This window comes from Diadema antillarum, unplaced genomic scaffold (genome assembly GCF_040938485.1).
Source record: "Diadema antillarum isolate AM-2024a unplaced genomic scaffold, OU_Dant_1.0 seq00001698_RagTag, whole genome shotgun sequence".
Classification (NCBI taxonomy): domain Eukaryota; kingdom Metazoa; phylum Echinodermata; class Echinoidea; order Diadematoida; family Diadematidae; genus Diadema; species Diadema antillarum.
Genome location: NW_027272389.1, coordinates 1,360,044 through 1,467,964, shown reverse-complemented (window position 1 = coordinate 1,467,964; position 107,921 = coordinate 1,360,044). Strand labels below are relative to the sequence as shown.

Here is a 107,921-nt window from a genome sequence, read left to right as displayed (position 1 = left end):
CATCCAAACGCAAAAAGTTCTTACCGTGGGAGGGGGGACACCCCCCTCCCACACCCTCCCCCCCTCGCTCGCTCCGCTCGCTCGGGCTCGGTCGCTCCGCTCGCTCGGGCTCGGTCGCTCCGCTCGCTCGGGCTCGGTCGCTTCGCTCCCTCGCAGACTAACCGCCCCCCTAAGATGAAATCCTGGCTACGCCGTTGGCCATGCCAGGCCGTGTACAACACTGTGAGGAGACGAGAGATCGAGAGAGCGTGAGAGATTCGTTAAACATGGTTCTCGGTGCAATCTTTGCAAGAGCCCCATCTCAACAGCTCAGGTTGTCTCATTTTGTAAGGATATTATCCTATACGAATATGGCAAGCACAAGTGATCCACAGACATCACATAAATCGCTCGAGGTAGTCCATAACTCGAAAGAACACGAGTTTTGCATCGATCTAGGTAAGTTAGAGTCATGCGACATCGCGATGAAACCGTGATGACTAGCCCCATATACTCGTATCTACGTTGGTAAATTTACTTTTTCATATTTCCTTATCATGATATGGATGATTGCACCCTTCGTGTGGACTCTTGGAATTGGAAAGTATTACTGACCAACACCCCATAAATGAGTGGTATTTTGCTAGATCTATTTAGATATACTTTTCCACCCCCATCCATATCCCCTTACCTAAATTTGATTGCACAAGTCCAAAAAGACTCCATTCAATGGAAAAGTGATGAGTGACCTAACCTAATGACGTAAATGATAGTAAATTTAATAAGTTTAAGATTTACTAAAAAGTAATATAGCTTTGCCTTCGAGTGACATGATTGATGTAAATCTAAATAGATCTAGTAAATTATACCCTAGTCATAAATCTATACAGTCAGTATACAACCTGTGTTTTCAGACCAATTGGACATAAGTTTAGTCACACAGTCAAAAGAAATGGATGTAGGGTTGGGGGTACCACGTATCGTCACCCTAAGGATCTGTAGCTTGTTTATTCTAAAATTATAACACAAATCCGCCTAATTCTTACCTCAAATATGCCATAAATACTGCAGTTTTGAATGTCGTGACCGTCTCGTTGATTATGAATCTCTGTTTTAAAATAGCGCAATTTTAGTGAGTGCGTTCCGTTTTCTTCGCGCAGCTAAAAAGGGAACCTTGCGATCGGCACCCCCTCCCCTCCATAGGTATACACGTGAATTTCACAGCATAGGTGATACACGTGAATTTCACAGGCCATAGGTAATACCCGTGAATTTCACAGCCATGCGTCGTTACTGAACGGATGTGTAATTTTTAGCTTGGTTTGTTTGAGTTTGATTTTCGTTTCTTCGTTTTTATTGTCTTTATAGCTAATGACACTTAATCCCGCGCGTACCTTTTCGTTCTATACGCAAACAGCCATGATACGCAGGGTGCCGATGGGAAGGTGCCCTGCTGATAGGTGGTGCCCCAACCATACAATGTAAATCATGATGTAAAGCCCATGCGCCCATTGAGACATTACCCTATTCATCTCATCGGGATCGCTCTGCAGCACGGTACTGTATCGGCATGCTACAGCCATTGGCTCTGTATTACTACTTTCTTCCATAGTCTACTGATGGGGTCCCGTTAGTTGGATATGACCACTAACCCAGTGAATTGAAGTACGTCACCAGGTTATGTACAGCACCCTGCTCTTTGTGATGAATGAATAAATGAAGCTGGATCTTTTACTTGCATTAGTTGTGACTCTCCCATACATAGAAGTAGAACCTCTATTTTATGTCCTATCCGAGGGACGGAATGTTTTGCCTCATGGACCAGAGCTTAGACTTTAAATGTTAGAGCCTAGATGGAACGGTATGCTTTATACACAGGTGGATGCAACATTGTTCAGCTGGACTTGGAAATCGAACCCGGGTCATATGGATTGGGAGGAAGATGCGCTGCTGACTGAGCCAAACTAATTTACTGCCATATTTCTTATCCATATATTGGGAAGTGTCACTCAAAACAACTCGCTCTTTAATAGTGAGCTATTGCGACGTACATTGTACATTGCATGTGCAACCTGAAACTGAAGTGAGCCATGTAGTATCATGTGAAGTATCTTTCAAGTAAACGGGAGCTAAAAATCAATCTACAAATGACCTATGACAAGTTGAATGAAGTCAGTGGAGGGAGACATGCAGATCATACAGCACACACAAACATACACAGACAGACAGACAGACAGAGGCAGACAGACAGACGCACATGCACAAATGCTTTTTCCCAACAGACTTCTTTCAATTTGTTATAATAATTGTGAGTGATTTGAAATAAGCTATGAAGTATTTCCTATAATTTTGGTGCAATTTGGTTTTGTACATTTAGATCAATTTGAGATATCTCCATGGATGTGAAAGTACATTAGTGCCCACTGTTGGACCTATTATCAGTCAAGCGTTCCCAGTGAAATAATTTTAGTGCAGAAATTTTGGTGGGAATTCTTTGATCTAGGCAGGAGCACCACTTCTTTTCAAGCCACCAATTTGTCTTTAAGTGCAGATATTGTGTTCAAATGGTCTTCAAATTGTTTTGAAGGATGTTTTATCACTGACACACTTTTGTTTAACAGACACATTTTGATCTCTCATCTACCTCACTCTATAGATCCACCTGACAAGGCTGTCTTACAGTATGATGTCCTGACCGACGGCTCGGTAGACATGCATCACACAGGTGTACCTACTTCATACCGCGGCAAGGGTATCGCCGGCCAGCTTGCCAAGGTGTGTGCCTTCTTTGACCAGAGAGCCCAATCCATGATATGTGTTGGTAATAATGATGATGACAATGATACTAATAATTGTTATGAGAGTAGTAGTAGTAGTAGTAGTATAGTGCACTGCCGTTATAACGAACACAGTTATAATGAAATTCCGGTTACAATGAAGTTAAAATTCAGGCCACAACATTACCCACTCTGTGTATTTTTATAGTTTATTTGTTCGGTTATAACGAAAGAAAACTGCCGGTCCCGAGGACTTTGTTATAACAGGAGTCCACTGTAGTAGTAGTAGTAGTAGTAGTAGTAGTAGTAGTAGTAGTAGTAGTAGTAGTAGTAATTGTGATAATGATTAAAAAAAATATTCATAACAATTGGTCATAATAGAGAGATCATCATAATTAACAAAGTAGTATTAGTAATAGTATCCCCAGCATTTCTGGGTGCTTGTTGCAGTAAAAACCGTGGTCAACAGGACGTATAGTACCAGTATTTGATGAAACATCCTTCAAGTCCAGTGATGTTTGTATCTGGCTGGCATCCAGGGGGGTGTTTCATCAACGTTTTCAGCGCTGACAAGTTGTTATCGCTGACAATCACTATAGTAACAGGCAGTGACCAGACATCTCAGCCAATCAAAACCAAGGATATTGCTGAAATTGTCAGCGATGACGCTTGTCAGCACTGACAAACGTTGATGAAACAACCCCCAGATCTTCTTTGCAAAAAGTCTAGAGTCCTTTCTCGTACATTGCAAAAAGTCCCATTCAGAAATCAAGTCTTTACTGCTGGCCCATCAGCATCAGTCATAAATTGTGTGCACTGGTAGTGACCTCATCCAGAGAATAGTCTTAGTTAAAGTCTGTAATGTCACAATAATGAATCTTAAATGTGGATAAGTTCTGTGTACATATTTGCCATTTTCAATGTGGCTTTTTGTTTTTGTCTTAAATGGGATTAATTTAAGTGATCTGAATAGATTTTTTGTTTCTCAGGAATGTATATGGTTGATACTGCATTATGTTAAATTCAGGACACTCATAGCCTTTTTTCCCCATTGAATTCTTTGACTTCAGGCTGCTCTTGGCCACTTCACATCACATGAAACGAAGATGATCCTGACGTGTACCTACCTTCAGAAGTACTACAGGGAACATCCCGAGACGAGAACAGACCTAGTTAGCTTACCCACCTCTCGGTAGCGCCAACCTCAGGGACAGTGTGTAGCAGGGGATGACCAAGCACCAGCCCAGTATTGTATTATGATCATTAAGTACTGTTCAATCGAATTTGCATGCATGGATTGTTAAGCAGGCATAATCCTGTAGCATGTATTAAGGTTTTTGGTGATATCAAACTCTGGCTGTAGAAGTAGACACTGTAATTTCCCACTATGATCAGAGATTAAAATTGAAGAATACGGGTATGCTTTAGGACAAATGAAATTAATAAGTCTATAAAAGAAACACACAGTTTCGCACACCCACACCCAACCTGCGCACACAGCCGCAAATACTCACTGGTGTGTAAGCAAGTTTTTGCAGTTCAGTGGTTTTTTTTTTTCGTTTTTTTTCCCGGAGGGGTGTCTGCAGGCAGTTCAGATGCCAAAGAGTTCATTTTTGGCTTTCCATGTGGCATAAACAGTAAAGTACATTCTCAAAGTATGCTTCAACACATACATGAATGCTTGCATTGTCTCTCCAGCTGGTTGAGTACTGGTTGAGTTCAGTAGATATTGTCAATCGTAATTATATCAAAAGTACAGAAGATGTTCATCATCTTGGTCGTAACTGAAAGAATAAAGCTAATCTGTTGTCTCGCGTTCGAGGTAAATATGAAAATGATTATGATGTTTTGGCCGCATTCTTTCATAATCATTTTGAACATGCGTTAATGGCTATAAGATGTAGTCATTACTGCATTAAAGAAATTACTCTAATTAAAGGCACTATTAATGTAATACAAAGTAATCCCATCTTGGATCCATCTTTTTAACCTGTTACCTGGATTAAATTCTCCAATATCAATGGACCTTGTATACATCGCAGCACATTATCATAAATAAAACTTCTCTTCTCCCATCTTCTTGGAATAAATTTGGTGCTAATGTAGCATTATGACATATTTCAGCTCAAACTGCCTCTGACTTTTGTTCTTGATTGATTTCCTATGAATTACTAGAAAAAAACACACACATGAGGTGATACGTTGTACCTACTGCAGTAGGAAATACATGACCCCCATTATGTTAATGCTACAAATGACAGTGAATTTTCTTATGATTTGGTAACCTTCAGTATAATTCTCATGTACTTCTGAGCCCATTTTCAAGTTGAAATTATACTGAAATAAGGTAATGAAACAGGGCAGCTGTTTTCAGAATGTAATTATCAGTCAAATGTATATAAGATTATCAAGATTAATTTAATGTGTGTTAACCTGTTGAAGAATAATTGGAGTATAATCGGACAGGCGTTTATGGGAAATGTGTGTTATTGCAAAATCAGCTCGTCTTCAACAGGTTAAGGTACCGGTATGTGATAAGAGTGATGGTCAGGAATAGCTTAGCAGTTTAGTGGTCTATGATACCAGTTAGCATATGGACCATTTGATATGATTCTAAAAATACTGATATTTATATGAATAAGGCATTGCTGTGTAGCAGATTCACATTTAGAGAAAAAAATAACAAATCGTATCTAGCGACAAATGTAAATGTTCAGAAAAAAGCAAACCAACAAACACTTATATTATCAGCTAGAACTTTCAGGTTGTGAAAGCCTTTTCCACTCCAGTCAAAAAAAAAAATTGAAGAATATAATAGAAAATATAACTTCAGAAGGCAAAAGTTCCTCATAATCTAGATTTCACACAGCAAGCCATTGGTGATTGTAAGCAGTTGAAAGCTGTCATTTTTGTCAGCTGTTCCTCTGTGGTGACTGCTTTTTCTGTTCCTCCTTTGGAACTTGTGTTGAATTTTATGTCTACCTGATTCCACATTTTTTTTAAATGTTTCTTACGGAGAGATGATATTTTCCGACATTCTAGTGAATGCCTTTAATGTTAAAAAGTGTGAATCAACACTTTCCGTAAGGGCATTTCAATGTCTGTACAATGCATTCCAATAAATCTGTGATGGCAGCATGGCATAGTACACTTTTGTTACAGTGGATGTCATTTGCTCTCATAAATTTTGGAAAAAAACAACAACAAAATATTTCACTTGCAAAATCTGGTCCATTGTTTGGCAGGATACCAATGTACGGGGAAGACCATGAGTGGTAAAGATACTGCAAAGATGCTGAGCAGAGCAGTGACATAATTGATAGAATCATTTGTTGTGTGCACCTCAGGCACTTGTGTGAGCATCTACCAAATATACAAAATATCTTTCCCTGCACTGATCCAGGGTAACCATCATGGACCTGCGGCCACAGTTAATTTGGGTGCGGAAAGATGTGTAGTGGTGCCTTGGGCTAATCTTGCTGATGCTCTTGGCATTGTGAACATGGTCTAGTGACGGATCCAGAAGGGGGCACACCATGCGTTCGCCCCCCTTTATTTAAAAAAAACACACAATAGAAATAAAAAGAAAAAAGGGGGGGGGGGTTACTATGCCTCTTCCTTTAATTTTGTAAAGGCACCTCCCCTTTACAGAATTCCTGGATCTACCCCAGTGTTCTGACTTTATGCTGTACATCTCTTGGTTTCTGGCTACTACACACAGCTTATCAATAGCAATCTGTTTCATCCTCACATTACCCCGTTTGGCATCATGTTCTTCTGCAATAATTTTTGTGTGACATTGGTGTGGAAGAATGATGCGACTGCCACAAAGAACACAACCCCCATGCATGCTCAGAAGCATGGATTGTACTCCTCATCATGTGGTTTATACGGCCATCCATTTATGTTCTGGATCGTTTAGGAGGTTGGTGTCTCCAAGGGCCAAGACCTTTTTGCTCTAGCACAAAATTTCTTGTAGTCATTGGGCTGAAAGAGAAAGGCCCGGCGTAGACCTGGAGGGCCTCCGCTGAATGATCCTCTGCCGCTAGACGTTCGTACTCCTCCATGATTTGAAAGATCAGTTGTGTCCTTTATAGATCCAGGCTTGTCCTTGGAAGGTTGAGACGCAACCTTGACATTGAATCGGGTACTGCCTCCAGATTTAAAGGAAGTGATGAAGTCTATTAAATGCTTGTTTATGACATTGTTCCTGTAACACTGTTCATAAACAGCTTACTCTGTTCTAGCTACTTTCAGTCTGGTTTAAAAAAGCAGCCCATTCTTCTCTTTGTTTGAGAGTTACAGTATTTCTTTGAGCTCAAGCTCATGCTGTGCCTTGAGAGCTGCAACCAATATGGCGCTCATCAGAAGCTATACAGTGTACTTTGTATATAAAGCATACTTATGTACGGTACACTTGTAGATTCTCCTAGCAACCTGTAGATAGCTGAACAAAGATATACTGAAATCTGTTTCGGCTGAACTCAAAGATGATACCGGTAAGCTATTTCTGAAAACAATGAAATTATTTTCCAAAATTGATATCTTTTCAAAAAAAAAAAGATTAAAATACATGCAATTGCTGGAATACCACAATAACAATTCATCTTCTGAAATTACATGAGTTCAGCTTAAAGAAGGAATATGCGATGACATGAATATCATACAGCAAAAGAATGACACAATACGCAGTTAAGCCCAAAAATTTCTCGATGATTATATCTTTTTACTTTTTAATTTTCATAGAGAATACATTAACAATATTTGATAATTTATCTGTTTATGATTAAATGGATTAAACATTCAACTTCTGTGGCGGTACAATGCTGTGTCATGAATATCATAACAACATATTAAAAGACCTCTGAACGCAGAACATTTAGGCGATGTGGACATCAAAAAAGATAACGCAATAAAAATGTGGTATGGAAATATACTACTCTGGCACTTTGCCTGAATACATGTTACTGCTTTTTAACCAGACCAGACGGTCCAGGTGCTACTAGGAGAACCATCATGCCCATTTTTCCAGCTTAGGAGAACAACTTCTGATCCGTTAATCCTGATTCTCGTTGATACTTTCTCATCTTGATGTACAATGTAGTTTGTAGGTCCAGTCCAGAAGTATTCGTGAATCTCTGGATACATCAATTCCTTTACGGAGAAAGGCACTCATTTTGGCTGAGATGACCTTCATTCGGTATTCGATCACATTGGCGTTAGGGTTACCGTCTTCCCACCAGATGAAACGAAGAAGATCACGATCCTTCTCAGCTACGAAGAATTGATGGAACATGCTCTTGATGTCGGCCATGAACTTGACTTCTTCTTGCCTGAAACGACAAAGAATGCCGAGAAGTCCATTTGTGAGGTTGGGGCCTTGCAGGAGATGGTCGTTGAGGGAGACACCATCACATTTTGCCGAGCAATCGAACATGACACAAATTTTCCCAGGTTTTTGAGGGTGATACACACCTGTGTGTGGAACGTAGTTGATTTTTCCTTCCACACCGTCAGATTGTGCTTTCTCAGCACAGGTTTCAATGACGCCATCCATGAAGGCTCTGTAGTCTTTCTGGAACTGTGGGTTTTTCTTGAAGCAAGCAGTAAGCTGTCTCCATCATTTTTCGGCGACATGATGGTTGGATGGAAGGCTCACATTTTCCATCTTAAGTGGGAGTGGCATTTCGTAGAGTCCATCTGGCCTTTTCTCGATTCCGTCTTCAAGGAGGTGAAGAAACCGCTGATCTTCAGCGGAGAATTGTCCCTTCATGGTGTCATTCTTGAAATAAGTCTCAAGAGCTCCAATGATCTTGTCTTCAATGAGCATCTCCTTTGCCTAGGATGGGAAGGCAAAGTGGGGATATTGCACGACAGAGATTTTATGGCATTTTGCGACGTTCGAATCATCTCTGTCGTGGCAAATACGTCCCACAATTCCCCAGCCAAGAAGAGATTTCTGGGCATAAGGTTCATCCTCTCCTCCTGCGACGATTTCACGAGGTTGAACAGTGCACTCTCAGAGAAAATATGAGGTGGGTTGTTGTTGTTATACATGTTTAAGATCATTGTGAAGATGAGTTTCAAGTAACAGGATTCATGAGCAAAAAAAAAAAAAAAAATCAGAGGTGGTTTGTTGTTAACATGTTTAAGCTTAATTGTGAAGATGAGTTTGAAGCAACTTGTGAATTTTCTCCACAGTACACACCTGTCTCTCGAGCAGGTGGACTCGCTTTTTCTCCAATTCTAAGCACTCTTTTTTCACTGCGAGGCACTCTTCCTCAAAGCTTGTCAACCTCTTCTTTGTAGCAGCACATGTAGAAGCCTTGTTTTCCACATTTGTAGAGACGACTACTGAAGGAGCGAAACTTCAACGTTTTCATTGTAGGGCATCGTTTTGTCTGCAACTCCTTCAAGGTGAGACCATCTTTTTGGCAACCTCTGCTTTAGGGATTCGTGATCTAGTGGCAGGGATTTCAGCTCTGGTGAAGGCAGCTGGTAGTCGAATGACGTTTTCCTTATCAATGTCTGCCACTTCCAGTCCTCTCACCTTTTCTGTTGCTATTTTTGAGGTGTTCTGCATGGTTGTGAGCAGGAGGTCAGTCTTTTGGTCCTGCAATCCAAGCTTGTGACAGACCTTTTTCGTAATGAAAGTGACATTCGATTGGTCGTCGAGGACTGCGTATTCGAGATAGACTTTCGAGGGATCTGTTGTCTGTCTTACCCACGCAGGCATGATCATTGAGTGGTCCTTCACATTTTGGTCTTGTATATGACACACAGAGGTACAATTGGTACAATTACAGTTGGAAGATGCTTCTTTCTGCTTGACGACTGACGACTTAGGTTGCCACGAATGGAAGCAGAACAAATGTCTCCCATTGCAGACGGTACACGATCGCCTTTCCTTACACTGCTTACATAGATGTGAGGAGGTGAGAGCACATCCGAAGCAAATTTTGTTCTCGCAGAAGAACCCACGTCTCTCCTCCAGTGTGGCACTTGTGTGCTTGGGAGGTCAAGTTTATGCGTCCAACTCCTGTACATAATAGAGGCTGGAGAGACATACGAATTAACAATAGGGGGTCTAGGGGCAGTGCTGCAAGCTACATATTAAACATCGAGTTGCAGGTATACAGGTGTATGTAAGATACATGTGTATGTAACAGTATTCCAGCTATGTACAAAATTGTCACCATGAGTTATATCACAGTACACAAGTTATATTCAGAATACATCCGAGCAATATACGTGTGTATTCGAGAAATAGTGATAAAATAAGAGTGAGAACTCTTATGTATCTTTACTGACAATTGACAATGACAATGACAATTTTATTTATTTCATGTCACCCAATCAGGGTATTGGAGATAACCATGTAAATTATACATTTGAGATTACATATCGACAAAAAAAAAAGAAAAACAATATGAAAAAGTACAATGAAGGTACATAAATTTACTGGGGGGGGGGGGGGGGGGGGAATCGTATAATGTTATGCAATTAACCAAATAACCAAATAACTAAATCTGTAACATAACTGTACAAGAAAAAATAATAAAACAATGCAAAAACACGGATGGTCCTGGTTGGCACCAGTAAATGATGATACAATGCGGAAAATTGATATTTTGCATCGTATAATGTTATGCGATTAACCAAATAACCAAATAACTAAATCTGTAACATAACTGTACTAGAAAAAATAATAGAACAATGCAAAAACAGGGATGGTCCTGGTTGGCACCAGTAAATGATACAATGCGGAAAATTGATATTCGAAAATGACAAATCAGACAGGAAATTAACATTATAGTAATAATTCAATGTTTACCATAAGTTTTCTATGAGTTCTTGAAGAAAATCATTATTTTATGACAAAACTTAACTAAATTAGAACGTGTTCTAGGATTGCAGGAGTTAAACATTTGTTCCATTTTCAACGTATTGGGTCTAGTAACAAAATATTTTTAAAGATATAATTGCCTATCGTTGTCGAAAACAGGGCATTCAAATAGGTAATGAAATTCATCACCCAGTGTATTCATATCACAAAGACTACAGATCCTCATGTTCCAGGGAGTATCTGTATATCTCCAAGAAACAATTGGTAAGTGATGGTTTGAACACCTAAACCTACAAAGAATAATTCTATCTCTCTTCGGGAGTTCAATCAAATAATTCTCAGTATCAGAATTTAGTGATTGTTTGAATATACGATAAGTCTTGGTTTGTGAATTATCAAAGATAGTGCACGACAAATTTTGTTTGTGTATATCAACGAGTCGGCGCTCTACCGATGCTTTGATCCATTCACCGCTTGTAGTTTCACACATGTTCCACAGGTTGTTCATGCCTATATTATTAAGCGTCGTGTGTATTTTCATGAGCCATGGTGAGCGATAGATATTTCGTTCAAAAAGTAATTTCAGTATCAAGTAGATTTTACCAGATAGTTTACTTTGTCCACTATGTACAAGATTGCACCAAAAGTTTATCATTCTACTTTCAATGTATTTTTCTAATTTCAGCCTTCCTAGCTCGCCTAGAATCATACAACTTACAGTATTTTTTCGAATATGTAATATTTGTTTACAGAATTTTATATGAAATATTTCGATATCATTAACGATATCAAACCCCCAAATTTTGCTTCCATAAAGCAAAATTGGTAGTACTAATTGATCAAATAATTCTAGAAGAATATCAATAGGCAAACGTAAATGATACGTTTTTGATAAAAGGCCATACATTGCCCTTCTCGCTTGATTGTGTTGTTTGGATTGTGCCTTACGGAACTTATTATTGTAATTAAAGGTGGTGCCAAGATACACGTATTCATCAACAACTTCTACGATATCACCATTAGATTTAAAAATGGGAATGTTCCGTAATTTTCCACGAGAAAATATGACCACTTTTGCTTTACTCGTGTTCACTTGGAGGTACCATTTTTTACAATATTCTGTTCATGCATTGAGAGCATTTTGTAGTTCATTTTCAGAATTAGCAAGGACAATCGTATCATCAGCACGAAGTAAAGTAAAAAGCTTGAAGTAAATATCAAATCCAATATCGTATGCTTCAGAATCAATTTCGTGAGGAAGAAAATCTATCCCTTCGTATTTGTTGCAAATGAAATCTTTAAAGTCATTTAAGAATAGGGCGAAGAACATAGGGGATAAATTTTCTCCCTGACGTACTCCAATGGTGCATTCAAACAAATTTGATTTTCCAGATCCAGTTAATACACATGATTTAGCCTGCTTGTACATATGATTGATTACTTTAAAGAAATTACCATCAATGTTGTGTTCCAACAATTTGCACCAAAGAGAGGACCTGTCAACCAAATCGAATGCCTTCTTATAATCAATAAAAGCACAATACACTCTCTTTTTCTTATATAAGTGTAAATCAATGAATGAGTGAAGTACGAATATGTGGTCTAGGGTAGAATGACCATCACGGAATCCAGCCTGTTCATCACCTAATAATTCATTATCTTCAAGATAAGAGGTCAATCTCTCATTCAAAACAGCGGAAAATAATTTTCCAAAACAGCTTAGTAGAGTAATACTTCTGTAATTATTTGGATCATTGGCATTTCCTTTTTTCTTATAAAGTGGTCGAATAAGGCCTATTGTCCATGCCGTTGGGACAATACCACTTTCTAATACAGTATTAAATAGTTTGACAATAATTTCCAATAAAGAAGTTGTACTCAGTTTTAAAAATTCATTTAAAATCATATCTTCACCGTGAGCTTTTCCATTTTTTAGACGTTTAATTTGCTTGATAACTTCTTCACTGGCAATGGGACAATTCAATGCATGGTTGATTGAGGAAATATTCTTATATTCAGCGTTGATATGTCCAGTTAAATTAGTATTCTTAGATTGACTTAAGTCACGAAAATGTTTTTCGAGTGTCTCAGTATCGATTGGAATTGTCTGAGCTTTCGTTCCGCTTGAGGAATTTATAACATCCCAATATGCTTGAGGCTGTTTCTTTTTAAGTCCCCTAAGATCATTCAAGAATTTCGTATCAAATTGTTTTTGGGCAGAACGAAGAGTTTTTTTGTACATTTTCTTGGCTTTTGTGAGTGCATTGCGAATACTGATTGAATTTTCCGATTAAACTAGGTTTTTGAAGTGAAAATATTGAGCATGTTTTGCACAAATTTCATGAAACCATGGTTTTGAGTTCCTTTTATATTTGTAGTCATTCTGTCTGGAATAGCGGATTTTGGAGTAAGATTATATCATACCACTTTTATGGGCTGCATCAAGATAAATATCTTTGATGGAATGAGCAATATTATCAACAGAATTTTGGTTAACATTTTGACCCTCCATTCTGTTTACTTCTGAGAGCAATAAGTCAACTGCATTGCTGTCAATATTATTTAAAGATTCATTCCCTGCATCTTTCTTCCATTTCACTTTCAAAGTTTTCAATGTCTGAACAAATTTTTCATGAGTTACCTTTTTCTGATTGCTCAGGTCCACAAACTTTAAAATAATTGGATTTTGTTTGTCAGAGAGCAGAGGGTCAAAAGTATCAACCTCAAAATTATCAAGGAACTGGACTAAATCTGATGATGCAGCACAATAGTCAATCGTACTTGCATTTGCACAAGTAAAATCTCCACGTTGTCTATCGGTACCAATTCGACCATAAGTTATTACGAGATTGAAATTTCTACATAGTTCCAGAAATTTGTGGCCATGGTTGTTAACTACTGTATCGCTTTTTTTTCTTATCAAGCTAATCCCGTGTGAAGGGAACGGTTGATTCAACCAGCTTTCAGATTCATCTATAAAGTGGTTGTTAGAACAGTCGATTAACTCTTCATATTCTAATAATTCACTTTCGGCCCCAGTTCTAGCATTAAAGTCACCAAAAAAAAGACAAATAGGTAAGTTGTAAACATTCTTCAGCATGATCAAATCAGTAGCAATATCATCAAACATAGATATATCGTAATATTTAGAATTTTCTGGAGGAATGTAGACGACACCCAAAATAAACAAAAATCCAAAAGCCTTTTTACTAATCTGTAACCATAATACTGACCAAGACTCCTATACCATGTATTCCACCAAAAGGAAATTTATCTTTATTAGATTTTTCTTTGCTTAAATACTAGAAACAACTGGGTAGCATGTTTTCATTTAAAGAATCAGTTTTTGTTTCAACAAGGCAAACTATATTGAAATTCATAATGTAGTGCTCTAAAATGCCATCTGATAATTTTTTTCTAAGTCCGCATACATTTAAACGTAACATATGTACAAATTTTGGCTGATTTACCGGGCGGGCCACATCCTATTTGGTTATGAAGAGCCCCGACTCCTTCATGCGTTGTTCGGACCAACCGATTTTGTACAGGTCGTCAGGACTGTCAACTGCGTGTTTCACTTCTTTCCCGCCATCCTTCAGGATGCAGAAGACCTTGCCATCAATAGTCCACACTTTTGTCACCGCCGGGTCACTGCGCAGCTCACGAACCAGTTTCACCCTGAGTTGCGTGAAGTCCTCCACGATGAAGATGCCTCCTCTGTCCTTCAGCTCCCGCAGCCGCTTCTTCGCCTTCATTACCTCCACTTTCTTCTCCCGGCGCACCATCTTGGCGATGATCGGTCGTGGCTTCGAGGACCTGCGAGAAACCACACGGTGGCTCACTGAGATGTCCTCCCTCTTCAGGTCGACTCCCATTTCTTTCGCCAGATCGATGACTAGTTGACTGGTGTCTTCCTCTGGTCCGGATTCCGCCACACTGAAGACCTTGAAGCTGTCACGTCGCGAGTACTGCTCGAGACGATCCACTTCAAACCGGTTCGTCTGGACTTCTGGATGAATAGGTGACGAACCGGAGGCGGTGGGAGTATTCAGCTGCTCCATAACGACTTTCATGGCAGCCGTTACAGCCGTCGTCACACTTTGGATGATAATTGGTTGAATGGTGGCTAGTACTTGAGTTATGATACGAGTGATCATCTCCCCATCACTCTTGGAGGTGTCGTTCTTGGACACAGCAGCCTTTCCAGTGGCCGCAACAACCGCGTATGTGACAGCCTCCTCCAGCATACTGCTGCAGTGACGCATTCCTTTTCCACAAGCGACAAGAGTGTTGCAACTCTCACTTTATCAGGCTTCTTATCCAATTCAGTAGCTACAAGTTGTACTCTGTAGTTTTCCCATTGTGACTGGAAATGTTTCCAGTTTCCCTTCAAATCTCCTCTCATTTTTTCATAGGAGCAGGTCCTGGAAAATTCAGTGCTGAAGCCATGACTTACGAAAGTTCTATCTGTTGGCTGGAAATCTCATACAAGTTCAACGATCTAACCAGTTCATGAATTCATACAGGGCTGAAGACTTGCGACCCGGCTCCCGTGCTGTGCAGCACACACGGGTTATAAAGGGCTTTCTGTGGCTTCTTAACTAAGCTAACTGGTCAGCTACAAGTATCTTTTCTGCACTTACTTTTCCTTTGCTAGTTTAAAGCTTTCACATGGTCTTCTCGGTTCTGAATTTTCTTGCTCAGTCTTTGATTTTCTTCAACTTGTTCTTATAGCTTGTTGTCCCTTCGCTCTCACTTGCGCAACAAGTTGTTGTTTTTTTCTGCACAAAACTAAGTTCTTGTTTCAAATCTTTGTTGAAGTCCCTTTTCTTGCTCGAGAGCTTTTGTAGGGATAATTACTTCCTTGTATGATTCCTTTAGTGTTTGCTAGGGTTCTGCTTGGATTTGCATGTGACTCCTTATTTTATCATATGTGCAAAAGATCACTTTGAGTTTCCAGACAGTATTAAAGGCATTAATGGCTTCTGCTGGAATGACATTATCATAGAACTCCAAGTCATCCCCTGAATCTTCTTCTTCTTGGCACAACATATTTATGGCTGATTGAGAAAATCACACAAAGCCTCTTTTCTCAGCTGCTGCCATTTCACAGTCAAAGATTTCCAGTTGCTCTGAGCAGTGGCTGGAGGAGGACTCTCAGTACAGAAGAGGCCACCAAACGTGTTCGACTGTTGGCCAAGGTGTACTGTGTTTAGCATCCGAGTACAGAAGTTGCTGCATTGTTTCTTCTCATTACTCTGCAAAATAAATCAAAGATACAGCAATATGCTATTATCATGTGTAGTAAATATAAATGTGTCTTTGCTATATCTGTTGTACAAGGACAACAGACCATGGATCTAATTGAACACATAGATTCCACAGCCATCAACTGGAAAATAAAAGTTAGAGCATGTATTAATGTACTTCAAAGGGTTTGAATTGTAATCAGTTGCTGATTTCAAAATGACCTGTAATCCAATGTAAAGCAACAAATTATTAAACAACATTTGAGGCAAAAGCAATAACAAATATGGGGAAACCGAGAAAAGTACACTGGGGGCGAAGGGTACAAAATCCTGTTTGACTGATTCAGACACAATTCTTTTGAATATTCAGTCAATACTCTAACCATTTACTTTCCTTAATGAATAACAGATATGAAGCATATGAAACAACAGCACATCTTTGAAGAATGATATAATACAATATAATATAATATTAGCATCTTAGTGAGCAGAAATACACCAAAAATTATTAACACTTCAGACAGGCTATTAGCTTTTCGAAGAAGGGTACTAGCATTCCTCTTCACAAATTCACACAGATGCTGTATGTGAGCATCTGAGTAATTGCTCCATCATTTCTTGTCATTAGTCTGAAAATAAATCTTCAGGAGATATCCTCCATGGAGGTGCCATTTCATAGGCTCCATTTGGAAGTTGAGACATACTTTGCTGCATGGTTTCTGTGACATTCCTATCTAGGAAGTCTGATGAATACTTGCATCTTTGGGGCTACAGTCCCATGATCTCTTGCCTAGTGAATTCTTCTATGGGACCAATATCTGAGACATTCAAGTAATTCAGGAGTGGAGTGATACTGGATACTGGTCCTCCTTGGACAAGCCATCCTAGTGGCATCTCACTGCAACAGGGTTATCAGATCTCTGACCACGTAAGAACTCTTCCCATATCATCAGATGGTTGTTGTGCACTCCAAGTAGCACATTAATTGTTGTTGAGAGAGCAGCGTTAATCTCAACGTCACTCAAGTAGTCATACTGATACAGGTCGTCTGCTTGAATGATTGGGGCACTCCCACAAGGCTTATCAATTTCTGTCACTGTCAGTGTCAGTGGATAAGACCGTCTTCCTTCCAGATCCTCTATGTGACAATCAGTGAGTCTCAGTCTGTACGAGATCTTGTTTCCACCAACCAGTGTTAGTTCATGATTTTGATACCTATCATGTTCCGTCCTTGGAAAGAGCCCATCTCTGATAAGGGTTGCCTGACTGCCGCCGTCAAGCAGTATGCGAACCAAATAGCGAGTGTTGCCCATTTGAAGATAGGCCATAAGTGTTGGGAGGATACCACCTAGTTGAGTTCCTGTGGCAGCATTTGCACTGACTGGATTGGGGCCTGGACAAAAGGATCTGGCATTGGCGCTTAACTGTCCTGGAGGGTCACAGAGCTGGCTCGCAGAACTGACATCACTGGACAGATGGCCAAGAAATAAGCATCGCTTCCACATGTCCCAGAGATGCCAATTTGTGAAGTGGCTTGGAGTGAGACCCTGAGAGAGAAGTGAACGAGCGGGGAGAGACTGTGGGAAGGGGGCAGGGCCCCCTCCCACGGTAAGGTGATTTTTTAATTTGGGATATAGATTATGGGATTTGGTGGAAATGAGGAGGTGCATGTAGATATGGGAAGACAATGAACATTCCAAACATGAGGTAAGTGAATTGCATCGTCATTATCAACGCCATGCACAGACAGACTTACTTCCAACCCTTTCTTTGATGAAGCCTGCTGGTTGACTGTAGTCCAGTGGAAATCCAGTTCCTTCCCAGCTAACCCTAACTCATCTGCCAGACCTTTGCTACATAGTGTGATGTCACTACCCTCATCTAGCAATGCCCAGTTGTTGCGCTTCGCCCATTTCTTTCTACCTTACCGTAACAGGCACTACACACAAGCATACCTTCTGTCGATAAGCATGAGCACTGTAAGACTGACCACTCCTGTTCCCCGCTTCATCATGGACATTACCAACTGGAGCGTCCTGATTCTGACCATCATGATTAGTGTGAGCAGTATTTTGAGGCTCATTGACTTGCCGCCTATCAATGTGTGGCTTAGGCTGATTCTCTCTCACTTCTCTATCAGGAGGATGAAGCAGTGAGATGTGCTTTCCACATCCCTTGATGTGGCATGCTGGCTTTGCAAGACAGCCAACAGCCATGTGCATTGAATGCATGCAGTTATCCCACAACTTTATGTCTATTGAATGCTTTCCTTTCTTCAAAGGACTTCTTCTTGAAGACTGGACAGAATACTGGACAGACATGACTACCTTGACAACACTGACATCTTTTCTCAAAATTTCTTTCACTCTTATCTGAGGAGGGAGGTGTGAATTTGGTACCCGATCCCTGAGTAGCAAATGACTTCCCCTCAATGATTGCCTTTGGGTTTGGAGCCTTGTTGTTTGTGCTTGGCTTTAATGCCTTTCCAATATTCTGACCAAACATATTGGTGGCAAGTTTGGCAGACTCTTCCACAGATTCAGTCATTAATTCAAAGTTGGGAACACCCCCCCCCCCCCCCCCATCACTGAAAGCGCCCTCTTTGCCCACTCTGCTTGGAGATGTAACGGAAGCAACTGCTTGATACTTATAGAACAGGAGGATATGAAACACCCTCTGCTGTTGGTTGATGACATCATCCAAACACCCGTATACAACTGATGCAAGAAAAGAGAACTACAACACAGCACTGCTGACATGCTGACTGCGTTCGCAAAATGTCCACCGCATCTCCAAACGTCTCGAGCTCGTCCATCCCCAGCCTCCAGATCATCGACCTCCTGCTACGGTTGCTGCACTGCTGCGCCATCAGCATGACGAGTGTCACCTCCCGTCAATGTCCCTGTGATAGCTGGCTTGCCTGTCGTCGCTACGTCAAACGACGTCACAGGATCGACCACAGCTTCTCCACCTTTGAGCTATCGTCCATGCTTCTTTTCTGCTCCTTCCTCTCTCATTCTCTTCCCGGTTAACTATATTATGCCCCTAATTCCTTCCTGTACTGTGTATATCACTCACAAAAGCCGTCCCTACACATGTCATGGTATGTCTACCAATCCCTACTACACCTGTACCTAATGTCTTATGCCCTATGCTGACCGTGCGGTGCGTGGTCGCATATCAGCTGTCTACCTATGTTGGCCTGATAATCTGCATTATGGTAAATAAACACAACGTGAAATTTCAGAGCCCACTATACCTTGGCGATTGCTCCACTGATCTACATAATATGCTACTGTAACAAAAGGTCTATGTCATCTGCTGTGACCTATCATAAAGCAAAAGTATATGTGACACCTAAGAAAATACATTTTCCATCCTGACACTAGCCTAGATTCTAGCTATTAACTTTAATACTGTTGTAGATGGTCGTTTACGGAGAGGTACATCTAGCCCATAATACTGAAAGATTGCAGTTAAAGCTATGGTTTGCTTACCTTCAAAGATTTGAATCACATCTTGGGAAACTCCTATGGAAGAGGGAAATTTTCTCACGTCCATGATTGAAACTCGACCTGATCATGACATGTCCGGGCTCCGATTCATGCATAAGCAACAACACATGCACTAAAATCCCATGCATATACGCACATGAACAGGCAATGCGTCACTTCGCTCTTCAGTTAGAAACTTGCCCCCGCCCAAGCCCGGGGAAATGGCAGCTGGTGATTGGCTTAGAGTAAACACATGACGGGGAATTCTTAATTTATATTGGCCTAGACATTAGCGTTTGTTTATTCACTCGGAATTCACTCGGCTAATTACAAGAACGAACGTTTCACACCACTTCTTAAAAGGGTAAAAGTTACTAAACAACAAGTGAAAGTCACTCTTAATCTAGTGAAATTTCGTTCACTCCCTCCATGGAGTGAATTATTCACTTAATTTTTTTAAAGACAGTATGGCTGTCTAGCTCTAAGCGGGCTGAAGCGGAGCAGTTTCAAAGTAGATTCGGGGTTCTTACACAGTCCCAACAAATGAAGAACGTAGCTGATTCATAGGCTCACCACACCTACATTTATACATGTAAGTCCAAAAAGAAAAGTAGCAGTGGCTCAACCTTGTCCCATGAAGTAATCTGAAGTACATTTTGTCCACTTTCTTACTCTTGAAAGTGTGCGAAAGTGATGCAAAGTTATGGTAAACTTGTTGGGAGAAGTTCGAGTGAAATTTTCTAGTACCGGTTGCATTGTAGTCATGTGACTGTTCTTGCATGTAGGTATCCTCTAGCCAACAAAAATAGAAGGAAACACTTTAATATCCTTAGTACTCAGTTCAACTTCAGTTTCCTGTATGAAGTTGATTTGGTGGGCTTTGTTATAAGTTCAGGTCAGGTGGCATTTTTTTTTTTTTTTTTTGCAGATGGAGCACATCCTTAATCAGCTCAAATTTATGGCCATTTTATTCATGGCTCCTTGTGCCAATTTGATGGTCAGAATACTGGACAAGGTTCTGGTTTAATCCAAATTCAGGTGAAAGGCAATTTTGTTCTTCGGAACCATCGAGAACACTCTCTCCTCCTGGGCATTAGAATGCGGTATGACAAATAACAGACATGCTACTTTCCATAATCTTGCAAACCAGTGGTTTCCATCCGCACTTGCAGCTTTCATTCCTGAGAGGTGATGCCAAAGTTAGTTAATGAATGTATACACTAAGAGTGTAATTACCGTATACTTTTTTTTGGTATTTTTTATTCTTTTTTAAAGAAAACAGAAAACAACAATTGCTAAGCTAACAAGCAAGAGCGCACCTGTGCACAAGATATCACAACTCAGGGCTTCAAATCAATAGGCAGTCCAGGCCAAAAGTGCAAAAAAAAAAAAAAAGATCAAATACAAACAATGAAATAAGTCAAAATTCACACAAAATGTTTATGAACAGTGAACTGCACTGTTTTTACCTACTATTCGAAACTTGGATTCAAAAAGTAGACACTAACTAGGTGTAAAAGTGATGAACTGATGGACCCAACCCACAAAACAAAATAAAGGGAAAAATCTATTAATGATTAATGGTGATAAATTTTGAACCTACAACTTCTTGCTTCCTCCCCCCCCCTTAAAAACGGAACATTATACATCATTGAAATCCACACTATAGGGATATGGGGTACCAGACAAGGGGTAGGGATTAGAAAAACCCTCTCATGCACTACAAGGTTACAAATAAATTAACCTTTAAACAACACTATAACCTGTCGGATACATACTATAGCAATATAAAAAATATCTGTTTACACTTACCATACTTTACATTTTTTACTATATCTATACATGTAACAAATATTTGTAACACCAGGTTCGCTCTCTTGACACAATGTAAATGAATACAATGTACAAATCAACAGTTACATTTATACGTATGGATGTTCCTCCTTTTAATAAAGATAAGGACGGAAGCAGGGACTGGAGGACAATGCACGAGAGGACATGTGCATATGGGAGAGAGAACGGGTTGTGTATGTATACAATGAGGTTGAAGACTCCAGACTCTGTGGTCTTCCTCACAGACCTTGTGACTGGGGTTACGCTCTCCCCGGCCCACTAGACCATTCACCGTCCCCGGTGAACAATCAGGTGGAAGACAATATAGCATATACATCTGAATTCCTCATACAGTGGAACATATAAGGGTAGAGCGACATAAAACATCTTAGACATCCACATCATTGGTATTGCAGAATGCGTTCGGAATACCTTTTATCTCATTGGCATGCACTCGAGAATGCGCGCATTCTATACCCATTCCGGCCGTCGCCTGTGAATGCTCAGCTTAACAGGGCCTAGAAATAAGCCGGGCATTCCAGAATGAAACTGAGAATGCATCAACAATGCCAGTGACTTTGTCTAATCTCTCTATTGTCTGTTAAAACCTAACGGTAACACTACCAACAGGATTAATTTGCCAGGGTTTGCCAGCCTTTGTATTCTAGAATGCATTCGATCAGCCCCACGCTTTCACCAATGAGGTGCATTTTGTATACGTCCATGCCGCTACTAGCTCAACGTTTTGCTCCCTTCGCTAGCTCTCAATGATCGAACATGTGGCTCGGGGGCGAGCTGCTCCAGCACAAAATTTCTCGTAGTCGTTGGGTTGAAAGAGAAAGGCCCGGCGTAGACCTGGAGGGCCCCCCCTGAATGATCCTCTGCCGCTAGACGTTCGTACTCCTCCATAATTTGAAAGATCAGTGGTGTCCTATATAGATCCAGGCTTGTCCTTGGAAGGTTGAGACGCAACCTTGATATTGAATCGGGTACTGCCTCCAGATTTAAAGGAAGTGATGAAGTCTATTAAATGCTTGTTTATGACATTGTTCCTGTAACACTGTTCATAAACAGCTTACTCTGTTCTAGCTACTTTCAGTCTGGTTTAAAAAAGCAGCCCATTCTTCTCTTTGTTTGAGAGTTACAGTATTTCTTTGAGCTCAAGCTCATACTGTGCCTTGAGAGCTGCAACCAATATGGCGCTCATCAGAAGCTATACAGTGTACTTTGTATATAAAGCATATACTTATGTACACTTGTAGATTCTCATAGCAACCTGCAGGTAGCTGAACAAAAATATACTGAAATCTGTTTCGGCTGAACTCAAAGATGATACCGGTAAGCTATTTCTGAAAACAATGAAATTATTTTCCAAAATTTGATATCTTAAAAAAAAAAGATTAAAATACATGCAATTGCTAGAATACCACAATAACAATCCATCTTCTGAAATTACATGAGTTCAGCTTAAAGAAGGAATATACGATGACATGAATATCATACAGCAAAAGAATGACACAATACGCAGTTAAGCCCAAAAATTTCTTGATGATTATATCTTTTTATTTCTTAATTTTCATAGAGAATACATTGACAGTATTTAATAATTTATCTGTTTATGATTAAATGGATTAAACATTCAACTTCTGTGGCGGTATAATGCTGTATCATGAATATCATAACATAATAAAAGACCTCTGAATGCAGAACATTTAGGCGATTTGGACATCAAAAAAGATAATGCAATAAAAATGTGGTATGGAAATATACTACCCTGGCACTTTGCCTGAATACATGTTACTGCTTATTAACCAGACCAGACAGTCCAGGTGCTACTAGGAGAACCATCATGCCCATTTTTCCAGGTTAGGAGAACAACTTCTGATCCGTTAACCCTGATTCTCATTGATACTTTCTCATCTTGACGTACAATGTAGTTTGTAGGTCCAGTCCAGAAGTATTTGTGAATCTCTGGATACGTCAATTCCTTCATGGAGAAAGGCACTCATCTTGGCTGAGATAACCTTCATTCGGTATTCAATTACATTGGCGTTAGGGTTGCCATCTTCCCACCAGATGAAACGAAGAAGATCACGATCCTTCTCAGCTACGAAGAATTGATGGAACATGCTCTTGATGTTGGCCATGAATGCGACTTCTTTTTGCCTGAAATGACAAAGAATGCCGAGAAGTCCATTTGTGAGGTTGGGGCCTTGCAGGAGATGGTCATTGAGGGAGACACCATCACATTTTGCCGAGCAATCGAACATGACACAAATTTTCCCAGGTTTTTGAGGGTGATACACACCAGTATGTGGGACATAGTTGATTATTCCTTCCACACCGTCAGATGGCGCTTTCTCAGCACAGGTTTCAATGATGCCATCCATAAAGGCTCTGTAGTCTTTCTGGAACTGTGGGTTTTTCTTGAAGCGAGCAGTAAGCTGTCTCCATCATTTTTCAGCGACATGATGGTTAGATGGAAGGCTCACATTTTCCATCTTTAGTGGGAGTGGCATTTCGTAGAGTCCATCTGGCCTTTTCTTGATTTCGTCTTCAAGGAGGTGAAGAAACCGCTGATCTTCAACGGAGAATTGTCCCTTCATGGTGTCATGCTTGAAATAAGTCTCAAGAGCTCCGATTATCTTGTCTTCGATGAGCATCTCCTTTGCCTAAGATGGGAAGACGAAGTGGGGATATTGCACGACAGAGATTTTATGGCATTTTGCGACGTTCGAATCATCTCTGTCGTGGCAAATACGTCCCACGATTCCCCAGCCAAGAAGAGATTTCTGGGCATAAGGTTCATCCTCTCCCCCTGCGATGATTTCACGAGGTTGAACAGTGCACTCTCAGAGAGAATATGAGGTGGGTTGTTGTTATACATGTTTAAGCTTCATTGTGAAGATGAGTTTGAAGCAACTTGTGAATTTTCTCCACAGTACACACCTGTCTCTCGAGCAGGTGGACTCGCTTTTTCTCCAATTCTAAGCGCTCTTTTTTCACTGCGAGGCACTCTTCCTCAAAGCTTGTCAACCTCTTCTTTGAGCAGCACATGTAGAAGCCTTGTTTTACATTTGTAGAGACGACTACTGAAGGAGCGAAACTTCCAATGTTTTCATTGTAGGGCATCATTTTGTCTGCAACTCCTTCAAGGTGGGACCATCTTTTTGGCAACCTCTGCTTTAGGGATTTGTGATCTAGTGGCAGGGATTTCAGCTCTGGTGAAGGCAGCTGGTAGTCGAATGACGTTTTCCTTATCGATGTCTGCCACTTCCAGTCCTCTCTCCTTTTCTGTTGCTATTTTTGAGGTGCTGTGCATCTTTGTAAGGAGGAGGTCAGTCTTTTGGTCCTGCAATCCAAGCTTGTCACAGAGCTTTTTCGTAATGAAAGTGACATTCGATTGGTCGTCGAGGACTGCGTATTCGAGATAGACTTTCGAGGGATCTGTTGTCTGTCTTACCCACGCAGGCATGATCATCGAGTGGTCCTTCGCAGTTTGGTCTTGTAGATGACACACAGAGATACGATTGGAAGATGCTTCTTCCTGCTTGACGACTGACGACTTAGGTTGCCACGAATGAAAGCAGGACAAATGTCTCCCATTGCAGACGGTACACGATCGCCTTTCCTTACACTGCTTACATAGATGTGAGGAGGTGAGAGCACATCCGAAGCAAATTTTCTTCTCGAAGAAGAACGCACGTCTCTCCTCCAGTGTGGCACTCAGAAACTTGCTGCAGTTCTCGATCAGATGATCACCACCGCAATAAGGGCACGAGGTGAACCTTTCGTGCTTTTCGTCAAAATGACGAGATGAGAGCTTCTCATCACTAGGTGGTTTTGTTGATTTGCCATCTGTGGTGAATGTTCTCGCTTGTCTCCCTTGTTCTAGCTTGTCTTCCAGATGAAGCGAGTGAATGCAGTGAAGGGTGGATACTCCTGTGGCCCATGTGCCTCTTTGTATCTATGGTCTCTGAGCATCTGAGTAATTACTCCCTCCTTTCTTGTCATTCGTCTGTAAATAAATCTTTAGGAGATTTCCTCCATGGAGGTGCCACTTCGTAGGCTCCATTTGGAAGTTACAACACACTTTGCTGCATGATTTCTGTGGCATTCCTGTCTGAAAAGTCTGATGAATACTTGCATCTTTTGGGCTCCGGTCCCATGGTCTGTAGCCCAGTGAATTCTTCTTCAATAGCTGAGACAAAAGTAATTAATTCAGGAGTGGAGTGGTACTGCATGAACGCTGTCCTTGGACAAGCCATCCGAGTGGGCATCTCACTGAAATAGGGTTATCAGATCTCTGACCATGTAAGAACTCTTCCCATATCATCAGATGGGTGTTGTCCACTCCAAGTAGCACATCAATTGTTGTTGAGGGAGCATCGTTAACCTCAACGTCACTTTAATGGTTATACTGATACAGGTCGTCTGCTTGAATGATTGGAGGATTCCCACAAGGCTTTGAATATCCATCTCTGTCACTATCAGTGAGTAAATACACCATCTTCTTTCTAGATCCTCTACGTGACAATCAATGAGTCTCAGTTGTAATGTTCTTAGTAGTGCTACAGTACGGCAAGGTCTACATTGAATGAAAACACTGGAGAGAGGGAGAGAGAGACTTCAAGCTTGACTGTATGTGATGATGACTTTATTGCCAGTGAAACCACTTCTGGAAATAGCCAACATGGCAAGTGAGCAGTAGTTCTTGAAAGGACTTACATTGTACTTTGCAGTAATGGGTATGCGGCCAGAGCCTGGCTTATTGATACTGGACATCTGGACATTGTAATTTGGAGTACTAATCTTATAACTATAAGTCTCATCACATCTTCCCCTCTGAGCATATTCCTCTTTCTATAACAATTTAAACTTCAAAGTAAACAGTGGTCAGAGAGGAAGATGTAATGAGACTAGTAATCAGACTAGTACTCCATATTCACATACCCATTATTGTAATGTACATTGTAAGTACCTTCAGGAACTACTGCTCACTTGCACATTTTTGCAAAGTGGCCCATTTTACTGCACTTGTTACACTTTTTAGTCATCGCAGGGCACGCCTGTCCTTTATGAACACATCCACAACGACCACATTGACTTTACTTGGGTTTATGTCGGAAGTCCTTGCGTGTGTTTCTCTTTGTGATTTGCTAGATATCTTTCTCCACATTGCCCACAGTCCTTGTGGCAAGCTTTTCACCTGCGACTTGCTAACGTCGGCTGCTTGACAAATGTTTACAGCTTTTTGAAGTGTGAGATCCTTCTCACGCAGCAATTGTGTTCTCGTGCCATCATCTCTAATCCCGCGACAACAATACGATCTTTGATGAGACTGTCGTGCAGATTTTCGAATGCATAAGACTTTGCTTTAGTCTTGAGATCGGTGACAAATTGATCAATAGTCTCACCCTCCTGTTGAAATCTTGTGTTAACGACATATCTCTCGTGTGTGACGTTAGTTTGTGGCTCAAAATATTTAGAAAATTTCTGAATGATCTTGGCAAGGCTTCGTCCAGTCTGACTGGATCCCTCACTCTCCGCTTCAAAACTGAAGGTGTCGAAAATCCACCTCTTCCAGTTCTCCCTCACATTTCCTTTCAGTGAAAAGGCGTCTGGTATCTTCAAACCATCCATGACTAGCAATGCAGCTTTTCACTCCTGACACCATGTAATGTTCTTAGTAGTGCTACAGTAAGGCAAGGTCTACATATAACACTGGAGATAGAGACTTCAAGCCTGACTGTATGATGACTTTATTGCCAGTGAGACCACTTTTTGAAATAGCCAACATGGCAAGTGAGCAGTATAGTCCTTGAAGGGACTTACAATATACTTTACAGTAATGGGTTTGCAGCCAGAGCCTGGCTTATTGGTACTGGACATCTGGACAAACCACGGAGTCGTCTTCCTTTGAGCTCCACTCCTGTTGTTGTTATCCTTCACTTCCTTGTAATTTTGCGAAGGTATTTAATCCGCTTTCTTACCGACGCCGCCGTTCTGAGTATTCCCATTTCTTTCATCTTCTCGCTGATGATGATATGGGCCGCCGATTTCCTCGGCCCAACCAACATGTCCTTAATGTACGATGTGGCCCACATGTCAAGCAAAACTGATGTTTCATCGGCAGTCCATTGATGGCCCTTGTCCTCGTCTACCTCGACCACTTGCTTGTCGGTCTTTTCCTTCGACTTCGGCGTGATCTACTTTTATTTTGAGCACGGGTCGACCGCCACAACACTAGTACTACGCGTAAACATGCAATACACATGATCGATGAGAGTTCGACGATCGAATGCTGTTTACAACACGGTATGGCAGGCGCGGCTCAGCTGATTTGAGCCGACGTTAATTGACACAGTGGAAGTAGTTATTCGCTACCACATTTTGAGCGTGCGCACTTACGAGGAAAACAGCTGCGTGCTCTGTCCCCCGCCAGAATTTTGTTGCCAGACTCGTCAAGCTTTCCGGGGGAGCAGGGAATCTCCCACCGAGCATCCACACGATGGGATCGCCGGGGAATGTCCTGGCAAACGGGAGATTCCCCTCGAAGCGGGGGATCTTCTAAACGCAGGGTATGTGGAGTACTAGTTTTATAACTAGTCTCATTACATCAGTCTACACAAGATCTTGTTTCCACCAACTGGTGATCATGATACCTACATGTTCCATGCTTGGAAAAATTCCCTTTCTGACAAGGGTTGCCTGGCCGCCGTCATCAAGCAGTATGTGGACCAAATGGTGAGTGTCGCCCATTTGAAGATGGCCTCTAAATGTTTGGAGGATACCACCTAGTTGAGTTCCTGTGGCAGCATTTGCATTGACTGTATTGGGGCCTAGACGAAAGGATCTGGCATTGGCGCTTAACTGTACTGGAGGGTCACACAGCTGGCTCCCAGAACTAACTCACTCCCATACACCACTGGACAGATAGCCGAGAAATGAGCGTCACTTCCTCATGTCCCAGAAATGCCAAGTTTGTGAAGTGGCTGGGAGTGAGACCCTGGGAGGGTGTGGGAGTGGGGCAGTGCCCCTTCCCATGTAAGGGTGACTTTTTAATTTGGATCTAAAATTTATAGATCTGGTGGAAATGAGGAGGTAGATATAGGAAGACAATAAACAGTTTCAAAGTAGATTTGGGGTTATTACACAGTCCCAGCAAATGAAGAACTCAACTGATTCATAGGCTCACCACACCTACATTTAAGTCCAAAACGAAAAGTAGCAGTGGCTCAACCTTTTACATTGGTCCACTGGCTTGCTCTTGAAAGTGTGCGAAAGTGATGCAAAGTTATGGTAAACTTGTAGGGAGAAGTTGGAGTGAAATTTTCCAGGCGCATTTTAGTCATGTGACTGTTCTTGCATGTAGGTATCCTCTAGCCAACAAAAATAGAAGGAAACACTTTAATATCCATAGTACTCAGTTCAGCTTCAGTTTCCTGTATGAAGTTGATTTAGTGGGCTTTGTTATAAGTCCAGGGCCCTGTTTCATAAAGTTGTTCGCAAAGTTATGAACGACTTACGAGCGACTGGTGATCAGTTCTTGTGGTGAATTATTGAAATTCTAGTAAGTATAGCACATCGCAACTGATCACCAGTCACTCGTAAGTTGTTCGTAACTTTATGAACAGCTTTATGAAACACCCCCCAGGTGGCATTTTTTTTTTCAGATGGAGCACATCCTTAAGCAGCTCAAATTTATGGTCCTTTTATTCATAGCTCGTTGTGCCAATATGATGGTCAGAATACTGGACAAGGTTCTGGTTTGATCCAAATGCAGGTGAAAGGCAATTTTGTTCTTCGGAACCATCCAGAACACTCTCTCCTCCTGGGCATTAGAATGCGGTATGACAAATAACAGACATGCTACTTTCCATAATCTTGCAAACCAGTGGTTTCCATCCGCACTTGCAGCTTTCATTCCTGAGAGGTGATGCCAAAGTACAATGTATGTTAATGAATGTATACACTAAGAGTGTAATTACCGTAGACTTTTTTTTGGGTATTATTTATTCTTTCTTAAAGAAAACAGAAAACAACAATTGCTAAACTAACAAGTAAGAGCGCACCTGTGCACAAGATATCACAGCTCAGGGCTTCAAATCAATAGCCAGCCCAGGTCAAAAGTGCAAAAAAAAAAGATTAAATACAAACCATGAAATAAGTCAAAATTCACACAAAATGTTTATGAACAGTGAACTGCACTGTTTTTACCTACTATTCGAAACTTGGATTCAAAAAGTAGACACTAACTAGGTGTAAAAGTGATGAACTGATGGACCCAACCCACAAAACAAAATAAAAGGAAAAATCTATTAATGATTAATGGTGATAAATTTTGAACCTACAACTTCATGCTTCCTCCCCCCCCCCCTAAAAACGGAACATTATACATCATGGAAATCCACACTGTAGGGATATGGGGTACCAGACAAGGGGTAGGGATTAGAAAAACCCTCTCATGCACTACATGCAATAAATGAACCTTTAAACAACACTATAACATGTCCGATACATATTAGTAATGTAACACCCCTGTAGGGGTACGGGATGCTAGGATGATAAAAGGATGAGAAGAAACAGGTCGATGGTTGTGGTATCAGCGTGCATGTATAGAATGACACACAAGCTGCTACGACTTCCTGCCACTGTTTGCCCTCACCCAAACTCTTTGGACTCCTCCATTCTCCAAAGGGGGGGGGGGGGGGGTATACTATGTAATTGGAAGGTGCGGATGATGAAGCAGGTAGCTCCATCATTGAGGAAGCCTCTTAGTGTGTGTACAACAAGTAAAACCACTCATTTGAAAAAATGGGGGGGGGGGGCATTGTGATCTCACTCCTAGGATCACACTCTTCCCTCCACAAGAAAATGTCATCCTCAACATTTAACTCATATCTGTGTTCACATCATACCTTTAGACACTTCAAATATAACACGACTAAGTCATGTTGTTACATTGCATGAATTGTAAACACTATCATCATACTGTGCACATCATCATAATTCATCTAATCTAAATTCAAACTGTTCAAAATCCTTATGAATATCAGCATCAATGGTGAGCTCATTTCATTAAAGCTGAAATTCATGACCTGTCAGGTCTTAATTCATAGAACAATTTTACATCTGCGATGCCGGGAAAGACTGAATTTCGTGAGTACTGTCTCATCTCTTAAACTGGTGTAATCTCAGATTGTAAATCATTTTACTGATTTGACTCTAGCAGAAACACAGTGTCAAGATTACATATCCTACTAAAATCGAGTGTTGACACTCGTCCTACACCAATTTTCCAGTTACACAGCGCTGTGACTTTTCCCTATCAACAAATACTCAATACGTTTATGTACCAGCAGATGACATATCAGCCAACATGGTTTACAACAATTCATGGATTATACATAAGATGTTTTACTTCTCTGGTATAGATTCTCCGTCTAATTTCTCGCAAAAATGTGCCATTAGCTACTGCAGTCTTGGGCTCTGTACCATTGATTATGAGGGGGCAGAAATGTAAATGGCCATGAAGGAGCGGCATTGCTTGTTTGCCATTTGCAGGCACGCCAGAGTTTCTTTCTGGTGGGAGCACACCAGGTTGGGTAAAAGTGTTATGAGAACCTAAATGTCCCTGTTGTAGTGCCAGGTTGCTTCACCAGATGGGGTGTCATCCTCATTCTCACTGCTGTCTGCATGGCCTCCAGTAGGGCTAACCGGGGCTGGCGTGGTGTTGTCCTCTGCCTCAGCCATCCCATCTCATTACACGCAAACTGTATCTTTTGTCTCAAGTCCATGGTCCTGAGAACGAAGTCATGCTCCGTCTCTTTCCTGTCTTGCTGTCGTGGAGAGCTCCTGGAAGAGTGAGGTGGCATCCTTCCCCCTGTATAATGAGCCGAGAGAATCCTTCACAGAGTTGGAAGATCTAGGCCAGCTCTTCCCTCGAGATAACTGCGGAGACGTAATCCGGGAACAATCGCTCTTATCACTTGTTCCACTACTTTCTCTTCCGGGCATCCTTTTCTCAAACCACTATCTATCGGTCGGATCAGGCTAGAAAAAGATAGGCGGTCCTTCTGTTGTGGTTCACCTATCTGGCTGAAGATCTTAAATTCACGGCGAAGGGATAGGTTTCCCACCTGAAGAGGAAGGGGGAGGGTTGCAGGTTGGGCTGGTTGGGATTCAGGGGCCTGTAATGGTGTGTCAGCTGTAGCTGGCTGCATCTCCATTACCTCTTCCCTCACTTGTTGATCCGGTCCACCCGTCTGACACGGCTTTTCATCAGCGCCCTCCTCATCTGCACCCTTAACCCTAATCAGACTGGGGGGGGGGGTGCGGAATCCGCCCCCCCCTCGACGTTTCACGCAATATCTTCGCAACGCGATAAGCTCCCGCCGCGATGTTTCATGACTTTTTTCTTTCAAGTATCGCGCAACTTTTGAAACCCAAATTGTTGCGCCCGCGCGTACCGTTTTGACGCGACGCCCGTTCGAAAAAAAAGCCCTCACTGCTGTACTCTGAGGTAGCGCTTTTCTACTACTACTACCTTCAGTCTCCGTACTTGCACCGTCACAGTCACAAGCGGCATACGATCTAACAAGTTACTGCGAACAGCTTTTGCTTTTTACGTGCCGGTGAATTTGATTTACTAGTAGGGGTGCTCACTAGATTCCAAGTGTTTTTTGTCTGTTCCATCCTTTCTCAGAGATATCACCAGAATGTCCTTAATCATTGTCCAACACTGCCAGGTTTGATCCCATTAATTATTAGTGAGAATTTTGGCTAATTTTATACGTTTGAGCGCATGGTTGTATGAAGAGCACTCTCAATTACCATGCATGTGGTATATTCATGTATGCATTACCAAACACTGATTATGTAAAACAAATTTTGCGCCATGGGGTAAAGGGCAAGTGAAAATGCTAACATTTTGCCTGTCTTCCGTATTTCAAAAGTGGCTCAAAGTATTATTATGAAAATTGGCCAGATAATTATTATTTGCCAATCATGTAAAATTGTCATCTCACATTGGCAAAATGTGCCATAGACCTATTAGGAGAACAATGCGATATGGTGGAGGTATACCTGTCTCCTGAGCTGTCATCAATAAATCACGCTTCCACTGAAGATGGCAGTCTTCTGCATTTTTTTTTTCGTAATAATTTGATGAAATAATCTATGATTTCTGATTTATTTGTGTATTTATACAATTTACACTTACTGTATGATTGGTATATATATGTATAATTATCTTTGGAAATTGCTTGTTACATTAAATTTTTCTTTGTGAAAAATGCAGAAATAAAATAAAGAAAAGCACATGAAAATTCTTAGTGGCCAAGTCATTCCTTCAATCTCTCATTGCAAACTTGCATCGCCGTACACTGAGCTAAACACAACTCAAAAGAGCTCTTCTTGTTTTCTGCAGCCATTCGCTTTTGTTTTGACCCAATGTGACCAGTATCAGTCCTGGGCCCCGTTGCAAGAAAGTTGCAATCAATTGCAAATAATTGCTTATTTTAAAACAACCATTCTGATTGGCTCAGGGTCTGCCCTATTAAGAAGACATGCATGCAACAATGATTTTGATTGGCCAGTGACAATCAGTTGCAAGTTGCATTTAAACGCAAAGTTTCTAGCAACGGGGCCCAGATCAAAAGCCGAGTGAGTGTGTACACCATTGTCAAGGTTATCTAGCAAGTGGAATCTAGACAAAGCAAATATTTTTTTTAAAAGATTTATTGTAGATCTAGAATGTATGGATGCATGTGTTGTAGTTATCATTTTGTTGCACATTAGCTCAGTGTATTTCTATGTAATGCCCAATCTACAGTATATGATTCAGTAGAACAGTAAACAATTCCTGATGAAAATCCATATCTGGGTAAGAGCAACATGCCTAAAGACTTCCATTGACACACACTCACACACACACACACACACACACACACACACACACTCTCACACAGTCACACACTCTCACACACACACACACACACTTACACAATCTCACACACTCTCACACACACACACACACACACACACACACACACAACATATAAATACATGTACATACACATGTCATTACATAGTAAACAAGTCAAACAGATCGAAATGGAGTCACATATTGCTCAAATTAAGGCACTTCAGCCAGTCTCGAGGACTTGCGCAAAGTTTACTGTCCTATTTCTTTTGATATTATTTAAATAATACACATCAGGGAGGGCATTAGCAAAAATAACTCACACAAGGTACCTTTGGAACAGTTTGTTTCATGGTATCAAGTGTGGGTAATTATACTAATGCCTGAACAAAATAATGTGTATTATTTACTTCATAAAATAATGAAGCAGATACTTGTTGCTTGATAAATCACCCTCATTGCTAGTACATATGTGACCGTGCACCTCAAAACGAACATAAAGTCGCACACACTGATTTTGCGTGAGGACTGAAAATAAGTGAAATGGGTCAACCTAGCCGAACTTGATTTTTTCATATTTTCTGAAAGAGCGGGTCTTCTTTTACATTATGCTAAAATTTGGCATCATAAAACGGGCGGGAAAGTGTGTTTTTTTAGCAGTTTGTCTCGAACATTTTTGGTAGAATAGTGTAATTATGTGTGTCTTTAGAATCCCTTTTTCATTTCTGAAAAACCTTGTCCACACTCTTCACTTTCAACTCTAATAACTTTTGAAAGGATAATGCTACTGCTTTGAAAGTTGGCATTGATTATGGACAGAATGTGTTAATGAGGCATGCTTAATTTCATTTTAATCTGATAATCCCTTCATTGTTGTTACTCTGGTGGTTTACTTCCTGTTTTTTGTCCCATTCATTGCACAGCCAGCAGGGTTTGGTAAAGATTAAGCGCTTGAATAGACATTGTACTTCAGAGCCTCTTTTCTCAGTTCACACTTTTCCTGAGTTTGTGCTTTCTTTCCACTATTTAGATAGGTTAGGAGAGTCCATTTGATTTGAGTTATACATCATTTTAAAGCTTAAAGTCTGCTCTTTCAGAATATGGTTTTAACTAAAAATTCATGTCTGGCGACTTTTTGTTTGTTTTGAGGTGCAGTGTCACATATAAAATAATGAAATTTTGACCTGTCACCATTGCGACGTGAAAGTGATGATTATGACTGGTCATTCTTTGCTAATGACTGGTCATTATTCTTTACCTATGACCGGTCATGAGCAAAATTACGTGTTGGACAAAATAAATGCCTGGTCATGTGTGTGCTGTCAGCCAATCATATGACGAGGATCTGCCCCATCATTTTACAATCTGCATAAACACAAAACACTGGACAAATACTTCCTTACAAGACTATTCTGTGGCTTTCTTATTCACGGAACACTGCTGTATTCAATGAATAGGCGATGTATTTTGCAGTAAATTTAGCAAGTTGACTAATATTGGGAAATGAAATCTCAAAAATATTGCCCTTCACAGCACAAATGAAAAGGGATAACGCTTATTTTCTCATTAAACCATTTCATCACTGTGACTGTTGGTTGCCAATTCAGCCACTTGTGAAAAAGTCTCAGTAAACAAAATATTGCACTCATCAAATATTCATGATATAACTGTATAAAACAGGCACACGTAAATGAAACAAGAAGGATCATTGTGTTGCTATTTATTTTTTTCTGTGATGCCAACAGCCAATCATTTATTTGATTCATGATTTTTCATGAGCACATGCACCAATTGCAAAAACAAATACAGGTGTAAAATCATTAATATAGATACTATTGCACCCAAATCAATGCATGATCTGCTAGAAAACCAAGTGATAAATCATCCCCATGTTAAAGGTAATGAGCTTTGACTCTACGAGTACATTGCCTCTACCACCATTACACATCCCTCAACCAGGTGATTCTTTGAAGCTGATATTACTGAAAAATCTTTGACTTCTATTATGCATATGAACATTATATCTTGGATTAATTGACAAGAGATAAACATTATTCCAGTGATCAAAAATACAGATTCCATATTTCTTTTGAAGACATGCTCATTAGAGATTCCCGAAATCCCTTATCATTTTACTTTTGAAGTGTTGTAAGGAGTTGGAAAAAAATCATTACAATTCTCTCTGAAATTTTCACAGACAATTTTGCTATGCATGTTAGCATCTTTATACCTACTGTAAACATTTTGTATGCAATATAATCTATCTCGCAAGGCATCCAATTTTTGTTTTGAAGTATCAGATTACATGTATCATGTGGTGTGCAGCAAACTAGAAAATTAAATTGTGAATGATAAGGCAGTAGATCGGTGAAAGCATTGCTTGTACAACGTGTTAATTCTGTAATGAGTCAATATAAATGTACATGTTTAAAAATTCAAAGCGGCAAAACTCTATGAGAAGAAGAAAAAAAGAGAAACACAACAACAAAATAACCCACCTACATAGAAAACCTGAAACGATAATGCAATGATGTTTTGTAATCATTTTGAACTTTACACATGGTCTCCTCATCAAATATTACCATTTTATCAAATATTACCATTTTCCAAGTGTGCTTGTGTAGAAATGAATTTTCCAGCGATGTACCATTGACCTTGTGGCACAAAAAAGATACTAGTGCTCTGTGAAGAAAAGTTTGAATGAGCACTAAGAGAAGGCCTTTTAAAGACTTTAAAGGAACACCTCATACTCTCGCACAGTTGTTTTAGGGAGAAAAGACAAGACACAAAAACGAAGTATTAAGTAACATGGAAAAAAAGAAAGACAAGTGAACTTTCCATGAAATTGGAACTTGCACTGTTGGAATACTACATTGCCATTATGCCATCTAAAACCAGCCTCAATGTCACATTTTCAGGGGGGGGGGGGGCAATAAACCTGTAGAATTCTTGCAACTCAGGGCTGCCAACTCTCACTCATTGAGAGTGAGACTCGCTCATTTTGGTCCTTTCTCACTCTAAAACTTTATTTCATTTGCATGCATTTCTATTGATCTCACTCATTTTGACTCCTAAATTATAGCATTGGCCTATGGGAGTCTCACTCTCAACTAGTTTCTAATGTTGGCAGCCTGCAACTATGATTGTCAAGAATAGAGTGTACATAGCCTATAATGGCTAACATTTCAACTGAAAGAATGTGGTGGGTCCTACGAGTACATCATCACTTAACCCAACGTAAATACGATGCCATCACAATCAAGGCAGGCACTATGCAAGATACTAAAGTTTGTGCTTCGCTACGCAATAGAATGCAAGGATATCATAGTTATAATTATAATTCAATGAATGACTATAATGTAGTTTTGACCATTAACCAGGCTAAATTGTAGGAAATTGAGGACAATAATTAAACAAGGCAGCCAAGGATGTCTTCATCTGTTGAAGAATTGTTTTGCTTCTGATTATTTGAAGCTACAGACCTGAAAAGAATCCAATGATCAAGATGAAAGCAAGATTTTATTGTGTTCTTTTCTTTTTCTGGCCCCCCAAATTTGTGTCTAAAGCCCTATTTAAACAGACCTAACAGTGGCAATGCCGCAGCAACTAAAACAGGCGATAACTTAAGAAAAAAGCAAAAGTTACAGCGACAATGTCTGAACAACAACCGTTTCAACAGGCGAGTTGAAAAAAGATTACCTGGACGCTGCCGTGGTAACTCCAGCTTAAAAGGATACATGTTGAAACAGGACTTTAGACTTCAAGGCACTGTTATACCTTGTTTTGTTTTCCACCATATGTATGATGCTGCCAGCACCACTTGTGGCCCAGCAGTATGTTCCATTGCTACTGTTTGTGACATTAACACGGTTTGTGCACTCATGACAATGACCACAGCAGTTTTCTCCCTGCTAATTAACAGATCAATAGAAATTATCTGGCAATGGTAATAATGCATTTAAGACCAACTTTCGCTCCTTTAAGGGGATTACAGTACAGTGTGCAATGTACATTGGTTTATTTTGTAAAATAAAACAAACAATCTGTCCTTAAAGCATGGCCAGGTGGTATATCTACTACCTGCTTTGAATCATGTCTTTTCTAGCAAAGAGATTAAAGGTCTTGCTTTAAAGCATAGTGGCATCACAATAATTTTTTTTTCTTATAAGTTTTTGAACTGCACCAATCCTTTATCACTGTACACACAAAAAACAACAACCAAATGTGCCCTGAAATCAATGCCACAACAATAAAACAGATAACAGCTGAACTGCGCCAACAACAGATCAGTAATTAGTAAAGCCTAAGACATGCATACACTTGTTACATAAAAAGAATGTGAAAATCAAAGCATAACATTGTTTGCTTGCACGTTTGACTGTCGGAATTTTTCTCTAAGCAGCCAGCAGGTTGCAAGTACAAAACGCTGACGTTTTTTCTGCCACAATCTGGCCATTTGAAATGACGAACACTCGAGTGAGAAAATACTTTTGTAAGGACACTTGTACATCCATCTTTTTAATTTCTTTTTTTTTTGTGTGTGCAACAGTTAAATATAGAACTGATGAACAAAGCACTTTAACCACCGGACACTGTTTTTAATGCATCTCATAGGCAGCTATGTGTGTTGAGTGCATGTATATTCAGTGCAATGGAATCAAGAATTTTGTTCCCTCATTTGAAAATTTACAAAGCATTTATAAACTGTAATAAAACTTCAAAAATTCTACAAAAAGTGAACACAAGCAAGCACATTCTGAGAAAATGCTTTTCATAAAATATTTTTTTTTTCTCAAAAAAGTTAGAAAATATAATACTAGTGACCCGCCATTATGAATTCAAGTACTACTGAACAGGAATCACACGTTTAGTACAAATAGATACAAAAATACACACCGTCACAACAGGTGAAGAAAAGTACATCAAATTGTGCAGATAATTTTCTTGTACGAGTGCAAATGTCAAGTGCAAGGGGTAGTTCAAGTATCGTAGTCGAGTCGGTCCAAGTCGTTATAATCGGGATATCTTTTTCTTCAAAATAAAAATCCTTCTTGCGCAAAGAAGCCCAAGTAAATTGACATCATCAATCACAAAGAAGTCTTGCAAGGTAGGAAAGATACAAAGCACTGCCCTTCATTTCCTTAGTCAATTTCCTACACATACAAGTTTTGTATAAAATTTGAAAACAAAAACTGAAGAGTTGATCTTTCTGGACCTCTTTTGCTTTCTTGAAGCAAGAACCTACAAAGCAATAAAATCTGATTTTTTTACAGCCTTCTCTTCTCAGAAGTCAGAAATTATTGTAGTTTTTGACAAAGGTAAAGGAATTTACTTGCAAGAAAGAAATCATCTTTAATGTCACTTTTTCATTCCCTTGGTGACACTCAAATGGACTCTAAAAATGCTGTTAATTCATCAAAAATTTTGAAGCAATATGCATTTTGTTCCTTTTTTTTCGACACAAAGGAAGGAAATACATTTTTTTTTTTACACAAGGGATGAAATATTCATGTTCTACTTTTTTGTTGAACAGTTCACATCTCCATGGATTTTCTTGCCAAATCAATTTCCATAATTCTTAGCCATTACCTAGACACATACACATGAAATACTTGATATCTTATTTCTGACTCTAAAATGACTATTGTGCCACATTTTCTCTTTTTTATAAACTGATCATCTGCATGCGATTTCACAATTACTGCAAATCAAGTTTTGATCATATTCATTTTCAATGATTCTGTAATTTGACTTGATTCAATACAGGCTATACTACAATACTTTCAAAATATATCTCCATGTATATAACCAATATTAAAATCGAGCAAATTCAACCCGAGAGGTTTGCGCTTATTAAAAACACTAGACATTCCAGTTGGTAATTTCTAAAACTAGTCCTTCACATACTTATGTTTTAATCAAACAACAATTTTCTTGCTGAGCTCATTGCTTTTTCATATGATTGACTCATCCATTCTTTAGCAGACACTGGAGCATGTTTAAGAAGGCCACTTTAAAACAATGTCCCATCAGATTCCTTTAAATCACTGTAATACACTTATGCCAGTAGTTTTTAAAATCTTATTGTTTGCAAAGTAAGACATGTATATTGTCATAAGTTCAAATGCAAAGAAAAAAAAAAGAGAAAAATGTAAGAAAAATTCATAGGGTAAAGGTGTCAAAATTTGGTCTCTGAAACAGTCTCAATTAAAATTAGTGATCAAAGATTAGTATTTCTCATTTCACTTTAGTGGGTAAAACGGGGCCAGTTTATTGGTTGAAATGACTTTAGCTCCACCATAAAATACTCTATCACACCTTCGTGCATTTACTGCACCAATCCTAAAATGAGCTCTCGGCAAAAACTTCACATAACTCCTGCCTATAAAATCCTTTGTCCCTAAAACATGCCTTCTGCTCTCCATAGATGTGGAAGACAGCTAGTACATCCTAAACTGGATTATATTTGTTCTTTGTTCCCAACTAGTCATAAAGTATCAAGTAAATGAGGTCTATTCATAAACAAGAAAAAGAAACAAGAAAAAATAAGGAAAATTTCAATCTTCCTCACAATATTCAAAAAGACAAGACAACCCTACACAAACCATGACAGACACCAAAGAACTAGCAGGGACACACAACAGACAAAAACATACATTTTATCCAGAAAGTACTGTGCAGTGTATGGTTGAAGAAACTAGATGGTATGAAAGATTAAGTCATCCAGTTCCTTTATCTACATTCCCCCAACTCTAAAGCTGTGGGCAAACTATTTCTAACTATATCTAGCTAATCACTGTATTTCTTAACCTGATCATCACTCTGTGGCTGTATAAATCAACTGTACATAGCATCTGTTGACATACTGATACAAATATATCTCTTGTTTTAGGTCTATTTCCAGACACATATTTCTCTATTAACTTGAAATAAATAATTTTGATAAAACTCTTGTGACCCTCAAAGTGGGGCATATATAGTACAGACCAATTTAAGGCAACTTATCCACAAATAGTGGTTATTTTTGTTTCTTCTCTATTCTACTGTCTGGCTTTATTGAGCCAGAATATATTGCAATACATAAATGTGATGAATATATAATGTAGAAGCCTTGAATATATGCAAGTTTCAAAATGAATGCTTTTGCACAAAGGATGGGGCCTTTCCTTCTTCATGGTCAATATAAATCTTTACTGTTTCATAGAAGCACATTTCTTTCTTTCTTTCTTTTTTTTTCAAAGATCACTCTGGCAACTTCAACAATGATGATTTCTTGAGACTACGTGCATATAAGCCATGCCACCTCAGCGCCCCATTCTTTCCTGCTGCAGCGTGAGATCTGTCTGATCAACACAAACCCTTTACTGACTAGACAATCAATCTGTACATCGTTTAAAAATAAACAGGTGGTTTGGTTGGGAAAAAGAAACACACGCACACACATACACACCTCGCTGCACGGTGAAAATGTGGATGTGATGCATTTCGGTTAAAAGCAGACAATTGTTCACTGGGCTACATAAGCTTTGTCGCAAACGGTTTTCTCTTCTTCAGTAACGCTCAGCCCATGCATGATTGATTCACAAATTCAGCATCTTCAGTGTCGAGAATGAAGGTGTAGTAACATTTTCATCGTAATGTATATTGCCATCTTCAGAAGCACCATTTCAGAGTTTACACATTCATGGATGTTCATATTCATATGTATATATTCAAGCACTTGTCTTGGAGACTTTCAAAAAACACCTTGTGCACACAAACACATAGCGACAATAGTTTCTGTTGATATAATTTCATTCTTCGAGTGAATATCGACCTAAATGCTGTCTCATATTACTGACTGGAACACTGTTGCATTGCGCTACATTCAATTGCATTGTTTTTCTTATTTTGTTTTCTTCTGCAAATCATCTCTCCCGCTTTCTCCAAAAAAACAAACACACTGACTACTTGTTCAATCAAAAACTTTTCACAAATTGGAAGCTCAACTGAATATGACACCATGTCCTAAATCCATCACCTTGATGATTAGGAACATGATCACAAAATGAGCACTAAGAACCTGCTGATTTATTTATCCCATCGCGCTTCAGCTGTCGACAAAAACAAAATAATTAAAAAAAAAATATTCGTGCCTCGACAACCTCTCCCAGCCTCTAGAACAAGTCGTTCGTCTTGGTCTTGGTGTTGCGCATGAGCGGCTTGTGGTCGCTAATTTGCGCCAGGGAATGTTGCCAGAACCAGCAGGAGCGGCAGAAGTACTTGAAGCAGGAGCTTTCGCGGCAGAAGAACGGGCCGGGTTGGGTGTGGCACAGCGTGCAGAGAGAATCCTCCAAGTAGGGATCGATCTGGACCTGGACATATTACAGAGAGAGGGAGATATACAGAGAAATATGAAACATATATAATATATACATAGAGGGAGAGATAGATTGAAAGTGAGATAGAGAGGGAGAGATTAAGAGGTTGCAGTAGGTATAAATCATAGAAATTAGAAACATATCTATGGAAGGAGATATAGATATAGAGATAGATATAGAGAGAGGGAAATAGAGGGATTGAGGTAGGTAGATACGTACAGAAAAATAAGAGACAATATATATATATATGGAGGGAGAGACAGAGAGGGGGCTTGATGAAGGGAAATATACAGAGAAATAAAGAGAGACATAGATATGGAAGGAGAGATAGATGGATAGATAAGGATCAATATAATAAACAATTCAGGCAGTCTGTAATAATGCATTCAATTATACCCCCTGTGCATTACATTAGACTGGTGCACCTCAAATGTTAACATTGATAATTTCAATGATGGCAGATGGATTCCAAGCAGTCATTTTGCCTTATCTGAAGCACAAAAGGACATGGTAATTTCATGCTTCATGGCCATTGCTCAATATGTCTTAACAGATGACACTCAGAAGCAATGAGAGGTTTAATTTCCCCTTTAAATAGTTGATATCTACCTGAAGAAACAAGATGCTCAAATTCCAAAACATCACCCAACCAATACTAGCACGTGAAAATGCCTTTTGCATATCATCTAGCCAAAACATTAGGTAACACATGCCCCTAAATCTCATCTCTAGGCCAAAACCTAAGGTAATACTATCATTTCCCACAGCTCTTATCATGCAAGTATCGTCTGCGACAAGAATTCTCCCAATCTAACAGTCTTTTGTGCACAAAGGCAATGGCATTTTGAAGCTATGGTTCTGAGAGAGTTAAACTACTACCACTCGATATCAGATTGTCTGGAACAGAACAGCGCAAAAGTGGGTCGAACCTTCTTTGTGAACTTTGCCGTTTTGATCTCCACGAATGCTGCTGCTACTGCTTTCATGTAGCTGTTAGTGTTGTTGAAGGTTACTCGGCCAGAACCTATGAAGGAAAAGAGGTGGGATGATAAAAAACAAAAGCTCCTATTAAACAAAGGAGTAAATATTGGGAAAGCTGTCATGATGATGTGGTTTTAAAGATTGTAACACTAAAATTTGCCGTCTTTTCTCTTAAAGCCTAAACAAAAACAAAAAACAAAAAACAAAAAAGAGAAGTCACCTCACTGTGTGTAAATGAGAAGTGTGTTAGTCCCCAAGCAACCCGGGCCTGTTTCATAAAGAGTTGCAATTGATCTTACCCTCGATTTATTGAGCATTAACTTGTTGAATCGAGCCCAAGTTCAATATTAAAGTCTTGTTTCATAAAGACAGTTACACTTGATTTTAGACACTTATGCTTGATTTCAAGAAAAATCAAGCGTAACTTTCAATAGATTGAGCATTACTTGTGATCAATCTCCAAGTTGTTTATGAAACGCAATTTGCGATCAATCGCAACTTGCGCTCAATCTTTATGAAACAGGCCCCATGTGTGATATACATTGGTCTGGCTAGCTTGCAGAAAACTTGCAATTGAAACAATATCATTAATTGCACATTTGGTAATCTGAAACAGATGGACAACCACAAGTGAATAGCATACAAGAGGCTTACAAACATAGTAGAATACAGTTGGTTGATTTGGCCTGCGCCTCAAGTGATGTGGCAGCGTATTGCACCATATGATGGTTTACTGAGAAATATACTATTAGGCTTTTTGGTTTACACTGATTTGAAATGCATATCAGAGATGTATCATATATCACTATTATTTCCAGAATTCATCACAAGAGTTTTTCTTTTGGTTTCCATTTTTGGTTTTCTATTGAAATTTCTGTCATCTCTATTCCTGCTGTGACTAGTCCTATATCTCCTGATGTATCCCTTATATCCAGTTTGGGGTTCCAATTAGTGCATGAGCAGAAAAGGGTCATTTGTACTGAGAGACAGGTTGGTTTTTAAGTTCACTGAGGTAAGTATCTGTGATGCAATTATTATTCATGCAATCCTTATTGATGGTGCCTATACCAGTACATCCACCTGACAGCAAGCCTGGTATTTGGCAATGTCAACAGAGAAAGTCTGTTAATGCATTCAATACAGCACAATGAAATGGATGCTTCCCAAAGTGTTGATTGACGAACCATTCTGGTCACTTGATCTGCGCAGGTTTATTCTTTGTTTGGATACGAGTTCCAGAAATTGCTATGTTGGGCAAGCTGATGCATTATGTTGCTTTGAATTGAGTAAGGTGTCTAACCAACTGAGAAAAATGAAAGGTCATTTGTATCCATGTGTACATGAGCTATCTCCAAACTGGCATATTGGGTTCATTTGGCTATAGCAACAAATGTGAAAGAAATAGCCCTATTTCCTCTCATGTGGATCCTGACATTGTATAAGATCAGACTACAACGATACTTAATAAGAATGCTTTGAATATCCGACTATTGAGATGTATTGTACGACAAGCAAAGTCTGGTGGCAGTGCAAACAAAATAATCATCCGTCTCACATCATCACCCACTCGTAGACTCACCGATGGGATATTTGTGCTTGTCGGTATCGATTCCAGCATACACCACACCACCAAAGAGGTCGTTCATGAGATGGGCCAGGCCCTCTGCGTTCAGCATGCCATGGAGAGCGCCCACAAAGACGGTCTTGTCCGGGTCCAGTCTCTGGGAGGGGCACCGCACGTAGTTGCTGTCTGACAGCACCCAGGGAATCACTTGGACCTGAACGAGTATCGGAGATCCAGAATAACGGGCTGAATTGCTGCAACACTTTTGTCTGACAAAGGCATGTTTTGACTATAAAAACATGGGGGGGGGGGGATGGTTATTGCCTCTATTTTCATTGAAGCAGAGAAATTCCCGAGTGGTTTGTCTTGCATTTTACAGAATGGAAGAATATTATCTTGTGCATCCCTTTCATTTGAAATTGTGTGTTGGACATCAAATGCCGGAACATGCCAACTATGATAAAAAGGTGACTTGCCTTGAAGTAAATGTAAGTCGCTCTGCAGTGGGGTTGCCGAGTAGTCTTATTTCATTACATCTTAAAATCTATATATGCATACCTCTGTGACAAGAAACCTGCCCCTGGCAACCTGGAAGTATGTATGTCATATATTGATGAAATACACAAACCATTTCTTGACAGCTAGCTCCCATCAAATTTGCCAATTTAATGCAGGTGGGAAAGTATCAACCAGTGATTAATGCACAATAGAAGATTTGATGGGAATACAAAGTCACATGTTCAAGAGGACATTGCAGAATGGATGTTGATAGAGAATGAAGCCCAAACATACATTTGCTTTCAGTGAATGCAGCCATGTTTAAACAATAGAAAACATCAGTGAAAGTTTGATGTAAATTGGACAATCCAATAAAAATTTATGCCTTTTTAAACTTTTGATGCAGCCATTGCTGGATTAAAAAGGCTACTACAGTGCATGATAGGGAAGATTAGTATTTTTTAAATATACAATAATTCCTCAAGATTTCATTTTTCATGAAAAGCACACATTCCTTTCACATGTTGCTGACATGTTACAGGTATTATTATTCTCCCTGCTTTCTGAAAGATGCAAGTCAAGTGCCCTTTGATTATGTTCAAAAAGTGAAAATATGTTGAATTTATATATTTGTTAAAATATCTTTGTCATATGTGACATAAAAAAAAAAGTTGTAGTATTCTCATCCAGCAATGGCAGCACCAAAACTTTGAAAACTCAAAAACTTTGGAATGGATAATCTGATTTTCTTACAATCTAGCTACAATCTGCCATGTGCAGGAAAGCACGTTACGACAATCTGCCATGCGCACGACGATTTTCACTGATGTGTTCTACAAACCTTGCTGCAATCACTCAATTCACATGGAGTATATGTTTGGATTTTCATTCTCCTTTAAGCTTACTTCTTTGCTCCTCATTCGTCTGCTGGTGATCTTGTAGTAATACTCCCCTCTTCCGCTCATATCGTGTGTACAGGACTGAAGAAGAGCTTTGATTGCCTTCTCAGACTCGAATAAAACGTAGACATACCCTGTGGGATGAGACCATTCAAAGACAAAAACACATCGCTAAATGGAAAACATGGATGCAACATGACACTAGCTAACGACAGGAAGTGATATATGTCTGATTAGATCTGCAACTAAATCTCTAGAAATAGTTCTCTTTATTGCCTGCAATGGTTTTACATACTTTGATATACAGTTGAACCTCTATTATCCGGCCTCCCTTTATCCGGATCTCTCTTTTATCTGGACACAATCTCGCCGTGATTTTTTTATCTTTTTTTAAGAATTACGGGAGGAAAGGGGGATTCCTACTCCTTGAGAACACCTACACAAACACACATGAATTACATATACTTGATACATTTCTTAATAATTATTTAGGTAAATCATCCCAAGAATTTATAAAAGAAAATGATTTCATTCTTCTTGCAAACACGAACCTCTATTTTGGGGTCTGTTACTGAGTGTAACAATGAAAAGGTTGCAGTATACACATTACTACATGTGGTACTACAATGGGCTACATCAGTACATGTGTATGTATATGTACATGTATAAAGCATTGAGTCTCCCGTATGCGGCCAAATCCCTTATCCGGATGAGCCCCGGTCCCGACTTGTCCGGATACGAGAGGTTCAACTGTACTCTGATTCATGCATTTTTTTCTGTCAACAAAAAGAATATAGGAACTTGCGTACCAGTTAGGTAATTTTGACATTTGGACCAAGATTTATGGCATACTAAAACTTCACATAAACTGTCTAAATTTTGCTTGGTGATATGTTATTAACATTGCTGTTTTCTTTTCCCTGAAGTAATTTATTGAACAATAGGTTTTGAATCAAGCAAATTTGATCCATCTGATGCACATTTATGTTGTAAACATACTGGAGACTCCATAAAATAGTTGCCATATCATTTAAGTGGTTCTAAATATCATGACAGAAATTATAGCACTTGTAATACAGAAAAAAATCCTTTAATATAACAAATTCTATACCAATCTAATAAAAAGAACATACACTCAACTTTGCCTAAGTCAACCTTGCATAAGTCAAATGTGACCGTGCATCACAAAACAAACAAAAAGTCGCACGCACTGATTTTCTGTGAGGACTGAAAATAGTCGATTTCATCAATCTTGACTTTTTTATTTTCTGAAAGAGCAAGTCTTCTTCTACATTATGCTCAAATTTGGTAGCATAAAATGAACAGGAAAGTGTGTTTCTTAGCAGTTTATCTTGATCACTTTTTTTAGAGTAGTGTGATTAGGTGTGTCTTTAGAGTCCCCCTTTCATTTCTTTTACAAAAAAACCTGTACACACTCATCACTTTCAACTCCAATAACTTAAGAAAGGATAATGCTACTGATTTGAAAGTTGGCAGTTATCATGGACAGAATGTGCTAATAGAAGATGCTCAATTTCAGCTTAATCTGATAATTCCTTCATTAGGCCCGTTCACAAACAACGAAAATCGAAATTTCAATCGCGATCCAAATTTCGATTTTTTTTTCGACCGTTCATACACAGGGAAAAATCGCACTTCGCAGCAAGGAAAGAACGATCAGTGGCCAAACTGCGCATGCGCGAATCTTGCATGACCGAAGACTGACCCCGCAGTCCCAATAGAGTTTCGCACGCACTACGAACGATGGGACTAAAAATACCGATTTCCGAATCTCGATCGCGCTCACACACACGACGCTTGGCAAAATAATCGCGATTATTCTGAAAAATCGCAATAGTGCGAGTTGGATCGCGATAAGGATCGCGGTAATTAGTGAGATTTTTCTGTCCACACTGGAAAAAATTTCGAAATTTTGATCGCGATAAGAAAATCGATTTTTAAATTGCACTTTTTCTCTTGTGTGTGAACGGGATTAATGTGGTTAAACCGGTGGTTTTCATCCTGTTTTTTGTCCCATTCATTGCACAGGCAGCAGGGCTTGGTGAAGATTAAACGCTTGAATAGACACTGTGCTTCACAGCCTCTTTTCTCAGTTCACACTTTTCTGGAGTGTGTGCTTTCTTTCCAATATTTAGATAGGTTAGGAGAGTCCATTTGATTTGAGTTATACATAATTTTAAAGCTTGAAGTCTTCTCTTTCTGAATATGCTCTTAACTAAAAATCCATGTCTGGCGACTTTTTGTTTGTTTCGTGGCGCAGGGTCACAAATAATCGCCCAAGTCGGAGGTCTTTTTGAAGTCCTCTTCTCTTTATATACCATTGATTTTTATTCCTCATAAGTCAAATTTTCTCTAAGTCGAAGCTATTTCTTCAGTCCAAATGGATTTCTTCAATCCAAATAGATTTGACTTACGCAAGGTTGACTGTATGTCAATAATGTGTTTGATGTTTATCCAGATTCTTTCGTTGATCCAAAATCAAATCTGCTAAAAAATTAAACATAATGGGAGTCTGTCATTCAGTTCAAAGATTTTTACAAACACAGTGCAAATTATACATTTGCCAAAAGAAAGTACACAGGTATATTTAGCAACTTCTGACAAATTAACAACAAATCCATCTGCAAGATCAAATAATTAAGTCATGGTATGACAGTGTCATACAACTGTGACATGGATGACAGGAACTGAAAAGAGGTATGAAAAAACAATATTTATATATTGTATATATAAATTATAATGTATATCATAATCCATATTTTCAATATTTTGAGATGGAAAAATACCAAATTGGGTGAAGAAAATCAGCATCAAACAAAAAGACCAGTCAGGGCAAGTCCAGCTGTCACGCGACCTTCAGATATTGTTATCGCCATGGCTACCTGTACCATAGGTCTTTGGTTTAATATTTCTTTAAGAATTGCATATATTAAATACACTCACTCACATACATACTTACCCACATACAAAACACACCCCCCCCCCCTCCACACACACACACACACACACAAATACCAGCCTCTGGAGAGACGTCTATAGTTGGTACTATGATACTGCTCTACACCAACTGCAATGATATTCTTTTGTCCACAAGTGAACTCTGCCCGACTCCCTCGCCCAGCCAACGGGTGTACGCAAGTCCTGCAACTCGACCCCGGTGCCGTTCTTGTCTTGTCAAACCACTCTGTTCACACATCCTGACCCCTGCGACATCCCGCCTGAACAAACAATTAATTGGGTCTCTATTGTTTCTGTAACTTTTGCTAGCTGCGTTGCTCAAACGACGGCGACGGTAGAGTATCTATCTGTGCAAAAGTCATTAACGTACACCCCATTGAGGGACAGCGTTGATGATGTATACACACGTAGCACCACGGCAGCTGTAGACATTACGTGAAGCTATGCATGACATAAAAAGAAAAGTGGCCACACAGTCTTTCCTTCAAAATTGATATGAACAGTGATGAACTTTGTGTTTTGCAAGCTTTATTAAAAGTCGTGCAATTGTCATAGAAAGAAAAACTGTCTTAGACAAGCACTACTCAAATTTCAAATGCACAGTGACAAGTTACTTTCTTTTCAATTTGCCAGTTTTGAAGCATTAAAACTCTGCAAACTGATCGGCAGAAACTTCTATGAGTCCACTGTGGGAAGTGGAAAATAGACAATGGGGTATGAACAAATCAAAGTGATTTTTTTCCCTGCATACAGTACTTTATGATTATGATTAAATGACTTGCTGATATAACCTGAATCTTGTAGAGACTATACAAGTTCAGAATCTAAGCAACAGGTTAACAAAAAAAGTGATGTCATATATCATTTTCAGTTTCAAACAGGAGGAGCACTAATTCTTTGGCCAGCCATTCTATTTTGCAATGCATGAAGCTATTACTGTAATGACATGTGCACAAGCAAAAAAAAAAAAAAAAAACACACACAGAAAATCTTGGCAGTGAGTGGGTCAACCTTGTCGTGTGCAACATACATACGCAAGAAATTTATACTTTGCTCTTTAGACCTCCAAGCAACATTGGGGGTCAAATCTATCTAAACTCCTTGCACCTTGACACATATCTGAAAAAAAAAGGAAAATTGTCTATTCTCCATTACATGATTTCTGGACACAAAGAAGGTTTCCAGGCACACATTTTACATCTGGCGCCCTCTACAGAATCTATCAAAACAAGGCCCTGCGCAGTAACGCAAGACTTCACTACCACATCACTAATAACCATGCACAGCAGAATTTCCCAGGAAGAGTGCAAGGAGGCATGTCGGGGGGGGGATACAAAATGCTGCAAGAATGATGAGAATGAAGGCGAGAGAAATATCTCAAATCACACAATTTTCCATATTTAGCAGCAGCGTTCAGTGGACAGCACCCAATCAAAGGTCAGTGCTAGGGGAAGCCATATTTGTGTCCACTGATTCCGGGATTTTCTATCATTTTTTTTTCAATAAAGGCACAAGAAGGAAGATTTAACGTGGAGACTCAACAAAATTTTTTATTTATACGCAGTGCATTTCTGCACAATTTTGCAAGATAAATTACAAATAGAATAAAGTGAAATAAATGAAAAAGAATGGAATAGAACAGAATAAATTGAAATACCATATAGGCTAGTCATCAGAATGAAGTAGAATGCTCTAAAGCAAGAAATTTTCACATGTATGAAACTTAAAATCGCAAATTTTGTGAGAAGCCAAGATATGCAAAAGTATGCAAAAGTGTTTGTCTATGCAAAAGTATTTGTCCACACAATGCATTGAATGCCAGTGGCAATTGTTAAAAGTTTCACACCACGAAAAAAGATCTTCAGCTACATTTCACAAAAGTTTCATGCTGTAAGTGTTTCTGGTTTTACAGTAAACTAAAGTTAAGTAAACTGAAATAGAACAAAAACAAATTAAATGACATAAAATCAAATCGATTCAAACATAATGACATATGGTCAGATGCATTCTATGCTAGTTCCAGGCCATTAAAAGTACATTTCAGGCAAGGTAAAGTGGCTGCATAGCTTGTACATGTCTCTTATAACATCCATTAATCAATGCATGTGGCCAGTCAGCCAGATGGCTGCATGGCCAGCTGGACAAGTTCATAGTTGAACCCTGGATGACCTACTTCTGAGTGGCAATACCTTGCTTCTCATTACAATGCCAACAATCCTATGTCTGTGGGCAGGGTTGAATAGGTCAAACACCTCGATTTCTAATTTCTGTATCCTTGATATACCAGGTGTTTTATTCTTTTCTGGACTTTTCCCCTTCAATGTCAGGGTGGGGGCGGGCAGAAGAGGGGAGGTTTCAAAAGAGCCCTGCGACTCAAAAACCTTGGGACAATCACCCTTTCCATAGGACTGACAAAAAATACAAAGAAAGGGTTCTGTAGCAGAGAACATATTTTACCCACTCCTCAAATGGCACTTTTTTCTCCCATTGTATTTCATCTTCAACAAATTTTCTCCTGCTCTGACTTAAAAAAGAAGATCTGGGGCCCGTTTCATAAGACTTGTCATCAGTGACAACTGCCACATTTCTATGACAAATTTGCTCTCAGCCAATCAGATGCAAGGATTTCAGTAGCTTGTCACATCTATGACAACTTGTCACTGATGACAAGTTTTATGAAACGGGCCCCTGATTGCTTTGATTGATTAACAAACTGATATAATAATATGAAGAATTTGCCAAAACTTTACCAAAAATTTACATTGCAAGGTCCAGTTATATGAAAAGATACCAGTATTACATTACCAAAAAAACAAAAAACAAACAATTCCAACATACCACGACAGACAAAGTTCAGAAAGAGTGTAATATCATATTCTAGAGAAATTTTGGATTCTTAATTACCCTTTCTGGTCCCATTCAACTTTATGCTGGTTACTGCATTTGTATTATATTGATTTTCGTCTGGTTATGCGACTGAGATATTCCCCAATATCTTTTTTTTTTAATGTGGTGGTTGGGGAGGGGTTGTAATTTGTTGTACATGTGTAGAACTAATTGAAAACATACATTATTTCAGCACTTGGATGCCAATGAGGTATTTCAGATATTTCTTTTACCAATTCCTGAATGAATTATTTCTACTAAAGTGAACTGAATATCAATTGCCATATGACTTTGGGTGGTATAGGTTTGGTATTCTGGTACATCCAATAAAATTATGATTGGTGTAAGGTGAATTCTGTTGATTGCAAGCTACAATTTTTTTTATTTCCTCCGCCAAGGGAGGAGGTTATGTTTTCGTTACCATTGGTTTGTTGGTTTGACCGTGTGCAAAATAACTCAAAAAGTAGATAACGGATTTGGATGAAACTTACAGGAAAGGTTGAGAATGACACAAGTAACAGATGATTAAATTTTGGTAGTGATCCCAATTTTTTTTGGAATTTATGAAGGATTTTTGATATTTTGGCAGGTAGGGTCAATGAACTTCAAGCTGTGCATTATCGAGGTAAATGACACAAGTAACAGATGATTAAATTTTGGTAGTGATCCCAATTTTTTTTGGAATTTATGAAGGATTTTTGATATTTTGGCAGGTAGGGTCAATGAACTTCAAGCTGTGCATTATCGAGGTAAACATACGCGCACTAAAGTGCGTGCTCCGCTTTCTGCTAGGGCGAGGCACGCCACGCAGCTGAGGGTTTATGACGTAACAAAGGCTTCTATATTGGGAAATCGGGCAATTTTTCAGCATGTATACCTATGGGTGGAAATCGATCTTTATGGAATTAGAGCCCAAAGAGTTTTTCCCCAGTGGTGGAGGAGAAAAATCTCTTTGGGAAGAGCAAGATCATCGGTGGAAAGTAGCTGCTTGGCGGAGGTCTGCGCTCTCAGAGTGCTTTTCTAGTTATTATTATTTTCCCCTCCATCAACCAGACTGAAACGGCATACATGAAGGGAGCATGGATGTGAGATATCAATCTTGCAATGTTTGCAAAATTCATATGATGTGCTTGGCCATATTGTTTGCGACCATGGCAACTGCTCGATGCATGTAGAACATGGCTGGGAAGGATAACATATTAAAGGGATAGTACATTATTGGTGGAGATGAGAATTGGGCTTTTAACTTTTTGCAAGATACCAAGAAAACACTTATGATATAGTACAGAGCATACCATTTTAAGAGGAATTCAAAGTTTATTTGATGAAAATCGGGTGTGGAATGAATGAACCATCCAAAAACAAAGTAAAACAAAGCGATCGTGATAAAGTGTGGGTCCCACACTTTATTAGAATTGCTCTTTTTTGGATATCTCAGCCATTTCAAAACCAATTTTCATCAAATAAACATTGAATTCCTCATAGAATTACATGCTCTTTCATATTTCATAAGAAGTTTCTCATTATCTCACCAAAAAAATTTTAGAAACCTGAAATTAGGTCTCAACCAAAACTGTATGATCCCTTTAAGCTTACATCCACGTACAAAAAGGAAGATGCACGCAAAGATAGAGAGATAAAAATGCAATTCTCTGATGCATACGCTGAATGTGGATGTGTGTGCGTGAACGTGTGTGTGTGTGTGTGTATGTGTATGTGTATATGCATTTGAGTAGTGAAATCATTTTGCTGTTAATTTTGCAGTGTTGAGCACTCTTTCTTATCCATGTAATATTAGCAAGGAGGTTTAGGAGATGGGGTTCCAACTGGCTGTAATTATTCAAACAGTTGTCACTTTTCTATTGATGTACAAAAGAATTCCACAGGTGCATTTGTGCCTTTGATGATGGAGTTTGATGCTGCTGTCTTGCTGAGCAATCGACGATTCATTTTGAATGTTTTAATCAACTTGTTGACTATATTTTGCTTGTTTATTTATTATATGAAACGAAATCTCACTTAATGATAAAGCACATTAAACAAAGGTCAATCCCTTCCAGAAATACATGCAAAAGTGTAGATCAGAGCTGTATCATGTGAAAGTGTTAAAAACTGTATCCTCCTAGAAAGCCGGTTATATCACTTTTCCACATCTTCAATTATAATTCTTTATCAATATATCAAATTAGTGGCCGGGCATGTCCAGTCGAGTAATTTTCATTATCATTTCATAATTTTTTGTGCAATTTCTATTCACGCATCCCCGTGTCTTTACCATTATATATCACCTATCTTTTATAAGAAGGGATGGCGAAAAGTAATTACCATCACAAAGACATATCTTCCTTAGAAAGTGGCTGGTGATTATGCAATGAGACACGAGTCAATTATCTTCCTATCTGCGTGGCAGATCCAGTTTGCCACATGCTTCAAATACTTTCGAGTGGCGGCATCCAACATGACTTCAAGGGAAATACAACAGTTGTGACTCCATTCTCTTGAACCTCCTTGCTATTAGTGATTGAGGCTGGTATGTAGCAGCATTTATCATCTTAGGAAGAAAAAAGAATTCTCCATTATCTTCACTTGGTCACGTGTGTAATCATTCCTCATTATACCTAAAAAGAAATGTAAATATCTGGCTGTGGTCATTTTCACTACTTTTTTTTATGGAGAACAAAAGCAATGAATTCTGACAGCTCAGTTTCATTTATTTTTTACATTATTCACTCTGGAGTGTACACACATCTGTGGCTTTGGTGTGGTGTGGTATGCTGTTTTGTTCTTTCTTCACAAGTAAAGCATACTTTGATCGAATGACTTACACTGCATTGCACAATACCTTTCTTTCCAATATCAACTCCCACAAATCAGTGCATTCATACAATGACATATTTCTGCCATTATCTCTTTAGCAGCATAACATGCATAACTTCAGCAAAGATTTAATGACTTTATAGATTTGTTTATGATACATTTGAGTAAGCACAGTCATTTATGTCTTTCTGTGCTCAACAAAGTGTACGGCACTAACCAGTTACCAATGTCAAGAAAACTGAAGAAAAGAAGTCATGCGCTCCCAGTGATCAAGATATTCTGGAGCAGATCTTGAATCTATTTTGGAGTGTGGCGACAAATTCGAGAAGGAACAGAAAAAAACGGCAAGATGTGGCTCTTGGAAGAATAATAAAACAAAAGAAAACAAATCAGAAAGCATTAGCAGCACTAGAGTGACCATGCATGTGCTCAATCCACATGCCATGGATGAAATTACACACGTTGCATAGTGGCACGAAAGGACACGGCCACAAATAGTTTGTACTTCGATGGCATTTGTGCTTTGTACAGCACAAGCAAATAGGATATTTGTGGTCATCTCTCAAGCTTGTATATTCTAATATTAACTTGTCAGGTTTTATTACATGTAAAAGAGGATTTATTCCTTACGTACGTCCCGATGTTCAATTCATAATTTTAAGGAAACACCATTCTTCTCAAATGTGCCAGATGGATAAATATACTAGATTCTGGAAATGGGAAGAGTCTATAAAACTCGAAATGGTGGTTTAAAATTTACTTGTTTATACTGAGCAATGATTAGATGTTGGTGCTCTCTCACCATGGCAATTTTTCTTCTGACCCTGTTTTTCTTAAACCGTATCACACAACCACATGGCAAGCAGTGGTTTTCTCTGTAGAAGGATGACATGTTTGTGAATTCACTTTGTAATATTATATTCAGAGATTGTGCGCCATTAGCTCTTTATGTGCCATGGTGGAAACCCCCTGTGTGCCACGTTATTCTGAGACACGAAGGTAGTAATGCTTTGAGAAAGAATTCTGTTTTTCCAATATATATAACTTCTACAAATTTGTGTTCAGCTGGACATAGTAGTTCGCAAAGTTAAAGAGGAATGCCAAACTTTGCTTCCATATGCAATGTATGACAATTCTATTTTTAATTTTTCTTTTGAATTACCAGTTGCTACATTACTGTAAAGGCATGACTTTTGCACATAAAATAGTGACAGAAACTTAAAATGTACACGCAAATTCAGTTGGGAACACCGCTTGATAGTCAATCACCACATAGAATGCAAGCCGTATGTGAGAGGAACAAAAGCGCGAGAAACGCTTTGATTGTACCACGGGATTAACAATTTATCGATTGGTTTTGGCGGCTTTGTTTGTTGAGCAGAATATGCGAAGTTGGCACGCCGTCGACTGAGTCGGACGTGCGAACGTGGCACATAAAGAGTTAATAATCTGCTTGTTGCTAGGCTGGATATCGTAATATTTCTACAAATCCTGGCTTCACAGAAAAATGGCTGCATGGCCCCATTCTTCTACAAATGCCAGGTGGTTATGACTTGATAAAAAATTCATATTCTCCAGAATTTCTTGATATTGTGAGTCATTACAGAGAAAACACCCATGCCATGAAATTTGTTTTGATCGAGGCATTGGAAAGGTGAGATAACCGAAAAAAACCTCTATAAAAAACAAACTATCCCAGATAACATGCTCGGACCATTTTGATATCAACTTAAAATCTACACTGTAATAAACAACCACTTGATAAAGGTGTATTGCAAAATTCTAGATAACATGTTAACCAAAAAAAAAAAAGAGCATACAATTTACGTCTAGACATAGCCTGCATTCCCCAGAAAATGGGCCTAGTGATGGTCACAGATGTTATTGTAAATGAGGTTGAGATATTGGTAAAATTTCAGGTGGAGAGGGAAATGAGTACAATGCATTTGATAACAGTCTCGTGACCTTCACAGCCATGTTGTGATACCAATCTCTATTTTTTTTTCTCTTGTTTGCTGTAAAAGAGGCAAGGAACAAATATTCAAAATTCACATCAGATTTAGGGGTGTATAGTGAAAACCTGTGGATTTGTCTAAATTTAGACCATTTATGGGAGTGGGGGTAGTATCTCTGTGACCCCATATCATTCATGTGAATCTGTTTTTATGACCATGGTGTGAATGCCACAATGTTTACAGTTCACTTAATAGTAATTTGGGGTTCGGCCTTGTTGCAATGTATTTTTTTTTTTTCTGTTCAAGACCCACTTGTTATTCAAACAGAGGTTACACAACTAGAGATGATGTATCCAAATACTTTTCCCTCCCTGAATGAAATATTTTTGCACAGGGGGTTTTCACCACCTGGAATGGTAATTTCGTAAATGCATCAAGCTGATTGATTGATTCATAAGTGTGTATTATGTATGGTTAAGCATCATTTTGTTGTTACTGCCCAGTATGTTTCTGCCAAGAACATCTATAGAGAATCATGCAGTTGGTGGTTACTACAAACAGGCTTGTGCTTGAATTATGCTGTGCTTTGGGCTACAGCCTTATTTTAATGGATTTTAGGCCATTTCTCTTTATACCACGTACGTTGTTTAATGGTCAGTTGGTCAGATCTGAATGTTGATTCATCAATCTTCGATTGGTGAACCATTGTGTACAATTCAGGGGCGGATCCAGGAATTCTGTAAAGGGGGGGCGTGACTAATATTTCTGGTGCCACTTCCGGGTTTCATTTCATTGTTTTTCTTTTTATTTCTTTTGTTTTTTACGAAAAATAAAGGGGGGGGTGTGCGCCGGTTGCGCCCCCCTCTGGATCCGCCACTGCAATTTCACAGAACTGATGCAAACACAATTAATAGCATGAACACAGATACAATGTGTGACTTTTTTGCTTGTGAACAAGTTTTGAGACAGTTGTTCCATGCACTCACAGTAGCTTGACCGTGGAGAATCGTTCTACCCGCATTCTTTACCAAAGTATGTTATTTCCTTTCGTGTGACACATTAATGAATTTTGATGCCAAAACACAAAACCAAGATCTTATTCCACCTTCAGCATGTACTAGTCTAACTTTCCAAAATCCTATACAGGTTTTCAGGGGAAACGGAGGGGGGTGAGACTGTAACAACCTTATGATCCACGTAAGATCTGAAATCACTGCAGGAGAGGAAGGGGCAGGGTGAGGAGGTTGAAAGATGGTAGGGATGCTGCTGGGAGTACATGCAAGTGAAGTCAGGTGACCTCTTTTTTTTTTTTTTGTTTCCAAAGCCAGTGACCGAAAAAGAACAAACTGACAGGAACTTTTTATTTTCATTCACTCTATATGGCATCTTTTATTTGGTTGATAATGTCTGCTGACTAATACTGAACCCCCAGGGTCAAATAAGCGAGTTATTATCACTGGAACACCTGTTCATCTGCCATTTGTCAGTCTGGATTTATCTTTACATATGTATAACCACTAAGGAAACACTTGAGGCTACCATGAAACTCGTGGCTTTATTAACCAATTGAGTATGAGCCGACTGAATTTGCTATAGACACCTGCCCAATTATATGTGACCCGCGACAACGGTTTCAGGCAAAAGTCGCAAGAGCAAATTCCCTCCTCGGCGGGGTACAAAGATTTTGACCATTATTTTTGTCGATTTAGGTTTTTTGCAGAAATCGAATCCTTGATATGTTTTCTACATCTACACTAAATTTCATTACATAAGACTAAGTTTTTCCTATCGAAAATGGAATTTTAAGCACCCTATGTTGGATCGCACTCGTCAGTTTCGAGCTTCTTTCGAACGCCGCGCCAATATCCCCAGCGTTGCTACGGCGCAGGGTCTCGCACGCGATTGGCTGGTGCGTCGCACACATTTACATAATCCGGCTTTCGGAGACACCAGTTGCAACGTTTGGGGAATGCTTTGTCCACGCGTGCACGATTACATGCTCCATTGTTCTTGGTATAGTGGTTTATAGACGCTCGCTCTGTAGTGCGTGCTCTTCGTTTGGCTTTCTATCCAAACTATTCTACCGCAATGTTCGACAACAGAAGTGAAACAAAAATCATGTAGCATAACATAATCGTGTGAAAAGAAAACTAAATATTCTCAAATTTGTCTACTTGTACAGGTAGTAAAAATTATGACAGCAGACTGACTCAATGGAAGGTAGATGAGAGGAAAGGAGCGGTCACATGTGACCAATTATATTCAAGTATTACACATCTCAGTTCGCACCAAACTAACGAGTCGTGTTTGTTTGTTTGTTTTTTTTATTTAATTAGCACCACCGAACAAAGCAACATATGCATGTCTTGTAAAAGCAAAACAAACAGGTAGCGTGACCCTTGCCAGCACTAGCAATTTTCTGCCTTCAAAAGGGTCGCAAATGATAAAGACAAATCAACTACTGTACAATGAAAACGCGATTTGTAAATGTCTGGATTCGCCACCGCTCCTGTTACATGCACACGGTCATGGCGTGTGGATGCCATTGAGCAATGCGTTCACCATACACATGTGCATGTACACCATACGTGTAATAGTATTCGCCATCTTGAAGGACGTACTGGTAAACAAACCTGAGCGAAACGCATTGTTTTTCGGCTCCATACGCTGAGCTCCGAGGAAGGTGCCCGGGAAATTTGACTCTCTCAGTGAGCCAATCAGAAGGCGATGTGGTTGCTAGAGGCGGAGCTTAACATCAATTGGCACCATCATACGGATGGGTGATTCTCCCTCGCATCGCCGCTCGGACATTGTCTTTGAGAAAGAGGTGAATCTTCAAAGTCTGTTTTCTCGCAATTTTGTCAGGCTAACAACTTAAAAAGTGTATTTTATTTCTCTTTCTATGCCCACTTATGGTGCCGAAGAATACAAGTGTTTTATATCAATGCAAAGCTTAGGAAATGGGCAATGTGATTCAGTGAAAAAATGAATTTTCAAAATTCCCGACTTTTGCCTGAAACCGTTGTCGCCGGTCACATATACTCGTGGGGGGGGGGGGGGGGGTACTAGTTTTTAACGGGTTAAGGACAAGGCAATGAGGATTAAGCTCCTGGCAATGATGCACAACTGCTGCTGCCTGTGGGATTAAACCAGGGACCTTACAGTTGAGAGTTTGTGGTCTTGTCCTCTGAACCACTTTGGCTCCTTGTGATATAGACTAAAAGTCACCAACTTGTTACTGCACTCTTATAATGATAATAATATATAAATTTATAAAGCGCAAAACCTATAGACATATATTCTTCTGCACTGCAAAAGCTTCTGATGTACTTGGTGATAATAAACAGTTACATGAAAAGATGTGTCTAGAGTCTTGATTTAAAGACTGCGACAGTTGGGGATTTCCTGACTTCTAATGGTAGGTCACACCAGAGTTTGGGAGCGCTGCACAGGCAAATGCTCTTGGAGAGACTTTGAGACCAGTTCACTCACATAATATATTCACAGTTTATGCATATACTTGACAAAGTAAAGACAGCTTCTCTGGGGATACACAACACTGAGTACTGTAAAATAAGAAACATTTGTGCCATGAAACTTTTGCAACGTTCTCCTGGTATTCAATGCATTGTTTATAGGCAATAAATCTCTCAAAATTCGTGAAAGTTCCATGCATGCAAAAATGTGTGATTATCACTTTTTAAAATTAATCTTTTGATAATCAGTTAAGTGATGTCCTGGCCAAATTCTAGCTGTCTTACCCCCCCCCCCCCCCAAAAAAAAAAAAAAAATAAAAAAATAAAAAAATAAAAAAAAATAAAAAATAAAGCCACCATGGCATGTCAAAGGAAAGGCAATCCCATTTGATGCAGTGCTTTAGCTGCCATTTTTTTTTTTTTTTGCTCTCCTAAACATTTATTATTTATGAGATACAAGGTTTTGTTGCCCCAACAGCATTACAGGTATAGTGATTAAAGGTTAAATTGAACACGTACTTACTAGGTCACAGACAATTGCTAGCTAAATATGTGGAAAGGGGATTTTGTGAGCAGCACAATGAATTAAAACAGGGAGTTAAAATCTCACTATCTCTGTTGCTGTATCCACATGTCATGTAGCAAAGTTGACTTCATAGATGCAAAATGCTTCAGAATGCCTTAATGCACTGATGATGAGCTGATTTTCCTATTACATGCATTTTCCCATGATAAGGCACCTGCCCGAGTATACCAGGGACTAGTCTTCAGTAGGTTAAGTTGGTCTGAAATGTATCTCCTGGAAAAGGCAAGTCTATTTATATATCTTACATTCCTGGCTAGTTGCCACATGGTGATATTTCTTCACTGTTACCAACAATCGATGTATTGCAGGATGCAGATTGCAAGAAGCCGTGTCCTTTTCCATGCGCACAAAGTGGGGCTATACTACCGGTATACCACCAGTCTGCTGCACACGACTGGTAACCCTGTCAGTACCCCCCTGCACATGAACTGCATACAATGTCAATGGCGTCTTGGGGGCAGTGGAGCTGGATGGGTTAAGCACAACTTGCACACACGTCCTAATCGGCACACTAACAAGCTAGCTGATATGGTCCTGCCCTATAACCTCAAAGCTGCAATAACAATTACCTGAAGATATGGGACCCAGACGCTTTATGCAGCTGTTTCCTTTGAAAAGCGCATGGAAAGTTTTAGTTTCTGCCAGCATTTCAAGAGAAGTCTTCCAAAAATGATTTGATGCCTCCAACTCTTAAAACATTCTGCAGCAAGATTACCAAATTCATCATGACCCTATGTTCCCCCCCCCCCCCCAAAAAAAAAGAAGACATTGCAGAAGCCCCAGCAAGCTACAACTTGCAATCCTATGGATTTACACTTGTCAGAGAATTTCAGTTGCCGATAGTAGGTATAGGTAAAGCAAGGTATCGTTTTGCTTGGTTTGCTTGGTTGTTTAGGTGAAACATTTGGCTGCAAAACTCCAATAAAGTTGAAAGATGGAGCTGCTATTAAAGATGGTCACAGAACAAGAAATAAGGGCCAATGTTAAGTCTGCAATGCTGATCACATGGAGCTAATAGATGTGGCTTGTAATTCTCATTGGAAAGCAATTATGTGGTAGGTCCAGGTACACACCATAATGATAATGGCAGAAATGGATGGTTCAAGCTAGTCACATATTGTATCATGCGGTTTCCTTAGACAGGAGACAAGATAGGAAGATACGACTTCTGCATTACAGCAGACGACGCACGTGAATATAGAGCCGTATTCATGCATGCATGCCACGTCTGCAATATTCTGAGAGACTCTTGGCCGTATGTGAAATAGATTCATTTAGTTAAGGGAGAACAATAAATAAAGGCCTCTATCAGAATATCATATGTATCATGTCATACAAGGTAACCAAGTACACTGAATATTTCATGGTGTTGCATTAGTCTTGAACATTGATCCTTTACCAATTAAAGGGGCCTTCCAGACAATTTTCATAATTTCACATCATGTAGTACATAAATCAACAGCTCCATGTATAGCTTTGTGGAATTTATTGTGGCCCTTGAGCAGAAAAATCAATACTCTGAAAAACTCAAAACAAATTATACTGAAGAAAGATGATGACTTAGGAGCCTCACAAATTTCAGAAATGTAGCAATGCAATTCCATAACAATGCCAAGTGCTTAACAAGTTTACCTGTGTAGAATATTTATATGCATGCTTTCTCTTTTGTTCTGCTTCCTTGAGCCCCTACTCATGCATTCTTATAGTGAGGCCGCCATGTCATCATCCTCGTTCATAGTGACTGGTTATACATTTTGAAAAGACTCCTAATCCTCATCCCAATCACTACAAATTCTGAGACTCATCACCCAGGATACCCAATTTATTGTTGTCCATATGCAAAAGTCTGAAAAATCATCCAGATGTCTCCTTTAATAAACCCCAAAGTACAAACAGAGAAAATAAAAGTAAAATCAGACGTGGATATAATACAAACGAAAATGAGAAGGCAAAGAAATTTCATGTCTTGTTAGCTGTAGATACAAATGGATGAAGCTGACCAAGGGTTGGATCAAACAAACTAGCTATAGGTAGTCAGGGTGGGGTAGGTGGCCAAGAGTCAAAATCAGTGGAGATCAGGTGTTGCTAATTGCCCATGATCCCATACAAGTGGAAGAACTAAAATTCTGTTCAAATATTCACAAGCCCATTGTCTTTTTTTTTTCATCCTTGCATTGACAGACTTGTTTTGTTTTTTCTATACTTTCTAACTTATGGGCATTTTGTTATTGTTTTTGTCATGAAGACCTGTGATGAAGTTTCCAAATCAACCTCTTCTATGCTTAAATACAGTTTGCATACCCGGTACCTCTAAGTTGTTGCTATCTTTACATGGAGCCTTGGGCAAGCTGCCTGGTTGGTTGCTAGGAGCAACCATTATTGTAAAGGTATTTGGGACACTGTCATATCTTTATAACAGCTTAATAGGAATGGTGCTCATAGCGAGCACACAAAAATTGAACCTTGATCACATTTTAAATGACCCTGATAAAACCAGTCTCCACAAATGCACAGTAAACAAGATAGCTATGAATATAGAATAGTGATAAGATTTAGTTTTTCAGAGAAATCCATTGAAGTTTTTTTTTTTTTTTAATTCAATCGGTGACTTCATCTAGCTGGACATTTGGAAGTACCTACAGAAACTTAACACCACAGGTTTCGACAGACCATCTGCAGACATGTATCGTGTTTTGGCATTCATTTACCATTGTATGAAAGCAGCCCAAGTGACTTGGTTAATATTTCTTCTATATTAAGACTTCACATCTACAAAATGCCCTCTTGAAAGGAAAACTTAGGAATACATTCTTGAAAGACGGTGCCCAAGTTTACAGAGAAAAAAATTTATGAATTTACAGGTTGTTACAGGGCCTAAATGATATATAAAACAAGGATAGATAGAGCTATATCTTGTTGTCTTTTTACTGGAAGGATATTAGGAAGGGTGTTCTGTTGGGCAATGTAGGCTTCCATGGCTGACCTCTGTTTGACACAGTATGACTGCATTGGTATGATAAGATATGAGAGTTTTTAATCCTGCCAAAGTGACTTGGAAAGGAAACCTTGATTGTGACAAGTGCTATCTGGCAAGAAGTGAAACTTTCTAGGATTTCTTTTTTTCTGTCTACAGTGTAAAAGCTTGATATAGATACAATGGACCAAAGTCACAAGGGTAGTTTTAAATCAAATCCATGGTTCAATTAAGTCCATGGATTTAAACAAGCCATATAGGTTCACCTTTCACACATACATACAAGCGCACATTCATTATTGGGTGTCTGTGCACAGTATACAATCTTCGGTGAACATTTATGCAGATGAAATTAGCATAATCCATGGACAAAATTCAAACAATACCTTTGTAAATTTGGGCCAACGAATATGTTGGGTTAAAGGCATACAAACTGATAAAAACATCTGTTTTGCAATATTACTCTTGATAGGTTTCATTTTGTTCTCTACTTAAGATTGATGATGAAGGTGAAGAGATAATCATTTAAACTAAAAGCAGAAATTGAGTAACATTTTAGGCAAGTATTGACAAGAAAGTTCCTTGAGAGGTTTGACATTACATACGTATATGCCACTCGTACCCTGAGGCATTTATGTAACTTGCAAAAGACCAAAACGTATGTCATAATCTGATGACAAAAACATGAGGCCCTATACATACAGTTGCACAGATAACATGTTTTGTATTACAGACAGGGTGAATAGATAAACATCTTGTCAAAAACAAGAAAAAAAAAGCAACAATCTGCAGGCATTGCACAATCATTAGAACATGGCTTCATAAGACACCAATCTGTTGCCACAGGAGCCTGCTAGGTAACAAGCAAAACCCATGGGGAGTTAAGCATCTCTTTAAAGGGACACAGTCCTCACGAAATTTAAAAAAATATGTTGTTGGTACCTCCAATGAACTACTTTCATCAAAAACAAACTTTCAAATCACCAAATAAGCTCGAACATTTCGGTTAAAAAAGTGTGACTCTGCAAATGAGCAAGTCTTGGCGGAGAGTCATACGTCATTGATGCACAACTCTTTCCATCGGTGTTCTGCTCGTCATCCCTAGTTATTCATAAAATACATGTTTACTATTTATTTTCATATTAATTGTATATATAAATAAGCTTGAAATATTTTGTTTGAAATAATAAAACCACATATTGTCACATTTTATGAAAAAATCAGATATGATCATTTTGAACACTTAAATTGCTTTTCTGAGGCACGGCTGTCAACTTGAGAGTAGGGCATCAATGACGTTGCACCTTTTGGCTGGCTCTTACACGATCGCTTGCAGGAATTATTTTTTAAAAATCGCGTACGGAGACAAATTTTGATGTCCACGCGTATAAATTGGTGAAAGGTTATATTTTTTACTCTTCTTAATTATCAGTACAGTGAAAATCTCAGAACTGCTTCCCTTTAAGGAGGAAAAGGTTTTAATGTGCAATTCAATAATCACTAGGGACTTGAACTCTACCTTAACAAGTTTACAACACATCGTTTTTAGGCAAGTGCGAGATTTCACCATTTCCCAGGTGCCAGACCTTTTTTGTATCACACATCCTGCTATTTCCTGGAAGGAAGCATGCTAACCTCCTAAAATGTAGGATGCAACTCCATTATCACCGCAACATACACCAGTGGGTACACAAATAGAAATCTTGCATACCACAAACATTACCAGTTATACAGCGGAATAGGTGAGGTATAGTATTGCCTTTCTTATGACCCACCTGGTTTGGTAATACATCAGGGTTTCATTGCTTAATTTCATTGAAAATAACACACTGAAATATCTACTTACAATGTATCTAATTCTCCCTTTTCCCTTCGCATGTATATTCAAGTAGACTTTTTGTAAGTAGGACAAGATCAAAATAAATGAATCCAAATGTTGCCGGTTTCTCATTAGAATTGAACGTGACAGTGAAAGAGAAGTCTGCGGTTTCACATTTTTCCCACATAGTACTAGTCATGGCAAATCCCATACCAAAATGAGTTAAGGTGATGGTGTCATCAACCCAAAACTTTCCCATTTGTTTGTGCAAAAAAAAAACCAACCAACTTTAAAATCATGTTTTGTAATGGATAACTTGGTAATTCCAATCCTCCCCTGTCAAGAAACACACATAAAAATGACCTTTGCTCAGCTGTATGCAAGACAACTAAATAGTGATGAAAACTATACAAATCTGTGCCAATGACAATACCATTATGTGGTTGCTGCTAACTACTTTTTTGTTTGTTTTGAAAACATGTGATTCCATGACTTTCACATTTGGGGTCCAATTTTGATAAAAATCTTTACCACAATTTTGTGTGTCATTTTTTTTTTCCTTATGATATACATTAAAGCCAATGAGAGAAATTGTGAGGAAATATCGCAATACCATGCCTGAAAGTTGTTGTAATTGAATGGTCTATCAATAAAACTTTTAATACCTGCCTGCATGTTTCACCTCATGTTCCCATATGTCCTGACGGAAGATGCTGGCATAAAAAGTAAAGGGCTCACAGCTTGCTTTTTGTCTGATGAAAACATGCAAACTAAAGCCCATCTGCCCATCCATATACTTTCATTAATATATCTGCCATCATAGTTTACAAGAATGCCATGCTCAAGTGTATTCTGTGTTTTACAATGCTTTGCAAATGAGCCAGCGACAGTAGGGACGAAGACGAAACTTTGCCGATCAAGATAAACCAACAAACCAGCGAGAATTGACACAGAGGATCACCACTGTATGTCACCCATAGCCATTAATTCCTCTCCCAACATGTCCTTTTAAGGATACTCAAATCAAAACTAGATAGCACAAGGGTTCATTGCAAGAAGGAAGTCAGTCTAAGTCCAGCTAGGTCATGCCTCCACCACTAGGAAGCCATATACATACTTAGGACAGAACATCATGAGGAAAATCCTAGTGGTACAAGGGAACATACATCCTTTCTCTGGACCGCCTACAAGATAGAAAGGGCTACCCATCAAAAAGAAAAACAAACACACAAGCAAACAAACAAACAAACAAACAAACAAACAAAAACCACAAACTATGAACAGAAGGAAAAACATGGATATAATCTGAACAACTACACATGTACTTCATTACCCTTTCCTCCTCCCTTTTTGCATACATATAGACAGTAGACACCTAAAATGTAATGGCTTAAAATGCAACCTATGTCCATTGCACAAGAATCAACGTGAAGCCTTATTGGTGTCCCCAAAACAGTATAATTCTTGGGTGATCAAATAGTTATAAACACTGCATGCCACAAAGAATCACTGTTATAATGTAATCTCACCAGAAGATTTCTTTTCATTTGAGTTCTAGACATTTTTCATTCATCTTCACCAAGCAGGGAGGACATAATGATACAAAAATTGACAAATTACTCACAGAGATTTGAATCCCAGCCTCTAGTTGCAAACCACAAATAATCAAAATATTGGGTCATACATGACAAGTGTCATATCAAAAGTGAGAGATATTATCAAATAATAAAGAATTTACTCCCAATCATGCCACTACATCAAAATTACAAAATTAGAACTTGGAAAAATAAGTTGCAACTATCTAATAAAGATTTAATTGCTCTAGCAAAGGGAATAATCAAAAGCACTTAACCACGAGTTACCATTTGTCATTCAGGAACCAGCCTTCCCTCCAACAAATTGCATAAATCTACTGTGTTGCCAGAGTCTAGGTGCACATTTGAGCTGTTTGCCCTGGCAGTAATGGACAGTGCAAGGCAATGTTGCCCAGACATAGCTGCCACTGATATATCAAGTAACTGTGATAAAAGCTACTGGAATCTTGTATTATATATATATATGCTTGTCCAACTGGAGAGCAAATGTATTACAAGTACTGACCTGGGGGAGATGGGGTTTCCATGGTAACAAAAATGAAGCCATACATCCACTACATGTGGGGGGGGGGGGGCAGTGTGCATTCTGAGTTAACAGTTGTGAACGGAAGTGTGCCCTAAACTGATTTGAAGCATGAAGCATGGAAGCTGCTACTTAGAGCTCAATGGACCATAACAATGATTACAGAGCATTAGCTTTTGTACAAACTCATGTCAACCCGACACACATTTAAGCTGCACTTGGGGAAAAGGGATGAGGATACCACCAGACATCTTGTGAAAGATGGATAGATAGCACAAAAGCAACAAAAGACATCGAACGAGGAAAGTGAAGAGCACAGTCTGCAAGATGAGATCTTCTGAGAACAAAATCAACATCCCTCAGTTGTAACACTGGGACTATATAATCTAGTGTCTCCTAGGTGCCTCTAAAATCTGCAAGATGACAGAAATGAGAAAGTGTGTTTAGGAAGGGTGAGATAATCTACAAGGGAAGTCCCCATGTCAGGACTAAGGAGAAATGAATAAAATGGACCTGTTTTGAATGGAAGCTTACAGTATAAGTGCCATTGAGAAGACAAGATAGTTTCTTGCCCTCTCAACCTTTCTGGGTCTGAGAAGGTGAGATGCTAGATCTAAAAGTGCCATCTCAACCTCTTCAAGAAGTTTAGAAGGTGAATTGTGAGATGTCATCTTCTGGGCACCATGGGTCTAAAGAAGGCAAGAAGGTGCTATCAGAGATAGCATCTTCTTAAGGGGAGATGTTTTTATGTACGTATTTAAATGAAATTTTCATGTTTCACTTCATGGAAGCAAAAGAAGATATAAGATAGGTCCGTATGGATTAACATTGCACTTAAAAACAAGAAGGTACTTTACCTCATAATGCAATGTTTAACCGAGACGATTACCAGTATCTTATCAATCTTAACTTGTTGATGGGTCTTTGTTGGACTGAACATACCGGGGTATGTCTAGTTTATTCTTGTCTTACATAGAGGACTGTTGTAAACTTCAAAGATTGTTGTTTGCATACATACTGTACTTCTCTGAAAATGTGAGATGGGGGGGGGGGGGGAGGATTGCATCAACTTGTCAAGCACTGTTACTTCCTTGTATGTTTGGTGTTACCACATGCAAGAAATACATCTGTTCTTTTATCAAAAGACAGATCTACTCTGTATTTCATTTCTTTTTTTTCTTTTTTTTTTTTTTTGGGGGGGGGGTATATGCAATTAGTATTCACCATAAGAAATTAGCAAGGAATTTACTTTGTGAGCTGCTTCCTACTGCGCAATTCCAAACCATGTCATAGCCAATATGAATTGTATATTGCATGATTATCTATAAATAAATAGAGTGTTTAATTATTTTGTGACAAAAGACAGACAATTGAGGGGGTAGCTTTGATGCCGAGGAAATTGCTCCCTGCAAACATTTCAGGTTGTTGATACAAGGAAGAAAACCAAAAAATGATTCAAAGTTTCAGTCAACCAAAGTATGAGAATGCAGGCAAAATATCCTTTGACCATGCAACATATGGAAATGTTGCATGGTGCATGAAGTCTGGGTGGGCCCTGTATACTCCATCGTCACAAGATCACATAACTTCCTCCTCCATCTTAAAAAGTTGTTTTGTGGTGAACTCGCACCTGGGTACAATGCAAACTCATCAGGCCACCACAGGGAAATGGCATTACAGCAAGTGAGTCACATGTTAGGCAAATATTACCTTTTGTCCCATTAAACATTGGGAGGAGCTATTTTTCGTGTAGCACAATCTACATACTTGCCTAGGTCAGCGAGATATGTGCACAGGGCCTGTTTACAAAAGCTGTGTGCATCATATTCTGTGGTTTAATAGCTACGATCTTGCACAAAACCATTCACTTGCAAATTACCACAGAGTATTTCAATCTGTTACTGCTCATGTTCGATATGGACAGCACCGACAATATCAATTCTGCTGTAGTTGAGCACACAATACTTTACCACCAGTGGGACTGTGGAAATTACCCCACTGAATATAACTCTGAATGTACAAGCACACATATACATTAATTATGTGTGGTTATCATGATGAACAGATTGTCCATAGGCCTTAATGGAAGTTGGGGGGGGGGGGGGAGGGGAATCTCCTAGCAATAGAGCTTATGGAAAGAGTGATTCACAATGAACATGTCTGTTCCTGGGGTTTCACTGCATAATCCAGATGTAATAATTTGTCTGCATGCATGGACCTCGTCAGCCATCAATGAGTAATGGGCGCCAGCGACAAGGGGCTCTGAAAGTCTACCATCATGTCTGCTGTGCTTGAATTTTGATTACCCACGTGGTAACCTGAGAGATACTGATAATTTCAAATTCCACGAAGTGTGCCAACATTACGTGTCTTCTAAATATCAGACCGCTCCCTTGGGGGAAAGAGAAGGTGGGAGCAGAAATATGCCAGTGCACTTTCCAGGCACAAAAAAAGAAAAGAAAAGAAAAAAAGAAGCAAACATGAAAATCATGCTAATCCTACAGCGAAAGGACTGAATACGTGGATAAAAGAAGCATACGGGTAAACAAAAAAGTATAAAAAAAAAACCCACAATTTTTGAAAGGCATGTTTTCCAAGCTCTTTTAATAGTTTTGACCACAGCAAATAACAACAATTCACATTTGTGAGTGCAGTTTCTTTCCCTATAATAGAGTAACAATGAGAAAGGCAATAACCCCCCTTTGCATTTATGTTTGTGTGTTTGCATGTTTGTGTCTCAGTAGTTGCTGTGATGGGCAAAGTCTTGGGCAAGCATTCTGGTTGTGAGGAACACACACAACTTTAGTAAATTGGTGTATGGTGTAGCCATGCCTCCTAAAAGGTTGAGGTTTTCACATGCATATATCATTTCAACACTAAGCATCTATATTCTACTCTTCTTATTTTAATCACATTTGTTCTAACCACCAACAGGTAGAACATTATTTTTTATCACGGTGGAACAGAGTACAATATGTTTTGTCTTGACTGAATTCAAAAGGCTATAGGTGCTGTGATCCTAAACACCTGTAGCTGTTCACAGTCTGTAAACTCGAGATTTATGACGCAGGACATTTATCACCTGTGAAGTGGTGCTTACAGCCAACTCAAGAATGACTTTAGATCTTACACTGAACAAAACAAGAACATGCTGTCTGCATGTGCTCTCCATGTCAGAGTATCCAGAATTGAATGGCCACAAATTATTTCACAAATTTTCATTCAACAGGTGATAATTATTAAGACATGTTGTAGATTATTAAGACATGCTATATTGCATTCTTGATTTCTGAAGATTTGTATGCAGAATAGAGAACAGTTTACAAATACATTCAAATTTATGGGTGTTCTATCTCCCCTACCCCCAAATTAACCCCCCCCCCCAAAAAAAAAAACACAACAAAACAAAACAAAACAAAACAAACCAACAAAAAACTCTGTTAACAAGCTAATGTAATCTAATGGCACTTCTCTCTTTGGAATATATTTTGATATTTCACACCCAGTTTGGATGCATAACTTGTTGCTACGCTGTGCAGGCCTGGGGCAAGCTTTCTGCTCGTCAATAAAAAGTCTGAAGCTTGCATTTTACAAAGCAATGTCTAGTTGTTGTGGTTTATGCAAACCCAACACATCAATGGATTATGAACAAAATGTAGAATTTTAGTGTAATTCAAGTATGTTGTAATTTCTTTTAAACGTTGGTAGATTTGTTCCGTTTATGGACAGCATTATATCTATGCGACTCTGCTCAGTCCACTAGAGCTGTAGTTTTGGCATAAACCCCCCCCCCCCCCAAATAAAAAAAAAAAATGTGACTCAGTGCCTTATGAGGTCATTATAGCAGTGGATTATATTATCAAAGCGTACAACTTGTATGGATGAAAACTTTTTGATCATATTCATTACCATTACTTATTTCCAAGCAGGACCAAAGCAATCTCCTGTATATACATCAACCAAATTCTATGTAACACACTGATAGCGGGCACTGTTTTGGAGAAATGGCAAATGTTGCGCTTTTGACCGACATTTGTCCTAAGCAGAGGTAAAAAAGCCAATGAATTTATGCGAATGGATACTATCCACAATAGCCAGCAAACCAGATATTCACTTTAGTACTTACCAACAGATACACATACACACATATACCCTAACACACACACACACACACACGCTCTCACACACTCACATACTCATACATACGCAAATATACAAACAAATTAATTTTGTTCACAAATGACAAGTCATCAGGAAATGCGTAGCCAATAAAGATTAGAATTCTTGACAGCAATAAATGAGGCCGTAATCACTAATCATTAAGCATGTGGGGGGGGGGGGGGAGAGAAGAAGGAGGGGGAGGGGAGGGGGAAGGGCAGGGGGAGGGGAGGAAAGGGGAGAGATGGTCTTACCTTTGGGAGGATACCTTGGATGCTTTCCGTCCTTTCCTGGCCACTCCACACGAATCATCCCAAATGGTTTGAACGATGCCTGCAGACCAGCTGAAATGTATGCACACACAATCCAAAAACAATCACTTCAATACACCATTGTTACTCTCACTATCATTAGGCACGAGGGTTAATGAGTAGTAACAGCCCTCTTTCCCTCTCTCTTAGTCTCTCCCAGTCTCTCTCTCTCTCCCACAACAAAAATTATTGGAGCATGATCTCTTGTTGACGGGGTAAACTTTTTTAACTGCAAGACAGTGCTGATTTGGAAATTAATGAGCCTTGGATGATTAGTTTGCCCATTGCTGTTTCCATGGTGACCCACTGTGCTGTCTCTCTCTCTCTAGACCATGATGTAACCAGGTACATGATGCCATTTAGTGTTAGACCCAGACCTGGATCTGGACCTGGTTTTATTTTTTACAAAACGGCAACACGTATCGCCTTTGATTTTACATTTGTGATATATCACTTCATACTGCCTATAATATAATGTGAGAAATAAATCAGACATGTTTTACAACATCTATAGTTTTGTTTATTTGTCACATTCTAAAGGGGATTTCCACTGTATTATCTATGGAATTTATCGAGAAATATATTCTATACTTTCATCTCTTTGTTTATTATATTGATATGTGACGTTCAATGCCTACTGCCTAGAAATCATCTGGTCCACAGTATTGATAATAGTAAAGCATTAAATCAACTGCATGTATGCCCGCACATCAGGTGTAGACTGGCTTTTACTGTATACGCTATATATTTAGCAAGTCTAATTTTTCACGAATAAAGACTTACTGACAATTTGTTAAATTCACGATTGTAAAGTACAACACTGAACAGAGAAATTTATGCATGCATATCACATTCCTGTCAAGATCAGAGTTGATATTTTCGCATGTTTTTAAATTGGTGAATAGCACCCGACTTTCGTGAAATTCACAAAAATGAAAACTTTGCAAAATATTCGGCTTATACAGTTTGTATGTACAGTGGTTGCTACTGGGTCCATGCATGATCCAGCATTACATCCCTTTATGTTGCATCGAGTTATGTGTGAAATGTAGCCCTTTTGTGGAGTCCATAGGAATTCTTGAGATGAAACTAGTTGTGATATATGTTTATGGGTGCTGTAAATGTCATGCAGCACAAGCAAAGTCCTTGTCTTGCCGTACTACTTAATATCATTTCAAAGGAGGACTATGCAGACAGTATTTTAAAAAAAAAACCTACTAAGATACAAAAAGAAAGTCCTTCCAAATGTAAATAATTAATCACTCGTGAATTGCATTGTCTTTGTCCCTATCTATGATTTATCATCATCATCAAAAGCCACTGTTGCCAGGGTGCTCCTTAACCCGATGAAGACAGACTGGTTTTGCTACAACACACATTTCCCACAGACACCTGCCCGAGTATACTCGGGACTCGTCTTCAATGGGTTAATAGATCTTTATTGCCTGAAACTCCCTTTATAATCAGCAAATGTACAAGTTAGTGCATGGTAGAGACATTTTCATGACTGATGACATCAGAGGAAGATGTGAAGACATTTCCCTGGAGCCCTTCCATGAACTTGCTACATTCCTTGATAAAATGCCGATGTCAAAATAATACTTTACAAAGTGAGGTCCCATAACTTATCATACCTCCATACTAAAGACATGATAACTGAAAAGATCAGATATTTTAGGTACATGCACATTACTCTTCATTCCAATGTCTGAAGAAGTATAAAAACTGAGATGTGTTATGTTTCACTGCAAAGTTGCCCCTAACAAAACAAATGAAAAACAGGTCATATATATGAAAACAAGCACAGTGAAGAAAACAGATGAGATATAACAGGAGGATGTTAAAACAAAAATTTAATCGATACTAATTCATTCTAAAAGTGTGGAACAAACAGAGCATTCCTTTCCCATACACTGTAAGTAATGTGGATAATTTTCCCCCTTTTTGCCTATATTCTCCATCAATCAAAATCTTATTGTGCTTGGTTCCTAATCTGAATACTATCGGCCATATTGGTACGAGAAACTGTTGAATAAGCTAGTAGCAAAGTCTGTAGCCATATGGTGGTTTGAATTTGAGAGGGTAAAGAAATTGTGTATCAAATAGGCAGACAATCTTGTATGGTGACACTTGCATCTACTCAAGTACAAGCTTGCCAACTTTCTCCTGGTATCTTGGGGATTTTGTGATGGATTTGTCTGGGAATCTAACACAGGAGGAATAGCTGCAGATTCTCTGCTAAAGAAATCAGCAGGGAAACCCAAAACTTGTAGAAAACAGATTTCATCAATGATCAAAGCAAATGTGTGTGGTAAGTGAGGGTGTGTCTTGAATTTCAAATTTATCACATTCTTTTTGAAGACATTTAAAAATCTGCAAATACATATTTTACCAGACGACTGTTAATAGTAGTTTGTAATAGTATTTAATAATTAGGTTCCAATTCACCTACAGAAACTGTCTCATCAGGAATAAAACTTGTGCACTGCAATGTGATTTGATTGTGATGGTAAATCTCAGTCTCTTTATACAGTATGGTCCTTAAAACAAACACACAGACTTGGGGAAAAGCCATTTTGTGAATATTACTGATATCACCACAAAAACAAGGATCTAGATTCTGTGCAAGATTTCAATACTGCCAAGTGTTAAAATCTATCAAAGCAGTAAATATTTGCATCACATACAGAACCTTTGGTGCTTCAAGATGTGTAGATAGATGTCATGACAGAAGAAAATACCTAATTCATTGCCAGTGCATCAGCCAATCACACACAAATATTTTGCCAAATGTCCTCTTATCATTAAATGTGAACTTTTTTGCCCCCCTTCCTCCTCCTATGACTGAAAACATTTAGAGCTTACGAGTTAATTTCTGCCCCACTGTAGAGGTAAATTGGCAATAGTACATTAAACCTCTTCCACATCTTTGTATTTTCATGCATCACTCTCTAACAGTTACACAGTAATGCACTCCTACTATTTACTTATATAATTGCATACAGACATTGCGCTTACTGCTAATTTGCACTGTGTTAACTTCTGGAGTTGAGAATATAATTTGGCTCTTCCGTTACGAGTTAACTCATCAACCCAACGCAGTGGATCGCTTAATAGGATATTGTTGTAAACATTTGCGCTGTTATCTAATTCCGAATGCTGGGTATCTGCCATCAGTGGAGCTAATAAATTACCTTTTTGTTTGTTTTATTGGATTATTTTTGTGGTCGATCTGGTCATAGCACTTACAACACAGCCTAATGTGATGCAGCAGTTTCTACTCATGTGCAACAGATGCTAGTCATAAATCACCCCAAGTCATTTCCCTTTAATATATCCATATTAATATTTCTGGCTTTGTGTGTGATGTAATTATTGTTCCCCAGATAAAATATTTCCCTTATGCAAGCCATGTACCATTTCTCCCCTTTTTTCCATTCTATTTCTGTGACTTTAGTCTAACTTTTCAGACAGCCCTGCAGGTCAGCCACCCCATCCTACATATTTGCAAAAGTCTGGATCAAGACCAGAAGCGAGACAGTTTGTGGTTGTCATCATTGATTAATTTTTCCTCAATACTTGGATAAATATTTGATGGGCTGCCATTAACACAAAGACTCTGCCTGTGGGATACAGTGCAGAATGCCTGCCATATGGCATGGCACTGAGTAACATGATAGCCCAGCGCAGTTGGTTTCTGTTCACCAAGTATGGTGTCTCCGAGCGACACATGTTTCAGTTTCATTCAATGCATAGGGTATTCTAATAGCAAAACTGTCAGTACAGGTTTTAATTCTGATCTATAGAATACCTACACATAAACTACAGCACTGACCACTCGGTGTTTGCAGAATAAATTAGACATCTGAACAGTCTCTTCCTGGCCACAGGTTCTAAAATTGTTTTTGCCTCTGAAATACCAGGAAACACCCTATTCTAATCTTTAAAGTTCATGTGAACTCTCTGCACTCCTGAGAATTTGATTCCTTTCATGAGCTGGCATATTGTAGAGGCAAGGTAATTCAGACCTTTACTCTGAATAAAAAAACTGGAAACGTCTTTACTATAGCGGGGAAACAATACTATAAGTTTGCAGTGAATTTACTCCAACCCCCATCCCCCCCCCCCCCAAAAAAAAAAAAAAATAAAAAAATAAAAAAATTCAACTGAAATTCAAAATTCCAATTCTTGAGTGACATGGGGCTAGATTTTTATTTCATTAAAAAATCACTGAAAACTTTTAGTATTGTTTCCCCTCCATTATAAAGAAGTTGTCCAGTTTTATTATTCGGAGGAAAATTTGAGACAGCAGCACAGTTTAATGAGCTTGCATGTAATAGCCTGGCACCAACAGCTTATAAACGGCATTACATCATGCTCCAGCGGATATGGGTTAAGAATGCCACACCCCGTGGTACTGTTTTAAAACTGAAGATCATCCTTTAATGGAAAAATAAAGAACAAGATTTCATGAAATTATTCTAAAAAGGCACAAATGGAATGCACCTTTTTAACAGACTACATCTCACGCTCACCTTCTGTGATGTCCCAGGGAACACCACCCAGGAATACTTTGCAGGAGTAGATGGGATTGCGGTACACCTTTGGCGGCAGCTGCCCACTCCAGGTACAGGTTGGTTGGCAAATGGCTGGGGCATTGGGAAGGGGGAGGTAATAAGGGGTAGGGAGAGGGATGGTTGGAGGGCACGGAGATTTGGTGGAAAGGAGCGAGAGCGAGCGAGACAGAGAGAGGGTATGTGTCAGTTAAGAGGGGTTAAAAGTGGTTTGGTAGAGAATGGTGGGGATGCATAACAAGTGGTTGGGAGAGAGTGGAAAAGGGTTAGAAAAGATTTTGTGAAGAATGGGGAGGGGGATATAAGTTTGGTAGAGAAAATGGGGGGGGGGCATGACAAGAGGTTAGGAGAGAGTTGATATGGGTTTAAAAGATTTTGTGGAGAATGGGAGGGAGTGTAGAAGAAGTTTGGTTGAGTTGGGGAGAGAGGATTAAAAATGGTTTGGGAGAGAGTGCAGGAGAAGGTTAAAAAAGGTTGGGGGAGAACGTGGAGACGGTTTGGACAAGTTTTGGGGAGAATGGGGGGATGATAAGAGGGTGAGGAGAGAGTGGGGAGGGGTTTGAAAGGATTGGGGAGAAGATGGGAAAGGGTTGAGATGGAGTAAGGAATCAATGAGGTATGTTTGGGACAGAAAGGGAGGGGTTGGGAATGGGGAAATGTGATATGGTAGAAGAAATTTAAAGAATTACAAAATTTGCATACAAAATTTGCATATATTATCATCCCTCTACATCTTATAAATTGATTGCTCAAAGCATAGCTACTGAACTTTCTTGCTGAAATGCATGATAATTTCAAGTAACTTTTCTTGGAATTCTCTCTACCAACAGTCTATGTCATAAAAATCTCATTTAACCTTTGCCACCGTGTTAACCCAGAAATGTTGTACATATATAAGTTAAGTCTACAACCTGGGAAGCCTCTTTACCAGTATCACTCGTTTTTGAAAAAAATGATAAAGAAATAACAGTCTTGAAAATAGTGACAGCGATAGTAGTAGTAATAAAGATGTTGAAATAATTCAACAATACTACTGCTACTACCAAGGATGATGATGATTGAAAAAGTGATGATGATAACGATGTCAATAATTGTAATATCAATTGCAATAAGACGAGGAAGAAGGAAACGAAAAAGAAAAAATGAAGAGGAAGAAGAATGATGAGAAAGCATACCCGCAGCCTGTCTGTTGAGCTTGGCTAGCTTCTCAATGTTGCTAGGGTCAGTAGGGAGTGCATTGAAGAGCTTCTCTAGTGTGTTGAACTTGGGATCCAGCAGGAGTTGCCTCGTCAATGCCTGGACGTTTGGATCGTTGAAGTCGAGGAGCTGGGTCGAGGGAGCTTGCGGCGGGACCGCGGGGGGAGCCAGGGGGGCCTGGTTTGGAGCCATGGCCAGAGTCCGATACAGGGCCTGGTTCTGATCGAGGAAGGCCAAGTTTTGGGGCAAGACACCGGGAGCTCCCCCCTGGAGCAGCATCATGGACGAGTTGTTTGGCACCACTGAGTTAAATCCATTGTTGGTCATCTGATTGACTGGGTAACGGAAATTGTGGTCACCTGCAAGACTCAAATTGCCCTGTGTTTAAAATCAGACAAACAAGGCAAAAACAAAAGTACCCAATAGCTTTAAAGGTTTCCTCTACACATGTCCAAATAAACTAATTTTTTCACTTTCACTATTAAAAAAGAACACTGATTTCTCCTTGAATCAAAGTATATCAAACAATATTATACAAAATTAATCTACTCTCATAAGTAATAAAAAATACAGATAGCATAAAACCAGAGTTATTCTACATCTGATTTAGGTAATCTGGAAACAACATGAATTATATTTTGTGCTCACGAATGTACTTTTCTACAAGAAAAAAAAAGTCTTGCATGAAAAATTTATACAGTTAAATATTGGTGCAGCATATGCCTTGGAAAGCACGGAAAGAGTACCATGTATTCGCAGACCTACGCTTCACGATCATCTTCATTTTTTATATTTTGTGTCTATAATATTATCTGCAGGTAAATTTTGTTTTCAGGTCCAAAGCTGATGAAATACATCACATATACTAAATATATTAGATACATCAAACATCTTATATCAAGTAGCAAATACATCTGAATATGCATGCTGGACAATTTCAAAAACCCACCATCATTTCAGACAAGGTCTCTGCCAAGACATCATTGACCGAGCCTGCGGAGCTGACCCCGCTGCTGTCCGACTCACTGGGACTGGGACACTTTTGATCCCTGGTCCCGACCCCCATGGCCTGCTTGATGGGGGTGAAGACACAGTCCCACAGGGCCGAGGAGGAGTCTGACCCAGGGCTGCTGACGCTGCCGGATGATGCGTAATGGTCACTGGGCGCTGGGGACGACTCCAGGAGAGAGGCGAGGTTCGCGTCCTCCTGGAAACCCCCGCCTCCGCTGAGGTAGCGGTCGATGTTTGAGAGCGTGATGGCATCCTTGGGGTTGCTGCAGACCGGATGGGAGCTCCACGTGCTCTGAGAGATGGGCGAGCCCGGCACAGGTGGTAGGAAGGGCAGAATGTCTGATCCCCCTCCCCCGCCGTTATGGGGTGGCGGAGTGACAACATTGGTGGCGGTGGTGGTAAGGGGTGGAGGGGGCGAGCCCTTGAGATCCATGGAGGAGGAGGACGACTGAATTTGGCCTCTGGCAGCTGCTAGCAGGTTGGCATCAATGTGGGGTACTGAAAGTAAAAAGAAGCCAAAATGGAGGAAATTAAAGGGGTGATATAGGTTTGGTTAAGATGGCCAGAGCGTCAAGTTACCAACTTTCGTGAGAAAATGAGAAACCTCTTATGAAATATGAAAGAGTACACAATTCTAAGAGGAAAGAGTATACAATTCTAAGAAGATTTCAAAATTTATTTGATGACAATTGGTTTTGAAATGGCCGAGATATCCAAAACAAAGTGATCCTTAAAAAAGAGGGGACCCACCTTTCATTGGGATTGCTTTGTTTTACTTTGCTTCTGGATTCCTTAGCTATTTCAAATAAACTTTGAATTCCTCTTAGAATTGTATGCTTTTTCATATTTCATAAGTGGTTTCTAATCAATCTCGCAAAAAGTTAAAAGCTGAATCCCCATCTAAATCAAAACTATACAATCTCTTTAGTTGTTGCGTGATATTTGGCTTGGTGTATGTATATAATGAAGGGTAAATTACCATGTGATAATGAGCCAATTTATAATGTATCTCCTTCTCATATCATTACATGTAATTGAGTAAGCCTGACACATGATCTCTTGGTAGGATATACGATTATAACAATAATAATAGTGAGACTCTTATAAAGCGCACATTTCCACCTAAAAAAATATACTCAAGGCAACATACATGTATGCAATGCGTTGACCGGTCACAAGGGCTCATGGTGATGGATAGATGTGCAATAGGTGGGAATGTTATTGATGCAATCATCAATAGGCTGGTGGGTGTGGTTAATGGCTCGTTGCTATATAGATCAGTCACTGCATAAGCAGCTAAATTTCTTGATGCTATCTATCAACCAGGATCTCAACTTAGCTGCATATATAAAAAAAAACTTGCGATATCTAAAAAATGAAATCTTATCAGCTGATTACCTCCCTGCAACACATGCCATTTATCAGATTTTGGATTTTATCTCTAAAAATAAAACAAAATGTGGATTTTACATACAGACTGTTCTTCCTTTTAAAACTCTGACATCGTCCTAAAAAATCTTTGATGTTGCTGCCTTGTGTATGATACATTTCTACTGTTGTAAACAATGACACTAAATCATATAATCATGGTGACAATGTCCACTGGACTGAATGGATTTTTAACCCCAAAAGACTTCAGCCTTTGAACTACTGGGAGCCATAAATGCGGTTTCATATCTTGACAGGGGTGTCATTAAAAGAGTAGCAGAGTAATAAAAGAGCATCAACCCTATACCCTCTACCTCCTGTCGTGTATTTCACTCCCAAACCACAGTGTGTAGTGATATTGTAAGCCAATCTTGTTTAAACATGCAACACAGCAGCACAATTTTAAAGAGCTCCTCTTATCTGTGACCTGTGTGGTACCAAATCACACTTTGACACCATTTACTAGTATACTGTGACACAATAGTTCATAAATATTTACAGCCTAAAAACACTTAGATTCTATATCCTGTGTCCTTGAAATCATATTTAAGTTGAACCACAACATTATAACAATTACACAAGAAATCTTCAAATGACACTGAAAATTTCATCATAATAAATCTTGTTTTTTTCCTCTCATCTGTTCCAATCTTCAAAAAATGATCAAATGTACATTGCACAAATATGTAAAACTGACCATTATACATTGGTATAATGACCTTTACACACTGTTGTGTCACACTGGTTGATTATTGGATTAGAGATCTTCACCTAGATGATGAAGTAGGCAGGTACTCCTAATCTTCAGTTAGTTATCCTTTTCCAAATCATGGTTACCTCAGCATCAGCTTGGGAACAAGCAATCAACTGAGCACTTTAGAATTTATGCTAAATACTTTGAAATTTATGCTAAACAAACTGAAATTATTGTACCTTGCACCAGTTACAAAATCATTTATGACACAGGGTAGATATATGATACAATCATAGCTCTTGAACTAGAACTGAACACATGCAAGAGTACAATAGCACAACACAAAAATTCATGGGTAATGTTCATTATTCTGAAGGTTTGTTATTCTAAAGGTTTATCAATCCGAAAAGGAAGTAAGGTTTGTTACTCCAAAGGTTTGTCAATCCAAAATAAAATAACGTTTGTTAACATGAAAATGAAATGAGGTTCATTAATCTGAAGATGAAAAATAGGTGCGTATTAATGCACCTTTCAAATTACAAATATTATATCATTTTTGGATTAATAAACCTCTCACATGACAAACCATAATTCATTTTCAGAATTATGAACCGTAAGATTAATGAACTATAACCAAATTCTCCATGTTAAATCATATGATGATGAAACAGGAAGTACAGGATTTTCTGTGAAGCCAGTACATCATTCATTGTGTCACTCTGTCAGCCTCTGACGTTTTCTTCCTTAACATTCTTAATCCCCAGAAAACTAGTTCATAATAGTTTGTTTATACCAGCCATGATGCAGAAGGATATCACTGACTGAGTGTCATTTATCATCTTATCTGTAGGACACTGTATACACTGTATGTTCAGTTTTGAATCATTGCGGGAAGATATGACTGTCGCCGTCATCTATTGTGAAACTACCGAGTGGTATAATAGCCAAGAAAGTAAAAATGAAACCTTCAAATGATACCAATGCTCGTGTAAGTAAATGCTCTTCTAATTAACTTCAACAGGAGATCTCGTGTCAGCTTTGGGCAAATAATATCCACTGGGTTTGAGCACTGTGTGCCTGCAAAGACAAACCTCGCACACAACTATTTTTGTATTTTATTCAAATTTTATGAATAGGAAGAATCAGCAGTGGAACAGTGTAATCCAAAGTTAAAACTTTCTTTTTTTTTTTCAATACAAAAAAATGGTCCCACACATTCACTTCGGTTAGGCCTAAGGTAAAACAGGGGCGGATCCAGGAATTCCATAAAGGGGAGGTGCCTTTACAAAATTAAAGGGGGGCGCATGTGCCCCCCTCCCCCCATTTAGTTTTTATTATTTCTTTTGTTTAAACAAAAAGTAAAGAGGGAGCATGCACCCGGTGTGCCCCCTTCTGGATCTGCCACTGCGGTAAAGCGACTCAGGGAATCTCTCCTTTCTGTTCCTTTATCTTTGCAGGTTACTACAATAATAATTTGGCAATATTTGGTAATAGGCGCCAGCTGCATCCTGGATGCATGAAATAGAGCTTTATAGATCTGTAAACCCACATCATACTCCGGCCATTTTTTCATATCATATCTTCATCTTATATTTGCATGACAGACATTCTTTCAGAAAGACGTGATCTACAAACAACACACACATCTCTGTCCTATAAAAAGGCATGAAAACATTTTTTTTTTTTTGTGCTACTAATGGTACATTGTATGTTAAGACTCTATCTAACCAAGTACAGGAACACCCAAGAACATTTCCCGATTTGAATTTTAGATATCTCAATGTAAGTTTTAAGGAGCCCAAAATTCCAGATTAACAACTCATTTCCCAAGTACAGGGAAATGTCTCTAAATTCCAGTGGAAAGTATGTTTTGACAACTTACTCACCTGAATAAAATTTCATTGCAGAAAACAAAAACACTAATGCATTGCCCATATATATATATATGATAAATGGACTTATATTTATTTGGATATATTCAATATATATCAATAAATCTATCAGCAATATCTACTGCAATGGCATTCATCAATGCTTTAGTTTCATTTCAGGTTGCCCCGAATAATTTAATAGATTGGAATAAATTTCTTGCATTGAATAAAGCACCATTCTGATTAAACAACATCTCAACAATAAGGTCTGGTATTGCACTGCTGAGGTCTTTGAAAATCCTCCTGGGTCTCTCTTTCCTTCTATTTCTTTCTGTGTAGTCTCATATTATCTGTCTCTATACCTGGTCATCTTATCACAGATTATCATTTCCCCATTGCCTAACAATTTCTAATCATACAACAAAGACTCCTCACAGACGTTTTTCACATCCAGTACAGCACACACATCTTCCTTTTCCTGCACAGTTTTGCCAGCACACTTTTACAATCATAGCTGCTGACCTAGATTTCATAGAACATAAAATCAAATTCAATATCAACCATGACTACCAGGAGTATCAATAGTTGATTGAAAGTGTGCTGTATAAAACACAACAGTTACAATCATTATTTCTATTATAAGTTTAAAGTAGAACTCGTGTGATTATTATGTCACTGTTATATTATCATTACTGCTATTATATTTATATCACTACTTGTACTATTAATATTACTAACAACTGAAGCAATGCTTTTAAATTGCTCCATTGTGTGACAGTCTCAAAATCTGCCATTAACTATATAAAATCATGTTACATATCAATGCGGTTGATTTTGTGGGATGGCAAATTTGAGGATCCATTGAACTACCGTAAAAGTGAACATTTTTGTGGTGTGATAGAAATTTTTGTGCCTTTTGTGCAACCAGAAGCTATCACAATATTAAAAGCACACAAATATTTTTGCATGCCATATGATCCAGTAATTAATGTCCCAATTCTGCGGGATTAAAAACATGCAAAATTTGTCTTACAGTACTCAACTACTCTCGCAACAAATCTGTCCCAGTGAACCAGCATGCACCAGAAGGTGCATATATCTATTCCTGTGGTTTGATTATGTATCTGTTCATTACAATCCATATCAATAGTTGTCAGTATTTTAAGGTAGAACAAAATCTCCTCTTCCACGTCAATCCTATAGTTGGGTGGATACAAATGCTTATGTCAGTCGTAAACTTATTAAAAGCCCCAAACTCGGTATAATTCACAGTTAAAGGTAGGGGATACCTTTTACGGACCTCCCAAAATGCAGCAAAACATTAAATATGAACCTCAGGGGACTTGCTTAGGCCACTGCTTAGAAATTTGGAAGTCAACAGTTATCTAAAATTTGAATAATGCACAAAACTCAACTACTCAGTAGTTCTGTGTGTCAGCCACACTTAAGCCTTTTTGTTGCATTCTTCTGTATTTGTGATCTATAAACACAAATCTAAAAGTACAAGAGCTGATGGAATAACATATAGAGTGTGTGGTAAGAAAGTTTATAGAAATATTTGTAAGTGTTGATGAACTTTCTTCACAAAATATACATGATGGACACACATGCAGTACATGGGTCTGCAAAGGTAGCCTAGTAATGTACTGGAATTTACGGTGAGCCCCGAAAACAATTCAATTCAAAATCTAACCGTCAAAAAATGTACTAAATGTTACCTTCCACTTTCAATACTTTATGGGAGTTTCTAAAATGATATTCTCTTCAACATACCACTGTATTTATACAACTCTTCATTTAAGGCGTGCGAATGGGATTCCCTACCTTTAAGTCTTAAAGGCGCAATCATCACTATCGTATATAGGATATGCTAGATTGTTATAGTTGTTGTCTATCTAAAAGTAGCAAAGGTTTTGTACTTTTTCTGATTTTGTGGAGAGTCAATGAATTTAACCAGTTCCATCTCGCCACGCTTCAATAGGATCCAAGGTGAATATCCCAAGGTACCAATTTATTTTTGCAGAAAATTCCCCTAGGATTTAATAGCTTAACATAAAAGGTGGGCATGTCAGTTTATAGTACGATGTGTACTGAATGAAAGTAAAACTTGTATCATGTAACAGAAATAGTACAATATGAACACACAGTACACTTATGTATCCATCTATAATGCTAGGTTGATGAGGAAAATTGGGGGTGGGGTGGACCACAGCATCAGAGAAGACCACCAATTGATATACTGTATACGCTATATATCTAGCGAGTCTAATTTTTCGCGAATTGGGACTTCCCAACGATTTCGCGAGTGGTTAAATTCACGATCATGGAGCTCTGGGATGCATTACTTAATGGAGAAATGGACATGTGTGCACATCACATTCATATCTGGATCAGAGTCAATATTTCTGTGTGTCTTTAAAAATGTGGGTAGCACCTAACTCACAAAAATAACAACCTCACGATATATTCAGTGTAGACAGTATTTAATTCAGTCTGGGCAACAACAACTGTGACAACCTGCACTGGTGAGTAATTGTTGTTCGGGATCTAAGCCTTTCTACTTTATCAGATAAACTGAAGTCTGTTGACCCTTGCTTTCCCTGGTTAAGAGCATTCAACAATGCTCAATTACAAAATACTAATAGCCATTTCAATACTGTAAAAGTGGACATTTTCGCGCGACTAATTTTTCGTGCTCGGCCAGGTAAGAAGAGTTTCCGCATGTTTTTATTTCCGCTGAATCAAGACATCAGCTACTGGAACATATATACGCCAAAATATTCGCGTGCTTATATTTTCGTGCTAGCTTCTGGTTGCACGAAATGCGCGAAAATTTCAACACTGCGAAAATTTCCACTTTTACAGTACTGTAAAACGAGAAATGTTCGCATGCATTTTAATTTCGCGAATTTCGTGAGCGCCAAGATTCGCGAAATTTCTAATCTACACTATATGCATTGAACGCAAGTGACAATTCGCGAAAATTTCTTGCCACGAAAAAGGCCGTCGGCTCCAATTCGCGAAAATTTCATGCCGTGAATATATCATGTTTTACAGTATATCGGAGTTTCCTTCATTACTGCAACAAGTAAGTTGCAGTCAGAATTGTGTTATTCCAAGAGCAGTTGACTTTCATAAATATCCAAAATCACAACAATAGGATTAAACCTCAACATTTGACCATAACCCAAGTGGTCAGGAGACATACGGATGGCCAGATGGAGCAGACAAAGTCCCTTGTGGTTGAAGTATGGCAAGGGTACCTTACGATCGCCACCCTGCGTATCATGGCAGTATACCAGACAGAACGAAAAGGTAGGCATGGGGCTATGCGCCATATGCTTTGAAAGTGCAATGGCCTGACCAAACAATCAGAAATGAGGTGAAAACACACAACTAAACATGGTTCAATTACACGTCCGCCTAGTAAATTACAAATGCAATGCATGACTGTGAAATTCACGCGTATTACCTATAGAAGGTGGGTACCAATCATAAGGTACCTATTTAAGCAGCACAAAGTACAATGCATTGCACAAACTGAAATGGTGTTATTTCACCAGGGAGATTCAAAATCAACAGGGCAGCCAAGGGATTCGAAACTGTGGTATATTTGGTGCCAAACTTAGGTAAACTTGTCTTATACTTTTGGAAATAACAAGCTACAGATCCTTAGGGTTCCGATAAGTGGTGCCCTCAATCATACAAAGAGATGCAACAGCAGATTGTGATACTCAAATCTGCACATGACAGGTGGCTATTAATTCACATGAATTAAAATCACTACTATCTTAAACAGTCTCAATTTTGTAAACGCTTAAATGTATATTGATGTCCACCTTCCATTATGAACACTTGGACAAGGCTGCTTCAGTGTTTTGTTTTGTTTTTTGTTGTTGTTTTTTCGGCATTGATGCCAAAGGAGATCTTTTCACACATAAGTGACGTTATTGGTAAACCAACAATGAAATAGAACAATTATCAAACTACACTACACTACATTGCAGAACAGAGTCTTATATTTAAATGCAGATTTCTGATAGGTACATAAAAATGACAGTTGCACAGTAGCACAAGAAGATGTTGTACACACCAACATTTTTACAGCATGTCCTCACAAAACTGCTTTTGATAACCACTGCTTCCTTACCACACTATGAATAGCATCATCTCTTATACTTGTGTCACCTCTTGTTCGAACTGTGCAATCCAATTACTTGAGTCATTGTTATGATCTGCCAGAGCCCATTGTAGACTCGGAAACCAGAGACCCAGACGGTCCTTGTGCCTAATGTGACACTTCAGGCAACGACACGACACAACTTTCACATCTTAAAGGCATAATTTACCATTTGCAGATGAAACAAAAACCTAGCATTTGTGCTTTCAAAATAGTTCTAAAATGTGAGTTAGGGATAGAAACAACCAATGTAAAAATTTGAATCGGTATAATGGATGTTAAGATTTGTTAAATATACAAAATGTGAACAATAGTTATAATAATAATTTGGGATAATCTTTGTTGGGTGGATAAATGGATGTAGCCATTTTCTTTCACTTAGCCCTTTCATATATAATACACAACACATACACACAGACACACACAGACACAGACACACACACACAGACACAGACACACACACACACACACACACAAAGAAAAATATGAATCACACATTTGTATGAGAAGCCAGAGCTTTTGCTCAAGCTGCCTTCATTTCTGGGCTAAAAATATTCTGTTATGCATAGAAGGCTCCCTCCAGACCATGAGATATAAAAAAAGGACAACAGATCGTAAATAGTCATGCATTACATATGATGCGACATTCTAAAGTGTTTTCTCAATAAGTCAGTCACAGTGAGCTACTTTCTCTGTGGATGAAAATATCCACCATTCTGTCTATGTTATGAGATCAGTCTTGGCTTGTGTTCAGCTGGGGTTTGCCAAAGACAAAATCAGTTTCATAAGAATGAATTTTGAGCTTGATCCTTCACAATTATTGGGCCTCAGGTTGGGATATGGGCTAGCAATGTTTCTACTTATACTTTAATCATCTACTAGAGCTGATGAGAGGACCCATCCTTCCATTTTCTTTGTCCGTCAGTCATAATGCCCAGTCCAATCCCCGTAAGGCCGCAAGGACTGGCCGACCATTTTCCGTCAGTCTTTTCTGATTGATTTGAAGTGTATTCCCGTCTACATGTAGGCCTATAGATGCTTTCTCTATAGCCACTATTTTGCAGTCCTTCTTAGCCATTTTAACACACACACACACAATTCTTACTTGATTTGTAATAACTTTCCCCTTGGTATCAATTCCACACCTCCTATATCTTAGACACTGCTCAGGCCAATTGTCTGAAAATTATATTTGGTTTGAAACGTGCTTACAATGTTCTATGTATTTCTTGCATATCAAGGATCACATCTTTCCATTAAAAAGAATGCCAGTTTATATATGTATTTATATCTATCTTTCATTTTTCTTGTTTTTCTTCTCAAATGTGGTCTGCATAGAAGTTACAGCAGTGTACTAATAGTCCCGCACAATGGTGTATGTCAAACATCCTTTTGCTACTGCGACACGTTCCTCTGTCGCATATTTGAACGCTGAGCGTACCACACTGCTCAGACTGAATTCTGCTATCTCAGGCATGCCTGTATGAAACCCTAGACAAGGGGTAAAAGGATCCCTTACAGTGAGGGTCCAGTGTGGACATTGAGTAACAGGAGAGGAGCTTCATATTTCAACATGAAGAGCACAAAAGATTTCTTCTTTTATTTCAAATCTCCTGGAGGGTATTTCTGCACACTAGTATATCCCTTTCACAGCACACACACACACACACACACACACACACCAATAGAGACAGTATCTTCAGGGTGACACACAGGACCACACTGTCTCCCAGTGAATTCAATCTGTGCAATTACTTTTGTTCACCCATAATTCAGTATTATTTTGCAATGATTAGCTTCAGAATGCAGTATAATACCCTCCGATTCAAAGTCTGAAGCTAAGTTTTCATACATAGACTGAATTTTCTTCACACATACATCAGCATCATTATTTTTTAGGTCAGAGTCATTTCTTTCATAGTTTCCAGTGGCATAAACAGACTTTTAATAAGGGGATAAAATAATGAATATGACTCAACAACTTACCAAAAAAAGATTAATGTCCTAGCAGAGAAATTAATCCTTTTAATGGGGTCCTGACTCAAAAGAAGGATCTGCACCACTGACTCTCTTTAGCTAAAATTTCCATCAAAATCAGGAAACTTTTTACAGTTTTCCCCTTCTCTTATAATTGACATGGACCTTTATCAAATGCAAGAATTGCAGCACAAACCACCGGTGTCAAGCTTTGCTGGTGGTAAATCTTCAAACTGTTAACACCAATTATTTAACTTCCTTTTTTTGGCTCTCTCTTTCTCTCTTCCAAAGAACTATATGGATCTCTGAGGAGGGGAGGAGCTAGGTGAGAATTGTCCTAATCTAGCCATTACCTAGGGCTATCAGAGAATGCCTTTGTAACTTGTGGAGATGATGCACATTTCTATGTGGGCTTGGTGTATAAGGCTGCGTTCATCTAAAAAATTTCTGAGACGGAATCACCATCCTATAAAACGAGTTTGAGGCATTTCAGAGGTTACATAAACGCAACCGTGTTTTCAAAAGCGTTTAGAAATGTCGTTTTGAAATGCCTTTCAAAGGGCATTTTGAAATACATTTGAGACCGCGACTGCCGTTCTGTGAGTAGATAAACGGTAGATAAACGCGAGGCCATTTTGAAACGCGTTTATATCTCAAGGTCAAATCCCAGCTGTTTCCGGTTGTACTCTCTACCCATTATTTGTGTGTGACTGAGGAGGCATGTTTGGTGGTATGCAATTGACCTTTAATTCCCGGGTCAAATGGCGCAAAGCAGCTGCGCAGTGACACCACTCGAATCACGATTGTATGATGGTTAGATAAACGCGGCTCCCCAAGAATCGCGTTTCAAACCACATTTGCAAACACTGTTCCAAACCCATTTTGAAACGTGATTCCTCTTTCTCAAGTTAGATATACGTAGCCTAAGATGCCAGGTGGCAAGATGCCAAAATGGAGCAGATAGCACCTCCCCTCTTCCAGCTATCAGCAATGCTCTGTTGCCACAAACCTCCTGCTATGATAAGTAAAAACCTTGGGAGTGTAAAACATTTTGAAATACTATACCGATATTTACAACGACGGATGCACTTTGTGTCAACTTTTAACTTAAGGGTAAAGCACTCTTCTGCAAGCTCTCCCAACATTTGCCAAATTTTTCCCTGTAAGCTGGCACATCAGTGCACAAATGAGACTGTCAACAGAATATCATTGTGGAACATCGACAAGAAAAGCTGCAACACACCAACATCTTTTTGTGAACCTTTTACATATCAAAAGGAAATGATCCTTCATCTTACAAAACAGCTCTCGAGATTGATGGTTGCATTTGAAGGTCACAATATTGTGCAGCATAATCGCTTGATTGGTGATGGGCAAATTTAGCTTATCTGCTCTGTATGAATGTGGATACATGGATACATCATGCATCAGTCTATGAACATCATGGAACCTGGAGGTATCAAAATCAAAGCAATTATGGAGAAACTCATGTGGATGTGCAAATTACAAAAATTCCTAAATAACTGCAAAATTTCTTGGGGTATGGGTCGCAATGCTGATCATGCCATTTAGTGAGATCGCATGTCTATGGTGGCAAAAAATCTTAAGATTTCATTGGATCATGATGCAAATCTTGATATTCGTATCCCACAAATTTGTATTCAGCGTGAATCCCAATCATGTCTCTATGGACGGTGCATGCCAAGTGCTTTGAAATCTTTTCAATATTGGCTCTCCCTCTTTGGACCGGTGGGGAAACTACGGTGCCCCAAGGTGACACAACTTTGTGCCTGACAGAGACACTCAGTCATGACCTTTTATACCATTACATCATATGTGGCCCACTCTAAACCCAGCAGGAAGACAGTATTAGTATAACACACCAAGAGGCTTGTCGGTTGTCTTGGACTTAATTTAGCAACAAATAAATACACATTTATATTTATAACGCAAAATCAACTTACAAAATAAATAGCATATTGACTTGAAAGATGAAGGTGTAAGAACAGCTGCTAATCTCTAGGCATATTCAGTTATATCAACCCGCTGAGGACGAGTCCCAAGTATACTCGGGCAGGTGTCTATGGGAAATGCGTGTTGTAGCAAAATCAGTCCGTCCTCAACGGGTTAGGAAGCTTTGGTGCATTTGAAAAATTTGCACATTAAATATCAGTGTGAGTTCTAAGTAACACTGCTAAAATATGGCATTCTGAGCTGCTTCACACTAAAACTGCCCAATTTTAAGCTTCAAGTGAATGTGAGATTTACTAGCCATTAATTCTGCTAAACATATAGCGTAGGGAAAAAACGAACATGGAAAATGCATCTCATAGTATGTCTGAAAGGCTAATGATCCCTGCAGAACAGACCATCTTGCACAGGGATCTGTGTTGAATAAACAAAGCTATGTTATGACATTCAATCTGGAGATGAAGAGGAAACATAGAACAGTATTGATACTAACTCATGGTGCATCAATTCTATCTGTAATCGTTGTGGGAATTTTTCAGAGCTCGAGCACTTAGTTTCATGCGGGCCCGTATCCAAGTCTAAAGCTCTTGCTATAGATCTGCAGGCTTTAAGTGGTAAGAATTTGTATTGATTTTCCTGTTGTTCCTCTTGATTTCCTTTCACTGCAAATGATGTATTTTGGTTGCCTACTGTATCTGAATGTAAATGATGAAGTGAAATGAGAAGAGAAAAGATGCCTCAGTAAAAATTGCGCAATTAGACATTCCATAGAAATTCAGATTATATAGCTTTCATGGCCAAGCAGCATCATTTGTTTTCTATTCCCTATTCTGTACACAAAATTAACAATTATACAACTTGCTCCTGTAGATTTTTATAATTGAAGTTGATTTCCTTTTGTGTTGGAAAATTTCTATAATTTCACTTCATATAATTGAAGTTTATTTCCTTTTGTGTTGGAACATTTCTATAATTTCACTTTATATAATTGAAGTTTATTTCCTTTTGTGTTGAAACATTTCTATAATTTCACTTTATATAATTCTTTATATAGGTTTGAATTTGCTACAGCTTTCACAGTTGAAGCAATTCCTTGTGTTTTTCACACAGTGTGACAAACTTTGAGATGTGTGTCCAGGTTCAAACGATTGAGACTGACTGTTCCATGTTCTCTGCTACATTTTGGTCAAATATTGTTGTACAGGAGATATCAAATACCCCGACTGGCAAACTGTGTGATGTATTTCCTAGTATGTTATCATACATGTACTATGTCCGTAGGCAACAATGATCACACAACATCATTGCCCTGGCCAGACTACACAACCCATGACTTCCTCTATTATGTAACATTTGTAAACAGTGGGAGAAGGCAAGGTCGCACATATTGTTCAGTTTCTGGCAAGGTTTTTCCTCCACGCTGTGCTTGACAGTTTGGTGTTGCATTGTATGTGAAATTAGACTCTTCATTCAGACACCTAATAGCCACTTTCCTCCTTGACATGTCTTCCTTCTTGAGAAAAGCGTATCACATGCATTGATTCAGTCAGACAATAAAAGTGGTTCATCAAAATAGTTCAGAATGTTGTGTTGTTGTTGTTGTTTGTTGTTGTCTATGGCAAAAGATATTATAAAAATAGATGTATTTAATACATAAAACGGCATAGCTATCATAAAAATAGATGTATTACATAAAACGGCATAGCTATTATAAAAATAGATGTATCATATAAATGGGGCTCCACTGAAAATAATTTGCCCCAAGCGATATCGATATCAAATCAAACAGTATTGTCGACAGATCAAAAATATAATTAAAGCTAATTCCTAAGTTGCTTTAGCAAACCTGCAGCAGTAGGTCCTATCCATTTTAAGGTTAGCACATGTGTGCACAACTACCTGGTACATCATACAACAGCATCAGTGGTGTTATGATGTGTAATGAATTTGAGCCTTCATCATATATTCACACCTTGGCTTTTATGCACATTCTCATAGAATAAATCAAATCTTCAAAACAAATAAGATAAAATAAAGAATCTTCTGTTGGATTTAAAGGACCATCTTCCTGAGAGATTTCCCTGGTCATGTGAGATGGTCTGCATTCCACTTGTCAGCCATCTTCTTTCCTACTCTTTACTTTTGATTTCTAGAAATACATGCATTGCAAATCACGTTTATTCATGTGTAATGGTATTAATGTTATGGTCTTATTTACCTAGGGTAGCCTCATCAGCATTAGCAATGTTTTTCCACAGGACCCTGCCATTATTATTACTCCCAGCATTGCCAGGTATCCATTTTCACACCTGGGTCGAGAAGGACATTGTAAGTAAAAATATCTCATTCAAGGCCATATGAAGCACTTGCCAAGACTCAAACATGGGCCCTCTGTTTGAAAGTCAAGTATTATCCAATAATCATGCCAATGCATCCCCACATAATGGTGAAGGGAAATTGCACATTACCACAAACAACAACAACAACAACAACAAACAAAAAACTGAAATATCTGTAAATTTGTGACCTGGGTATGTAGCATTTTTCATAGTTTCTGTACCCTGTCAAGCTTCAAGATCCATGGAATATTCTTGTTTTGCTACTCATGTATATTATCAGCACTCACTGCACTGTTATGAAATGTTGATGTATAAACTTCAGGGGCGGATCCAGAAATTCCGTATAAGGGAGGCACCTTTACAAAATTAAAAGCGGGCGTGGGCACCCCTCCATTTTTTCTCTTTATTCTTATTGTTTAAACAAAATAAAGAGGGAGTGCGTGCCTGGTGCCCCCCCCCCCCCCCGATCCACCACTGAACTTTCACATCACAGTGTGCACTTTCTCACAGTCAAGCATGCAAATTCTGTTACAATGCCACCAGAATGACTTTCAGTGACAATAGCTGGTGCTATGTCAGGGATATAGTGGCAGTCTACACAAGGAGATGTAGACCATAAATTAGTCATGTATGAAAATATGTGAAGCTTTCGAGGGCAAGAGTCTCTCAATACGAAAGGGTCTATAGCATAGCATGCTGTTTTAAAGTTCTCTTTCAGGTGCCTGATAATTTCTTAATAAAAAAAGACGAAAACAATGTTGAATTTTTCAGTAGGAGTGGGGGACGATAAGGTCAGAACATGTCTTGGTGTGGTTGACAATACAAATATATGCCAAACTTTTAAATCATGAATAATGGCTAAATATGCACCAACAGGTTCATCTCACATTTGCAAAGCAGAATAGTAAATTCCTTCAGAGTAGACTAACCGAGCATTCGCACGTGCAGAGTTTGCTTTATTTGAAACAATTTCGTAACTAAGCAAACTCAAATCAAGTTTGTAATTAAGTAGATTTAAATCAAACAAAAAAATCCAAGTAACTTTAAGTCTGTACTGATCCCCATAAAACGACAATCTGTCATATCACCTGCCAAAACAGTTACTAGTTTTTTCTCACAGCTTGTCAGGATCGGAGCTATCAAGGCAAAAGACGACACTATTGATTAAAAATTCCTGTTAAGGATAACTCTCAAAGTTATTGTTTCCTGGACTTGGCTGGAAGCTGTGTGAGCGTGTCAAGTTTACTGCAGCAAAAGTTAGTGAATGACATGTGCTCTTTAACAAAACGGCAATTGTGCACTAAAAACTACTATGAGAATAGGTTCACGTCAAGGTCTTACCTTCCTGTTCTCTGACATCAGACCTGGGGAAATCGGGTCGAGGTACCTTGCCGATGGGTCCCCGGTTGAAGTCCCCGTTGCTGCCCTGCTGCAGTCCGTGGCTCGAAGCTATTCCACGTAAATCCAGTGTGTTGTCGAGCAGCGCATTGATTTGACGGAAGATGTCGACGTTGTTGCCACCGCCACGAGCTGGCGTAGGGAGCCCCGGTGCCGGCGGGGGGACAGTCGGCGCGAGACGCCTGGCTGCTGTTGATGAGATGCACTACGGGTGGTGTGCAATCAAATCGCACCCTTTTTTCGGCACTGCGCTGCAGATAGCCAGTTTTGAACTGAAAGATTAAAAAGAGAGAAATCACACAATACCGTTCATTTCAGAGTAACATTGCGCCGTTCTGTCTGAGCCTGACCGAGCCACGTCTGATTACGATAATTTGCACATCACATGTGGACATTCAACAACGAGCGAGCTGGGAGCTTTCCTTTTCTTTCTGCTTTTCTTTTGGTGCGCCCGTAGGTACGCACGCCTTCACACTATACGCACTGTACATTCTTCTGGAACGTACAGTGTGTGGCGTGCACACGAAACGTGACAATGTGGGCGTGTCTTTCGGGCCAGTTTTCTGTGAGGTTGCCATGAAACGCCGAAACTTTTGACCAATCGCGAAGGACAATGTCTACGGGTTACAGATCTCCTTACGACGTGTCGTAGTATTAGTGCTCTACAGTATTTCAGAAAGTGCTTTGAATGTTAAATTTTTGCGCTTGAATTGGTGCTCACAGTGAATATTCCCTTCCTCCTGCTGATCCGTTGAATTGCAAACGGTCTGCAAAAGTCTGTCTGGATCTGGATCTGGTGAGATACTGCACAAACTCCACATCAGGGATATAAACGTGCAGGCGTGGTCGAGTGAGCGGAGTGTTTATATTTTTTTAATGTGCTTTTTGGATAATTTTCCCCAAGTCAAATAAATATATAATCCATTTGAATGAGTTTAGACTGGGAGCTTCTCTGATATCTTTACAGCATGCAAACTATAATAACCCATGGTGAATGCAGTACCAACACACATCTACAACGTTGCATATGTTTAGAAAAAATATGATAGTTTTAACGCCTACAACAAGTTGAAAGCCTGATTAAAAAAAAATGTATGTAATGTATCTTGATATAAGTTTTATGTACACGTTCATCTGGGTTTTCTGTGTGTGCGTGTGTGTGTGTGTTTTTTTTTTTTTTTGGGGGGGGAGGGTGTTTTTTCAAAGGAGCTACAATTATGTGAAGCAGCAATGATGAGTTGTTGTTTTTTTTTTCAATTTTCACTACTTGTACATGTTGCTACCTCGACTCTTTGTTTCTTTGGTGGAGTACAATAATTCACGTACACGTACACAAAATACACGGAGTAAATGCAAAATTGATGGGCGTCTGTTCTGAGTTACGAATAGAGGTGAGGAAACGCCAAGTGCAGTTCCAAGTCTGTACACTCTAATATATACATGACAATCTAGTGAAGGTGTGTGACTCAAATTCAGTAATTATAAAGGATCACCTGTATTGCAGTCAACCCTTTCTTCGTGAGAAACTCTTTGCTTTAATATTGTAAAGCTATCATCCCCTTTATGTGTATTTTCTCCATGTTGCAAGTAGTTTCAAACATGACTAATGAATTAGATTCACACGTGTAACAATTGAGGTTAAAAGAAGCGAAGGAACTGTTGGACACTCGACTGTTGAGGGCGTAACATGTCATTTATGCCCGACGAACATTAACCAAGTTAATATGCTGCAGTCTTCACAAAACCATAGTTGGCCCAAGATCAAGAGAAAGCAATATGAATCATTAATCACGCAAGAATTCATTTGTTGATATCACCAAGATAAGACAGTTGGGTTCAGGTCATTAAAGTTTGCGAAAAGACCTCGAAACACGTAAAGACGTGCAGAAGTTTCCTCGTGCAAACAACAAGCAGATAATTTGATTCATATTTTTCGTGCCTTTTCTCCATTCGCCAGGTACTTTTGGATAAAGGACGTGAAAGAGTTTTCACATCAAAGAATGTGCAAAATGAGGCATTATTGTCTTGTTAGGAACTGAAACAGTTTATCGATAAACGTTTGACTTACTGCGGGCAGACTCATTCTTTTGCGTGTTTTGATCTACGTGAAGCTCTAAATTTTCCCCCTTCTCGGTGCAACTGTAGTGGGCCACAAGCTGTTGGGGATTGGCAAGTTGACTGGTTGTGCTGGTTGTACTGGTTGTGTTCGTTTGTGAGATGGCGGTGCTGTCCCTGTGGTGACTCTCGCGGAGCGAATGTGGCTACAGTCTGACTCCGACGGTCTAAGTCGTTCGGGACTAGTAAAGAAGAAGGGCCAAAGAAGACGCGCCAAAGACAGTGCGCAGCCTCAGGGTTGTCACAACCTTCTGCACTGGCGTGAAAATGAGTGTGACATCAGCGCCCGCGATTTATGCTAATGCGCCCCTTTCAGACACAACAGCATGACATTATGATGTGGCTGCGCTTTGGTGACCGTAACCGTTTTTGGGGTGGGTGTATGCCCAAAGTCATCTTCGTTACGTCTTGCCCTCTTTATTGCCAGTGTGCGAACGAACAATGAGCTGAAATTCCCGAAGAAGCATTTGACAATCCTACCAGGTTATCATCGAGTAGTTCATCCATGAACAGAAGGCGAAGACACTGTCACAAATCTGGTATCTGGGCGTTGCCTTCAAGAACATCTTTCCGACAATCGGCTGGTGCCTGTCACAACCATGTCTTAATACCACGTCTTAATATAAGGTAAGAAACTGGTCTGCTGAAACGGCGCTGATTTAATCCCGGGCGAGCACAGCTTGCCAGTCACGCCAAATATCCATTCTGATTAGTTACGTAACTGTCGTGTGCAAAGGGATTGAAAAAGAATGGTAATACAAATGATATGAAAATACCTCTCTCCTCTACTTAATGTAATGTATCGGGACGAAATAATTGACAAGGTTTGACTTTGGACAACTGATCGACGCAGAATAGATTGGGAAATTCTCATGAAAAGTTCACTTTTCATTTGTATTAATTTTCACCATAACAGTAATGATGATCATATAATGATGATGATGATGATGATGACAGTGATGATATTGACAGTAAAAGAAAAATCAATAGTAAGCAATATTTGTAGTAGAAATATTAATAACAATAACAATAATGACAATAAAAACAATATCATTAATGATATAATAAATATAATGAAATAATAATAATAATAATAATAATGAAAAGAAGAAGAAGATGGAGAAGAAAAAGATAAAAATAGGCTTATTATGCACAGCATATGAATGATTTACGCCAGCAACATGACAAAACATGATTACTGTTCGGAGATCAGTTAAGCAATAATTTTTTGTTGTGATTTCTGCAATCTCTTGCAGGATCATCAACTAGGAAACACTTGTGGTAATGATACATGCACATTCTTCTACTCTGTAAAGGTATCATCGCCGGTATTCTTACGTCACAGTGAGTAATATCTGACAAAAAGGCAGCACAATCATACAATAATAACGTTAAGTTCACAAGCGTTATGTTACCCAACATTTACACGATACATTAAATTATATCATTTTCATGCGTGTTGGATGAAAAATAATAAGCATACAACAAGGTAATACAGGATAGGATGTAACAAAGCGAAATCTTAAACAGTGACCCTATTCTTCTGTCCAGTGATTAAAATAATAAGTACTATCATAAAGAAAAGAGATATACCCTTTTTGAGTCGGTGAACACCCTCAATAAACAATTATTTTCAACAATTAGTTTGAACAATTTTGAACAATGAATTCCATTAGGTATATGCATATATTGTTGTATACATTGTACGCTTTTGTTTTCCTTGCACTTGTATGACAACAAAAATGTGCTATTGGAAATAATATTCATTTCAATTGAATTGAATTGAATTGAATTGAAATGAATGAATAGGTATCGTTCTGTTGTTCTGACCGCTTGGGCACTCCATATAAAGAAATTAATAAAAACAACAGAATGAAATTAACAAAACGATTTATTCATGTGAGAGGACAAGTGATTCCACATTCCACCAACGCAGTTTCTGCAATGCAAGCTAGAAATAATAATTCAAATTACAGAAAGAGTAAATTGAGTGAATGTATGCAAATTACTAGAACCAATGAAGTCGTAACACATGCTTTGCACACGTTTCTTCAGTCGTCAACCGTCAAAATCTTGACAAGTCTCGTCCTGAAAGACAGTTTAATAAACACACAAACTAAGAGACGATGTAGAACGCGAGACGCATGCGCACTGCTTCCACAATGAATGGTAATCACAATGTCTGTTGTCTGAATAGTCGACGAGACTAGTGCTTTGATATGGTTCCAACAGATGTTTCAAGGGCGATTGTGGGGGTTCAGAAATATTCGTCTGACAATCGAGTAACCATTATATGGAATAGAAAATTGTGTACTTGTTTTAAACTTCCATATTGATTTAATCTACTTATTTTGCATACCATTTCTGAGTTGAATAGGAAATGAACACAAACATCACAAGAGGAAGACATCTAAGATTCCAAGTTACAATCAAGTTTAATACCATTAATTATGACTTGTACACCTGCGTGTTTTCCACGTCATAGTCAGTATCTACCTAAGTTGTTAGCAGGTGGCGTGTTCAGTGCTTGGAAGCAATGCCCACTTGTTTGCCTACATTTTCTTGAATTTCCTTTTTCTTCAGACGGTATAATTTCATCTAATATTCAGACCAGATGATTGCGTGAAACATAATTAGAGCGGGAGCGTTTTTGCCCCTGGATATTTCTCCCATGGCGGGAGAGTCAAAAGACGATGTCCTTCAGGTGTCTTCACATATTTCCGAGGTTGGAGAAAAAGCACGCAGATAAATTTGAAAGGAACAATAACAACACCACCACCACCAACAACAACTATAACGATGATAGGGTGGAAATTCTTAAACCGAAAATCACACCTCACCAAAAGCCAAACAACAACGAAGAAACAAAAATTGCCAAAATAACCCCTAACCCTAATCCCTTATGGTTAGATAGGTTATATACTTCGTTCGCATTAAACCAAGCTGTGTAAAGGGAGTTTTCATCGTGTTCTTGTGAGATATATTCGAGCCCAAATTTTTTTTCTTCATCCCATTTTTTCCCTTCTTTCTTTTTTTTTAATAGCAATGTTACTGAGTAGTAATCGTCCATATTATAACAAGTAATAAGCTGTTCATTAATGTAAAGACACAAGAATTTGAACTGTTTCCATGAACACCTTAAATACATGATGCATATTTAATGGTATCTGTGATGAGAAGGTTATGAGCGGCATGCTATTGTTCACTGATCGGATCCGGAGCACGTGGTGAAAAAATGCCGATGGGTGCTAAGGTGGCGAGATAACTTCTGCATTTTAACAGATGCATGACACGTGGTTTTTATTTCTTTTTTAATTAGAGTACGACAGTATCGGTCTCTTGACTTCTAAGTTGCATTTGCCACGTAAGGCTGCGTTCACATAGAAGTATTCGGTATTCGGTATTCGCTATTCGCTATTCGCTATTCGGGCACCGAGTACACCATCACCCGCACCGTCAACTCACCATCCCATGCATAAGGCTGCGTTCACATAGAAGATATACTATTCGGGTATTCGGGGCTCGTTTTCGAGGGCACGCGAATAGCTTGAATCGAACGATAGGATTTCCTCACACCGGTTCACATAGGAGGGGCACTATTCGAAAGTACGCGTATAGCTGCGAATAGTATAAGTGGAAATCGAGCTTTGTTCGATTTTCTTGCAGCGTTATACCGTCTCTCGTTTATGAAATAATGACAATTTTGGTCTGGATTTGCCCTTTAGCAAAAAAAAAAGGCATGTTAGACTGACATTCTGATTGCAGTTTAGAAATTGTTAATAAGATTTGCTGGGATGTAAGGAGGAAGAAATCCTCACTGCATGGGATGGTGAGTTGACGGTGCGGGGTGATGGTGTACTCGGCGCCCGAATAGCGAATAGCGAATAGCGAATAGCGAATAGCGAATACTTCTATGTGAACGCAGCCAAAGGGGGCATTAGATATTGGAAAACCGGCAATCCAAACATTGGTAACATACTTGTAAGATTGCATTCATAAAGTTGAGAGAAAGGTTGAAGTGAAAGTGACATTGGCATGTGAGTCTCAGGAGATCTGGGATATGGGGGCAAAGGACGGAAAGGAAGGTTTCACCCTCAAAGTCAAGGTTAGAAAAAAAAAATAACTGACGACCTCTTTCATTTCTTTTTTTATGGGGGGGGGGAGGGGAGTGGTACACGACGATATATGACGTCATTTTTTATGTATGAACGACCACAATTCCCAAAGTTATGAACTAGTTGTGCAAAGTAAACAAAAAAATCCACCAAAAGAAATTAATAGCCAGACGTTGACGAGAAATGATTTCCGAAGATCACACACAAAAAAAGGTTCAACAACATTTTTTTTTCTTCAAAATGAACAATATAACAAAGAAACAAACATGGAACTGCTGTTGTGGTAATCTTACTCCTGCCCCGAGTGAACACAGTTTTTAGACCCGTGGACAGATGTTTACAAATAGGAACCCATCAAGTAATTGGGACTCCATTGTACCAGAACATAGTCCAGCCATTTTGAAGAGGAAATAATATCTGGAACTGAATAGGGAGGCGTAACAGCATCAGTCAGCATTCAGTATCTACTGTAGTATTTACATGTAAGCATGTATGCTGTCACATTTCACAATAACCACGTCATGTACGGACGGCAGTGCATGGGAGAAGGTTTTTGAACAGAACTGAAGCAAGCGTCCAATGCCTTGTAACGAAAACCCGCAACACAATCTCGGCAAAGACGTTTATATTCATGACTGTAAATAGTATACAATAAATTGGGGTGATGCTATTTTGACGGGAGTTGAAACACGACAAGGTTTGATTTCAGGCTATATCTGAAAGGGGATTTCATCAGGAGAAACCTTTTGCTTTAAATATGGTCCCCCAGTTGTACCTTTTAAACGGATTATACACCGAGCCTGCATAAAGATCGAAGAATGTATGCACGACAAAAGCACAGCTTGCAAACAGCTATTAAACAGACCAGAGTTAGCGATGGCGATAGAAATTCAAATTAGCATTGTCCGTATTAAATCGTTGATGACAACAGTAATCTGATGCCGAACCAGCAAGGAATTTGTCCAAATTTGGAACCCTTGGCATGAACTGAAATGTCTGTGGTCTCCATTTGGTAGTTCATGCATAACACTGTACTAACCACTAACCACGGACACTACCTTGTGTCCCTTTTCAAGGGGAACGCTGTCAGCCTCTTCGAAACCATCATTTTAGATGGTATACACACCCGTGTAGTGTGTGTGGGGTAATGTACTGAAAAAGCAAGACTTCGGGGGAAAAGACGATATTGGTGAGAGGTGAATTTTCTGGTTCCGATGTCATTATTATTTCGAATTTTTAATTTAACGAAGAGTAAAAAAAAAGGGGGGGGGGAAAAGGAACTGATGTATTAGCGATTAAAGCACACTGACGTACGGTACGTATGATTTTTTTCTGTGAACTGTACACACGCTAATTCCTAATTTGATGTTTAATTGGTGTTTGCCCATTCTTCTAAGAAGTATATAGAACACAATCGTAAGTAACAAAAATATGAGCTGGAAATCAACGAGAGTTTCAGTTCAACGGACAGAAAACAAGGTAAGGCGATTTTGTACTCCATATATACCCTGTGTTGTGATGTGTAGCCGCGAAATTTGTACGTGATGGTAATAGTTAACAAAGATCGACTTAAAGGGGCAAAAAGTACGCCCAATTATCAAGCTGGCTTTCTACAAAAGAGTAAATTCAGATGAAAAAAAAAGTGGTATAAAGACTTCATTAAAATCGACCCCCCCCCCCCAAAAAAAAAGGGGGAGTTATAAAAAAATACCATTCTCCATGTTTTCACAAATCAGCAAGATTCATCGCAACCACACGTGGAATGGAATCAAGTTGGAGTATAGGAAGTATTCTATTTCCATGCATCCAGTCATGGCAATCTTGCAATAACCGGACTTTTAGTGTAGGGGAAAAGGATGTGAGTTACTGTATTATCTATATATGTAAAAAAGTAATTTGAAAGACATTTTTTTTTTTGTCAAACCAATGGGAGAATGACGTTACCACCGCCTCTTCCAATTTGCATATATTCACTGAAATTATGTGAAACTTCGAACCATACCGAAGTTAAATTTTAAATGAAATGACAATCATACTGTTCGTCTGATTTTACACGATAAATTAAAGCCAAAAAGAACATGTGGAACTGCAATTCAGAGCAGTGTTGACCATTTTTGCATTTGTTAATACCAAAATGTCATATATTGGTATTTCCGTTATTTTCTTGACATTTCTGTCTAATTGATGACCTACTCTTTCATTGCTATAAAGCACTATGACAGAGGGAACGCGGCGCTGGATTTGTAAACAGTGTGTTTGGCTTCGAATTCTGCTCGATGTGTTCATTCCTGATCAAGATATTTTGGTAACAATTCTTTAATTCTTAGGTTCGTTATTCAGAAATGTAAAAAAAATAAAAAAATGAAATAAGGCTCATTTTTTCGAAGGTTACTTGTTTCGAAGGTTTGTTAATCCAAAGATGATATGGGGTTCGTTATTCCGAAGTTTCGTTATTTCAGTATGAAATAAGGCTCATTATTTCGAAGGTTCGTTGTTCTGAAGGGTCGTTAATCCGAAAATGATACAGGGTTCGTTAATCCGAAGGGTCGTTAATCCAAGAAGGATATTATTTTCGTTATTCCGAAGGTTCGTCAAAGGGATAGTACAGTATTGGTGGGGATGAGGATTGAGCTTTTAACTTTTTGCCAGATACTGAGAAACCACTCATGAAATGTTACGCAGCATACCATTCTAAGAGGAATTCAAAGTTTATTTATTGAATATTGGTTTCGAAACGGCTGAGATATCCAAAAAGAGAGTAAAACGAAGAGATCCTAATAAAAGGTGGGTCACACCTGTTTTTAGTGTCGCTTGTTTTGGATATCGTCTCCATTTCAAAACCATTTTTCATCAAATAAACGTTGAATTCCTCTTGGAATTACATTCATATTTCATTAGAGGTTGCTCATTTTATCATCAAAGAAGTTAGAAACCTCAAGTCAGGTCTCAACCAAAACTATACCATCCCTTTAATCCGAAAATGAAAAACAGGTTTGCTATTCTGCTATAAGGTTGTTAACCCGATAACGAAATAAGTTTCGTAATTCCGAAGGGTCGTTAATACGCACCTTCTTTTCGTTTTTCAGAGTAACGAACCTTCTTCCATTTTAAGATTGACGAACCTTCGACAGAACGAATCCTATTCTATTTTCGGATAAACAAACCTGAGGAATAACAAACCCTATGTTTGGAATAACGAACCTTAGGGAAAACGTCTCAAGTGCACGGATTAACGAACCCTATTTCATTTTCGGAAAAAACGAACCACAGGAATAAAGCCTCAAATGTTCGGATTAACGAACTCTTATTTTATTTTTGGATTAACGAACGTCTAGGTAAAGATAATTTGTGTGTTTTTGGATAGGAATAACGAACCTTATTTCATTTCGAATTAACGAACCATAGGAATAACGAACATCACCTGATATTTTTACCCATAACTTGCATGATGTCTCTTTTCACTGTGGGGTCGAAAATTGTTTCCTGGCAATGACTGGGGAAGTGATATTGGGAGAACCCCTTAGAAGAGCGGTGTCAACGCCAAAAGGGCTACCCTGGATAGATAAGACTTATTTGTTATCATTTGCAATAATACGAGATAAAAAAATCACAAATAGGTTTTTAACGCTTTTTAGTGTCACAACACAAATTTTCATAACTGACTCATATAGATATTCACCCTAACAGGAAAAAAAAAGACACAAAAAACAAAAACAAAAAAGGAGGCGCTCCTCTAAGTGCCGTTACACTGTCCCTAAATTGAGCAAAGATGGACAGACAATAAAGCAAATTTCAAATTCGGCTCTGACCGTATAAACATCGGGTCATTCGCGAGGGACCGCCGATTGGAGTTTCCCGGGCTCCAGCATCGGTGGCAAAATCTTCGTGTAGCACTTGTATTTCCTTCCAATGTCCTCCTTAACTCCTTCAGTGCAAATCAGTCAAATATGCACAAAATTAACACACATACATATGAACAAGCAATTAATGTGGCACGAGGAGGGTTAATAAAGATTCACGCCTTCGTGTAGCTTTCGAGTGTGGTTCGGGTGCCATTCTCTGATCTTCTGTACAGGCATCGTACGCCTTTGGCTGTCGATTGGCTTTTCACATGTTAAGCGTTAACTTCACAGCAAATTGAAAATTCCATATTTGTATGGCCATCTTTGCTCAATTTCGGGGCAGTGTGATGCTTGCCTGCATCAGAGCGGTGCCTAATCGACACAAAACAGCCATACGAATATGAATTTTCAATTTCGCGCGAAGTTGGCCCCGAACTTGGTCAAAACCAATTAAGAGCCGAAACAAATATGATGCCTATACAGAAGCTCACGCGATGAAACCTGAACAACAATAAAAGGCTACGCGAAGATGTCAGTCTTTGTCATGAACCTTCTCAAGATCTTCGGGCTATTCTTGGCTTACCAAAGATTTAGCCGCCGCTCAAGAAGTGGCTGTCGGAGCCTGAGAAACTCCATCGGCGGTCATACGATGACTTATTAACGCGCCCTCACAAAATGACCGAAGTTCATACGATAAGATCCGAATTTGAAAATTTCCTCTATGGTGTGTCCATCTTTGCTCAATTTCCGGACAGTGTGATTTCTGCATTATCAATTAAACTGTGAAGCAATCTTAGATGGTGCATCGTTACAGTCGGTGTTGTAACAGAGAATGAATAATTGCTGTTCCCTCATTGGGTATCTCACTGAAATGCAAATGATATGACAGAATGTATTACATTGTTTGCTTTAAATGCGCATGTCTGTTTCTTGTTCAAAGTTAATTAATCTGAGGTCAAATGAATAAGTGGAGGTGCTTTTTTTTCGATATTAGCAAAACATATCTTGTCTGCCGTCTTTTTTCTGGGGGGTAATCTGTGGCGTATCTAGGGAAAACGGCGCCCGGGGCTAGCGCGAAAATTGCGTCCCTTATTTCTGAAAAAGTGTTCAACCCCAACCCCATCCCGGTAGGGACTTTAAAAAAAGTCCACATGATATGCTTTTTCAAGCACTTTGTATAAAAGGGGTCTTTTGAGGGTGATTTAAATGTAATAAATTTAGATAAATTTTGGCGAGCGAGCGCAGCGAGCGAGCCGAAAATTTTTCTATATTTTTCTATATTGTATAATTTCCTGTCTTCGTAATGGCCACGGCGATTCCTTTCCTTACCTAGATGGGATCAACATACTCCCACTAATTGGGTCAAAATGTTCGTGAATGTCATCCTCTAAGCAGTAGTTTTTACATGGAACAGTTAATGTATGTACATTATTCCTCCTCTCCTTCAAAGAAGATTTGAAGAGTTTGAATTTTCAAAGTTTATAATCTTGAGGTCATCATTACACAGAGAAATATAACATTTTCAATGATACTGCACTCATTACATAACAAGAAATATTTTTGAAGATATTACTACAATTATCACAAATATTAACATTGTTTTTTTTTTCTTTTCCCCAGCTTCAGTCTCAAATATCTCTTGCTGATAAAACTGGTTATGATTTTTTTTTTTACATTTAAACTTTTCATATGTAGTCTGTGTGAAAATGACTCTTTTGAGGAAAAGGCAGCATACATTTTGCAAATAGGAGTTTGAGTATAAAAAACTGTAAAACATACACACACACACACATACAAAGACACATATTATGGGCAGACATATGCAAGCGTACGCTAAGGCATCATCGCCACAGTACAGGAGGTAAATAGATAGATAGATATACCCATGCAAATGGAAATTGCCACACACGATTTAAAAAGATATTCTGAATTTTATTCCTGCTCATGTTTTCATACCATAATCTTCACATGATGGCAAATTCATAATTTTGATTAAAAAAATAAATCTCGAATGTAGTACTCTCCAAAACAAATTAATGCATTCAAGATTAATCTTCTAAATGCTTTCTCATACAGACAATGGTCTAAAGTTTGATATAGCATTGGATGAACTGTGATTATTTTGTATCAACCACAAAGAAACTTCATTTCATCTGCAGGGAAGCCCGAGTGCTGTAATTTCTGATAACCATGTCTGCAAACTTTATCGAGTTTGTCTTTACTAATTTTTCACATTTTAGACCCATTTACTTTACAACAAACACAAGTAAACTATTAGTAAATGCAATAATGGGTAAATACAATTCATTCCTCTCAATTACTGCCTCCAAAATATGAATCATAAAGAATAATACAAAACAAAAGTAAACATCACCCAGTAGGTCATAATAATTTAGCCAATTGAAGACTAGTCCCGCTTAAGCTTGGGCTGGGGTGAATGGGAAATACATGTTATGGGAAAATCAGTAAATGCCTGGAGACATGTATGGTATCAACATATAATAAAGCACATCTGCCATAAGCATGGTAAATTTGGGTACGGATATATCAATAGTGATGGCATAACTTTCAAAATGAGTGTCTTTTCTGATGTCATCCCTTTGGGCAGCCTATAAAACACAGCTCTGTCAGGTAAGTTGTGACAATCTTGGGCATAAAACAGGATCTGAACAGAAATATGCAACTCTCGTACATGTTTGTCTGTTTTTATTCACTTGTGTGAGCTTCGGTAAAATGGAATGACCCGACAATGGACAATGGCTGTTCGATGGCATAGATATTGCTGTATGTGGTCCAGTCATGGCAAGGTCACTTTTATTTAGCTACTACTACACTACTACATTTTACTTCCAATCTAACAATAGGACTGTAACAAAATTTTGTTACAACAACCTAGGAGAAATACAGGTCCCAAAATTATGATCTATATAATATCTTTATATACTTTATTTGTTCATTTATGGCAAAATTTTGATATAGCAAAAGAAATCCACTGGTCCCGAGGACTTGGTTATATCAGGAGTCACCTGTAGTATTCTTCCTTTCCATCCACTTTTGGACAGCACACCACTCTGCACAGAATCCCTTCGTTTATCATGCAGCTGCGTCACGTATTTGTTGCAGACACAACACAATGGCACTGGGTTGTGCAAGAATGTAAACTTTGCCAGGAGAAATATAAGCGATGATTACTATTTGGCAGCATGCTTGCTTATCAACAATGAGATTGGTGACGTATGACCTCCACTCATTCTAAGCCCTGTGAAGGTCTTGACCCCCCTTTAACAGGGTTCATCTACAGTTTGAACAAAAGCCATGATTCTTAATGTGAATAATACACAAAAATGCAAATGGATAAAAATAATTTGTTACATGACTTTAATGGAATTGTTGGTGACAAGGCAAAGTATAATCCTCTCAAAAGACTATAACATTTTACTGAGCTACCTTATGTTTAGTATTGAATAAATGGACGAAGAAAAGACTGAATACATGGACCAAAAAACACACAAAAAAGAGCTGTCACAATTCAGTGTGTGTAAGTACTCTATATCTAAATTTGTGCCAGACATCACATGCTCTTTGGAATGATAGCAAGAATACAGCAAACAGGTAAATGGCACAGACTCGGCACGATGTCTCAAAAGTTGAGAAAAGTAACCAGGCATTTAGATAGGACTCAACCACTGAACACGTGGCACACACTGCTTATGTGGGTTAACAT

General features: G+C 38.9%; 2 protein-coding genes and 1 pseudogene across 2 annotated transcripts; 1 reads left to right on the top strand and 2 right to left on the bottom strand.

The window, feature by feature from the left end:
- Positions 1–261: 261 nt before the first annotated feature.
- LOC139711755 (protein NATD1-like) lies at positions 262–5,904 on the top strand. The gene is made up of 3 exons (XM_071623609.1): positions 262–438; positions 2,636–2,754; positions 3,827–5,904. The coding sequence occupies exons 1-3, from the start codon at positions 267–269 to the stop codon at positions 3,950–3,952; spliced, it is 417 nt and encodes a 138-aa protein (XP_071479710.1). The 5' UTR covers positions 262–266; the 3' UTR covers positions 3,953–5,904.
- Positions 5,905–23,094: 17,190 nt separating this feature from the next.
- On the bottom strand, positions 23,095–23,568 carry LOC139711733 (uncharacterized). Its single transcript, XM_071623588.1, has one exon. It carries the CDS (start codon positions 23,566–23,568, stop codon positions 23,095–23,097), a length of 474 nt encoding a protein of 157 aa, XP_071479689.1.
- A 17,692-nt stretch (positions 23,569–41,260) lies between these two features.
- On the bottom strand, positions 41,261–96,208 carry LOC139711731 (cytoplasmic polyadenylation element-binding protein 1-like; annotated as a pseudogene).
- Positions 96,209–107,921: the final 11,713 nt, after the last annotated feature.

Excerpts from the sequence above, each read along its gene's own strand:
- LOC139711755 (XM_071623609.1), top strand. The coding sequence starts at position 267 with ATGGTTCTCGGTGCAATCTTTGCAAGAGCCCCATCTCAACAGCTCAGG. Across the intron at positions 439-2,635 it reads CGAGTTTTGCATCGATCTAG|ATCCACCTGACAAGGCTGTC; the intron begins GTAAGTTAGAGT and ends CTCACTCTATAG. Across the intron at positions 2,755-3,826 it reads TCGCCGGCCAGCTTGCCAAG|GCTGCTCTTGGCCACTTCAC; the intron begins GTGTGTGCCTTC and ends CTTTGACTTCAG.
- LOC139711733 (XM_071623588.1), bottom strand. The coding sequence starts at position 23,568 with ATGGATGGCATCATTGAAACCTGTGCTGAGAAAGCGCCATCTGACGGT.